Source organism: Tachypleus tridentatus, chromosome 7 (assembly GCF_004210375.1).
Source record: "Tachypleus tridentatus isolate NWPU-2018 chromosome 7, ASM421037v1, whole genome shotgun sequence".
In the NCBI taxonomy this organism is placed as follows: domain Eukaryota; kingdom Metazoa; phylum Arthropoda; class Merostomata; order Xiphosura; family Limulidae; genus Tachypleus; species Tachypleus tridentatus.
In genome coordinates this window covers 170,862,469-171,004,672 of record NC_134831.1, presented here as the reverse complement: position 1 = coordinate 171,004,672, position 142,204 = coordinate 170,862,469, and the positions used below count along the sequence as shown (strand labels likewise).

Below are 142,204 nucleotides of genomic sequence, written 5' to 3'. Positions count from 1 at the left end.
GTTTCAACTAAACGCACCAACGGATAGCGCAGGCAGGCGCCTTTAATAAACGCAAGCAACAGGTGACAGTGGCCATGTAGCAGGTAGAGAGTGTCTTAATCAACGTAACACTCAGGACAGTATGTAGCAGGCACCAGTGTTTTAATAACGCACCACCATACCGTATGCGCGCAGGTACAGGGTGCTCGGCAACGCACCACCCGCCGACATATCAGCATGCGGCGCGTCAAGGTGCCTTTATTTTTCGTGGCTAATTCAAGACACATGTAGCAGGCACAGGGCGTTTTAATAACGCACCACTCCAGGATGAAGGCCGTGGCAGGTAGAGAGAGTGCTCTTTAATAACGCACTACTCAGGACGTATGCAGCAGGTACAGGGTGTTTTAACAACGCACCACCCAAATATCAACATGCGCAGCAGGCAGAGAGCAAGTTTTAACAACCCAACAGTATTGGTAAGCAGCATGCAGCAGGCAGAGAGTGCTTAACAACGCACACCAGGTCAGTACACAGCAAGGCAGAGAGTGTTTTAATAAACGCACACCAGGTCAGGCAAAAAAGCAGCAGCAGAGAGTGCTCAATAACTGCAACGCCCAGCGAATGCAAAATGCCAGAGAGCTTTAATAACGTAATACTCAGGATAGGTGGCAGCAGGTAGAGAGTGTTTTAATAACGTACCACTCAAGACAATATAGCAGGTACAGGTGTTTTAATAACGTATACCAGGACAGCATGTAGCAGGTAGAGGGTGTTTTAATAACGTACCAGACAAATGCAGCAGGCACAGAGAGTTTAATAACGTACATATTCAGGATAGTATGTAGCAGGAAGAGAGTGTTTTAATAACGTAACCCCAGGTCAGTATGTAGCAGGCACAGAGTGTTTTAATAACGTAATACTCAGGACAGTATGTAGCAGGTAGAGAGTGTTTTAATAACGTAATACTTAGGACAGTATGTAGCAGGTACAGGGTGTTTTAATAACGTAATACCCAGGTCAGTATGTAGCAGGTGCAGAGAGTGTTTTAATAACGTAACACCAGGTCGGTATGCAGCAGGTAGAGAGTGTTTTAATAACGCACACCTCAGGACAGTATGTAGCAGGTACAGGGTGTTTTAATAACGTACCACCCAAGACAACATGTAGCAGGCAACAGGGTGTTTTAATAACGTACCACTCAGAGATAGTATGTAGCAGGTAGAGAGTGTTTTAATAACGTAACACTCAGGACAGTATGTAGCAGGTACAGGTGTTTTAATAACGTAACACCCAGGTCAGCATGTAGCAGGCAGAGAGTGTTTTAATAACGTACTACCAGGTCGGTATGCGCAGGTAGAGAGTGTTTTAATAACGTAACACCCAGGACAGTATGTAAGCAGGTAGAGCGTTTAATAACCCATCACCAGGGCAGCATGTAGCAGGTACAGGGTGTTTTAATAACCCAACACCCAGAGCAGCATGTAAAGCAGGTAGAGAGCGTTTTAATAACGTAACACCCAGGATAGTATGTAGCAGGCAGAGAGTGTTTTAATAACGCACAACCCAAGACAACATGTAGCAGGGCACAGGGTGTTTTAATAACGCACACCTGCAGGACAGTATGTAGCAGGCACAGAGGTGTTTTAATAACGTAATACTCAGGACAGTATGTAGCAGGCGGCTACAGGTTTTAATAACGTACCACCCAAGACAATATGAGGTAAAGAGCAGGTACAGAGCGTTTTAATAACGTACCACCAGGATAGTATGTAGCAGGCGGCAGAGAGTGTTTTAATAACGCACCACCCAACATCAATACTGCAGCAGGTACAGAGTGTTTTAATAACGCAATACTTGGAGCGACAGTATGTAGCAGGCAGAGTGTTTTAATAACGTAATACCTCAGGCAGCATTTCAGCAGGTACAGGGTGTTTTAATAACGCACCACCCAAGACAATATGCAGCAGGTAGAGAGTGTTTTAATAACGTAACACCTCAGGTCGGTATGTAGCAGGTAGAGAGTGTTTTAATAACGCAATACCTCAGGACAGTATGTAGCAGGTAGAGTGTTTTAATAACCCAACACTCAGGGCAGTATGTAGCAGGTAGAGAGCGTTTTAATAACGCAATACTCAGGATAGTATGTAGCAAGGTAGAGAGTGTTTTAATAACGTACCACCTCTGCCATCACATATGTAGCAGGTACAGGGTGTTTTAGTAACGTAATAATCAGGACAGTATGCAGCAGGCACAGGGTGTTTTAATAACGCACCACCCAAGACAATATGCAGCAGGTAGAAAGTTTTTAACAACCCAACACTCAGGGCAGTATGTAGCAGGTAGAGAGTGTTTTAATAACGTAATACTCAGGTCAGTATGCAGCAGGTACAGGGTGTTTTAATAACGCACCACCTTGGACAGTGTATGCAGCAACAGAGTGTTTTAACAACGCAATACCACCCAGGATAGTATGCAGCAGCGTAGAGAGTGCCTTTAATAACGCACACTCAGGTCAGCATGCAGCAGGTACAGAGTGTTTTAATAACGCAACACCCAGGACAGTATGCAGCAGGTACAGAGTGTTTTAATAACGTAACAATACCAGGGCAGCATTTGTAGCAGGTACAGGGTGTTTTAATAACGTGTTACCCAGGACAATGCAGCAGGTACAGAGAGTGTTTTAATAACGTAATACCCCAGGTCAGTATGTAGCAGGTAGAGAGGTTTTAATAACGCAACACCCAGGTCGGTATGTAGCAGGTAGAGAGTGTTTTAACAGCGCAACTCTCAGGACAGGCATGTAGCAGGCAGAGTGTTTTAATAACGCACCACCCAGGACAGTATGCAGCAGGTAGAGAGTGTTTTAATAACGCAACACTCAGGTCGCATGTATGCAGCAGGCACAAGTGTTTTAATAACGTAATACCCAGGACAGTATGTAGCAGGTAGAGAGTGTTTTAATAACGTAACACCCAGGCGCAGCATTTAGCAGGCACAGGGTGTTTTAATAACGCACCACCCAGTATGCATCAGGCACAATATGTAGCAGGTAACATGCAGTGTTTTTTATAACGCAACACCAGGTCGGTATGCAGCAGGTAGAGAGTGTTTTAATAACGTACACCAGGACAGTATGTAGCAGGTAGAGTGTTTTAATAACCCAATACTCAGGGCAGTATGTAGCAGGTAGAGAGCGTTTTAATAACGCAATACCCAGGATAGTATGTAGCAGGTAGAGAGTGTTTTAATAACGCACCACCAAGATAATATGTAGCAGGTACAGGGTGTTTTAATAACGTAATACCTCAGGACAGTATGTAGCAGGTACAGGGTGTTTTAATAACGTACCACCCAAGACAATATGTAGCAGGTAGAGAGTTTTAATAACCCACACTCAGGGCAGTATGTAGCAGGTAGAGAGTGTTTTAATAACGTAATACCCAGGTCAGTATGTAGCAGGTAGAGAATGTTTTGATAACGTAATACCCAGGTCGGTATGTAGCAGGCAGAGAGTGTTTTAATAACGTAATACCTCAGGTCGGTATGCAGCAGGTAGAGAGTGTTTTAATAACGTAATACCTCAGGTCAGCATCTAGCAGGTAGAGAGTGTTTTAATAACGCAATACCCAGGACAGTATGCAGCAGGTACATGGTGTTTTAATAACGTACCACCCAGGACAGTATGTAGCTGGTAGAGAGTGTTTTAATAACGCACCATTCAGAATAGTATGTAGCAGGTAGAGAGCGTTTTAATAACGCACCACTCAGGATAGTATGTAGCAGGGTAGAGAGTGTTTTAATAGCGCACCACCTCAAGACAACATGCATCAGGTACAGGGTGTTTTAATAACGCAACACCAGGACAGTATGTAGCAGGTACAGGGTGTTTTAATAACGCGTAATACCTCAGGTCAGTATGCAGCAGGTACAGGGTGTTTTAATCAACCCAATACCTCAGGTCAGTATGTAGCAGGTAGAAAGTGTTTTAATAACGTAATACTGAGGCCAGTATGTAACAGGTAGAGAGTGTTTTAATAACGTAATACTCAGGTCAGTATGTAGCAGGTAGAGAGTGTTTTAATGACGCAATACTCAGGTGACAGCAATGCAGCAGCCAGAGAGTGTTTTAATAACCACTACCAGGAGAGTATGTACCAGGTAGTAGGCGTGTTTTAAGAACTTGTAAGTTTAACACAGTATGTAGCAGGTACAGGATGTTTTAAGAACCTCGTTACTTAGAACAGTCTCTTTAGGCACAGGGTGTTTTAAGAACTTGTAAGTTAAGACAGTATGTACCAGGTACAGGATGTTTTAAGAGCTCGTTACTTAAAACAGTCTTTACAAGTACAGGGTGTTTTAAGAACTTGTAAGTTAAGACAGTATGTACCAGGTACAGGATGTTTTAAGAACTTGTTACTTAGAACAGTCTGTACCAAGCACAGGGTGTTTTAAGAACTTGTAAGTTAAGACAGTATGTACCAGGTACAGGATGTTTTAAGAGCTCGTTACTTAAAACAGTCTGTACCAAGTACAAGGTGTTTTAAGAACTTGTATGTTAAGACAGTATGTACCAGGTACAGGGTGTTTTAAGAACTAATTACTAAGAGATTGTTCTCACTTTATCAAAAATACGGGATTAGTTCTCTTTAAACAATACGATATTGGTTTTCTTTTCTCTAAATAATACTGGATTTGTTCCCACTAATTTCAACATTATTTAATTGTCTCTCTCTCTCTCTCTGTTTAAACAATATATGATAGATTCTATCTACATTTAATGAATACGGGATTAGATCTCCCTCTTTCAACAGTGCAAGACTGGTTCTCTCTCTTTCAACAGTGCAAGACTGGTGATTGGAATGAAATCTGTATTGTTGTTCAGGATCTTGAACTGATCAATGAACACTGCCCAGAACAGATGATAGTTGTAGTAGTTTTATGAAGAAATAAAGTTGATGCACTTATTGAGCATGACAGAAACATATTGGACATCTTCTGTGACAGTTTTTGAAACATTCTGTACTGAGTCCAAACTTTTTAAAAGAAATTTGCATGATTATCAATGGGCCACTGGCTAAATAATTTTTAAGACACAGTCCTTTTGAGAATAACGGTTTATTCGCAATCACTTAGTACACAAATATTTAGTTTTGTTCTTTGTTTATCTGGAAGGAATGGAACAGAATGTGTGTGTACATTTCACATATTGTTTTCTGTAACTAATATTACGTTCGCTTTCTTTTCATGGTCAGTTAATTTGGGATTATTATTTATATTATTTATGACATTTTTGATTACTTTAAACTAATTTCTTTACATTATTTATGGAGAGATATGATCAGATTACAGTTGTTCTAAAACATCATGAAGTTAGGGCTGCATGGGATATAAACTATCTAAAGTAGAAAAATATGATCAGATTACAGTGGTTGTAAAACATCATGAAGTTAGGGCCGTATGGGATATAAACTGTTTAAAGTAGAGAAATATGATCAGATTACAGTGGTTCTAAAACATCATGAAGTTAGGGCTACATGGGATATAAACTGTTTAAAGTTAGAAATATGATCAGATTACAGTGGTTCTAAAACATCATGAAGTTAGAGCTGCATGGGAAATAAACTGTCTAAAGTAGAGAAATATGATCAGATTACAGTGGTTCTAAAACATGAAGTTAGGGCTGAATGGGAAATAAACTGTCTAAAGTAGAGAAATATGGTCAGGTTACAATCTGCTAATTATAAAACCTCGTGAAGCGAAGGAGGGAATATGGTAGAAGTAAAGAAAACACTTTTTTCAAACAAGGAAATAAATATAGGTGTGGTTACTATAAAACGTTCAGAAACAACACAAAGAAGTTCAGGGATGACATTTGCATGATTCTTACATAACAGTACAATGTAGTAGAACGTTAACAGACAAAAATAGGATAAACTTGTGATTGAACAGCTATATATATATTGTTATATATTTATTCTTGGCTGTACTGTTATGTAGGAATGATACCAATACCATCTCTACTATCTTGTTAGTAAGGATTGATATCAACTATCCCTACATACATTTACTGCCTTTTTAGAAAAGTTTCTTTCTTTATGTGTTTTATTAATAGTTTAATGCAGTATTTAACTGACGTTGTAAAGTTATATTTATAACCAAGTACTAAATACAATAAGATTCAAACTGTAATATTTATTGTTTATCTGTAATTCCTGTTTCGCCCTCTACTTAAGCTTTTCAAAGAAATATCCAATTAGTGTAAAAAAGCTAACTATAAGGGGTAATGATAACATGGTTTACTCTAGAATTATATACATTTTTAAGCACTGCTAGTTATTAATAATATTTATAAAAGCGGATACTCCGTTAGAAACTGTTACCACAGTTAAATTGGTTGAAATCATTGTTTTGGTTTTTGTGTTATTACATAAAAATACAGAAAAAACAATAATTCAAACTTTTTACTGTGATACAGACATTCATAGAACTTGTGACTCAGTCATTACATAGATATTGTTATAAAAGGTAACACTGTTATAGTATTGTAAAGTTATGATGAACTATTGACGAGATATTTAAAATATTATTTTGTTGAACAATCAGAACCACCATCACATAACACATCTGTCCAAGTAGAGGGATATTGTCTGGTTACAGTACAGATGTATCTGCTGGTTATGAAATATCGTGAAACTGATGGCTGAATATGATATATCGTGTAAAGTATGTATGTATTGCAATATTTTATGAAACAGACGATGGTATTAAATATATAATACCAGAAATCCAAAATGTAAAACATAAATAGCACTCTGATCTAGTCAAAATAACTGTTAGTGCAACCAGCCAATCAAAACTACTTCAAGACGGTACCATTACCCAATCAAAACAACTACTAGATAATATCATCAACCAACCAAAACTACCTCAAGACAGTATCATCAGCCAATCAAAACTATTTCAAGATAGTACCATCAGCCAATCAAAACTGCAAGATAGTTTCTTCATTCCGTCAACATTACCAAAGGGAAACGAATTCCCAACGTTTCAATAGAAGTTGCGTGTACACATTTTTGCGTTTCGGCATGTTAAGTTGTTGACAGTGTTTGCTGTCTTTTTTCCTGAAACTAGTTTGCTGTCTTTTTTCCTGAAACTAGTTTGCTCAATTTTTTTTTGTAACGTCAGTTATAAAGTCAAATATTGTGCGATTAAAATAAGAGATGTGTATACAAAACCATTTTATTATATATTTATATCGCATGTTCTTCAAAGGATTAAAATTCAATATGATATCGTTTGTAGTAGAAATTCTTACCTGTAACAGAGGCAAGGATCAGAAACGCTATCCGCAAGTGGAGTGATAAATCCATCGGTCTGTGAAACTTCTTTTCAGTTGCGATTACTTTGCTATACGATATTTTTCACGTGATTGTCACAAAGTTTATAAACGACGAACTTTGCCGACCGCCGTACATAGAACGCATTAACTGTGGCGCGCGCTGTGATACTTTTAAGCATCGCTTGTAGGTTTCGGTTGTGACGCTAAATTTTACAGCAATTTGAACACGACTACTAGCGCCCCCAGTGGTACGATTGTGTAGTTACTGGAAACGTCGACAGATTAGATGGTCCGAAATGAAAAGTGGTATTGTATAAAATTATTCAAAACGACAACTTTTCAGAAGAAAGTAAAAACAAACACAAAACAACTATTAGTAATAATATAAAGTGTAACCAATTATAGACAAACAAAGTGGCTTCGATGAACTCACCTTCTATGATGCGTTTCCATCGGACACGTAGGTAAGTCATACAGATAAACACGATTTACAGGGTTGTATACAAATCATTAAAATCCTCTTGGTCCACTAGAAAGAATAGAGAAAACATCCTCAAAAATCAAATTGTAATAATACAAGAGTTGTGGACGCTCGCCTTCCTATGCTTTTGTGATACTTTTTATTTGATTCGCGTGTGTTCTTCCTGCTCTGGTTAATATAGTTAAACTTCCGAACAAAATGAACCGGATGTGACCTCATGGTTAGTGTGCCTGATTTATGATTTCGTGAATCAGTGATTCGCGACTTATTGACGCAAAATGAGGTTCGTATTTCGAAATCACGGAACAGACAGTAGCCAAGAGCTAACGGTTGGGTATGTTTACTGAGCACCTTCCCAAACTGTGAAACGATAAGCTAGAGGGAAGGTACGCAGTAAACATACCCAACCGTTAGATCTTGGGCTACTTTTGTCTGTTCCGTGGTTTGGAAATACGAACCTCATTTTGCGACAATAAGTCATTTCAAGAAAAACTTTTATTGGAAATTGAACAGACAATTAAAGAAATTTAAATAATTTCCCACGGTTTAGTATGTATTTAAATTATGAACATGTATGGATATTTTATGCTTAGGATACAAATTCGTACAGAGCGTTAACACAAAATTAAGTTATCCGTGTTTTTATTCCCTTTATCAGAAGATAAATAATACCAGTGAACTGAATGGTTTTATTTGTAAGTTGACCTGGCGTCTGGTCAAGAACAGCTGATCAGCTAACAAGCAATATCGATTGAAAGGATTCCAGAAAAGAAAAAAAAAATGGCTATCTATTGACGTGAAGATAACGAATTATATTTGTGGAGAGCCCCTTACTGAAACCAAACTTTACGTCATTATTTAACACATATAGTTTTAAATGATGTCGTTTATCATTAAAATCTGTTTAAGTCCTAAAACCATAAACACTTGGACACGGGTAACTGTTTCCTGAATAACTCCAAAATGGAACCAATACACCTCATTACTCCTCTTAAGAAATCTATTCTGTGTCTCGATAATTTGGTAATGTCCTTCCAGTAGTTTCCGAATATGTAACATTAGTCATCCCAGTGGCTCAGTGGTAAGTCTATGGATTTGAAGCGATATATTTAGGGTTAGATTACCCGCGACCCATAGAGGAGAGATAGACTATTACTTAGCTTAGTACTGAAAATAAAACAATAACAAAAAAAACACACACACACACTCGAGACTGCATAAAGCCGCCAGGTGTCGCAACTATAGTACAACGGATTATTAATTTGAATGTCTCAATACTTCTGTTTTATGAAATGAGATATTCTTTGAACAATAATAAAAAATATGAATAACTGTCTCAAAACTGCTTTTGATGTTTTATTAATACAATATTTAACTTAATCATTAACTAAATATTTCTATAAATAATTTTGCTCTATTGTCTCTTTACTTGGCGTCCAAATTCACCAAATTCTAAAGAAAACTAATTTTACACCTCAAGTCGTTTTTTTGATTAGAAAAAAAAACGAATTATAAAAATATCTATACGAACTTTTATACACAACTGTTTTAGTTTTTGCTAATATTTACTATATTTTGACTTTCTTAGAACAAGATGGAGGTACTTCGAAATTGTTGTTTCCTCAAAGTTTGATGTTTCCTGGTTTGCTATGCAGTATTTATTAGGAATACTTGCGTCGTTTAGTTTACAACTTGTCAAACAGCAAAGAAAGCTTTGTACACTGAAACGTCATCCAATAGTCGTCAAACTACGAGTAAATTACCCAGACATTAATATTTAGAGATCTACAATTCTCAGCAGATATTCCCAGAATGCACTTGATGACTCCTGCATGGATTTACACACAACAAAAAAAAGTCTTCGTTATTCCTTAGAATTGTTTTGTCGATTCTCTACTGATGAAAAGGAAAATAAAACTGCATATTTTACATTTTATATAGTTGATATCTAAGGTATTATAGCTAATCTTTACGTAATCACACAATATGTCCGTAAAAGATCGAAGGCGGAGCCCGTGAAAGCAATGTTTTCTGGTCAATATTGCGACAGTATTTCAAAGTCTTTAAAAGTACAATTTGTGATTGGAGATGACTCAATCTGTTACAAAATTCATCATGCGGTACTTCAAGTCCCGCCAAAGTTTATTACAAACCGGAATTTGTACGACTTCGAATTCCCTGTAGTTAAGCTGCCCCGTTTGGCTTGAATGTGAATCATAAACAGTTGGCGGGAAATGACTGAACTACAGATGAGCTACAGATAAATCTTGAAACGAGGGAAAGGCTTGTCACCCGTACTGCTATTACAAGGAGAAACTACGGGGTGATGTTGCTTGGCAACTACCGTGAGAGGGGAAGGGAAGGTTCGTTTGGTGTCCTGTTATCTTTTAATCTTTTAGTCTCTGAATTTATGTGTAGTTGATTGTTTGATCTGTTAATCTCTGTATTTATGTGTAGCTGGATGAAGTTCAGTTTGAAGCTATGACCCTGGATGTAGCTAAGAGAAGCTATGAATCAAGATATATCTGAATGAAGTTATGAATCAAGGTGTAGCTGAACGAAGTTATGAATGAAGATGTAGCTGAATAAAGTTATGAATCAAGATGTAGCTCAACGAAGTTATGAATGAAGATGTAGCTGAATAGTTGTGAATCAAGATATAGTTGAATGAAGCTATGAATCAAGGTGTAGCTAATGAAGTTATAAATCAAGATATAGTTGAACGAATTTATGAATCAAGATATAGTTTAATATAGTTATGAGTCAAGATGTAGCTGAATGAAGCTATAAATCAAGATGTAGCTGAGTGAAGTTATGAATCAAGATGTAGCTGAATAAAGTTATAAATCAAAACGTAGCTGAACGAAGTTATGAATCAAGATGTAGCTGAATGAAGTTATGAATCAAGATGTAGCTTAATGAAGCTATGAATGAAGATGTAACTGAATTAATTTGGTTTTGAAGCCCTATATTCAAAATAGTTTCTGTATATTAAAATTTGTCTGCGCTGTGTAAGAGGAAAACACATTTTCTATATCTCATTTATCAACTATTTGACGTTGAGATCTTACGGGAAACAAGTGTTTCTCCTCGTACACTACCTGTAATTAATAAACTACCTTATTTATCACTGTTAACCTCTCTGTTACTAAAACCATATTTTTTAAAAATATTTTATTTGAAGGAATACAGCGCGAATCCAGGGTATGCTGTTTTCTGAAGTACACGCAGCCAGCATGTAAAGTGCAGTTTTCCTCTGGATGAAACACAAGGCCTTAAGTAGTGATTTACAGTTCACTGTGTTGGATCAGATCTCCAGAGGGTTGAGACGTTTCACAATTCTTTACTCTATACTTTGTGACACACACATTGCTCGTTGTGAAACCATAGACGTAAAAAGGCCTTACTTTTCTATGACGTAGACGTGCTTGACAAACAAAAGGAACTCCTTATCCTGACCATCTAGGAGGGTTTGAGACTACCTTTTCCAATTTACACAGTTCTTTGGGTTGCATTTATTCAGATTCTTATTCTGATCGGTAGAAGTTAAAAGAGAGAATTCTGAAATACTTAGAGAATTAAATTATTATTTATGATATGTTTTCCTGGTTTATATATCAGTGATGTTTGTTTAGTTTCAGAGAAATAAGATAAACTACATGGTTACACAGTAGCAGATATTTGTGTTTGTTATGAGAGAAGTTATAAGTTTATACAACAATGGATAACAAGGAAAATACTTCTTTAAATTCTGGTACTAAAAATCTTTATTAAAAGCAGTAAACGAAGATTTGATAGGTTGATCCTATAGCGATCTCTTGTGGATGATAAGGAAAATAGTTTTTAGGGTTTTGATCTACGCTATTCATTGCTCCGTAAAGTTTTAATTACAATTTTTTTTATGCGGAGTCCATAATAATTAACGAGTCACAGAAAGAAATATAAACAATTATTCATTGAGTATTGCTGGATATCTCTTTTATTACTGGTAATGTTATTCACATAGAACATGAATGTTTTTGTCCAATGTTTTTGATTAGTTCTTTAGAGCGAGTGTAGCAATAAGAAAAGAAACATAGCATTATTTAGCACAATGCAACATGGAAACGACTAGCGGTAGTGAATGGCAAAAACATGAATTGGTAACATACTTAGTTAAAATGTAAACCCCTAGCGGTAGTGAATGACATGAATAAAAGTCGGTAATGGGTAAATTAACGTGAAAAGCATGTGTACGTTAATTTTAACTGAATAAATACAACCTTAAGTTTCCTATTGAGGTATACTTAAGAAATGATAATTAATTAATCAATTCTTCATTACACCTGTCTATAAAGACTTATTAATTAATCAATTCTTCATTACACCTGTCTATACAGACTTATTAATTAATCAATTCTTCATTACACCTGCCTATGAAGACCTTACACTTTATTCTACCAAGTACAACAATAACATCAGATGATGACGAATAATGATGCCGAAGATTCATTGGTTTAAGATGTTGAACAACACAAAACATACAAGAATAACAAAATTGTTCATATGAAATGTGATCAGCTGTTCATAGAAAAGTGGATAAAAAGAAGGCATTGGTTATAGTTATTCACAGCCTTCCATATACCACAAAATTGTGCTTTTCAACAAATCCACCAAGTTCTTATCTTGAGAACAGTTTCAAAGTAACAGCTGGTTTCAGTGAAATGTAATCAGAAAAAAAATAAAGTTTTTCTTCACCCGAAACTTCTAGGAAAGCCTCGAGTTATGTATTTTTTAGAAACTGTTGATGCGTAATATCTGTTATTACACCAGCACTGCTCTTCGCGAACACCAAGAAAGAGGCCTAGAAACAGTAAATATAATTACAAGAGGCACGCAAGAAAAAATACATAGTGTGGTTTTATTATCATCATTCTAGAAACAAATATGAATTCTTTAACACATCGTCAAGTTTTATAAAAGTGCACTGGCTGGTATCAAAACTTGTAAACCACATGTAACAGAAAACCCAAAGTAACAGAGAGATCTACCAAAGAAACGCTAGCACAAAAACGTGTAAGCCATACGTAACAAAAGTTCAAGATAGCAGAAGTGTGAAACAAAGGACAGTCACCACAAAAACTGGTAAACCATACATAAGAGTTTACCAAATGACAACTGGTATAAAAACTCGTAAGTCATACAAAAGAATTTACCAAAGAAGAGGTCGCACAAAAACTTGTAAATCATATATAACAGAAACCCAAGGTAACAGAGAAGCCTACCAAAGAACAGTTGGTATAAAAACGTGGCGGGGGGGGAACATCACAGACTCAAATACAGTGTACTTTAATCCTACTACTTAGAACGCTATTTGACGTTCTAGTTCCAAACGAAAAAAATCATATCGACTTGTGTTCATTACGGTAAGAAGTTCTGAAAATATGATAAAAGAGTGTGGAAACAACACGTGTGTAGGATTTACTACTACAATATGTGTGTAGGATATACTCCTACAATATGTGTGTAGGATATACTCCTACAATATGTGTGTAGAATATACTCCTGCCATATGTGTGTAGGATATACTCCTACAATATGCGTGAAGGATATACTCCTACAATATGCGTGAAGGATATACTACTACAATATGTGTGTAGGATATGCTACTACAATAGTAAGATATACTACTACATTATGTGTGTAGGATATACTACTACAATAGTAGGATATACTACTACATTATGTGTGTGGGATATACTACTACAATATGTGTGTAGGATATGCTACTACAATAGTAAGATATACTACTACATTATGTGTGTAGGATATACTACTACAATAGTAGGATATACTACTACATTATGTGTGTGGGATATACTACTACAATAGTAGGCTATATTACTACAAATTTATTCTCGCCATTCATGTTTCCATCTTTTATTTATTTATCTATTTTAGAGCCAATCTATCTATTTTTGATCTGTCTATCCATCTGTGTTACTTTACCCTATTCTATTCGATGTTTTTAATTAAATGTGTTTTTTTAAAGATTGTATTCAAAGCTTCTACTAAAAGTTATGTTTATGCTAGGTTGCACTTAGCTCATAAAATAGGTTTTATACCGTGTAATTACGCATTTTATTTTATGCATGCCAATGCAATTTTTAAATATGTTTTCTTGGTCATAATTATTCAAATGTTTCATTTCCCATTCCGACGAATCCCCTCACAACTGATGAAAACTGTAATAGATTAAACTACAAAAACGTTTCTTATTATATTATGTTCCACTAAAAAAAACGAATTATTCTAAAAGTCGGTCAATTTTAATTCATAGGCAGAAATGAAAAGAGAGACTGTTTACTACAATTATTAAAAAAATATGTAACGTTTTTGAGAACATTACGACAAACTCGTTTTCTATAGGCGAGTTTATCTTGCATTTATAACTGTTCAACACATTCCAATCATACCTCTCGAAAAACGTTCTAAATATCTTCTCGGCCCATAATTTTTGCATCAAAACGACACTTTTGCAAATCTTGGAAAAATATGGGAGAACTTTATATAGATATTTCTTTTCTTTTTGAGTAAGTTAAAATGATTTTAAAAAGCGATGGATTTTTCTGGGTAATTTAATTAGGATTTTGTTTATTAAATATTGCACTAAAATCTCCTATACTATTTCAGTAAGCTACAGATCTAGATTTTACTTTGTCTTCCCTTCGGATTATTGTAGACGTTAAAAGATTTTTCTAAATAAAACAATTCCGTGTGAATGGGAGGTTTTGGTTCGTGTTCAACTTCAAGTCTTTTCCCATTTGCCTTTTTTCGAATCTTTGAAAATATTCTAGTATGACCTTTAATATGTATGTTTGAAAGCCTAGTATAGCAGTAACTGACTGAAATTGTAAGAAATCATCATAATAAAGAACTGTTATTAAAATAAATCTATAAAGATTTCTTCAGTCACCAAGTTAAGTTTTCAATCTTAATTCCACACGAGCTCTCTTTACTTCACGTGTTTGTTTTGTAACAATTCTTAGCCAATCGGAGTAGGTTAATCTGTTTTATAGGGACTGCTCCAGGGTTAATGCTTGGTTCTGATATCACGAATTTTAAAGTTGTTCATCAGAAGTAACTTGTTGGTTTGTAGCTTCTTTTAAACGTTCAACTCTTGATAAAAGTGATAATATCCCATCTACAAATACTTAAATCTATGTGGTTATAGTTTTTGTAATATTTAAAAGTTCATAAATTCATTTAGTGTCGTATCTTTCTGATGTACCATAACCTACAAGTACTTATAACATATGTGGCTCACTGGTACAGAAATAAGCCTACGGATTTACAACGCTAAAATCAGGGGTTATATTCCCCACGGTGGACTCAACAGATAGTCCGATGTGGTTTTGTTATCAGGGAAACACAAACACACACATTTATAAGATCCTGTTATATATCGTTGTTTATTAGATCTTGTAAAATAGCTGTATTAATGAGATCCTGTAACATACCAATGTTTACGAGATCATGTAATATGCATGTATTTATAAGATCCTGTAAAATGCCTGTGTTTATAGGAACCTATAACATACCTGTGATTATGAGATCCTGTAATATACCTGTGATTATGAGATCCTGTAACATACCTGTGATTATGAGATCCTGTAACATACCTGTGATTATGAGATCCTGTAACATACCTATGTTTATAAGAATCTGTAACATATCTGTGATTATGAGATCCTGTAACATACCTGTGATTATGAGATTCTGTAACACACCTGTGATTATGAGATTCTGTAACACACCTGTGATTATGAGATCCTGTAACATACCTGTGATTATGAGATTCTGTAACACACCTGTGATTATGAGATCCTGTAACATACCTGTGATTATGAGATCCTTAACATACCTGTGTTTATAAGAACCTATAACATACCTGTGATTATGAGATCCTGTAATATACCTGTGATTATGAGATCCTGTAACACAGCTGTGTTTATAAGATTCTGTAACATATCTGTGATTATGAGATCCTGTAACATACCAATGTTTACGAGATCATGTAACATGCATGTATTTATAAGATCCTGTAAAATGCCTGTGTTTATAAGAACCTATAACATACCTGTGATTATGAGATCCTGTAATATACCTGTGATTATGAGATACTGTAACATACCAATGTTTACGAGATCCTGTAACATGCATGTATTTATAAGATCCTGTAAAATGCCTGTGTTTATAAGAACCTATAACATACCTGTGATTATGAGATCCTGTAACATACCTTTGATTATGAGATCCTTAACATACCTGTGTTTATAAGAACCTATAACATACCTGTGATTATGAGATCCTGTAATATACCTGTGATTATGAGATCCTGTAACACAGCTGTGATTATGAGATTCTGTAACATACCTGTGATCATGAGATCCTGTAACATACCTGTGTTTATAAGATTCTGTAACACACCTGTGATTATGAGATCCTGTAACATACCTGTGATTATGAGATCCTTAACATACCTGTGTTTATAAGAACCTGTAACATACCTGTGATTATGAGATCCTGTAATATACCTGTGATTATGAGATCCTGTAATATACCTGTGATTATGAGATCCTGTAATATACCTGTGATTATGAGATCCTGTAATATACCTGTGATTATGAGATCCTGTAACACAGCTGTGATTATGAGATTCTGTAACATACCTGTGATTATGAGATCCTGTAACATACCTGTGATTATGAGATTCTGTAACACACCTGTGATTATGAGATCCTGTAACATACCTGTGATTATGAGATTCTGTAACACACCTGTGATTATGAGATCCTGTAACATACCTGTGATTATGAGATCCTTAACATACCTGTGTTTATAAGAACCTATAACATACCTGTGATTATGAGATCCTGTAATATACCTGTGATTATGAGATCCTGTAACACAGCTGTGTTTATAAGATTCTGTAACACACCTGTGATTATGAGATCCTGTAACATACCTGTGATTATGAGATTCTGTAACACACCTGTGATTATGAGATCCTGTAACATACCTGTGATTATGAGATCCTGTAATATACCTGTGATTATGAGATCCTGTAACACAGCTGTGTTTATAAGATTCTGTAACACACCTGTGATTATGAGATCCTTAACATACCTGTGTTTATAAGATTCTGTAACATATCTGTGATTATGAGATCCTGTAACATACCAATGTTTACGAGATCATGTAACATGCATGTATTTATAAGATCCTGTAAAATGCCTGTGTTTATAAGAACCTATAACATACCTGTGATTATGAGATCCTGTAATATACCTGTGATTATGAGATACTGTAACATACCTGTGATTATGAGATCCTGTAACATACCTGTGTTTATAAGAGTCTGTAACATATCTGTGATTATGAGATCCTGTAACATACCTGTGATTATGAGATCCTTAACATACCTGTGTTTATAAAATTCTGTAACATACCTGTGATTATGAGATCCTGTAACATACCAATGTTTACGAGATCCTGTAACATGCATGTATTTATAAGATCCTGTAAAATGCCTGTGTTTATAAGAACCTATAACATACCTGTGATTATGAGATCCTGTAACATACCTTTGATTATGAGATCCTTAACATACCTGTGTTTATAAGAACCTATAACATACCTGTGATTATGAGATCCTGTAATATACCTGTGATTATGAGATCCTGTAACACAGCTGTGATTATGAGATTCTGTAACATACCTGTGATCATGAGATCCTGTAACATACCTGTGTTTATAAGATTCTGTAACACACCTGTGATTATGAGATTCTGTAACATACCTGTGATTATGAGATCCTGTAACATACCTGTGTTTATAAGATTCTGTAACACACCTGTGATTATGAGATCCTGTAACATACCTGTGTTTATAAGATTCTGTAACACACCTGTGATTATGAGATTCTGTAACATACCTGTGATTATGAGATCCTGTAACATACCTGTGTTTATAAGATTCTGTAACACACCTGTGATTATGAGATCCTGTAACATACCTGTGATTATGAGATTCTGTAACACACCTGTGATTATGAGATCCTGTAACATACCTGTGATTATGAGATCCTTAACATACCTGTGTTTATAAGAACCTATAACATACCTGTGATTATGAGATCCTGTAATATACCTGTGATTATGAGATCCTGTAATATACCTGTGATTATGAGATCCTGTAACACAGCTGTGATTATGAGATTCTGTAACATACCTGTGATTATGAGATCCTGTAACATACCTGTGTTTATAAGATTCTGTAACACACCTGTGATTATGAGATCCTGTAACATACCTGTGATTATGAGATTCTGTAACACACCTGTGATTATGAGATCCTGTAACATACCTGTGATTATGAGATCCTTAACATACCTGTGTTTATAAGAACCTATAACATACCTGTGATTATGAGATCCTGTAATATACCTGTGATTATGAGATCCTGTAACACAGCTGTGTTTATAAGATTCTGTAACACACCTGTGATTATGAGATCCTGTAACATACCTGTGATTATGAGATTCTGTAACACACCTGTGATTATGAGATCCTGTAACATACCTGTGATTATGAGATCCTGTAACACACCCGTGTTTATAAGATCTTGTAACATATCTGTGATTATGAGATCCTGTAACATATCTGTGATTATGAGATCCTATAACATACCTGTGTTTATAAGATTCTGTAACATACCTGTGATTATGAGATCTTGTAACATATCAATTGTAACATATTGTTTATTAAATTCTATAACACACATGTGTTTATAGCTTTAGGCCTCTCCAAGCTACTCCCGTTACGTAGTTATGGACTCACCTGTTGTCAGTACCGATAAATAAACCTCTGTTTAGCTATCACAATGATTTACTCTGTATGTGTCACAATGATCTAGTGTTGCGTATGTACTCACAATGATCTAGTGTTGCGTATGTACTCACAATGATCTAGTGTTGTGTATGTACTCGCAGTGATTTACTGTGTAGGTACTCACAATAATTTACTGTGTAGGTACTCACAATAATTTACTCTGTAGGTACTCACAATAATTTACTGTGTAGGTACTCATAATGATATAGTGTGTATACTCACATGATTTATCGTGTAGGTTCTCGTCAATCAGAATTTGTTTAATTTGACGCCCCATTGTTGTCAGGAGTTAGGAAATGTATAATCAGAGAAGATTTTCCGTACTCCAGAACGTAGAACAAGAAACCTGTTTTTTGAGATAATTCTGTTTCTGACTGAGCGCATAATTTTTGAGTTATTTTGTTCTTGTGTTTCCTCGTACGGGAACTTTTCCAATCGCAACTATATAAATAACTGACACTAGGTGACGCCCTGAATTTACGTAAACAATATAACATAACATATAACAATTGGGAAGTTTAATCAAAGTAGACAAAGTAAATAAGTCATTAATTTCAAGAAATTCAGTTAGGTTTAAGAGAAGGACTATCCATTTAGTTGTAGTTGGTTTGTACTTTTCCTTAAGAACTGTTTCTCTATTTTTTCTGACGGAAGAAATTGTCGAACTATGTGAATGAACGTCTTTGGTTTACCACGATTCAAGACCTTAACTGTACTACTTTCCCACCTCTGCTTTGTTTATGTTTCAAATGATACCGTATCCTAGTTTTTCCGGTGTTACAGTCTCTGCATTCCTGCTAGTATGTAACATTCCTTATTAAATATCGTTTTCTCGTATTTTAGGGTTAAGAAAACGTTTTTCGTATACTGCTTTTGGGCATGAAAACAGATAAAGTAAGAAGTCTGTTTAAAGCTTTACTTGTTTTCTATACAGTTCTGGTTGGAACAGTGGACTTTTTTACAGCCTTGTATAGTTGTGATATACAATGTCCACCATATCGCTAGAGTATCCTTGCACCCATTGTTCTATTATTCTGGTTATATGTTGACTTTGTTTCTTGTTTTCTCTTTCAACTAATGTAAATGTTGTATACGTTATATATGTATGTATTTATGCATAATTTTGCAAAACTTGGTTATTTCTTCATACTGAGTTAATTTTGTCTTTGTGTGCCCGAGCACATTTTTTGTATCCTAGTTAACCAATAATCATTCCTTCCCTCAAAGAGGGAAGACGGAGTGACTTATGATGTATAGTTTTATACAGATTTTTTCATGTATAGAGTTATGTGTTTTTTCTTCATCTTCCAAGATTCGCTGTGTTTAGAAAGACAAGTAGGGTCGTTCCAAGAGTGTTTAGAAATTCCTTCCCATAATTCCAAGTGTCAAATATATCATCTAATTAGCGATATCAGACTACAGTCTTTTGTTTCCAGTCAGATAGGACTCTTTTCTAATGTAGTTAAAACTGTTGTTGAAAACTTCCTAATTGACTACCAAATGAGATAAGGTTTTTTTAATCAACAGTTCGATTTCAAAATTTTGAAGTTAAGTACATGATAATTTATCAGTCTATATTTCCTTGTAACAGACCGTTAGACTTCTAGTACACCAAGTTTTCGGAGCTACAAAGCCGAATTCGATTTTCTTCAACATTACAAAATTATCCATTCGTTAAGCTTTGCGTGCGGTAAAATTGTGAAAGTCAGTTCATTAGCGTTGGAAGTGGGCGATAGGATACTGACGGCTAGTTGTCTTCCCTCTGTGATTAGCTCAATACTGGAGAAAAAATATACCATTAGGAGCTATGTTATAAATACAAAATAAAATTAGACAAACCCCCAATACCGTGCCAAGCAATATACAATAATATTTAAATTTACGCTAACAGAATAATGCCAAATTTACATCGAAACTTGTTCCTATCTAAATTCGCTGTTGTTCCGTTAATGTACAGGGTGAGCCAAAAGTAGGTGGACAGTAAAAAAACATTTATTTAGAGATCACGTATACGTACAACTATATGTAATAAGACAATTATATTAATGAAAATAAAATGTTATTTATTAACGCAAATGCTCAAATTGTTTTCCTTCTTGATTTACACAGCTTTGAAGTCTACCTCTTACGTTTCGACAAACATTTTTGCACAAGTCACTCTGGGCATTAATTTCTTGAAATGCATCTCTAATGTAATTTTTTAAACCACCGACACTTCTTGGTTTTTGACTATAAACTTTACCTTGAGTACTCCCAAAAGAAAAAAATCCATAGGGGTCAAGTCCGGTGAACGTGCCGGCCAATCGATTGGACCTCTTGACCAATCCATTTCAATGGAAATGTTTCATCAAGATACTCACGAACTCCTTTGGAATAATGTGGAGGGGCCCCATCTTGTTGAAAATAAAAGTCATGTAAATTAGGTTGTTGCTGTAACTGGGGAACAACTTGATTCCTTAGAATTTCGAGATACTTATCTCCTGTAATTGTTCCGTCCAAAAAAAATGGTCCATAAACACCAGAACTTGAAATACCACCCAAAATATTGACACCAGGCTGATTTAGCTGTTGTTCTAATGTTAAATGCATGTTCTCACTATACCAGTAAACACAATTATGTCTATTGACATGACCGGATAATTTAAAAGAAGCTTCATCACTCCACACAATGTTATCTAAAATTCCTGGGTTTTCTTCAATCTTGTTCAGCATAATTTCACTAAATTGCAGTCGCCTGTCTGGATCATCCTCCAATAAGCCATGAATTAGTTGTGGTCGATAGGGTTTCAACCCAATTTGCGTTATAATTCGCCTAATAGAGGTTTGTGGTATGTTCAATTCCATAGAAGCTCCTCTGGTGGATTTGTTTGGACTTTGAACAAATGCATCGGCAACACGTTGCTTATTATTCTCTGTACAGACTGTTTTGGGTCGACCAGTTTTAGCAGCATTAAGGATTGAGCCAGTGGCGTCGAATTTGTCACGGATACGGTAAATGGTTTGTCTTTTTGGAGCTGGAGTATCAAATGTTTCAACCCACTTTCTCTTTACGGTTTCAGTATTTTGAGATTTCCAATACTCTTTTAACACCCATATTCTTTTATCTGTATTTAAAGTATTTGACATTATGGGTTCTATTAACAATCTAAAAAAAAAAAGAAAACAGATTAAATTAAAACAAATGTAATTATACAATTGTAATTATATAACACAAATAATATAGTTGCAACATAGTTATAATATACAATTGCATTAATATAACCGATACATAAACCTATTCCAAATGCTTTCCACCTACTTTTGGCTCACCCTGTATATTTAAATATTATTACGAACATGTGGTTTTAAAGCAGAAACAACGTTATATGTTGAAGATAGTCGTTCGTAATGAGATAATAGAAAACAACATCAAAATTCAAAATCATCGCGTGTTCTCAATATGTTTCAAGTGAAAAGCTCCGAAGATTTGTCTTACGGTTTGTTTCTTATAATTAAAACTACACTGAGACGCCATTCTTCTAAGGAAATCAGATATCTTAGGGCTTGATATGTCGCTTTATCCTCGGTGTAAGTATGGCAGTTATATTTCACACTAAACCTGACGACGCAGCTTAGCAACGACCATTCTCCTATCACTTCTTAAACACACTTGATGGGCTTAATAAGTTGCCGTAGAAACTAGGAGAAACACGAAAAGTACACATGTTTTTGTGCAATCATTGAAACATGAAGAAAAATATAAATTATAAAAGAAAAAAAAAACTGTAGCTTTAAAATTCCATGTAGAGGAGGAACAAACTGAAATAAATGTTCTATAAGCTGGTTCCGTGTATGTTAGGTTGTCTTAAGTTAAAAACCTGACTTATTGGTTCCGTGTATGTTAGGTTGTCTTAAGTTAAGAGAACTGACTTATTGGTTTCTTGTAAGTTAGGTTGTCTTAAGTTAAGAGAACTGACTTATTGGTTCCATGTAAGTTAGGTTGTCTTAAGTTAAGAGAACTGACTACTTGGTTCCATGTAAGTTAGGTTGTCTTAAGTTAAGAGAACTGACTACTTGGTTCCATGTAAGTTAGGTTGTCTTAAGTTAAGGGAACTGACTTTTGGTTCCATGTAAGTTAGGTTGTCTTAAGTTAAGTGAACTGACTTTTGGTACCATGTAAGTTAGGTTGTCTTAAGTTAAGAGAACTGACTACTTGGTTCCATGTAAGTTAGGTTGTCTTAAGTTAAGAAAACTGACTTTTGGTTCCGTGTATGTCAGGATTTTGGACAATAAATTACAGGGTTTTTAAGGAGTTTAAATAATACATTATACAGGAGTATCAGGGATCTCGATAACACGTTACTGAGATGAAGTAATACGTGAAAGTGATGCGTTATTATTGAGAGCACTTCTTTTCTGTATATGATAAAAAACCAATTTGCACTTGTCTAAATTGTCTAAATCTTCAGATACTAACACTCTCAACGAGTTAACAATATTAAATACAGTAACACATATAAAACTTTTAGTTATTATAAAAGTTGCAAGGCGTCATATTATCCTCTTCTAACTTTTCTCTCTATCTCCTTGGACCAGAGATTATCAGAAAATATTTTCTCTTCACGTCTCGTTTATCTTCTTGACTGGTGCCACGGAAGCGTTATCTCCAAACAATGGTACATCCTAACAATCATCCCTCATAATGCTTAACACAAAAACTGTGCGAGATAAGGCTTAACACAAAGAAACATTTTTTAAAGAAAAAGTTTCCCTCTGCCACACGTAAAACTATGATAGTAAACAATACCTCATATCTCCCTCTGAACATATGCATATATGTGACATATGTCCTAATGAAATAAAATACACAGAAACCCATATTCCCGGGATATAAGGAGATATACGGGTATTAATTTTAACAAGGATACAATATACACCATTTACCTGGAATACACAAGCAACAAAAAATATTAATAGAGTCAGTTCTCTTAACGTCCTTTGTGTTTTACTCCAGCCAAACACTTTGATTCAGATACAATAATTACACAGTTTATAAACTCAGTCAGCGACTAACAAGTAATTATTGATAACAGTCATTTTTCTTTTTTTCAAATTTTATTATTGAAACAGATCAGAAGACGATTTTTCCCCGCGTTTATTGATTCCATCCCTATCGGCACGTGGGGAGTTTAACACAGCACGAGATCAGTTGACGTCACAGATAATGTGGTTAAGAAGTGCACGAGCACTACGCGATAGTAGAACAAATAATGAGAACTTGGAAGTGAGTAATGTCCCTGACGTTACAGGTCACTGGTCAAAGATACTTACCAACACGTGTCTAACTCTTCCAACCAAATTCTTATTATATAACTTGAAAACGGTGATTATAAAACTATTGCCTTTTAACAATAACCCAATGAACACCGCTACTAACATAACTACTGTCTATAGTATTGAATTCTATGTACTGTAAGTTACCAACCTTTATGTACTATCAGTTACTATACTTTGTGTACTACAAGTCACTGAATTTTATGTACTATCAGTTACTAAACTTTATGTTCTACCACTTATCGAACTTTATGTACTATCAGTTACTAAACTTTATGTTCTACCACTTACCGAACTTTATGTACTATCAATTACTAAACTTTGTTTTCTACCACTTACCGAACTTTATGTACTATCAATTACTAAACTTTATGTTCTACCACTTACCGAACTTTATGTACTATCAATTACTAAACTTTATGTTCTACCACATACCGAACTTTATGTACTATCAATTACTAAACTTTGTTTTCTACCACTTACCGAACTTTATGTACTATCAATTACTAAACTTTATGTTCTACCACTTACCGAACTTTATGTACTATCAATTACTAAACTTTATGTTCTACCACATACCGAACTTTATGTACTATCAATTACTAATCTTTGTTTTCTACCACTTACCGAACTTTATGTACTATCAATTACTAAACTTTATGTTCTACCACTTACCGAACTTTATGTACTATCAATTACTAAACTTTATGTTCTACCACATACCGAACTTTATGTACTATCAATTACTAATCTTTGTTTTCTACCACTTACCGAACTTTATGTACTATCAATTACTAAACTTTATGTTCTACCACTTACCGAACTTTATGTACTATCAATTACTAATCTTTGTTTTCTACCACTTACCGAACTTTATGTACTATCAATTACTAAACTTTGTTTTCTACCACTTACCGAACTTTATGTACTATCAATTACTAAACTTTGTTTTCTACCACTTACCGAACTTTATGTACTATCAATTACTAAACTTTGTTTTCTACCACTTACCGAACTTTATGTACTATCAGTTACTAAACTTTGTTTTCTACCACTTACCGAACTTTATGTACTATCAGTTACTAAACTTTGTTTTCTACCACTTACCGAACTTTATGTACTATCAGTTACTAAACTTTGTTTTCTACCACTTACCGAACTTTATGTACTATCAATTACTAAACTTTATGTTCTACCACTTACCGAACTTTATGTACTATCAGTTACTAAACTTTATGTTCTACCACTTATCGAACTTTATGTACTATCAATTACTAAACTTTGTTTTCTACCACTTATCGAACTTTATGTACTATCAGTTACTAAACTTTGTTTTCTACCACTTATCGAACTTTATGTACTATCAATTACTAAACTTTGTTTTCTACCACTTACTAAACTTATGTACTATCATTTACTAAATTTTATGTATTCTCAGTTACTAAGCTTATGTACTATCAATTACTAAACTTATGTACTATCACATATACTGCACTTTTGCTGTCTTTTCCTTCGCTATAAACCTTTTTTATTTATTTACATATAAAATTGATTTTTTTGGAATAGCTGTAAAAAGATTATGGAACATGAATTGGTTATTGATAAACCACAAGAATATCATCATTCCATGAGAAATGAGACATTAGAGTAAGCCTGACTGAACCGGAATGGCCTGAATTAACGTGTAAGAATGTGTGAGCTTACTCCAGAGTAAAACATGAAAGAGGGTTCAAGGGAGTTTTCGTGTTAACATTTTTACGATTTTGATGATTTACTGCCTAAAATTTATTTCAGACAATTGCTTTACTTAATAAAATATGTCTTGGACTAGCATTCTTCATCTAAACTATCTCGGTTTTGTTTGAAAAAGAAACTCATCAAACATGTACTGTTATTACTAGTAATATTTCACCGTTTGTCTTTCTTGTTTCTTATTTATATTACAGAGCTGTAGTTATGTCGATATTTATAACAAACGAAGGATAGTTTGCCTTCTAAATAAAATACCATAAACGTAAACAAATTTAAAGTTTCAATATCTCTGGGACTACATTACGGTTCAACACTACTAAGTTGTAGTATGTAAACTGTAAAGTTCTTATTCGAAACTCCACCAATATCCGGGTGACTGAACAGAACTTCTTATAGAAAGTTTATAAATGGTATTTATATATTTTTGCTGTATTATCTAAAATGTCCGAGGTGTCTGAGCCCTCCTCCTCTCCCATGAAGGCTTCGTGGTGATTACATGTTCAAAAACTGAAAAAATTTACAGACACGCATAATATAGGCATTTACACGACAAACGTACGAAGTTTATATCCAGTTGTCCTACATTCGAGTTTATGTTGAGGCATGTTTTTTAAAACCTTTCTGTTTTCCCTTCAATATACTTCCTTTGTCATAAATGTTACCAACACCCGTCTTCCAAATAAAAGAACAACATATAACAATCGAAATTTCTATTGGCTGAAAATATTATGCAATTCAACAAAGAATAATCAAAATATAGTATATAATTTGGATAAATATAACCCAAAACTACTGTATAATTTAAATAAATATGACCCAAAAAAATGTATAATTTGGATAAATATAACCCAAAACTACTGTATAATTTGGATAAATATAACCCAAAACTGCTGTATAATTTGGATAAATATAACCCAAAACTACTGTATAATTTAGATAAATATGACCCAAAATGGTGTATAATTTGGATAAATACAACCTAAGAATGCTGTAAAATTTCAATAAATATAACTCAAAACTGCTGTATAATTTGGATAAATATAACCCCAAACTACTGTATAATTTAGATAAACATGACCAAAAATGTATAATTTGAATAAATATAACTTAAGAATGCGTTATAATTTGAATAAATATAACTCAAAAATACTGTATAATTTGAATAAACAAAACCAAACCCACTGTATAATTTGGAGGAATATAATCTAAAATACTGTATAATTTTATAAAACATAATGTAAAAATAATAACACTACGTAACAAAATTTTTACTTGTTCTTGTTCCTGGGTAGAAAGTGTTATTTCCCAATTGCTTATGATTAATGTAAGTGGAAAAGACCTATTTTTCTCTTCAAACTTTGCTTTTGTGACCTGGGAGCGTATAACGAAAACATGATGGGAGACTATATTTGGGGGTTGATATGTGAAAGTGATTTACATTACAGTAGCAAATCTCGAAAAACTACTCATTTCTAAACATTTTTGTATAACTTTAGTATAAATACATGTAAATCTTGATTCACATGTTGTTTTATTCAGACCTGATGTAAATGAAAATGTGCAAATTAGCCCGTTTTTACATATAAACTAGGTTAATTTCTAAATTTCATTATCCAGGTTACAAAAGCAAAGTTTAAACGGAATAATGACCATTTTCTGTACTTTTACAACATAAGCAATTAAGAAATAACACGTACTATTCAGGAACAAAATCTGTGTTACATAGTGTAATAAAAAATGAGTCAGAAAGAGGAAAAATACGCCCTCTATTTGTCATAGAGAGAATTTTCCGTGACAGTCATATATCAAACTTTGGTTCGTGCTCTGATGGTTTTAAAGTAAAGGAAATATGGGGATTAAATTACATTATTTGATATACACTAAACTGTGAAAAAAATGATTCCACATAGTATAGTATCCTTACAAAAAGCTTGGATTAAAAGAGAAAGAAAACGTTATAACCGAAGACATTTTTTTTCCATCTTATATCATTTTTACCAGATTTTGTGGATTTTCCTAGATTTCACGCCACAGCCTCCAAACTGTTAAAATGATATATCTTTAAAATATATATATATATATGTGCCGTAACTTATCTCTTTTCCTTTTCACGAGCTTTCTATTAATAATTGCAATCTGCACGGGATTTCTTGCAGTATTTTGTCATTTGCTTCACTGTACTCCCTCTTCCCTCTTATCTCCGAGAAGCAGAATGACCATGCCTGTTTGATAAAACAGGTTCTAATTTCGTCAACATTGGGTAACGCGTTCTGATATAACTTGGATACAGTGTAAACGATGTTTTTAATGGAAATATCTTCTCCTAAAACGTTTAGGATGTAAAAAAAAAACCACAAGATGGGTGACTATTTCCAGAATCTCTTTGAAACTTCTAACCAATAGAAATCAATTGTTCTTTATTATGACTGTATATTCCGAGTTTATGTGTTTGCTGAAGTTTCTTAACCGGACTTGTATGAACGAGGTTTTGACTGAAGTTGCGAATTTTTATGATAGTTTGTACCGATTTGATGTCCATAACCTTAGTTGGTGTCTAGGTGTTTAATTTCGGAAATGTCGCCAATGCAAAAAAAAAAAAAAAAGGAAAAAGTTGGGATTCAAGCAGATCAAGACATCGGCGTCTGGATCTTGTCTGGTAAACGGAATATTCCCATTGGGTGCTATGGCAACAGACATTACTCATTATGACTTGATGACAACGAGGAATGGTGAGGACGAATGAACCTCAACTTCTATTTCATTATATTGTTTTTGTGTGTATTAAGTTCATTGTTGTTTTATAGTGTTAATTTTAATCGCCCATGAACAAATAATGTAATTAATATCACTGGATTTATTGACTTATATAAGCAATCCTCCATCCAAATAATTACTAATGACATGTTGCATATCTTATAACATTTCCAGTGGTTTCAATGTTCGTGTCTTTCCAAAACCTATTTGACTGTTTAAACATTTTTACTTTAAAACTGTCTTGAAACAAACTACTAGACTGATACAGTAGTGTATATATATATATATATATATATATATATATATATGTATATGTATATTATTCAAATGTAAGAAATTCGATAAAACCTTATTAGCCAAGGCGTGCGACTCGAAATCCGAGAGTCACGGGTTCGCATCCCCGTCGCGCCAAACATGCTCGCCCTTTTAGCCGTGGGGGCGTTATAATGTGACGGTCAATCCCACTATTCGTTGGTAAAAGAGTAGCCCAAGAGTTGGCGGTGGGTGGTGATGACTAGCTGCCTTCCCTCTAGTCTTAAACTGCTAAATTAGGGACGGCTAGCGCAGATAGCCTTCGAGTAGCTTTGCGCGAAATTCAAAACAAACAAACAAACAAACCAATTTGTCCTCAAACTTAGGACTTCAGGGAATTATCAGAAGACCAAACTATTGAATGTTATGTTAACAATTCATACTTTCTTCGGTTTCTGTGGAATTTTAGTGTTAAAGATTTACGTATAAAAGTAGTTCACCAGGTTTTAAGTGAAGTTCTTCAGAAATATCCATACACAAACATATTTTAATGATAGTAACCTGTCGCGACTGATTTAGTCGTTTTAGGCTATGATTAACTTTTTTTATCAAACGTGGTACCCGATTTATGTACCCGACGGTGAATTTGTGGGTCATGTTTGCGTCTGGTTGCTGCATATTTGCCATTCACACTTTGGTATCGTGAGTGTGTTATAAGAGTAATAAGCAAAGAGAATTCGATTATGGTATCCCAGAAGTTTGTTGTGTGTGCTGTTCACAAGCTGCTTTCAATAAGTTCAAAATTATGCACCCTTCATTGGCACGGTGGTATATCTGCAGACTTCCAACGCCTAAAACGAAATTTTGATATCGGTGGTGGGATAAAGCACAGTTAGCCCATTGTGTAGCTTTTTGCTTAATTACAAATAAAATTACTAACCGCTGATATAAATAACCTTAGTGTAGATTTAGTGAAAAACCGTAAGAGACTTGACTTTCGATAATTACTGCAAAATAATCACAAAATATACGAAGAAAACTCTCGACATCTGAGCCTCCAAGTAGCTTAGCCATAAATCTACTGACTTATAATGCTTGAAATCTGGTTTAGATATCCGTAATGGGCACAACATAGATAGCTCATTGTGTATCTTTGTGCTTTAACTACACACAAGCCCATTTGCGCGGCATGGCCAGGTGGGTTAAGGCGTTTGACTCGTAATCTGAGGGTCGCGGGTTCGAATTCTTGTCACACCAAACATGCTCGTCCTTTCAGCCATGGGGCGTTATAATGTTACGGTCAATCCCACTATTCGTTGGTAAAAGAGTAGCCCAAGAGTTAGTGGTGGGTAGTAATGACTAGCTGCCTTTCCTCTAGTCTTACACTGCTAAATTAGAGACAGCTAGCGCAGATAGCTCTAGTGTAAGTTTGTGCGAAATTCAGAAACAAACAAACATGCCTAACATACGAAATAATTAAATCAACGTGTACATCGCTGATAACGGACCCAATTTATATATTTAATTTATTCGTATTTGTTACTTCTCGAACGACTAATAAAGTCAATTTGAAGAGAACAATAAACGTTGTTTGTTGATAAAGTTACACAATGGACATCGATTTTAGCGAAACGCTTAGACTCACGGTATCTAGGCCTCAGATCTATGTTTTAGTTCATTGGTGTTAACATAAGCACACTCCGTGCAAACCAAGAGTTTACATCAGTAGCAATTACAACTGTTGTTGGTTTAGTTTAAATGTACACAATGGAATCAAATCCCGGATGATAAGTCCGTTAACTTATCGCTGTTCCACCAGGGGACGCTAGCAACTATAAAACAGGCAATTCCACTTTAAGGAATTATTTAACCTATTCAGCAAAACATATTATTATGGTTTTATAGTATATCAGGTTTATCGTGATTAATCCGTTTTAATCCTATAATACATCAGGTCCTGAAGACGAAAGGCGGAAGACTTTCGAAACGTCGTCCTCTACACTTGTGTCTCCACAACTGGCAGTTGTCGTCCATTCTACAAAGTTTCATCATGAATACTCTGCCTAAACAACCTATCAAAGGTTTATCGAGATTAATCCATTTTAATCCTATAGCGTATCAAGTTTATCATGATCAAACCGGTTTCGAAAGCGCACTGGTTATAGGGTTTTTATAACGTCTCTATCATTCTTGAACTATGTGTCTTTTTAACAGCATCAATAAAACTTTAAACGAATAGTTAGCTCTGCAGACAGTTGGGACTTTTATTTCAAATTTTAATCCAGTAAACAAAAAGGTTTCTAAATTGTAGTCCTTTGGTTTTGAATTTTATTTGTAGTTAAGCACAAAGCTATACAAAGCGTTATCTGTGTTTTTCCCACCATGGGTATCGAAACGTGATGTCTAGCGTCGTTAAGTCCACAAACTGTGCTACTAGAAGGCGCAGTCCTTTGATGACTCAACAGTAAGTTTGGTTTGAATTTCGCACACATCTAAAGGAGAGCTACCTGCTAAGTCGTCCCTAATTAGCAGTGAGCCTAGAGTAGAGGAAAATAATTAATACCACCCACTGCTAACACTTGGGACTATACTACCACCCACTGCTAACACTTGGGACAACTCTTTACAGACGAATAGTGAAATTGACCTTTGCATTATAACGTCTCCACGGCTGAAAGGGTACTGGCGATTCGAGTGCCTTAACCACCAATCCATCCCAACTGTCAGCTTCCGAACTTATAACGATATTATTCGGGGTTTGATCCCAGTGGCAAGCTAATTGCTCCTAATTGATTGTGTAGTTTTTGTGAATGAAATTTGTCTGAGCTCTTACTTTCACTGACGCGAAAACGAATTTCTATGTATTTTACGATTTTTATACTCTTAACGTTTCATTGCTGTTTTTTAACGTACTTTAAGCCTAGCAATCTTTATATCATTAATAAAACATAGGAAGCCCAAGGTTACACCTGAGGCTCTGTTTGACCCTTTTCTTTATGTCGCAAAATTAGGAAAGGAAGAAATGACGGAAGCGTAAGATCTTAAGGAAATATACAAGTTTTTGTTTTTATCCAAACACCTTCCAATCAGAGCTATTGTGACATTAGCTGAGGATAAGGATGCATCTGACACATTTAGGTTTTGTTTTATATTTATCTGATCGATCGCCGTCACCTGGCTGTGGTGTTTCCTACTTCATCCAATCACGCTTCGATTGACTTCTACATTTTCCCATTCTTCTCCGTGTTTTTTATAGTTGTTAAGTAGTTGCACGTATTTCTGGTAAAGTGGGGACAGTAACACGAAGGGCAGAAAGAAAAATGGGTGATGAATTTATTCAGTGACACTACTTTTTATCTGCATACATATAATAATTCTTTCTCGTTACTGGGGGGAAATTTCTAGTTGATTTTGTTAGACATTAAATTATTTTATTTTATTTATGAAAAACAATAAAGAGATACTCCGGAGGACACCGAGCCCTGATTCTGTGTTAATATACTCTTCAAAAAAAGAAACGCAAAAGGGATATTTTTGTTATTTTAAAGAGAAATATATGTAATAACGTTACAAGCTCAGAGTATGTGATGTTACACGTGTTAAGGCATTGATTGTCAGACCAAAATGACAATAAAAGTTGTGCACTTTGAAAGCGGAGGAAAACATCGGATTTTTCGCCAAAACGCATTTGTGTCCAAAAAAATTGTTTGAGAGATCTGCATGTTCTGCAAGTGCAACATGTGAAAAACCCCTATAAAAGTGACGGGTTCTCGGTTTCCATAGCTCAGTGGTAAACCACCGACACGCAATACAGTTACGCCAAGACTGACTGAAGCATAACGCAACAACGCCATTGGTCACTTGGAAGCAGACGAATCTCGATCAGATGTTGCCAGAGCTGTGAATGTCCACCCAAGCACTATCACAAGGCTATGGAATCGTCACTAACAACATGGATCAACTCGTGACCGTTCACGATCTGGCAGACCTCGTGTGACCACGCCCGCACAAGATCGCTACATCCGGTTACGTCACCTTCGAGATAGGACCACCACTGCGACGTCTACTGCCTCAACCATACCAGGGCTGCGTAGGATTTCCGATCAGACCGTACGCAACTGTCGACGAGATTCTTAGGCCCCATGTGCAACCCATCATGGTGAACGTCAACGACGTTTCTCAACATGACAACGCCCGTCCTCACACAGCCCGACTCACCACTGTCTTCTTGAGACACCACAACATCAACGTTTTTCCCTGGCCCTCCAGATCACCAGATTTAAACCCCATCGAACATCTTTGGGACGAGTTGGACCGACGTCTGTGACGGCGACAACCTCGACCGCAGACTCTACCTCAGCTTGCAGCAGCTTTGCAGGCTGAGTGAACAGCCATTCCACAGGATGGGATTCGTCATCTCATTGCTTCCATGGGCAGGAGATGCCAAGCAGTTATTGATGCTCACGGGGGGCATACTCGTTATTGACGTTGAGTGACGTTAGACGTTAACTAGTGAGCGTGGACTTCGCCTTTGCAGACTCTGGAGGTTCAGCAGTGAATGTGCAAAGTTTCACACATGTCATGCAGAACTACCCGGAATAAACTTGTTAACAATATGTCTCAAATTTTGCCTTTTGCGTTTCTTTTTTTGAAGAGTATAGTTTTAAAACAGATGCTCGAGGTTGGAAAACATTATTATGTCTCTCTATATAAAACCGAAGTGTCGTCCGTGTCCACTTTTCAATTCTGCATGTTTTTTCTCCATTATCAACCAAATTTAACACAGGGGAGTACTGTGTAGGGGGTGTATGTATCTGGCCCCCATATATTAGTTTTCAAGAAGCTCATACGTGTTCTATATACTAATACGTTGATCTGTATCATATTTCGAAGGCGCTTTTCGGGCCACCCGGGAGTGTTTTTTTTTTTTTACTTTCGCGCAGAGCTACACGAGGGCTATCTTCGCTAGCCATCCTTAACTTAGCAGTGTAAGACTAGAGGGAAGACAACTAGTCATCACCGCCAACTCTTGGGCTACTCTTTTACCATCGCATAGTGATATTGTCCGTCCCATTACAATGCTCCCACGGTGAAAGAGCGAGCATGTTTGGTGCGACGGGGATTCGAACCTGCGACCCTCTGATGAGGAGTCGAACGCCTTAACCCACCTGGCCATGCCGGGAGTGCAACTGAGTCATGAAACTATATGGAGAAACCCTGTTATGTATCTGTTTTCATGTCAACAAATCTTCAAGTACAGTATCAACTAATAACAATGAAATAATTAGTATTTCTACAACTAATTAGAATTCTGTACCAACATCAATCAAACAAAACTAAACGTTCGATTTCATATTGTTTTTGTCAAAAATTAATTGGTTCTGTAATATCAGAATACAAATAATTGTAAATATGATTGAGCACATGTGTCCAGATTAACTGCTTAGTCCAGGGATGGTGAACCATTTTTGGGAGTGTGTGTCCAGATTAACTGCTTACTCCAGGGATGGTGAGCCATTTTTGGGAGTGTGTGTCCAGATTGGGGAAAAGATTCTAAAATTTTCTCTGGCCAGACATGTCCAGGTGGGTTAAGGCGTTCTACTCGTAATCTGAGGGTCACGGGTTCGAATCCCCGTCGCACCAGACATGCTCGCCCTTTCAGCCGTGAAGACGTTATAATGGAACAGTGAATTCCACTGTTCGTTGGTAAAAGAGTTGGCGGTGGGTGGTGATGACTAACTGCCTTCCCTCTAATCTTACAGTACAAAATTAGGGGCGGCTAACGCAGATAGGCCTCGTATAGCTTTGCGCAAAATTCAAACAAACAAAAATGTCTCTCGCGTGCTCGTGGTAATTTCTAGCGGCAGATTATAATTTATTATTATTATGAATCATTTTAAATGAAACAGCTTCAGTAGCTACATGCTCTTTAAAACTATAGTAATTCATGAGAAATAAAATTAATGGATCAGTAACAATGATAATGGACCTTTAAGTCCTCTTGTTTATTTATGCTTATTCATTGTTTTACTGTCAACAGAAAGCATTTTGTGAAATAAGCTTTGGTTTATATTATAAAAAGTAAAAATAAAAAACTAAGGAAAGGAAAATTAAGCATATTTAATCTCAGTGAGACTTTTGCTGCTGCACCAACGATGACAGATATTTTATATCAGGTTTGTACTTGGTTGTTTTGAGAACTATGGATGCAGCACTAGTTTCATAAGCAAGCCTATTCCTATAATTACACTTCATACTGAAAATAATAACTCGCATAAATATGTTGATTAAAATACTCTTAATACTGACTTACGACATTTTTCAGACAGTCAATAGTTTAAGGAGTTTCAGAACCTCATTTTCTGTATTATTCCAGTCACTAACCGATCTCTTTCAATATTTTGTAGTTCAGTTCTGAAGTCGACAAATTGTTTGCCTCCAAATTGAACTGCTTTGTAAATCAACCAGTTGCATCTCAAATTATCCTAGTCAATCCACTGCAACACTTCTAAGTTCACTTTGTCTGATGTTATACTGTCTGTATACTTTATGAATTTTGCAGTTTTTTCAAATAACCTGAACAATTTTCTTTAAGATTTAATAAGTTCAAATGTTGAATTAATGATGCTTGAAAATTGTATCTGCAAGCTCTGAATGTATATTTTCTCATGAATTTCAAGATTTATCATTGTTTTTTTAGGTTTGGAAAATACTTAAAAGTGATTTTGTAAACATCACGTTAAAAAATTTTCAGTTTGATTTCAAACATAACATCAAGTGTTTTGCCAGATCCCTGCAATTTGGTATTCAAATCATTTAAATGTGAGGAGAAATCTGTAAAAACACCAATCTACAAACCCACACATCAGATAATTCTTGGCAAGAAAATTTTTCATTTTTCAAAAAGAGACGAATTCCATCGAAATATTCAACAAATTGTTTAAGGACAGAACCTCTACTTAGCCAACGAACATTGTATATAAGTAGTCCTGTGTACACCAAATTCGCCTCTTTCAGTAAATTCTGAAACTCATTTTTTTCAGAGAATGCGCAGAAATGAAATTAACTATCTTGGTTACAATTTCCATCACTTTCTCAAACTCATTAAGGCCAGTTTTTGCACACAAAGCCTCCTCGTGTATAATACAATAAAAGCCTACCAGTGGATGTCCAACATATTTTGCAAACAGATTTACAAAACTTGCTTCTTTACCAGTCATGCTCGGTGCACCATCAGTTGTCACGTGAACCAGTTTTGAAAGGTCAACCTGTTGATTGGATAATTCGTTTACTACTACTTTACATATTTCAGCCCCTGTGGTATGTTCAGGTAACGTTACTAAGTTAACCATTTCTTTGCATATTTCATCACCCCTACAAAATCGAGTAATAATGGCTAGCCTAGCTGATGATGTAACACCAGTGCTCTCATTGAGACAAATGGAAAGTAATTAAGATGAACCAACATTTCTTTGTTAACTGTTCTGCTATATAATCTTTAATAGTCTATCTTTTACTGTGTTTCTACTTGCTGCCAATTCCTTAATGCGCTGAAATATTTTCTTTTTCTGGAAAACCGTTAAAAAGGAAAGGAGCACATTTTAGCCATAATTCTCTAATATACTTCTTATCACTAAGTGGTTTTCCACGTTGAATAATAATCTTTGAAATCTCAAAACTAGCAGCAACTAAGTTGGAACTACCTGAAACAAACTTCATCAACAAATTTGACTGCATGTTGTTGTTGCTGACGTTTCGAGACGTGTTCTTTTTGTTCTTACTCACTCTTATCACAAATCTATTTATGAAAAGATTCGTAATGCCACTTTACAGAGGAAGCCCTTCACACCACTATTTTATAATATAAGATACATAATGCTTATCAACCTTTCTGATCATGACAAATCTTTCAGTCCACGATGCTTAAACCTCTGCTGCTGCTCCTTCCATTTGAACATTTTTGTTTCTTTGCTGGTTGAGCTGACATTTTGACAAGCTGAAAAGGGTAAATACAATTTTAAAATATCTCACCAATTAACTTAAATACAATAATTTAACTTACTGTAACATAACAGCAGGTGAAAATTTATGTCATTGATATAAAAATAAATATATAATTAACTAACTGATAAAAAATATACGCATACCACATCGAATAACATAATTATAGCAATATAATTCATATATTTACTGCGAAAAAATAAATGCATATTTACCGTTGTTATCACTAAATATCCAGTACTCACTCACAAACAACAGAAGAAAAATATAAGCAGAGAGAAGCCAATACCAACAGTTTACTTCTATTTTTACTAAAATACTGATATGTACACTAAGTCTACGAGGAATTCAAAACGTGTCATCCGATGTCACTTATTCCCACAACCGCAAAGCTGACGTCATGAGGGCGTGAGACGCCTCCTATGAATATTTCTCACTGCTCCCAGGTTGGAAAAATCACTCGCCGTTGCATTGGGTAATAATGATAATTATTATATATATATATATATATTTATTTTGGGTTATTGTTAGGCTTTAAAGAATCAAGAGGCGGCACTGCATGCCGCATGTCACCAAAATGTTTTCGCGTGTCACCTTGGTTACGTGTGCCATAGGTTCGCCATCACTGGCTTAGTGTGTAATGTGTATCGTTGGTTTTGTTCAGAGGAAATCTAAAGAATTGAATATCAACATTGTATCCATTATAGGGGATCAGACCCAGAATTTTAACGTTGCAAGTCTGTAAACTTAACGGTAACTTACTGGGGGACTGACAAGTTTATATTTTTGTCATGTGGTTCCATCTGTTGGTTATGAATAAAACAAGCCTATATTTGCGAAAAATGTATAGAAGAGGGTAAGATTATCCATTGACGTCAATAATGATTTTAATTAACAGAACTTAAAATGCACGTCAGGTGGAACATAAACTAATTTAAATAATATTTATTTCTTTACTAATTTAGTTGTAAGTAATTAGACTATATGGCTTTTTAAAGACATTAACAAATTCCATTAGCTCTAATAACAATCAAGCTAACAAGAAAACATTAATAATATATTTACACCTCAACATAACTCACACAAATATAAAATAGACAGCTTGGCGTGTTTTATACATATATGGGCTGAACTCAAACAATTAGTTATCAAAAATATATTATTTCTGGGCGAAAATATTAAAAATAAATTTATTCCATTTCTAAAAAGAAAACATCAAATAGAAGTAATAATATTATCATGAGAAATAATAGTGAAAATAATAAATAAATTAAAGTGATCGAACTTCTGTGGTATATTTTGAAAGCTAAACGCTTGGTAATATTATATATCGGCTGAACATCATATATTCATCCATTTCAATCCAACTAACGAGTCTAGAAATAGCAAATATTATTTTAAGATAGAACTTTCGGTTGAATGTTGGTGGTACCTCTATACCTACCTCCATAGCACTCGTATAGCTTTGCGCAATATTAAAAAACAATCCTCTCTAAATCTGACTTGAAAATAATATCCAAAACGCAAACCACTTTACAGTCTGCTCATTTCTCAACTGGTAATACCGTAAAAAGTGAAGAAAAATATCAGAAAAAAACAACAACAATATGAATCAGTTAGATAAGATGAAGAGACTATTCAGTGAAAGGGCAAGTTTATCAAAATTCATGGTGTTTTAAAAATGCTGCGACTTATGCGTTTATTTATTTTTTTAAAGTTCTTGAGCTAGAAAGGAGCATATAATAATGAAGTAGAGAAATATTGATGATATGATTTTGAGAAAAACACAGTCGCCTTTTAAATAAAAGGCTTAACTACGCACTTGAAATAGGAAGTTAAAACGAACAACTTATAAAAAGACTTTCACAGCGGCTAACAACAACTACTGCCATCTGACGGGTTTATTATTAACCATACTTTTTTAAATAAATGGTACAAATTACTTTTAACATGAAAGGCAGTTTATTAATATTTAGGTTGTAGTTACATTCTTTATATATTAATTGTTATTAATTAGCTCCATGTGATACTCAATAGTATAAAACATAAAATACACTTAATTATATAACAAATAAATCAGTGTTATAAAAAGTACAAGTAAAATATTGTTTCATAGATTTAACTCTTAACCACTACAATATTAATTTGTGCTTACCATCACAATCTAGTGACAAATGCATATAATTTATTATTATACGCTTTAATAAGTAATAAATAAAACTAAAGTCTCTTTTCTTTATTAATACAAACGGAAGGATTTGAAGGTCAAACTCATGAACTAAATACGAACTATCTTTTTAACATTCGAAGTGCTTGCTGAAGTAAATTATTTGATAAACAATAAACTTAATATAAAAAAATATACTTTAATTTACCACTACAATGACTTAGATGCTCACCAAGTGCAACGTAATACATAGACCAAATGCAACTTATATCAAATTAGGCTTAGTTATAGGTAACATTAATAATTATAAGAAAAATATCCTACCAGTTCGTCAGTTTTTCTGAATGATGGTAAAATTAATTTAAATAAAATAGAATTAAATAAACGGTAATAACAACAACAAATAATAATATCTTATTAATCCTTACCCTAATTCTGATTTGAACCATTTAAATAAGATTGATAATAATTTAACTTCCCCAAGTTGATCTGATTCATAGAACAACAACTGTTGATCAAGTAATATAAATATTGGCTCAACTACTGCTGTTCGTGCGTCTGTACTCATTCTACACTAAATATGGTAGACATAGTGTTTGTTTGTTTTGGAATTTCGCACAAAGCTACTCGAGGGCTATCTGTGCTAGCCGTCCCTAATTTAGCAGTGTAAGACTAGAGGGAAGGCAGCTAGTCATCACCACCCACCGCCAACTCTTGGGCTACTCTTTTACCAACGAATAGTAGGATTGACCGTCACATTATAACGCCCCCACGGCTGAAAGGGCGAGCATGTTTGGTGCGACCGGGACAGACACAGTGTAGTTGACGTATGTGACATATTCTTGGCTCTACAACGAACAAACTACCCTGAAGCTGTTTTAAATCCGATTCCGAATTTTAGCTTTTGATACGCATTAAACAGAAACAAGTTCATGAATTATGCAGAAATTAATATATACTAAATAATAAAGAAAATTTTATAATTAGAATTTTTGCTTATTTCATTTAACGTTTTTCTTTTAAAGTTTCTTTTTCAGACCAGATAATTATTCTTTCTGATCACAAGTTCTCTAATTTTGTGTTTGAAGCCAGATAACCACATTGTTTACGTACATGAATAATATACATTAAAATTGATTACGTTCTTATGAAATCCAAGTCTGCAACTGCTTTGGATATTTTTCTCTTGTGTTTATTAGAATAATACATATTAACGTTTACCTTCGCCCTCTACGGCTACTTTGCTTATGTGTTTGAAAGTATTATAATTGGTTCTAAGTGAGTTTAGTTAGGTACTTGTTAAATGTCTTTTCAAGGTTGTAAATATTTTTTCTTTGTTGCACGACGAAATAAATTAGTTCAATAGTGCTTTGATGATAGAAGCATAAATGAGATGCTAAATAAACTGATCACCCCTACAGTTTTGGAGTTTGACGTTCCAAAAAACATGTAGTAATAAGGCTGACACTTGACAAGTTATTGTAAGAATAAAAAATACTTTGATAATAAAGAAAAACTGATAAACATTGTCATCCGTAAATGAATATGCCCCTCGTTGAGAGGGAATAATTGATAAGCTTTACCACCAGGTGGCTGTATATTTGTACAAACGACTATATTCTTGGGAAACTTAAAAATTCATCAAGCACTGCACGACATTATTTTGCAATATGCTTGTCACTACCAAATTTGTGATAGCTATCCAAACTGGAGATACATAGCAATTGATAACACGAGAGAGTTTGATAACACTGGGGAACACTCATTTTGTTGCATTTAAAAAAAGACCTTTCTATAGTCAATTTGAGTGTGTTGATTTCAAATCTGAAGTCTGTTTTTGTCTGCAAGCTACAGATTTTATGCAATTTGACATTGTTATTTATTTTTTAATTTTTCGTTATTATAGGAAATTATAGGAATAGCTTATCAATTTGTTTGTGTATTTTATTCAGGTAGGAATTTGCGTTTGTAACTTTTGCGTTTGTACACTTCATCTGGACAATCTCGTTTAATGCTCCAGCAGTAGTCAGCCATCATACTTTTGTCCCAGCGCCCTTGGTAGCGTTCTTCCATGACTTTTAGGTCTTGGTGGAATCGTTCTTCTTGTTCGTCACTCGCAGCCCCCAGGTTGTCAGGGAACTTATCAAGGTGGCTGTTCAAAAAATGAAGCTTGATGCTCATGTTGCACCCGAGATCACGAAAAGCGAGGAGCATTCTGTTCACAAGTTCAGTGTAGTTTTCCGCCTTATTGTTTCCAAGGAAGTTCTGAACGACTGCCACAAAGGATAACCATGCTGCCTTTTCTAAAGCGGTCATCTTAGCAACAAACTGATCATCACGAATTAGGGTTCGAATCTGTGGGCCATCAAACACGCCTGCTTTGATCTTCTCAAATGATAACCCTGGTAAAGCTATGATGATGTGTTGGAAACATTCACCTTCGGTTTCCAGTGTCTTGACAAATTGCTTCATCAAACCTAATTTGATGTGAAGAGGAGGAAAGATGATCTTATCTCTGCTTACAATTGGGTCTTGTATGATATTTGGCATGCCTGCTTCAAGGGTGTCACGAATAGGCCAGTCCTTCTGGACCCAATGTCTGTCTCGTGCTCGGCTGTCCCACATACAGAGGAAACATGGAAACTTGGTGAAACCTTTCTGTTGTCCAAGAAGAAAGTCGACCATCTTTAAGTCTACACAAATGATCCAATTGTGCTCATGATATTTTAATAAGTCCATGACCATTCTCATATCATCATAGTCTTCCCGCAAATGCACTGAGTGATCGACAGGTACTGCTCCATAAACATTCCCATTATATAAAAGAACACACTTTGGACTGCGTTTTGAACTGTCTAAAAAGAGTCTCCATTCAGCAGGACTATAGTAAGGTACACCCAGTTCTTTGAGAAGCCCTTGGATGTCATAGCAGTAAACAAACTGTCTGTCTTCTGAAAAGAAGGTCACTAAAAGCTGGTCACGCTTTCTGAAATATGATACTTTAACAGAATGATCAACAAGATTTCTGCCTTGTAATCTTGATGCCAAAAGCTCTGCTGCTTTCTTTGAAAAAACCTAAATCCCGCACTAAATCATTCAGTTCAGCCTGGGGAAGAGGCTTGGGGACGGGGAAAGGTTCAGTGTCTGAAGAACAGTTCTCCGATTGTGTACACTTTTCTGACAATTCATTGTCACAACTGTCTTGTTCGCTTGTATCATGTCCAATGTCTTTATCGTCCAATGAAGGCAAGCCTTTGAAAACTGGAACAGGAACTTCTTCAGAGTGCGGAGCAGGCCGAATAGCTGAGGGAATGTTCGGATACGTAATCATATGTCGGTTTTTCTTCCCAACACCCGTTGTGTTTACCATGCAGAAATAACAGTCAGTTACATGGTTGGTGGGTTCGCGCCAAATCATTGGAACACCAAAAGGCAGACCATTGCGTTTTCCTTTGGTCCAGTCTCGAAGCATTTCCTCACAATTGTGGCACACAACATGAGGAGCCCATTGCTTGTCTTGATCACCAAGATAAACTTCAAAATATGCCTTGTAGGCACGCTTGACGAACGAGGATATGTTACGTCTCTGACGATTGAGTGTGTAGCATCCACATATGTAGCAGAAGGCATCAGGCTTTTACTGCAATGATATCTATTTTTGGAAGCCATGTTTGATCTGAAACAAAAGAAGAATGATCAAAATATTAGAAGCTATCTATATATATGGACGTGAAAATGCTTATACATGGTTTACGCAAGTTCACATTTGTACAATTTCATTAACCTCAAATTGCATACAAACTAGAGCTTGTAGAGAAAAACTAATTTCAGATTTGAAATCAGCGCCTAAAACTCCTTCAGAATCAGTTAAAATATCCTATGCAACTCAAAGTTACTGAAAAAGTGTTCCCCAGTGTAATCATAAATATGAAGCCTATATTTACAAACCAACAAATCTGGGTTTACCACTGCTCCTCGAATTGAAAACTTTCAAATATAATGCTTGATCATATGTGCTTTTATTTAACGTGAAGAAGCTATATTTAAAATAAACGGAGCTCTAGAGATTAAATAGGAATGTAATAACAGTTTTCAATTCTTATTCTTATAAAAATAACCACAAGATGATCTTAAAGTAAGAAAGATAGTTATTAAAAGTATGGTAGGCAGGCACACTACGTGTTTCCTACTTTCTTACTTAATATATAAAAAAATCATATTTAAAACATTTTAACGTAGAAAACTAATAAGCGAAATATCTAAACTACTTTTCTTCTAATTACTTATTAAACTGGATCATTCACTATGGTATCACGTATTTTTTCTCGTGGAAATTACTTCTGTATAGTGGAACTTATGTAGAAGCAGACAACGACCTTTTTCACTGGTGGGTAAAGACATGTTTCGAAGACAAATTTGCCTGTTCTTTCAGTAGTAGTAACAAATAATTACAGGTAGCGAACATGGTATTCGAAATAAAAGCCTCATTGTTCTGTGTATGTAATGCTATATCTTCTCAGTTGGGAACATATATTTATAAAAACTCCAAGAGCCTCCAGTAAATGCACCATATATACATTCATTTTTGCGTTTTGAGTATGTTTGAAAGGAAAATAAAGATTGTTTCATTTTGTATCCAGTCCTTTTCTTTCTTAAACTCATTAAAAGTCAGAAAATTCATATTAACTCTCACAACATATTTTCTCTCAAACCTCCGATTATTTTGCAAATACCACAAATGGACAGAAGCATCCGCCTTAACGAGCACGATACATTGAAACACATTTTCCTAAAGTTATGATTTAGAATTGCAGTAATCAACACGACTGTATAATGAAATTAAACTTATTTTCCGTATTACATTTTACAATAAATGAACTAAGTTATTTTCACTTGGTCTCAACGAAGTCAATTTTTTATTATTTTTCAATTAACCGTCCATTTACTTTCTAACCTATAAGACACGCATAGTATAAAAAAAACAACTAAACCTAAATTAAACCTATAACATCTTATAATGTCTTTCTTCAACGGAAATGTAAGTTGTTGTTTTTTAATACCATATTGAACACTTTGAACGATTAGTTCAAGTATTATTGTTTATCTCCGGCGTAAGATTGCTTTCTCTCTATCATATTATTATTATTAATTTAAGATATTGCCAAAAGATGTCACTAAGTTCATATTTTGACTAAATATCACTTATAAAGTTAACTGACTTCTTTACTTCATCGCATTATTTCCTTCATTATTATTTTATCAGATGATGCTTCAGTTGTTTAATTAAACATGTCTGTAATTACCTTTATCATGTTAATTTTTACAGATGGCGCATAAGGTGTACATTAGAGTTTCCGTGAAAACTTTGGATAAATGGCGATAGTGGAAATCTGAATAAAATAAGGTTATATCTTAAACTCAGAACTTTTAAACTAGGTTATTTGTAACAAGAGATGTTCTCACCACTAGGGTGCTAAAATATCCAGCTGTAACAAGAGATGTTCTCACCACTAGGGTGTTAAAATATCCAGCTGTAACAAGAGATGTTCTCACTATTAGGGTGTTAAAATATCTGGCTGTAACAAGAGATGTTCTCACTATTAGGGTGTTAAAATATCTGAATGTAATAAGAGATGTTCTCACCACTAGGGTGTTAAAATATCGAGCTGTAACAAGAGATGTTCTCACCACTAGGGTGTTAAAATATCGAGCTGTAACAAGCTTTGTTCTCACAATTAAGGTGTTAAAATATCCAGCTGTAACAAGAGATGTTCTCACAATTAAGATGTTAAAATATCTGGATGTAACAAGAGATGTTCTCACCACTAGGGTGTTAAAATATCGAGCTGTAACAAGATTTGTTCTCACAATTAAGATGTTAAAATATCTGGCTGTAACAAGAGATGTTCTCACAATTAAGGTGTTAAAATATCCAGCTGTAACAAGAGATGTTCTCACAATTAAGGTGTTAAAATATCTGGATGTAACAACAGATGTTCTCATCACTAGGATGTTAAAATATTTTGCTGTAACAAGAGATAATTTCACCATTAGGGTGTTAAAATATCTGTCTTTAACAAGACAGGTTCTCACTACTGGGATGTTAAAATAGTTGGCTGTAACAAGTAAAGCTCTCACACTAGGGTGTTAAAGTAGAGTATTTAGATGATAGCATTCTTATGACACTAACATAGCAAACAATCACTCTTACAACACAAATGACACAAAAAGACACTTAAGACGAGAGCTTTCTCATGACACCAACTCATAACGTTACAGCTAACGTTCTTACGACACAAATTATATAAGAAGAGATTTACGACAAAAGTATTCTCATGATACTAACTCATAACGTTACAACAAATGCTTTTACGACACAAATGATCACAATTCTACAAGAAGACGCTTAGGTGACACGAATCTGTGGGTCAAACAATCTTATTGTAACTAACTCATATCATATTTAACTACATTTTTTGTATATAATTTATATATAATTCTACGAAGTCATGTGAATTGCAACTGTTTATTATATAACGTTCGATCCCTGTCGCTGAACGTACTCGTCCTTTTAATCATGAGGGCCTTATAGCGTGACGGTCAATTTCACTATTCGTCTATAAAAGCTTATCTCAAGAGATGGCGGTGGGTGATGTTTAATAACTTCCTTCCCTCTTGTATATCACTACTAAATCAGGGAGGGCTAGCGCAGATAGCCCATGATAGTTTTATGTGAAATTAAAATAAATTATATATATTGTTTCTTAATTGTGCTACTGAAGAACGCTAGTAATCATTAACTTTAGCGATTATTTTAGATCAAATTTTTTTTAACGTGGGTGTGTTTGTGTTTTATGTATTTTTCTTACAGCAAAGCCACATCGGGCTATCTGTTGAGTCCACTTTTAATTTGGCTAAAAGATACAAAATAAGTTATTTGCATTCTGTCCACCACGTAGAATCAAACCCTGGATTATAGTGTTGTAATTTCGTAAATTTACCATTGGCCGATCAGAGGTTTTAGGTCAACACAGGTTTCAGAGGTGGTTTATTAGTATGTACGTAACAGATGGAAGAAAAAATAAAAAAGAGCTTTCAGTTAACTGATTCCTTTTAAAAATTAAACTTCATTTTATATTTCCTGAAATTGTATAAAAGACAGCTTAGTGATAGCTGATAATTATAGCAAAATACGTAATTATAGCGAAATTAAAATTAAACCTGGTAATCCGGATATTTAAGTAATTGTACTTTTCTTATGTTCGTATTTATGAAATCTATAAACCATTCTTTCATCATTTAGTAACTCTCAGTGATGTCGAGAAAACCAATTTGTAGAGAAATATGTATGTAAAAACTGCTCGTTTGGGTTGAGAAAATTTTTTACGAAGAGGAGTGAACAACGTTTCGACCTTCTTCGGCCATCGTCAGGTTCACAAAGAAAGAAAGAGGTAACTGACCGGAAGCTGACCACATGTTTGAAAGGGGTTGTGTAACTGAGTGTCGGAATGTAGAGGGCGGGCTTAGACGTTAGAATGTATAATTTTATATTATTTATTTTATTATATTTATTTATTATATTATTTTTAATATAGGTATAAAGGTGTTCCTTTACTCTCGCCCATAACGATATTTTTGGCCCGTAATCTCAATGTTAGCTCACAAACTTCGGTCAACTTAGAGCGATTTAGGTTAATCCTAATTATATATATTAGACTACCGAAGCAAACCAATCTTTATAATAAAAATATAATGATAAACATTAAATCAAAACAAAAAAGTAATGATATTCGATATACTGAGTATTATAAACAATAGTGTTAACAAAAATAACAATAAATAAATAATAGGGAACACAGAAACACAAGATGTCAGTTTAAACTACTATGGTAGAAACAATTTTCTTTGTAAAACATAAGTATTTAACTCTTTTTAATTTTTTTTTTCTCAATTTCCAACTAGCACCAAAAACGCTCATTAAGGTGTATTCACAAACAAATTGCTTCTAAGTTTATGCAAATCATTTCATCATTTAGATTTACCAAATTTTGGCTGAAATCTGTTTTTAGTGTACGTTGTTATTTATTGCTACAAAGTCAATACAGTCCAAACAGCAACATGTGTTGCATCAAATGTCACTGGTGTCGCCTATTTTTGATAATACACGGTGGCGATGTTTAAGAACGCTAAACGCCATAACTAGATTTAAGACCAATATTAATTCAGAAACAGTTTGTTAATACGTCTGACGCACGCTAAACTGTATTGGGCTTAAGGTGAATGTGATCTCGGAAACGTGTCTGTAAGTACATTTCAGTAACGCTAATTTTTATAATTAGGCATAATATCGACATCAATAAAATACATGTGTATAGATTCGCTTCACGAACATTAAACTGCATAGTTAGGTTAAAGAACAACTTTAACTCAGAAAATATTTGTGCATAAATAAGTCTCAAGATCGCCGGCTAACATTCGTGGTTAGGGTTAAGCTCAACGTGAACACAGAAACAACTTCTCTGTAAGTACGCTTCAAGAACAATAATCTGTATAATTACGCTTAAGATCAACATTATTTCATAAAATATTTGTAAGTAAATACGCTTTAGAAGTGTTTAGTTCCATGATTAGGTTTAAGATGAACGTGAACTCAGAAACAACTTCTCTGTAAATATGCGTAAGGAACGCTAAGCTCCTTGATTAGGCTTAAGACGAAAGTAAACTCAGAAACTACTTGTCTGTAAATACGCCTCAGGGACGCTAAACTCCATAATTAGGCTTAAGACCTTCGTCAACGCAGAATATACCTGTTTCTAAATATGCCTCAGGGATGCTAAGCTTTATAATTAGGCTTAAGAAAGTAGATCTACTTGCTGATTAAACATTCCTTAATTTTGCTTTGAGAAACTGTCATCTCCTTTGCCATCATGTGACTCGATAAAACTTTTCTCAAATTACATGCATGAACACAGCGATACATATTGTTATACACCGTAAAAATCGATGAACTGCAGCTATTTTAATTAAATCTATGTGCTAGTGGAAAGTAAAAGAAAAACAAGAAAGTATCAAAATATGTAAGATTTTGCCAAAGGTAGTAAAATATCTTTGCAAAAACAGCTGGTTCCTATGTATATATATATATATATTTACTAGACGCTGAAATTTCTCTGTAAAACTAAGCTTATCTTTTCTGCCCTCGAACGAGTAGAAAGCAAAGCCTTCACATATAACAGGTTCGTCGCTAAAGAATATTGATTGGATATTTTTTGTTATACCTTCTTGTCTGAGTAGCACACAGAGAGAGAGAGCGCACGCAGACACTCATTCCTCGACAGAATCACTACGGCGTAGAATCAGCGCTTCGCGGGAGTAGTGTGGTGAAGACAGTTCGCGGATTTGTCCTCTTTAAGCATCCGTTACGACTCGTGTGGTTTCTTTTTATCTTTTACAGTCTGTTAATAAATCATTTGGACGAAAAATTTCACTCCAGTATATCAAACAAAGAGAGTGCTTTGGCTGCTGTAGAAGAGAAGGCAGCAGTGTCAGTCAGGGCAAGAACCCATGAGCCAACTCTGATGTCACAAAGCTAAACTGTACTATAAAACGACGAGGCAAGCATCCACACGAGACTACTGCAATACCGGACAGCAGTAAGTTTATAATTTTACTAACTGTGATTGAGTGATTCATTTAAAAATTTACGATCTCAGTAAATGTTGAAATATTTTAAACTTAATTTTACATAAGTATTATTTATCCGTATAAATAACAGTGCTACATTTTTTTCAATATTATATACTGAAGCTTAAGAGTAACAAATTAAACATGGTCATTTAAGTGTATAGTGTCTTATCATCTACTAACGAATCCTACTCCCCAAAAGAATATTTTGAACGTTTACTGAGTAATTCTGTACTATCAGATGGTTCATAAAGACAACAGTATTCCGAGACTATTTGAACAAGTATCTAACTAGTACATTAGTCACAGTGACAAGAGTATTTTGAGACTTATTTGTTTAGAAAGTGACAAGTAAAATAGCCACAGTGACAACAGTATTCTGTGGCTGTTTAGTTTCGTATGTGACTAGCACATTAGTTACAAAGACAACAGTATTCTGAGACTGTTTAGTTTAGTGTGTGACTAGTACATTAGTTACAAGGATAACAGTATTCTAGGGCTCTGGCTTAGAGTGTGACTAGTACAATAGTTACAAAGACAATAGTATTCTGGGATTGTTTGGTTTAGAGTATGACTAGTACTTTAGTCACATGCCAGTAGTATTCTGGGACTGTTTGGTTCAGAGTATGACTAGTACATTAGTCACAATGATAACAGTATTCTGAGACTGTTTGGTTTTGTATGTGAATAGTACATTAATCACAAATACAACAGTACTATGAGACTGTTTGGTTTAGCATGTGACTGGTACATTAGTTACAACGACAACTGTATTCTGGAACTGTCTAGTTTAATTGTGTTCTGCTGTTATCGTAACCTGTATTTTACTCAATATTAATAATATAAGTAATTTTGTTGGTAAACTTACGTTTTGTTATAAATGTTATAGTGATATAAGGAGTGACTAAACTATGTATGATTAAGATAACGAGAATTTATGTTATTTAATATTTGAAAGTGTTTTGAGTAAACCATTTTTATTTAAAAGCTATTCTTTAAACTTGTGTGAAATACCTTGTTACCTTGTTTTGTTATCCCATGTCATATTATCTATGTTTTCTAAACCCTATATGACATTTTTCACTTTTTTCTGTATTTGCTAAAACTGAATTTGAAGTAATTCTTACGAGATAGATAGAAGCATATACTGCGGTCTGTTCTTTCACACTTTCCTCATTCCAATCACTTTTAAAATTGCACACAAAGAGCGCATTATCCTGAAACTTATTTTACTTTAACTAAAACTTGTGTTCTTTGGAGGAAAATAAATGTAACATTCAGTCTGTTCTTGGATTTCTGATGAAACCCAAAATAGTATGACCATTGTATTTCTTTATCTCGAAAATTCACAATTTTATTGATAAAAATACACGCTTTTATACCATACATTCAATGAATATTTCAGAATAAATTCTGCTTATTTTAGCAGAAAGCTACACAATAGGCTATATGTGATCTTTTCACCGCGACGAATTGAACCGCGGGTCGCCTTTGATCCAACTAGGGAAGAAACATTATATCACTGTTGGATTAGTTTACTTTGGTGGTAGATAACGGACGTTATAAATATAGATTGGTTTATACGTAGAATTATTAAACTGAGTATTTTTCGGTGAGCATAAAGAAAATTACAAATATCGTTCAATATTACTTGAATTTCAGTACTTAGTTCCCTGCTGCACTTACATTAGAAAAGAACTCGTCAATAACTTAGATTTAATTCATGTTTTTGTTGTTGTTCCGGATGTGTTGCTTCGTGTTTTAAAACAACGTATTAATTAATATTGTTTTCCAGAGAAGAAATCGAATAAGAAAAATATATGATAATCATAAGTTATCTTCGTTGACGTGTATGAGTAATAACAAGTTGTACGATAATTTGAAGTATGTCAACGGATCGCTTTCACGTAAACAAACACCTTAATATTGATATAACAGACATAGAAACAAGGAATCAGAAACCTGTTCTCTTAACATGTGCCTTAGCATGCAAGTTGCATTTTAAAAACAGGTGTTTTATGTATTAAGTCTCACAGTTTTGTTTCAACAGTTAATAATTATATGTTCTACGTTTGACAGTTTTATATCTTAAATTAGACATCTTTATTTCAGTAATTTATACCATAATTTATATTTTTACTTTTAGTAGGCTCAGAATCCAAAACATATAACAACAATTACAGTCAGTCTGTCGACTTATAGATTTACCAATTACACGAGGACATATTTTTTTAAAGATTTCTTTACAGATAAACTCACCATAACTCCGCTAACAAGCAATTCCTCCAAACTTCATCACAGAAATTGATTACTTCCCCTGGCGGTCCAGTTGGCAGTCACTACTGTAGATAGTAGATGAAGCCAAATCGATTCGGAAGCTTTTCTGGATTTTCTATTTTATTTTATTTCGTTTCATCTCAGGTACACAATTATAAGTTAGCGGTCAATAAATAGAAAGGAAACATACACATGAATAGACAGACAAGCTGACGTATATTAAAATAATCAGACAAGTTGCATAGAGTACTTAACATGTTATGATGATGTACAATAGATTTTCAAAGTGTAACCTTAACATACAGTCGATTTTTACATTTATAACCATAACATACAATAAGTTTTTACGAGAGTAACCATGACTTACTGGAGATATTTACATCTATCAAATTATCCCTGAAGTAATGGCTGATTTTAGGTTCAGAAAAAGAGAAAGGGTTTAAAATGCTTTTAATGTTACTTAATGTTACATTATTGATAATAATGTATGTTCCATTATTATTTACTTCCTGCCAACGATTCACAAGTTTCTGAATGTCACTTCTATAAAATTCTTAAGGTTTGAAGGAAAAGAATGTAGAGAGGGTAGTTTAGACATCTTCATGTGCTCCAAGCTCTTTTACACCAAGATAGTTTTGCAAACTTCAGAACAGATGATAATCAGATGGGACAAGGTCTGGAGAATAAGGAGGATGTAGAAGTTTTTCTCAGTCTAGCTCTTCAATCTTTGCAGATATGATCCTTGTTGCATTATCCTGGTGTAACAGAACCTTTGTGATTGATCAAAGCAGACCTCTTTTCATTCAGTGCAACTTTCAAGCGCTCTAATTGTTTGTTGACAATAGAAGTCTGATGTAATCGTTACATTGAGTGGCAGCAACTGAAAGTGGATCACACCAACAATATCCTGCCAAACACTTAACAAGACATTCCTAGAGTGAATGTCTATTTTGCACTGTGCTTTAACCAGTTTACCTGCACTGAGACATTGTCTGCAGAGTTTGGTTAGTTTCTTTTATTTGTATGAACATTTTTATACATGTCCTACTACATAATTTAGTCATTAAAACCTTCTACAAAGACAGAAATGATGGTGCACTTTCTGTCTTAAATTTTCGGACCTTACTTATGGGATGACCTGATATAACCATAACGTACAGGAAATATTTACAATTATAACCACAACTTACGCTAGCCGTCCCTAATGTATCAGTGAAAGATCAGATGGAAGACAGCTAGTCATTACCACCCACCGCAATCGCTTGGGCTAATATTTTACCAACAAATTAAAATGCTCCTACTACTGACAGGATGAACATGTTTGTTGGGAGGGGGACTCGAACCCGTGACCCACAGATTGCGGGTCGAGCACCCTCACCAACTGGCTGTGCCAGCCCCAGTATTTACATATATAAACTTGAAGTTAAATAAAATAGTTAAAAAATGTTACTGATTTGAAATTGGTTGTTAATTTGGAACTAGCCAATGATTGAGAACTGTCTACCTCCAAAGAGGGTTACTTAATAGTTATTGGCTAATTAAACTTATACGAAGAAGCATTAAGTACAGAAACTGTGTGAAGGCTATATAAAAAACAGAAGATGAACATTTGTGCTGTTGATGGAGCAAAGTGTCCATCTTTAAAATTGTTCTAAAATCAAGGTTCCAGAAACAAAACAATCAGAAGTTTGTCATGAATTTCAACTCTTGTTTCTCATGATTAAAAAAAAAAATCCTTGGCAGATATCCTTAAGATGACCGAAACTCTGTTTAATCCATCGAACCGTTATGTGTGGCTTTGTGCTTAACTTCAAGCAAACATTTGTCCTTTTTGTTGTGTTAATATAAGTTTTTATGTTCTAACACTTATCGTTTAAACAGGGTCTTAGTTTAAACAAACATAGATTGTCTAAACTTCATACTATATAGAGATATTATTGCAACACTGATCGTTTGAACAGGGTCTTAGTTTATCACAACTGCATTTAAGATTTTTTATAGTTAGAACCTTAAATAATAACCACAATAGGAAGAAACTTTTTTATATTTTATGTGGACTGTTTGAAAGGCAACAAATAGAATATATCATATAGTTCCTGTCTAGACGCTTTTATGAATATATTTTCAAATAGCACGGCTTAAACTGAGTCATTACAATTTTCTCTAAGACGTTTTATTATAAGACAACCATATATTTTCTACCAAGTTTTGTTTTCTACTGATTTGATTGTTTGCTCTTTAGTAAATTCTTTGTTGTTTAAAATGAAGATATGATAGAGCTACTCGGATAACACAGACCTGCGAATTTAACTTTCACAACAAAAGTTGTTTTGGTTTTAATAACGGATCTACTGTAATTCATCTACACAGATTTTGAAAGTAATATCCATTTCTTTATATCATGTAAGTATTTCTTTACTAAAATAAAAACTGCTACTTATACCAAATTGATATTTTGTTTACAATTTTCTTAATATTATGTTTTTTTACAAAAATACAAACGAACTGAAGAAAATGAAAGAACATTAATGTCAAACTGATATGTATTCTCATTCAACCTGATTTTATTTGTGTAATCCACGCCTTTTAGTCTCAAAACTACGTGTTGTGGTCTTTCGTTTATGTATCTTGTTGTGATGTTTTGTGAAAATCTGTACATGATGGAGAAAAATGGGTATGATTTTGGGTTTCAGGGTACATGTAAAATATTCAAGACAATAAAACAATCGCAGGCCTGTGTAATCAATATTTGTAGTGTTAATACTATTAATAAAGCCAGTTGAATTTGGTAAAACGTCTGTAATTTTAAGGTTTTGTTTATCACAACAATACCATCATTAGCATAGCGACATCAATAGTGGCGTTAATATGGTTTGTTTTGAATTTCGTGAAAAGCTATACGAGGGCTATCTGTGCTAGTGGCATTAGTTACAAACCATGTAACATTTTAGATTGTGAATGTGTAATGTATAAGTGACTTTAAGGTTAAAACAGGGATTTCTAATAAGCGGCACGCGGCATGGTTTTGTGTGGCTCGTGAAGGTCTATTGAAAAATAACCTACTTCTATAATATTTTTTTTTTGTAGTGAAGAAATGAAAAATTCTGACTCGCTCAGCTATATACTCCCTCCCCTCTGCTAGACAGAGTGAACTCGCCTGGCTGGTGGCTGTTGCCGGTCTGTCCGTTTGCTGTTGTGGAGGTTGACGTGCCGTAAATTATCACTGTGCAGTTCCGTGGTAAATATAAACATGAGCAAAGTTTTAAAGAAATGTAACATTGACAGTGAAAACAGAGTGTACCAGGAACGTTGGAAACTTGATTATTTAATTACAAACAATAACAGCAAGTTGCAGTGTTTGGTTTGTATGCAAATTATATCAGTGCCCAAATAATTTAATGTGAAAAGTCATTATTCAACGACACATGAAGTAAAGTATAAAAATATGAAGGAGAAACTGGAAAAGTTCAGATTGTGGATTTCAGCAAGAAATAAAACAACAATCGAGTATGTTTAGCAAGTTGTCAGAAAACCAGACATCTGCTTTGAATGATTCGTACATCGTTTCTCTTGAATTTGCAAGATCAAAGAAACCTTTCATTAATGGCAGCTCAGTAAAGAAATGTGCTGTTGAAATGGCCACCTTGTAACCAAACTATACAAAGAAGGGTCACTGATATGAGAGAACAATTAGAAAACTCACTTGTTGGATCGGTTGAAAAAAGTACTTATTTCTCGCTTTGTATTGACGAAAGTACTGACCAAGCAGATGCAAGTCAGCTGTTAATATTTGTACGCATTATTCATGAAGATTTTTCAACAAAAGAGGAATTATTGAATGTATGTGCTCTTCGTGGGACCACAGAAGGAAAGAATATCTTCGAGGCAGTGAAAAATTCAGTTGACAAAATTGGAGGTTTCAATAAGTGTTCAGCAATGGTGACAGATGGCGGACCTGTGATGATTGGAAAAAATTAGACTTGTTGATTTTCTTACGGAAAATGTAGTAACTTGTCCAACATTTTATTGTGTTAATCATCAAGGCGCTTTGTGTAGGAAATCAGTGAAACAAAACGAAGTTTTTAAACTTGTTATTAAAATTATTAACATAACAAGAGGAGGACGCAAAGCTTTTTTACAGCAGTAGCTGAAGCAGATTTTGGAGAATATGGAGACAGAATATCGAGATTTAGCTCTTTACAACCAAGTAAGGTGGCTCAGTGCCAGAAAGTGTCTTGGATTCTTTGGAATAAGGAAGAAATCCCTGCATTCCTCGATCAGTTTGTTTCATCAGATACAACGCAGTTGGAAGAAAAGTTCAAAATTAAGGATTTTCTGAAACAACTGGCTTGTCTCACAGACATTACCTTAACGATCCTAACCTGAAGCGGAATCAGATGGTATCAGATTTAATGGGAAACATAAACGGGTTTTGAAATAAGTTAAGAATTTTTAAAGTTTGTTTAGAAAACAATGACTTGGCCCACTTTCCAAGTTATCAGCAATTAACAGAACAGTTCAAAGATGACGAGCCACTTGATGTTTTAGAATTTTGCATAAATATTGAAGATTTCACAGATGAGTTTAATGCAAGATTCAAAAAATTTGAAATGCTAAAAAGCAGGATAGAGCTGTTCAATAATCCTCTTTGTGTTGACATAGAAATCAACAAGTTGATGTTCAACTTGAATTGTGTGACTTGCAAGCTGTTCCATTTCTGCAAACCAGATAAAAGAAGGACCAGATTTCTCTAAACTACTTTCAAAAAATCGATTTCCAAATCTGTGTGCTTTTGGACAGAAAATGACATCAATGTTTGGTAGCACATACATATGTGAAAGTGTGTTCTTCACGATAAAATTCATTAAGAACGCCTTACGGATTCTTCTCTGCTTCACCTCCTGAGACTAGCAACGACAGAACTCCATGTCGACATATCCGCTTTGGTCAGTGCTGCTGAGCGGCCTCAATGTTCACATTGAAAAGTTTATCCGCTTACTATGTTAAATATCATAGATGTGTTTTATATTCTATTTTTTTAATATGCAGCATTTTTTCAGTAAATTTATTTATTACGTAATTGAACATGTTTAAATTACATTTTCCTTTATTTTCACAATGAAATACACCTTTTTTTTTCACAAATATGCCAGGGCCTGGCATGGCCAATCGCGTAAGGCGTGCGACTCGTAATCCGAGGGTCGCGGGTTCGCGCTCGCGTCGCGCCAAACATGCTCGCCCTCCCAGCCGTGGGGGGCGTTATAATGTGGCGGTCAATCCCACTATTCGTTGGTAAAAGAGTAGCCCAAGAGTTGGCAGTGGGTGGTGATGACTAGCTGCCTTCCCTCTAGTCTTACACTACTAAATTAGGGACGGCTAGCACAGATAGCCCTCGAGTAGCTTTGTGCGAAATTCCAAAACAAACAAACACAAATATACCCCTCCAAATATCATGTAACGTAAAGTAAGTCACATTCATATTAACTCCTTACCCAATCGTAACTCATTTTACCATGTTGAAAGAACATAAATTAACCCTACCATGGATCTATTTACTCTTTCTTTTGCATTACGTAATACACCAACCAGCCTTAATTTGACAAAAATATAATGCCGCACGCCACTAGACTCGTGAATATAGTTGTGGCTCTCGAACACTCTTAAGTTGGAAACCCCTGGTGTAAACTCTCAGAGTAAGTGGAGTTGTGTCTTCTTTGTCATTAAGTCGCGAAAGTTACGTTTTAATCGTGAGTTTCTCATGTTTAAAAAATATTTAAACTATAACTTTTGTCACCAATGTGTTGTGTACCAGAATCTTTAGATCACGATTGTCTAAATTTAATCATCGTTTATAACAAATATCAAATTCATAAATAAGTCGATTTAGATTACGTGTAATCTATGAAAGTCAATGAGTATACTCTACCCTTGGTACCTCAGCGAAAAGTCTTAAGACTTACTTTAAACGCCATCTGGGGAGAAAGTTTTTTTAGGTTTTTTATCTGGCAGTTTTTGATTAAGAAACATAGTGTATTTGTATTTTTATTTTGTTTTTTTTCTTTATTAATCTAACCGGAATAATTTAACCGCTTCCTCTAGTAGAATAGCATGAAAATACAAGTTTGAAGAATTCGTATACTAATGTATTCTAGTATATTCTATGTAATTAATTGTCTGACGCTAGTAATAGTTCAAAGTCCTAAAAAACCTCCTAAATGGTTAGATTTGTTTAAAGTGTGTATTCACGCTGAGATGTAACTTAATATTCGAAACTATGAAGTATTTTTAATTCCAGGTGCAGTAGATAGCTATTAGTTTATGGTTTATGTCTGAGGAAACAGCATGGAACTGTTTTTCTGATGCGGATTATTTTAATATTCGGATGACTTGTGATTTCAACTTTTCCATAAAGGTTGTTTTCACTTCTGTAGATCCTTCTGCTGTATTATTCAGCGCATTGTTTGCGAGAGTATGGTTTTAACCAAGATATATACTGAAAATCTTATTTTATTGCGGTATAATTCGATAAACAATGCCAATCCTTTGAAGGAACATTAAATGGGAGGTGATAACGGTAGCGCTTTTCTCTATAGCTAATACCGAGAGCACGATGTTCTTATTAGACAGTTGTTTACCTGTTTTAAGTAATTCATAAAGGAAACGTTTTAATAGAATTAATTAGTAATGGATGATATTGTTCAACATTCAAAATCAAACTTTCAAAGTTCGTCTTGCAAAACAAGTTGCCCCCCGCTAGTACAGCGGAATGTCTCCGGATTTACAACGCTAAAATCAGGGGTTCGATTCCTCTCGGTGGGCTGAGCAGATAGTCCGATGTGGGTTTGCTATAAGAAAAACACACACAAAACAAGTTGCTTGTGGTTGTGAATGTCAACCAGGAACCTGACGATCATCATGAGACAAGTAACTACAGACGTCGGTACAATAATCTTGTATTGTTTTAACTACTGAACAAGCATGTGTAACATGTTTTGGCTGAATGATATCCTTATCGACAGCTCCGTCCTAATCCTAGGTTCCTGAGGCCTAGCGTTTAACCCATGTATCGTACAAGTCGCTGTACAGATTTATCATTCTTACAGGCTTTATTAATTTGTTAGTTGAAAATTCAGGGAGTAGACGAATCAGGTGTTAAATTGTGCTTGTCTGTCATTGTTGTAGTAGAAATATCAATTGAAACTGCGTACATTTAATTTGCGGAAGGTTTGGTGAAGGTTAAAAAACGTTTGCCAAATGCACAGCCGTCAGGTAGAACATGACCAGACATGGCAACATGAACGGTAAGGACCGGATAAGACTCTAAAACCGTTTTAATAAGACACTTTAGCTGTGGATAACATCAGGTCAGTAGAATAAAAATCAAGCTGAGAGGTTGACTTTGTTATGTGTTTGGAAAGGTCGTGATAAACATACCAGAGATCTTCGAATTGGCTGTGAGGAAGGTCGTCTAACTGAAAAAAGTGCACACAATATCTTCCTGAAATCAAACAGTAATAATAATCGGCAAAGAAAATCGATAACTTCGTCCAATCATAAGCGAGAGAAGTTCCTCTCGTCAGATGGCTGTCCATCAATAGGCAGCTGTACCTGCAAGGGGTGGTGTTGTTGGAAGAAAGGGTAGACAGAAAAATAGGCATTAGTACTCAATCATGTTTGTTACTTTTGGAACTGTGGGATAAAAGATTGTATCTCAAAGACATGTTTTGTACATGTCGATAGAACAGTAATTAAACGACAGAAAAACGAAATAATGGAAGTAGGAACATCGAGTGATATAATAAGGGTGGTCTGGAGTTTACCAAAAACAGTAGAAAACATTGATATAAAGAGCCTTGAGTCAAAGAACGAGACACAGCTGCTAAAGAGGTTAACTAAATTATATTAAAACAATGAAATAACCAAAAACATTTTTTAAATATTTTAATACTTGCATATTATTTCAAATAGTTATTGTTGCAATATATGTATGTATATAAATGACATATGTACTATAAGTATTTAGTATATTGTTCTCTGACTACTTTCTCTTCACTTACATGTCTCATAACGTAAACGGAAGATCTTAATTAATCATAATATAAATATTTATATTGTACTATATTTATATTAAAATAATTATAACTTGTACTGTGTTCGCTTATAACAATATAAATAATTATAACTTGTGTTCACTTACAATATTGTAAATACTTATAATGTATTCTGTGTTCACTTACAACAATGTAAACTCTTATAAATTATACTATGTTCACTTACAACAATGTAGATATTTTATCTTTCAAATTAATCTGTGTTCTACTTATTAAAACAGTACCATTACTAATACCTCATACTTTGTCTACAATAAAAACATGTAAGTACCCGTGCCATATAATGACATTTTATATAAAACTGTGTATGTATTCGAACAATGTTAATTTATTCTGAAATTCACATAGATTTTAATTCCTAAAAATAATTGAAACGACAAAAGTTGTGTTAATGATTTGGTAGTTTTACCTTTTCTACTCTGATTTCATGCTTCATCTGAAACAGACGTTCTACAGAAGGTTGATTACATAAAGTTAAAACTATTTTGAATCTGTAAATCAGTAGGCCATGTTGAAACTACAGACAATATAAAGCTGCGATGGAACTGAATGTATCAAAACTATATTTTTATATTGTTTAGCGTTTCATTGGTAGTATAATACTACCACAGATTTTTCGGTACTTGAAAGGCATGTAACACCCCTTTCTGACACATAATATTCACGCATTTAAATAAAAAAAGATGTGTTCAGATCAGGTATTTAGAATTCCCAAAAAGGATATATGCGATGTACGAAATGGCATTAGAAAACAAACGAGTATGAATTAACTTAGGATATCAGGACCATTTAGAAAGAGACCCTCGACCAAGTGTACATCAGTCGTGGTAAACATCGAATAAATGCTGCACTTGCAACGTGTGGGAATCCATGAAAAATAAATGTCAGTGGCAAAGGTTATTCACGTTCATTAATATAACGCTTCCAGTCATACCTTGCATTCAATCCTTGAATACCTTAAGCAGTCAGAGAATGAAACATATATCCATGCTATTACATGCAAAGATATGTCTATCAAGTCGCCAGAAGCAGCGTGTATGGATTTTGAACTGTTGAAGAAGACGCTTGGAAACAGTCATCCTCTTACACAAAATGTTGTTAGGTTATGAAAAGTCTGCAGAAGACATTTGATGTGCTTTGGACAAATTTACGATGGAGCCTTTTTCAATTAAAGTTCGCCTCAGAGTTATTTTCAAGATCCACCGTTGTTAGGCAGAGCACGAAGGGAATGAACAACATGGATTGTAACGACGTACATTAAGATTTGCAAAGATTCCATTTTAAATCTAGAAGGGAAATTTCTTAAAACTATATGAGCAATATAAAAACACATGTTGTCAGAAACTGGAGATAATTTTTGACTTATTAGTAATTGAGTCAGTTGGTTCATCACTGATGTGTTTTGAGTGCTGTTTTCATCGAAGTAATAGAGATATGTACAAGAGAAATTAGGGGTTAGTATTTTAGCGTTATTTGTAAAAGTATGCATTTTGTTAGTTACATTATACTTTTAGAATTTGTTGTCGGAGAAATAAAGCGTGGCTCAGTGATAATCTAGAGGGCTAAGAATGCTAAAACCGTGTTTCGATACCCACATTGGGGACAGCACAGATTGCCCGTTAATTTTTAGCTTTGTATTAAAACAGAAGAATATTATTTGATCAAAATAATCTAACAACAAACAAACAAACAACAGAAGCTGTTACAGTCAGTAGCTATAAAAATCAAATAAACGTTATCGCTTTCTGTCTTGTAGTTGAGGATTTATGGAATGAACTCGACAAGAATTCGTTTAGAAAATTTTAGTTCAACAGAAAGCATGCACGTTGTTAGTTGGAGTGTTAACCACGTGTTTTCAAATTTAATAATGCTAGAAGAAAGTTCCTACTGTCAGAAATCTCATTACTCGCTGAACTTTCGTCTATCATGTTAAAAAACAAAATGATACAAGGAGGCACAAATAACTTTACCATTTTGTTTTCGTTTTCAGAAATGCTCTTTAATATGTAAACAGTTATTCCACAATGCATAAGGATTTTTACTGGTTATTAACACGGACTGTTGCTAGTTATTTATAAGATATTTACTGATAATTTATAAAGACCTTACTGGATATTCATAAGAACTTTTAATGGTTATGTATAAAACCGTTTATTGGTTATTTATAATGACTTTTACAGTTACTTATACGGACTTTTACTATTTATTTATAAAGACTTTTACAGTTATATATAAAGACATCGCTGGTTATACATAAAGACATTACTAGTTATATATATCAATATTATTGGTTATGTATAAAGACATTACTAGTTTTATATACATATATATTCTTGGTTATGTATAAAAATATCACTAGTTATATATATATTGTTGGTTATGTATGAAGACATTTTTAGGTATATATAAAGATATTACTAGTTATATAGAGAGAGATATTATTGCTTATGTATAAATACGCTTCTGGTTATATATATAAAGATATTACTGGTTATATATATGTAAATAGATATTGTTGCTAATGTATAAACATTGTAGTTATATATATAGATATTACTGGTTATATATATGTATGTAGGTATTGTTGCTTATGTACAGACATTGTAGTTATATATAAAAATATTATTAGTTACGTATAGATATTGTCGGTTATGTATGAAGGCTACTGGTTATTTACAAATATATTTACTAGTTATTTATAAAGACTTCTACTAGTTGTTTACAAATATTTTTACTAGTTATTTGTAAAGACTTCTACTGGTTACTTACAAATATTTTTACTAGTTATTTACAAAAATTTTACTAGTTATTTACAAATATTTTTACTAGTTATTTACAAAATTTCTATTAGTTATTTACAAAATTTCTACTAGTTATTTACAAATATTTACAAACTATTTATAAAGACTTCTGATGGTTATTTACAAATGTTTTAACTAATTATTTATAACGATTTCTACTGGTTATTTACAAATGTATTTATTAGTTATTTATAAAGACTTTTGCTGGTTATTTACAAATGTTTTAACTAATTATTTATAACGATTTCTACTAGTTATTTACAAATGTATTTATTAGTTATTTATAAAGACTTTTGCTGGTTATTTACAAATGTTTTAACTAATTATTTATAACGATTTCTACTGGTTATTTACAAATATATTTATCAGTTATTTATAAAGACTTTTGCTGGTTATTTGCAAATATTCTTATTAGCTATTTGTAAATACTTTTACTGGTTACTTACAAATATTTTCAATAGTTATTTATAAAGATTTCTACTAGTTATTTATAAAGACTTCTGCTGGTTATTTACAAATAGTTTATTAGCTATTTGTAAATACTTTTACTGGTTAATTACAAATATTTTTACTAATTATTAATATAGACTTTTATTAGGTACATACGACAAATTTTAATGATTGTTTATAAAGTATTTTATTGATTACATGAAGATTTTATTTAAGATTTTAGTTTGACGTGTGTAAACTTGACTTAAAGAAAACACCTTAAATAACTTTTATTGTTTTTATGTTATTCCTTGATTAAACTTATTATTGATTGACAAGAGATAAGGCAGATGGTTACACCACTTACCGTCAACTCTTGGGCTAATTTAGTCAGTTCAAATAATTGGATTTGACCGTTGCTCTTGTAGTGCACCGTAAGTGAGGAGCATGTTATACATAGAATATTTTATCAACTACTATACATAGAATATTCTATCAACCACTATACGTAGAAACTTCTATCGACCATTTTACAAAGAATCTTTTTCAACCACTTTATGTAATATCTTTATCAACTACTTTTTGTAGAATCTTTCATCAACCACTATACGTAGAATATTTTATGGACCTCTACATGTAAAATCTTTCATCAACCGCTTAACGTAGAATTTTCTAACAACCACTATACGTAAAATCTTCTATCGACCACTGAACATAGAAACTTCTATCGACCACTAAACATAGAAACTTCTATCGACCATTTTACAAAGAATCTTTTTCAACCACTTTATGTAATATCTTTATCAACCACTATACGTATAATATTTTATGGACCTTTATATGTAAAATCTTTCATCAACTACTATACGTAAAATATTTTATCAACCGTTATACACAGAATATTCTATGAACCATTAAATACAAAATCGTCTATCAAACACTAAGTATAAAATCTTTTTACAACCATTAAATATAAAATATTCTATTAACCATTAAACATATAATATTATGTCAACCATTAACTATAAAATATTTTACCAACCCCTCTATATAAATTATCAACCATTAAATATAAAATCTTTTGTTAATCATAAAATATAAAACCTTCTACGAATCATTAGATATAAAATATGTTATCCACCGTTAAATATAAAATATTTTGTCAGTCATAAAATATAAAATCTTCTATGAACTACTATAAATTAATGCATACTATATACGAGAATCCGGCATGGCAAGGTGGCTAAGGTCCTCTACTCGTAATCTGAGGGTCGCGGGTTCGAATTTTCGTCACACCAAACATGCTCGCCCTTTCAGCCATGGGTAGCGTTATAATGTGACGGTTAATCCCATAATTCGTTAGTAAAAGAGTAGCCCAAGAGTTGACGGTGGATGGTGATGACTAGCTTACACTGCTAAATTAGGGACGGATAGTGCAGATAGCTCTCGTGTCGCTTTGTGTGAAATTCAAAACAAACAGTTCATGAATATGTTCTTAACGTAAAATATTTTTACTGACTAGAAACAGAAATGATCGAAACAAGCTCAAAAACACATTACTTTAATATGAAGTTTGTTTATTCTAGGGTAGTTAGCTGTTTGACAGTTTGATTTATTTTGATAAAGAAATTTGTACAGAAGATCGATATTTTGTAAATTCAAGCGTATTTCTTATACTACGCTTTATAACCATGTTCTCCACTGTGGAAAGATTAAGGCTTAATGACGTTAAAGTCTGGGATTTGATCCCTGTGATGGACAGTGCTTCTCGTGTTTTGTATGTATGTTTGTTTGTTGTTGAGCACAAAATTGCGCTCTGTCCATCGCGAGTATCGAAACCCGAATTTTAGAGTTCTAAGCTTTCACAGTTAACGCTGAGCTATCGAAAGAAATGGAGACCAAGTGAAAAAATTTAAAGATAATTCTTTAAATCATAGTAATATAGTGTTTTCATCAGTGAACCTAATAACGACATAAATAATTTAGTAATCAAACATGTCCTTCAGTCTCTTCTTAAGCTTTTTAATGGCTGCTGTATAAAACATTCGAAATGTCGGTATAACGTGAATTGCTTAACTACATCAAAAATCTAACCTCTTCTTAAGCCTAGTGACTGCTGTGGTATATGACAACCGAAATGCTGGTCTGTTGTGATGTATCCAAACTTTAAAACTTCAACCTTTTCTTAAGCCAATCATGGTCGTGGTATAAGAAAACCGAAATTTTGGTCTGTTGTTGTGTATATAACTGTTAAAAATCCAACCTCTTCTTAGGCCTAGTGATTTCCCTGGTATAAGACATCCGAAATGCTGGTCTGTTGTGATGTATCAAACTGGTGAAATTCCAACTTCTTCTGAGGCTTAGTGATTGCTGTGATATATCTAACTATTTAAAATCCGTTCTCTTATTAAGAATTGAATCATGGAATATGGCTAAGATGAGACCAGTATAAATTAATTATATAAAACTGTTCATATTTCAGTTGTTGTGATTAATCTCATTTTCCAGTCGTAAAAAAAATGCGAGTTTTAGACCTTGTGGAGTTTAAACATTAAATAAAATGAAAATTCAAGAATCTTATTCTCTAAAATTAAACAATACATTGGAGGAATAGTTTTGTATATTTCTTGTCTGCCTTTTTGTCAGATGATTCCGCCATTAGCAAGCTTCATAAATATAATCTATTGTTAATACAGATTTCGCCACAAAAAGTTCCAGATCAGATAGATGTGAGATAATTAAATCACGAACAGTTTTGTATGAGAAAGTTTCCTGAGTTCTCTGAGTTTGTACACTCAGTATTGCTCGATAACCCTTAATTATATCTACTAATTATACTTCTTTATCGTTTTTCTTTGTTAGCCAATATTCGAATAAAATTAGTTTAAGATTCTAATTTCTCTAGTGAAAATTCAACTCGCCGTAAACGAAATACAGCTTAATTACACTTGAAAAATCCTATCATCCAGTAAACTGAATTTGCACGTCTAGCAAATAAATTCTAATTTGTAGTGTTTTATTTAGAACCAAATATTAGATAACTTTAAATAATTAACGTTTCTTGGTTATTTATTTTATGTCACAACGTTTATTCTGTTAGGTGCGATTTTATACAATTACAGCAGTACGTAGTGTATAAAGATTGTATTTATGTATATTAATACTATATATATATTAACAGAGTGGACCAGGGTAGAAGGAATCGATAATGTCAGCTATAATTAGTTCAGGTCATTCTCCGCAGATAGTTATCATCATACACGCTTCTGCCACGTCAAGTTAATAAATGTTGAGATATATCTGACAGTAAACTTAATAATATCGCGAATATCTCTTAGGTTTAACACAATTAGATGCACAATCAGTCCATATATATATACACGTATACATATATAAATACAAAACATTACAAATAAACTCAAAATAATCTTTTCCGTTACCCGTCTTTGTTGTCATCATCAAAACTCATAACGGATGATGTCTGTAACCATAGCACCCAAACTGGTTCTGCTATCTTTGCTATGAATTCAGATTGTTCATAAAGATTAAATCATCTCTGTAACAAACCTAATATATCCAAACGAACTTATAACAGAAAGAAGCAACAATAGTGGTATTCGTGAACATAACTTAGACATTAATTTTCTAAAAAAAAAAAAACAAGTACAGCTGACTATTTTTGAAAAAAAAAGAGGTATGTGTTTTTTATTATAGCAAAATCACACTGGGCTATCTGCTGTATCCACTGAGAGGAATCGAACCCCTGATTTTAGCATTGTAAATCTGAAGACTTACTGCTGTCCGAGCGAGGAACAAAAAGAAAGAGAATTTGATTTTCCCTTCCTTGATTTACCCATCCCTAATAGTTTTGTTCTATCATATTGTTAAAAACAATCGTTATCTCTCAACCGAAACGATGTTTTAACTATTTGTAACAGTAATAATTTATTTATAGATAATGTTCAATTATTCACGAATCAATTGGAAAGTAATGGTTATAAGGACTGACCTATAACTAAAAATTATTCTCTTGCATGATGAGTATGAAATTACCTTAAAAGTAAACTTTTTAATATTCAAATTATCTATTGGAGAAAATAGAGGTTGCTAGTATATCCAAGTATATTCTTAGTTTATGATTAGCTAACCATAAAATATTTAGGTACTTGTTCCGTATACCAGGACAGAAAGATCAACTTCAGGTGGCTGGACTTATTTCATCTCATCTAATTTATACTGGAACAAATTTTTAAGAGAATAGGAGCAGAATGTGGACTTAAGTATTTTTATGATTTTGTGTATTCATTCCTACCCTGCTTCTGTACTTTTTGCCATCTGTACATGATACTTACTTTTTGAAATATTTTTGTTTGCTTGTTTCCCCTTTTTAAAAAGTTCCATTGAAGTAGGGTAATAAGTGAACATCTGCTCTATTTTTATTATTTAGTTGTAATACATATATTGCTATCACATCAGTGTCGTCAGTTTCTCTAACTTTGGATTATGCTTGGAGCTAGTGAAGCTGAAATGGTTCGTCCAGGATAATAAAAGTATGATGGACTGCTGGAATGACATTAAGGAGATAGTTAGTCTTCTAACTTGCTAATTAACTCGTAATGCTAATTAATAGAGAGAACATGTTGTGTGGATATAGGCCATGAAATATATCACGCATACACACGCAGTTGCTTGGCTCGGCCCTACTGAAAATTTGAAGAAAAGTAGACGACTGTATAACGTATTGTTTCGATAATTAAGAAACTGGTGTTTTTAAACTCAGACATCAATAACATGTACAGAGATCTGTCAGTCACATAAATACTTGATCTTTTTGATATATTGAATATTAATTTAGATTATACTTTCTTTTTTTTTACTAAAATTGTTTTGGAAAATAACATGTTTGTGAAATAAAAAAATCACAAATGGTCGCTATATAAGAACAATCTATGCTGCCATCTAGCGAACAATAATGAAAATGTTACTTATGAAACATAGAAATACTATATGCATATATACTGAACTCTCTGCTAAACAGTAGCTTTTCTTTTTATTATTTCCCCACAAAAATACGTGTGGTAGAATAACAGAAAAAAATTACTGTTATACCAGTTGCGAAACTTATAATGGCAGTCAGGTGCTCAAATAAGGCTATAACTCGATTTTAACAGGTATTTTTAAGCATCATAGAGTAATAGATTGAATTTGGAGGCCATTTTTTGGTGGCCTATCCCTACATCCTATGTACTACCGTGCTTAATGAATAAGGTAAGGATTCTAGTTCTGTTTAACATTATTTTCTCGTTATTAAACAAAAAGGTGGAGAATGGTAGACTTGTAGAAGTATAGGGTGGTCTATTTCTACTATGAGAATAATTTTTGCCCTGTACGTTTATTTTTACTTTAAGGTTGTATCTGGATATTAAGTGTAACTGTGTCCAACAACTGGCTGCAGACAATGAAAACAGTAGGAGTTACGATGTGAGTTCAAGACCCAACTCCCAATCCTTAAATGATTTTCCTTCATTGCTGGTTACATTGATATCAGTGTCTGGATCTTGTATGATAGATGGAATATCCCAACGTATTTGGGTTCTATGGCTGCAAACATTATCCATTATGAGTTTTAATGATAGGAATAAGGACTGGTAGTGGAAAAATTACTTTTATTTTTTAAATATCTTTTTAATGTTTTTCAGTCATATTAATTTCATCACTACTGTTTTATAGTGGTGATTAAACAATCGCCTATTTACAATTAATGTATTTTATAGTTTCAGAACTATTGATTCATACACATGTATGAATACATGTCAATCTATACATCTGTCAATTGATCTATATTTCTATTCATCTGTTTATGAATCCTTTCTTTACCTCTAATGTGGTTTTTAGGAAGAAACAGTTACTCACATCTTTGTTGCTTTGTTTTTCTCACAAACGTCTTTATTAGTTTCCACCTCCTGCTTGCCTTAATGACACGGGAATTTGCCTTTTTTTTCCAGTTTTCATTTCTCTGGATCTTGTACAGCACTTCTTCTGAGGTACATAATTGCTGTTCTGTATAGCACGTGCCTCTATAGAGATGCGTGAATTAGCCACTCATTACAGTCAGGACTTCACACAAAAATTTCGTAGAGTTTTAATAGTGGTATATCAATGTGTTGTATAGTTCAAACTTAAAATTTTATTGTTTTAGAACTCACTAGCTGGGACACTTGTACCCTGGATGGAAGTTACGTAAATTCAGGATTAATGGAAGGTTATTTTAGAACATGAATAGTTGTTTCCTTCATATATAGTTTTAAAAAAACCCAAACGCCCATAAAAACAGCAAAACAGAAAATATGAAACTGTAAGTTTGTATGTATTTCCTCATTTACCCAACAAACCTTTATGCCTAATTTGGCAAAGATTTATCAACTGGGGCGAAGTAGTGGTAAAAACATCAAAAAATAAAAAGTTGCAATATGCAAAATTGGAAATTACTGTGTATTTCCCCATGGATCTAACGAGCTTCTACACTAATTTTGGTGAAGATCCATGCACACCCTGCGAAGTATTTACATGAACATACAACAGACAATACTATTATATTTATATTGATGGCGACAGTGCATTAGATCCGCGTGTGACGTATTCATGACGTCATATCTGCACCTTGAGTAGGGAGAAGAATAAAGTTCTCCGTAATGTAAAACGGAGGTGAAACGGGAAAATCATGACCCCAACTGCAAATCTACATGCCCACAGGATAAAAATTTCCCGAAGTAGGGGGTTGCACGTTGCGTAGTAAAATGTTTTTCCAGCATCATATAAGCAAGATTTCCATTATACTAAGATTATTGTTTTGCTATAACTACGATTTCGTGAATGTGTTGTTATAGTTCGAACCCATAAATTTATTGTTTTAGAGCAGCTTCATGGATGTGTTGCTATATTTTCAACTTTGTGAATATATTGCTTTAGCTTCGACTTCGTGAATGTGTTGTTATAATTACGACTTCACTACTACATTAAAGCTAGGACCATGCTGTGTATTTAATAAATACAGGTAAGGTAATACATAACATCAAAACTATTTATCAGTTTGTTTAATTATATTATATCATGTGGTATAGTAGTTTGCACTTAACCTGAGAAAAGGCCTCGTTTGTAGAAGTTTTTTTTTGTTTGTAGCTGTTTCACTAGTTTGTAACACCTGTTGCAAACTCTTGTCTAATCTAATCGAATAGCAGGATTTAACCGTAATTCTTATAACGAACTCAGTAATATCTGAATCGCACACACACAAATAACCACAAACTTTTTTTAATGTGTCTTACACAGAATTGAGTAATTTTACTGACCAGTATTTTGGCCAGTTCTTTACTGGTCAATTGTAACAGGCAAAAGCAATATTACTTAATATAATGCAGTATGTAAACTCTATCCGTAATAAACAGTATAAAAACAACTCGATATGTATGGAAGATTTACCCAAAAATTACAGTTTTTATGTTTAGTTGCTGCAATTCAAATATCATTTAATATCACATGATAGTAGTTTCAAGATCAAATTATTTTCTGCAATCACCATCTATGTAAGTCTAAGAAAACTTATGTTTTTTTAGAGTTATCAACCAATCACGAACTGCAAAAGTGCTAGTGAAGTGAAGCCATTGGTAGTTCATAAGGTTTGGTTTGTTTGGGTGGATCCCCCTGTTAGTACAGCGGTATGTCTCCGAATTTACAACGCTAAAATCAGGGGTTCGATTCTTCTCGGTGGGCTCAGCAGATAGCCCAGTGTGACTTTGCTATATTAAAACATACGTTTGGGTAGATGTTTATGAGAAAATAAAGTACAAAGTTAACGAAAACAAATGGCAAAGAAAAGAAATAGGACCGTTTCAAGACAAGAAGAAAACAGGGAAAAGGGTTGTGCAAAGATGGGAAGAAACGATTTAAAAAAGGACTGTTTGAAATGAAAAAAATAGATAAAGGAGCCGTGTCCTTTAAAGGCTTGAAAAAGAAAAAATAGAGATTTTTCAAGACGAGAAGAAAACTAGAAAAATTATTAAAAACAGGGAAAAAAGGTTATTTCAATAATTATTAAAGGATTGTGTGAAGAGGAAACGAACATGGATAATAAGTTTTGTTTGTTTGTTCATACGCACAAAGTTACACAATGGACAATCTGTGCTGTGCCCACCGCAGGTATCGAAATTTGGATTTTAGCATTTTAAGTTCACTGGTGTATCGCTGAGCTACTGATAACAAGGAAAGGATGTATCGCGATGGAAGAAATGGAAAATAAAATAAGGACATCAAAATATAAAGGAAGAGAGAGCTGTTTTAGAACAAGAAGGAAATGGAAAATAAAATAAGGACATCAAATATAAAGGAAGAGAGGGCTGTTTTAGAGCAAGAAGGAAATGGAAAATAAGTTTATGTCAGTACAAAGAAAAAATGGGAAAACAATTGTTGTGTCGAGACGAGAAAAGAACGGAAAACGTAAAAAACTAAGATTAAATAAATCGATTTTTAAAAATAACTTCTATGAAAATATTGGTAAATAACATGAGATAAAACTGATACGAGACAGATAAACCAAACGAAACTTTGAAAAAAATGTTACAGATAAAATTTCAATATATAAGGTGATGCAATGTTAAAAAACAGCTGCAAGGTTTGAGTTATTAGATTTCTGTACAATACAACCGAAGAATTAAAAAAACAAACTGGCAAGAGTGTTCTTCAAAGGCAGTAAAATAAAACAGAAAAAGAGTTTTAAATGATTCAAACATCTTTCATATTAGAATATTGAATTCGTTGAAAAACTTTCGAACGTGTATAAAGTTTAGTTCATGGACAAAGGTTGTTGAATCGTGTTACAATGCATTTCGTATAAAATATTTGTATCGAAAAAAGACATATATAGGGGATGGTGAATACTTTCTATACTAAATATTGGAGTATCACAAGCTCCTGCAGAAGTGTTGCTATGTGACGAATAAATTGTAAATATAAAATTCTAAGTTTAAAAAAATAAAGTTTTATAATGAATGGACGTAGAGGGTTAAGATAGGAAACGTGTTGGATAGGTATCTAAGATCAAGATATTTAAATACAAGTGTTATAACAGAGCCTAATGGCAGTGTGCACGTGAGGAAATATGTCAGGTAAAGTTTTCATGTTCAAATATCATTATCACTCAGTCGGTCTCATCCGGAGAGTAAATGTTTAAAATTCTGTCTTCCAAATGCACATTTTTTGAGAAGTTAAGCTAAAAATCAGATTATTTGATTGACAAAACGTGAAACCTTTTAGTAATCAATGATTTTGAAAATTTACAAACTTCAAATCTTTCTTTGCTGTATTTTAACACAGGAAAGTAAACATTCCATGATACTACAGTCTCTTCAGTTTCCTTGTGTAAGGGTAAACATTCCATGACACTACAGTACCTCCAGTTTCCTTGTATAAAAGTAAACGTTTCATGATACTAGAGTACTTTCAGTTTCCTTGCATAAAACATTCCATGATACTACAGTACATCCAGTTTTCTTGTATAAAAGTAAACATTCCATGATAATAGAGTACTTTCAGTTTCCTTGTAAAAAATAAACATTCCATGATACTGCAGTCCCTTCAGTTTCCTTCTATAAAAGTAAACATTTCATGATACTGCAGTACCTTCAGATTCCTTCTATAAAAGTAAACATTCCATGATACTGCAGTCTCTTCAGTTTCCTTGTATAGAAATAAACATTCCATGATACTGCAGTACCTTCAATTTCCTTACATAAAAGTAAACATTCCATGATACTACAGTACCTCCAGTTTCCTTGTATAAAAGTAAACATTCCATGATTACTACAGTACCTTCAGTTTCCTTGTATAGAAATAAACATTCAATGATACCACAGTACTTTGAGTTTCTTTGTATAAAAGTAAACATTCCATGATACTGCAGTACCTCCAATTTCCTTGTATAAAAGTAAACATTGCATGATACTACAGTACTTTCAGTTTCCTTGAATAAAACATTCCATGATACTACAGTACCTCCAGTTTCCTTGTATAAAAGTAAACATTGCATGATACTACAGTACTTTCAGTTTCCTTGTATAAAAGTAAACAGTACCAGATACTACAGTACCTTCAGTTTCCTTGTATAAAAGTAAACAGTACCAGATACTACAATGCCTTCACTTTCTTTGTAGAAATATAACAGTGCCTCAGTTGCACAAAATGGACTTGATGAAAACTTTTTATTTTCCCAGGACTAACGCTAGGTACCTTTCAGTATTATTAAATTACTTAATAAGATTCACAGTGACATCGTTGGTAAACAAGGAATTTACACTAACTGTCATTTGATAGACTGTAATATCAGGATACAAAAATCAGCTAATCTAAACAGATTTACAAAGTATTAAACTGTTTTTTTTGTTTTAGATCTTACGTATTTTATGTAGTTTTACTTCGTCTATTTGCAATCGTCCAATGATTGTATAAGGACCCACACAATCCTTTTTGTCATGATCACAAGATACGCCGTATCATTCATAAGATATTTAGTGAAGCAGTTACATACATAGTTAGTTTTTCCGGATCAGCGTGCGTGCTCTTAATAAGATTTTACGTGACAAAACAAAGAGGTCTATGAGAGTGTGACATAGTAAATACCCTAGCTAATTATCTACTGTGAAGTCGGAACAAGACACTAAGCCTAATCTCTTAGTTTTGTTGCGTTAGTTAATTAAGTTTTCTTTTCTTAAACTAGAAGTTTGTTTCTGCCTGAATGCTAAGAGGCAAATATATATGTATATATGTATGTATGCGAACTATATACAAAGACACCTTACTTGATATAGATAGAAAGATGGATAAATGAACTGTTTGATCAGTAGATAGATATAGGGAACAAGGAACAATTTCAAGTTAGTTTTTATGTTTGTTTTTTCCTACGGAGAATTCTTCCCTTTCAAATGCTGATAGCACATTAATTAGACCCTAACCTAACCTATACATAGTCTATGTCTGTTACTAACCTGTGCATATTCTATGTCTGTCTCTAACTTGTACATATTCTATCTATCTCTAACCTGTACATATTCTGTCTGTCTCTAACCTGTATGTCTGTCTCTAACCTGTACATATTCTGTCTCTTTCTAACCTGCACATGCTATATGTCTGTATCTACCCTATACATATTCTATCTCTCTCTAACTTGTGCATACTCTATGTCTGTCTGTAACCTGTATATATTCTATGTCTGTCTCTAACCTGTACATATTCTATCTCTCTCTAACCTGTACATACTCTCTGTCTGTCTCTAACCTGTACATATTATATGTCTGTCTGTAACCTGTACATATTATATGTCTGTCTGTAACCTGTACATATTATATGTCTGTCTGTAACCTGTACATACTCTATGTCTGTCTCTAACCTGTACATACTCTCTGTCTGTCTCTAACCTGTACATATTATATGTTTGTCTGTAACCTGTACATACTCTATGTTTGTCTCTAATCTGTACATACTCTGTCTGTCTCTAACCTGGACATATTGTATGTATGTCTCTGACCTGTACATACTCTATATCTGTCTCTTGCCTGTACCTATTCTGTCTCTCTCTAACCTGTACCTATTCTGTCTCTCTCTAACCTGTACATACTCTATGTCTGTCTCTAACTTGTACATATTCTATGTCTGTCTTTAACCTGTACATATTTCATATGTCTCTATCCTGTACATATTCTAACTGTCTCTAACCTGTACATATTCTATATCTGTCTCTAACCTAACGAATGTTAAAGATTAATTATTAAAATATTCTTGGTTGCTGTTCATATTTCTTACCTTTGTCAATGATTCTGTGTTAGTTGTTCCACAAGAAGAACAGTTGGAACTCTACAATGAATCCGGGAGAAATCTTTAACTCAATCAAACATAATTAGTGATTACGTAAAATGTAAGATAAATGTACACCTTCACAGATGATATCACAAACTCAAAATTCTTTAAAGCTCATATAATAAAAAACTAACGAAATATGGATGATTCGAGAGACAAAGGAAGGACTGTTTCACAGCGGAATTATTAAATTATGAATTTATAGTTCAACTTATGGCTTTCACTTCTGATTGCTAAGCTCTTTGTTTGAGAGTAAAGGTAAAGAAGGAATAATACCAATGAACGGATTTGAACTAGTTTCAGATAATAGATAATTATAGCTTCCTACTTAGAATGAAACTAACAACTGACCTAGCCATTAGTACAGCTCATTAAATATAGTGTTCTTAAACTCTGCTTATAAAGGTTAGAATGCATTGTTTCATCATTTACGTACACTCGCTATAAACGATATTTTTGGCCGTAAACCTAATATCTCACGAGGTTCAGCCAGCTTAGGAAGTTTAGGTTAGGGTTAGATATAAATTTCATGCTAACAGTGCAAGACAGTCTTGACAAGATAAAGCAGTTTTATCATAAGATTATCTCTACTGGTTTTTATCAGTATCATCATCAGATTATATCTACTAATTTTTATCAGAATTATCATCAGATAATAGTGATAAAACCTGTAAAGATATAAAGTAAAGATGCCAACCATTACGATTTTGGTGTATACATTACGACTATACGCTCATACATACAAATATTACGACTTGTTGCAACTTCCAAATTATTATATATTATATAGGCCTATACAATAAAGTAATAACTTGTTCCCCCAGGGCTTGAAAGGGATGAAAAGAAAATTTCTAGTGAGATACAAATAAATTTTGATAATAAATAAAAGACATAGTCCAAATGGCTACTTGCGATAATCACGTTTGTGCTTGAAATAATAAAAAATATTTGTATCTCCGACGTTTACCAATAGTTTGAGTGCGGTGCTTCTCCATGCTGGGTACGTGGGGGAATCCATGTTACGACATCAGTGCTTGTCAGCCAGTCAGCGCTTGCTTAGATGGGTATTTCTCGTTTTTTAAACGGCATAGAAACACCAATGCGATCGTTCACAAGATGGAAAAAAAGAGGCCTCGTTCACCTGATTGTCTTGTTTCTGGCAAATCTAAAATCTAAAAACTGTGAATCAAAAATTTAGGAAAGATTATAGTGCAAAATATCCGGTCATTGCATCAAAAGTCAGTGACAGTCATGCGTTTTGTACAGTTTGTCACATCAATTTTTTTGTGGCGCATGGCGGGATAAACGATTGTTCCAGACATACAAAATCGGCATCTCATCAACAAAAGGCTGAGGCGAAGACAAAAACGATGCAGATAACGACTTTTATGAGTAAGAATTCAGAATATGAAAAAGAATTGGAAAAGAATTGTTTTTAAATTTATTTATTATATACACAAAACATAGTCATAAATGAGCAATCTATAGCAGTAATAAATAATCATAGTTATAATAATAATATAATAATAAACAGCTTAGAGACATTGGTCAGGCCAAGTAGCCGAAAATGATAAAGGGCTCTGTCTACAATCATTACGCTCAGTCATTTGAACTAGTTGGCATCGCTGTTGATGTAAAAACAAGGAAAATAATTGGAACTGGTAACACATTGTGGTAAAAACCATGAGGATCACCGGAATTGATAACACATTGATGTAAAAATCAGGAGGATCACTGGAACTAATAACACATTGATGTAAAAACCATAAGGATAACTGACACTGATAACATATTGTGGTAAAAACCAGGAAGATCACTGGAACTAATAACAAATTGTGGTAAAAACCAGGAAGATCACTGGAACTAATAACAAATTGTGGTAAAATCTAGGAGGATCAGCGGAACTGATACATAATGTGGTAAAAACCAGGAGGATCGGAACTGATAACGCATTGTGGTATAAACAAGGAGAATGACTAAACTAGATCTTAAAATTTTATAAAATCTGGGCATTGCATTTAAAACGGGTCTCGAGCCAGGACCATCATTTCCACAGCTTGGTATGCTAACTGCTAGATCATGCTCGGTTCTCCATGAAATATTACATTATGATATGTCTAACCAAACTAATTTTTGTTATCGGTAGAGGGTACTTGTGTTTTTAGAATCTACAAATTTGTCAAGTGAAATAAGTTGTGGTGACCATCGAAAGGGGAACCTTTACATAGTGTTTAATAGGTTTTGAATCCTAGGTGAATTTTTGTTTTTGTTTGAAAACAGTCCTGTGTGTTATATTTAATGAACTGTGTAATATATCTTGAGACAGAAAGTCTTTTCGTCGTAATCGTTCTTTATGAATTAAATGAATCAACCACGAGCATAAGTTGTGTGCATATAGTTCTAAGAAAATTAAAAGCCTTACAAATTAATAACTGAAGTCTTACGTCTCAAAACCACAACGTTTTTGGGCCTAAAAACCTGACTTGGCAAACAATCGGAAAGATTATTACGCTTATTAATCGATGTTCTTCATTTCCGGTTAAGTATCACGCTTAGAATGTTGGAGCTGAATTACTATTACGAAATAGAAGAAGGGCCTGGTAATTGTCGCTATTGATAATATTGACATAAAGTTACTAAAATATTCGAGTAATTAACTGCTCCAGATTTGAAATTGAAATAGCCGTTTTATTTATATTTCTCCCATTTTTAGAAGTCTAACAATATAAAATTTTCCCGGTAGGTTACGTTCACGGACAACAACCATCAACTGTCCACACAACTGTAGTAGGCCTATCACGAAGATATTGGACAAGGTAAAAGATACCATGTTGTTTTTAGTTTGGTTTCATTTTTGGTATGAGAGTGGGTTATTGATGGCAAAATTGTGTAGTAGGTAAGGCATAAAGGCTAAAGCAGAGACAGGGTGTTTTATATTGACTTTTATCTGTAACTTAATTCGCAATGTCTTTAGTACTAGAACCATTAGTGTTATCGTTATGCCTAACTACCTTTTGTTCACGTTCAGTACTGAAAGATTATTTGATTTTAATGGATAAAAATGTTAGTTAAAGTAATAAATCATATTAAAATCTGAATATCTGTGTTTCAGTTTTGTTTCAAAGAATACCTAATTACGTTTAAAGCAGTGGTGGAACCCCCCATGTAAACATCATTCGACTTCCAAAACAAACATTATACTAAGATGATTTAAACTAAATTAAATGGACAATCAAAAATTGTTCAGTAACTATCATTGTCGAGGAAATATTTCCCAAACACTAGCAGTATTCTGGAAAAAGATACAAAGTTCCCTTAAAATTGGTGATAGTTCAATTTCATCCCAGATATTATCATTTCTTCTCTACTCTGTAATAATTTCCTTTGTGTGATTAGGTTTTTGGTTTAATATAGCTTGTATACTGATATTTTCTCTCTCGGTCACGTATTTCTTTGGTTAAGGTTGTATCCTTTGCTTTAAGTTGCATGCTGTTCTTTTTCTAGGTTTTGTGTTGGTTCTTATTCCATGTATGCCTATATTTTTCTAGGTTGTGTGGTGTTTTTAGGTTACGTATTGATTTTTGGAGTGTTCAGGTTGTATGGTTATTTTAACGTTATGTATTGATCTAGATTTTTTGGAGTGTTTGCGTTGTATGGTGATTTTTTTCAGGTTATGTATTGATCTTCCAGATTTTCTTGAGTATTTAAGTTGTGTGGTATTTTTCAGTTATATATTGATCTTGTAGATTTTTTTGGAGTGTTCAGGTTGTGTAGTGTTTATAGTGTAATGTATTGATCTTCTAGAATTTTTTAACTGTTTAGGTTGTGTAGTGTGTTTTTACGTAATGTATTGATCATCTAAATTTTTTTGTGTTTAGATTGTGTGGTGTTTTTTACGTTATGTATTTATCTTTTAGATTATCTTTAGTGTTTCGTTTGCATGGTGTTTTACGTTATGTATTGATTTCCCAGATGTTTTGGAGCGTCTAGGTTGTATGGTGATTTTTCAGGTTATGTACTGATCTTCTAGATTTTCTTGAGTATTTAGGTTGTGTGATGTTTTTAGGTTATGTATTGATCTTCTGTGTTTTTAAATTTTAGGTTGTTTCGTGTTTATACGTCACGTATGGATCTTCTAGATTTTTTTAGTGTTTAGGCCGTTAGGTGCTTTTTACCTTATGTATTCATCTTCTAGGTTTTTTGGAATATTTAGGTTTTATGGTTTATTTTTCGTTACGTATTGATTTTGTACATTTTTTATTGTTTCAATTGTACTGTGTTTTTTAGTTTATCTATTGATCTAGACTTTTTTAGTGTCTCGGTTGTATAGTGATTTTCTAAGCAATGTATTGATTTTCACTATTTTTATATTTAGGTTGTGTGATGTTTTTACGTTATCTATTGATCTAGTTTTTTTTTATTTGTAGGTTGCATCATCTTTTCGGGTTATTTATTGATCTATATTTTTTGGAGTGTTTAGGTTGTATGGTGATTTTTCGTTATGTATTGATTTCTCGATTTTTTTAGTGTTTAGATTGTATGATGTTTCTTAGCTTACGTTTTGATTTTGTAGATTTTTTGAGTGTTTAGGTTGTATGGTGATTTTTACGTTATGTATTGATATTGCAGATTGTTTTTAGTGTTTAGGTTGTTTGGTGATTTTTATATTGTATCGATCTAGATTTTTTAGTATTTAGCTTGTGTTGTGTTTTTTAGGTTATGTATTGATCATCTAGATTTTTGGAGTGTTTAGATTGTATGGTATTTTATTAGGTTATGTATTTTTTAGGTTCTTTTTAGTGTTTAGGTTGTATGGTGATTTTTACGTTATATATTGATCTTGTACATTGTTTTTAGTGTTTAAGTTGTTTATGTATTGATTTTCTAGCTTTTTATGACTGTTTAAGTTGTATGGTGTTTTTTAAGTTACGTATTAATCTAAATTTTTTAGTGTTTAGATAGTAATTTATCTTTTTTACCTTACGTATTGATATTCTACATTTTTTAATGCATAGGTTGTGTGTTGTTTATTTAGATTTTGTGTTGATCTTCTAGATTTTTAGTGTTCATGTTTTATGGTGTTTTACGTTATGTATAGATTTAATTTATTGATTAGTTATTGATCTAGATTTTTTGTGTTTAGGTTGTATGGTGTTTTTTATTTTATGTGTTGATCTAGACTTTTTAGTGTTTCGGTTGTATTGTGATTTTCTAAGTTATGTATTGATTTTCACTCTTATATTTAGGTTGTGTGGTGTTTTACGTTATTTATTGATCTTCTAAATTTTTTAAATTTTTTAGGTTATTTCGTGATTTCAGGTTATCTATTGATCTACATTTTTTGGAGTGTTTAGGTTGTATGGTGTTTATTAGGTTATGTATTGATTTTCTAGATTTTTTAGTGTTTATGTTATATGGTGTTTTTTGGGTATGCGCTGATCTTCTAGATTTTTTAGTGTTTAGGTTTTATGGTGGTTTTGGTTATGTATTGATGTTTTAGATTTCTTTTTACTATTTAGGTTGTATAGTGTTTTTTATGTGATGTATTAATCTACATTTTTTAGTGTTGGTTGTATGATGATTTGTTATGTATTGATCCTCTGGATTGTTTTCAGTGTTTAGATTGCGTGGTGTTTTTACGTTATGTATTTACCTTTCATACTATTTTTAGTGTTTCAGTTACGTGGTGATTTTTACCTTATGTATTGATTTCCTGTATTTTTTGGAGTGTTTAGGTTGTATGGTGTTTTTTACGTTATGTATTGCTTTACTTGATTTTTTTAGTGCTTTTGTTGTATCGTGTATTTATTTTATGTATTGACCTAGACTTTTTTAGTGTCTCGGTTGTTCAGTGATTTTCTACATTATGTATTGATTTTCACCATTTTTTATATTTAGATTGTGTGGTGTTTTACATTAATTATTGATCTAGATTTTTAAAATTTGTAGGTCGTATCATGTTTTCAGGTTATGCACTGATTTTCCAATTTTGTGCTGTTTAGGTGTGGTGTTTCTTATATATATTTTGTATTTATCTTTTCTATGTTGTGAATGTTTAAGGTTTTTGGTGGTTTTTAGATTATCTGTTGATCTTCTAGATTTTTTATTGTTTAGTTTGTATGGTATTTTTTAAGATGTGTATTGATCCTGTAGATTTTTTTAGTGTTTAGGTAGTATGGTGTTTCACATGTATTGCTTTTCTAGATTTGTTAGTGTTTAGGTTGTACAGTGGTTTTTAACTTATATAATGATTTTCTAGTTTTTTTAGTGTGAAGGTTGTATGGTATGTTATGTACTGATCTAGATTTTTTGTTGTTTAGGTTATGTGGTGATTTTTAAGTTATGTATTGATTTTCTAGATATTTTTAGTGTTTAAGTTGTATAATGTTATTTAGGTTAGGTATGCATTTTCTTGATTTTTCTTAGTGTTTAAGTTATATGGTGATATTTTACGTTATGTTTTGATCTTCCAGATTGTTTTCAGTGTTTAGGGTGTGTGGTGTTTTTTATGTTATGTACTGATTTTCTAGATTGTTTTTACTTTTCAGTTAGTATGGTGTGTTTTACGTTATGCATTGATGTTTTAGATATTTTTGGTGTTTAGGTTGTATGGTGTTTTTTAGTTTATGTATTTATTTTCGAAATTTTTTTTAGTGTTTACGTGTTATGGTGTTTATTTAAAATTATGCTGTATTGTATTTAGTAACATCATTTGAAACTCTCGTTAAGTTCCGATTTGATCTTATTAATTAATGTAAAAAAGAAATCATAGAAAATTTATTAGTTTTACATAAATGTTCGAAATAAGTGAGTCTGACAGTCTTTAATAGTTTTAATATTTGTGTTAAAGAGATACGTATTTTATTTGGTCTTTCATCTCCTTAATACACACCCGATAGTTTACCTTTCAGAGTCAAGTTTTCATATATTTTATTTTTAGAGAGTATTTTTAAAATGTTTACGTCCTAGAATATAATTTTGTAAATGCAAGAGTAGAAATATTTTCTAACATTTCTCCAGGTTCTATATAAATTATAGCATAATATTATAAATATTGTATAAATAAATCCAAATTTACTTATAACATAAAACTTAGTAGTAACATAGTACTAACCTAGGAATGACGTAAAAGTTTAATTTTAAACATTGTACGAATTACAGCAATTTTGAGGCTCATTTGTATGTCTTTTAGGGCTTTCAATCCGTCAATTAATTAATTTCAATGCCTTTATGATCCAACGAACATTGAAAGAAGAAACGAAAACGAGTATAAAATGATATAAGGTTTTAACAGAAATCCTATTTCCCAGTTTATATACGTCATACCCGTAGCGTTCCCATGGAAACTGAACTCAGGAGGAACGTTCGAATCACAATCAGCGATTAAAAAAAGAGAGAGAAAAAAAATAGGTAGTCTTGAAATTATGGTAATGTATAAGAGTTATTTAGACCTTGGTATTTCAGTGGCACAGTTTCGACAGCAGTGGGACACTGACACAACGACAACAGTGGGACGAGAGAAAGGAGCTGGTGATGCAGAGGAAACGCCAGATGGAAGGTGTGTTGGTTGATAGACGCAGCTTTGAAGATCGTAAACGAGATTTAGAAACATGGCTGGATCGTACCGAGGCAAAAGTGGAAAGAATGCCCCCTGTTGGTCAAACTTTAGACGTTCTCGAAATTCAAGTGAAAGAGCAAAAGGTAGGTTTCTTTTTTAAATTCTTGTTAATACACACATACATACACACATTTTGTGGAACTTCTTAGGATAACATTAATATTTTATTTATGTCGTATAATATTTGTATTTATGTTGTATAATATATCCAGCTTGTAGTTAAGATAACTATTTCAACTGTCTTAACTTCCACGTTGTATAGGGTGGCCCGTAAGTCCCTACCCATCCATATGTTGTGTTTAAACAACGTTATAATACCAATGATGAGTTAAAGGCAGCTGTTACCGCGGCATTTGGAACAATAACCCCTGCTATGTTGAGGAAAATGTCTCACAGAATGTGGCGTCGCATAATATTATGCAGCGAGAATGAGGGACAGCACACAGATACACTGGATACATAAGATATATGGATTGGTAGGGACTTACGGGCCACCCTGTAATTAATATAGCTATTTCAACTGTCTTAACCTCCAGCCTGTAATTAAGATAACTATTTGATCTGTCTTAACTTCCAGCCTGTTATTAAGATAATTATTTCAACTGTTTTAACCTCTAACCTGTAGTTAAGATAATTATTTCAACTGTTTTAACTTCCAGCCTGTTATTAAGATAATTATTTCAACTGCCTTCACCTGCGACTTTGAGTTGAAGTAAAAATTCCAGTTGGCTTGATCCGTCGATTTTAAATCACTTGGACTTCTGTAATCTTCAGATTCTCACGTGTTACTGCCTTGACCCCCTTTAAGTAATGGGACAGATCTCAGACAATAACTGTATTATTATTAGCACTTCGCCTAAGGAAATGAGAACCAATCGAAATTAAATTAATATATCATGTACATATCTTCGTAATTTAAAGACTTGTAAATATGTAACAAAAGAAGTTGTCGGAACAAGAAGAGGGCGATGTGAGAGTTTTTTAATCTGCAAAATTAAAATAAGCTGAAAACAGATGTATTGTTTGTTTTGGAATTTCGCACAAAGCTACTCGAGGGCTATCTGTGCTAGCCGTCCCTAATTTAGCAGTGTAATACTAGAGGGAAGGCAGCTAGTCATCACCACCCACCGCCAACTCTTGGGCTACTCTTTTACCAACGAATAGTGGGATTGACCGTCATATTATACACCCCCACGGCTGGGAGGGCGAGCATGTTTAGCGCGACGCGGGCGCGAACCCGCGCCCCTCGGACTACGAGTCGCACGCCTTACGCGCTCGGCCATGCCAGGCCTCAGATGTATTAATAGAGAGTGTTTACAATAACATTACTATGTTCTATTTGTAGGGGGAGAAAGTATTAAAAATCGTAAAAATTGAATACAAAACGTAGGATTTCGAATACGTATTGATATGTACGTTTTAATTAATTTTTTTTATTTATTTATGAACCGATAGAGTTTACTAACACGTGAAACAACATAGGCACTGATGCTTACCAGAAACCTTATATTATTGATTTTTCTATCCTAAACTAAAATGTATTGACAGTTTATTTCACAGACTAATATTTTGAATAGTCGTGACTAAAGTAAAAGTTTTTGTTTCAAAACCATGTTTCACAAATGCTCCTTTTAATCTGAAAAAAAAATCAGACGAATTCAGTTTGAAATAAAATAAAAATAATTCAATTGTTTATTAAATCAGCATTATTTTATTGTTATCATTATTTTTAATAAAAACAACAGATAATTGTGATTCCTCTTCCAGAATCGTTATGCAAACTTACATATATTTAAAGTCGGAGAAAAATCAGAATGTTAAACTTTGAACTTTGACATGACAGAAATGACGTAATAAAGCAGTGTAGAATTCTACAAAATGTGAATCAGCTGGAACTTCCAGAAGCGTTACCTAAAACTAAAAACACTTTTTTATCAAGTGAAGATATTATAATAAATCTATTTCGAATTTTAAGATAGATCAAAACACACGGTGATGTGTCGTTTGGCCAAAACTCACTGCAGGACTCACTGTGTGTTATTAGCAGGAGTGAATGTTTAGAGTCTGTTGCTTAAACTATGGTAATCTAAACTGTCCCATACTTTCAGTGGATATACCCTACTTGTTCCTTACATTATATACCAAATTTCAAGTCAATTCAATAAGAAATACACGAAATATAAATTTTGATTGAGGTTTTTTTATTAATCTTAACTTTCATGGCGTTTTTTTCTTCAAATTTAGTACTCTGTTATATCTTTACAATCTATAATTAATTATCAAATTTCGTCTAAATATAAACCACATGTAAAGTTATTCAAGAAATACCGCTCAGTTTACGCAAAAATTCACGTAAGCTATTGGTTTCAATTTTTTTACTACAACTTCAACTCACAGTCAAAGTGGACAGTTTACAGTATTTTGTTATTCGGATTAAATATCCGAATAATCCTTGCTAATCTAACTCAGCAAAATCTATTGAGTTATTGCACGTGCAGGTACATAAATATTGGTTAGGCCTAGCAAACTACAAGTTGGCCCGTAAGTCCCTACCAATCCATATATCTTATGTATTCAGTGTATCTGTGTGTTGTCCCTCATTCTCGCTGCGTAATATTATGCGACGCCATGTTCTGTGAGACATTTTCCTCAACATAGCAGGGGTTATTGTTCCAAATGTCGCGGTAACAGCTGCCTTCAACTCATCATTAGTATTATAACGTTGTTCAGACACAATGTTCTTTGTGTCCCCAAAGAGAGTTATCACATGTTGTCAAGTCCGGACTTCTTGTGGGCCATTTCATGGGTGCCAGGGTTGTTACAGAACCACGACCTATCCATTTGTCTGGAAAGGTGTCATTAAGACAATCTCGCACAGTGAGGGCATAATGAGCCGGAGCTCCATCTTGTATCCAGGTTGTCACCAGTATTTTTGCGCTCAAGTACCCACGTACTTGTCACAATACGCTCTTCAAGTGTAATTGGGCTTACATCGGCCATTTCTCTGAAAAAAAAGAAACAAATTTATAATACATGTGTAATTGAATATAACATAATAACATATGGATGTGTAGAGACTTACGGGCCACCCTGTAGAATAGCATTTTCTAGCTCACGAGGTGATGACAATAAACTGTTAATATAGTTACCATGACGTTATTATAAAAGAAGTTATTATCACTGTTTTAGAGAAGAAAAACTACCATCATATATTTCAAAGAATCTGGTTCGTTCCGTAAAGCTTAGCTATGTTCTGAGTAAAAGGGTTGTGATCATAAAGTTAGTGTGGGTTACTATCGAGTATCAGTTTCTCAAGTTCTGTAGTTTGTTGGTATGTATTTACAAAAAGTCGAGATATGTAATCAAACACACCTTAGGTGTGAAGAAAGGTGCGACCAGAAAAGGATTAAGCGTATGAATTAAAGGAATGAAATCAAAATTGGCGGACACACTGTCAGCTACACTTATAACACTCATAAGAATTTAACTCATCATTATCATGCCTTACGTTGAACAAAAAGAAGGCTTAACTAACTAACGAATATTCTCTGTTAAATTATGATCATTACTATAAGTGTAACTACCAGTCTGGCCACTGGTTTTGATTTCTCGTCTTTTAAGTTGCACACTGAATTCGTTTTTTGCCGGACATTTTTTCAAATCTAAGACGTTTTTGATTAGGCATTATTAACCAAAAGTGTTACAGTTTAGCCATTTAGAATACTTTATAAACACTTACCAATAAAGGTTAGTGTTCTAACAAAACTATATGACATTTTAGAAAATGTTGACATTATCTCAAATGTTTTTAATACTCAGAAATTCTTACTTTAAGGAAGGTAATGGTTACTTAAATGACAGGTTCTTCAGAATGAACTCCATCAGTGGAAGCCAGCGTTAGAAAGTCTAAGCCGATTGGTTGACAAGTTAACCAATGACATTTCTCAAGACGAGATGTCACGTCTTCGGGATATGACCAGCCTAATTTACCAGAGATACGCCGAGATATCTTCACGGTTAGTATAATGATGTATACACTGCTGGCCAAAATATTAAGGCTAATGAACATAAAGAAAAAATATGCATTTTGCGTTGTTAGACTCAATCACTTATTTGAGTAGAGCTTCGAAAGATGAAAATAAGAAAAGGGAAAATAAAAAAAAAAACCTTTTTAGCATTTAATAGGGAAAATGTGAACACTATGAAGTTAGCCTAAATAATAGCTGGTCAAAAGTTTAAGACCATACTGAAACGAAGTATTAATCAGTAAACACGTAACGAAATTTAGTCATTTGTGTTCAAGCATTAGCGTTGTCAACATCTCCCACTGACATCTCCTGTGTTACATTGTGTAAAAACATGGCAAAGGCTAAAAAGTTGACAGAGTTAGAACATGGCAGAATTGTCGAGCTGCAAAAGCAAGGTCTCTGTCAATGTGCCATCGTTGGTGAGATTGGGCGTAATAAAACTGCTGTTGCAAATTTCTTAAAAGATTCCGAGGGATATGGAACGAGAATTTCAAGTGGTTGGCCCAAAAAAAATTTCTCCCGCGTTGAGCATGAGGATTCGACGGGTTGTCCGGCAAGACATAAGCCGATCGACAAACCAGATGAAGGCCCTAACGGATGTAGAATGTAGCCCAAGAAGAACAAGACGGCATCTACGAGAGAAAGGCTTTAAAAACCGTAAACGTCTTCAAAGGCCACGCCTCCTTCCACACCACGAAACAGCTCGGCTAAACTTTGCTGAGAAGCACCAAACGTGGAACGTAGAAAAGTGGAAGAAGGTTTTGTTCTCTGATGAGAAAAAATTTAACCTGGATGGTCCAAATGGCTTCCAACGTTACTGGCACGATAAAGATATCCAACCGGAGACATTTTCTACACGACACAGTGGAGGAGCTTCCATCATGATCTGGGGTGCTTCCTCCTTCCATGGAACAATGGAGCTTTAGGTTATACAGAAACGTCAAGCAGCAGATAACTACATTGGCATGTTGGAGAGAGCATCCTTGTTGACTGAAAGCTCTCGTTTGTGTGGAAATGACTGGATCTTTCAGCAGGACAACGCTGCAATCCACAATGCCCGCTGGACAAAGACTTTTTTCATGGCGAATAAAGTGATTCTTTTGGACCATCCAGCGTTTTCGCCCGTACTGAACCCCACTGAAAATGTTTGGGGGTGGATGGCAAGGGAAGTCTATAGAAATGGACGTCAATTCCAAACAGTGCATGATCTTCGTGAAGCCATCTTCACCACTTGGAATAACATTCCAGCCAGCCTTCTGCAAACACTTATATCGACCATGCCAAAGCGAATGTTTGCAGTTATTCGCAATGACGACCGTGCAACTCACTACTGAGACCTCTTGTTGGGCATTTCCTACCTTTTTTAGGACTTCTTTTTTGGCATGGTCTTAAACTAGTATTTAGGCTAATGTCATAGTGTTTACTATGTGTAACACTGGCATAAAACTGTGCCAGTTTTATTATGATCAGAGGCTCGTCAACGGAGACATAAAGTAAATTATAAATAGTATAAGTAGTTAAATCTAGTGCTTTAAAATGATTTTTAAAGCAAACAAAACACATTAATAATGGCACGCTACTACTGTTTATTTAGTCGAGACTAATTGAACTTACATTGGAAAAACAGAGAGATCGCTGTGAACCGATTTTAAAAATATGTAACAGCGCCCTCTAGTGGGAACAAATTAATCGAGAAGAAAACATGGTATTTTACGAGGGATGTTCAAAAAATACGCAGACTGACGTCATAAAACCAAATGTACTTTATTTAGAAGTTACAGGTTTGGGACCCCTTCAAAGTACTCTCCTCCCCAACGCACACACTTATCCCAACGGTGTTTCCACTTGTTGAGACAGTCCTGGTACACTTCTTTTGTAATGTCCTCCAGCTCCTTCGTCGCATTTGCCTTAATCTCGGGAATCGTCTCAAATCTTCTTCCTTTCAAGGGTCTTTTGAGTTTGGGGAACAAGAAAAATCGCAAGGAGCAAGGTCAGGTGAGTAGGAGGGGTGGGGAAGAACAGTGATCGAGTGTTTGGCCAAAAACGCACGAGTTCTGAGGCACAAATTTCGCAGCAACGCGGTGCATCTTCAATTTTTTGGTCAAAATCTCGTAACAACACCCAACTGATATCCCACACTCTTCAGCAAGCTCCCTGACAGTCAGACGTCGATTTGCCCACACCAGGTGTTGATTTTGTCGACGTGTGGGTCGTCAGTTGAGGTGGAAGGACGTCCAGGACGCTCATCAGCTTCAATGGACTGTCGACCATCCTTAAAACGTTCATGCCACTTGAAATATGCCGTACGCTTCATAGCAACATCACCGTAAGCCGTGTTAAGCATAGCAAAAGTTTCAGTCGCAGATTTTCCAAGTTTAACACAAAATTTCACAGCAAGTCGTTGCTCCTTCAGGTCATTCATTCTGAAATCCGCCAAACGAAAAAGTCGCACTTCACTTAAAACCGCGTAGCTAATACACAAATGAAGATATCTGCAATCGGGAAATGGCGTCGTAATCAGCTGATCTGTGCGAACCTAGCGACACCAAGCGGATTCCCTGGAACCAACTGGAGCCACGCAATTCAAACAGTCCGCGTATTTTTTGAACAGACCTCGTATATTTTACAGGATTCGTCGAACGTTTCGGAATAGACTTTTTCCATAAAGCAGATAGGAATATGATGTATTAGTTAATATATATTTAAACCTGATGATACAGGAGAAAACAACGTGAAAAGATAGTCTGTAAAATAAACATAGTGAAACAAGAAAGGTAAAATAAAGAATATTATTAAAACATTAATAACACATATAAAATAAAATACTAATACGTCGTTCAAGACCTGCCCCTACAGTGGCTCAGCGGTATGTCTGAAGACTTACAACGCTAAAAATCGGGTTTCGATACCCGTGGTGGGCAAAGCACAGATAGCCCATTGTGTAGCTTTGTGCATACTTCAAAACAACAACATTGAAGACCAGATTGATAGTTGTTTCTTATAGAATTGATTGAAACAGGCACTTTGAAAGATGTCTGTTGGTTGTTTAAAATCAGGGTGATTTGACCTGTGTTTTCACTGTTGGTGGAATAAGCGACAAATTATTTAATTTGTTTTCCAATATTTATAGCCGTGTTTTCTTCATGAAAATCTTTTACGCCTTCAATTTATTTTTAAAAATTCAGAAATACATATGTTAATTCATTAAGTTATGAATAGTCTATTATGTTGATTTGTGTGCTGTTAAGCACAGAGTTACATAATGGATTATCTGTGTCGTGCTAATCAGAAGTATCGAAACCAAATTTTTAGCGTTATAAGATTTCAGGCTCATCGCTGAGGCGCTGCGTCTAGTGTGATATAGGCCTTAAGCTAGTTTATCGTTTGGATGTGTTTAACAAATTCAAGAACACATCATAGAAGGAGAAAATAATTAGAACCATTGTTGAGTAATGTTGAAATTGGTCGACGAACATGCTTGTCGAGCACAAAATCAAAATATTAACCTCTCGACAGATTGTACTTTGAGAACGGTGGTTTATTAGTTACTGACTAAATAAACAACGAAATCCAGTTTATAAAAGCAATAAATCACGGGTCCACTTAATTTTCGTACAAATCATGTAATCTCTTGTAAAAAGTGTTAAAGTTTATGATGTTGAGAAAAGATGTAGGAGTGAGGAAGGCCAACTATTATTACAATAAATGAATTGTTTAGAACACAGTATTTACTCTTCCTGTGGAAGTTCCGAGCTCATAAGAATCTGTAGTTAATTTATTCAGAATTTTGTGATTAAAAACGAAACCAAATTTTCTAAAAATTGCAACAAAAAGATATATTTTTATTGATAATACGGTGAAATATTCTTTATTTTTCTTAATTTCGCGCAAGGATATACGAGGGCTATCTGTGTTAGACGTCTCTAATTTAACAGTATAAGTCATCACCACCCACCGCTAACTCTTGGGATTCTCTTTTACCAAAGAACAGTGTGATTAACTGTCACATTATAACGTATCCACGGCTGAAAGGGCGAGTATGTTTGGATGTGATGGGGATTCGAATCCATGACACTCAGATTGCTTGTTGAGCGCCCTCACCACCTGGCCACTGTAGAATGAACTCAGTTAGTTGCTCAAATATAATTCTAATTAACCCTAATTCGCAATAAATTCTTATTTTTTGTTCTAAACGAATTTTAAAAGATAGTAGTATTTTAGCAATTACTGTACTAAGTTAGGATTTGATTAAATGAACCTTTGAGGGTATTTAGCAGTAACATTTGAGTATATTAAACAATGAAGTTCAAGTGTATTCAGTAACGTTTGAGTGTATTATACTATAAAGTACAAGTGTATTCAGCAGTAATATTTGAGTGTATTATACTATAAAGTTCAAGTGTATTCAGCAGTAACATTTGAGTGTATTAAAGAATAAAGTTTAAGTGTATTTAGCAGTAACTTTTGAGTGTATTATACTATAAAGTTTAGGTGTATTCAGCAGTAACATTTGAGTGTATTAAAGAATAAAGTTTAAATGTATTTAGCAGTGACGTTTGAGTGTATTAAAGAATAAAGTTTAAGTGTATTCAGCAGTAACATTTGAAATTTTTAAAGAATGAAGTTCAAGTGTATTTAGCAGTGACGTTTGAGTGTATTAAAGAATAAAGTTTAAATGTATTTAGCAGTAACATTTGAGTGTATTAAAGAATAAAGTCTAAGTTTATTTAGCAGTAACGTGTGGGTGTATTAAACAATAAAGTTTAAGTAGATTTAGTAGTAACGTTTGAGTGTAATTATCAGTATCCAGGCGAGAAGTAAAGCTCTGCAGAGAGCCCTTAACTCTCTACAACAACTGGACAAAGCTCTGGACAGATTTCTTGCATGGCTTTCAGAAGCTGAATCCACGTTCGAGATTCTGGAATCGGAATCCGAGAAGTATGGTCCGCGAGAAGAAATGCAACGTGTCAAAGGATGGCCAGAACACATTAGGGTGAGGGGTAATAAAAATAATTGATCTGTGTATGCAGAACTACAGAAATTAGTAACAGGTTTATACAGTTTCCAAACTGGATGAAGAATACCTTAATTAATGGTCATAATATTGACAACAGAAAAACAAAATTGTCAAAACTAGCTTCAGTACTTTACGTTCACTTTTATTAACAAAACGCTGCAATTAGTTTTGACTGATTTGTTTTCACAAGTTTTTATTGTTTTAGTCAACTTCAGGTTCATAATAATTTCTGTGGCAAATCAAACTAAGTTATAATTTTTTATTATAATGGTTTACCAGGAATCTCAGAGACACATAACGACTGCAAACTTACTGTTATACATATATATATTTTTTTAAAAAGGTTAGTTCAGATGATTATATCGAATGGCTTCAGGTTTATTTATACCCCCAGTCTCTTTTACGTTTCTCCGAACATGTGTTATCTATCCATTGCAGCTGTTAAAACAGTGTTCAGTGTTCTTATCCACAATAGCTTCAGTTAAGCATTGATGCGTAGGTTAGTCCTGTGGTGGAGCCTTGGGTTACGAAAGTAGTAATCCGGCTTCGAATGGGTGGGATACCACAAAATATTCTCCGCATTTCTAGAGTGATAGGTTACAGCTGATCTCTCTTGCCAGTAGTTCAAAGTTAGGAACAGTTTATATTTGCTACGAATATAATGTCTAGAATTGCTTTGAAAATCCTGGCTTTAGTAAATACAGAAGGGAAATAAGTGGCCTCGTGTATGGAAAGTTTGAACTGTTTCTGTTTCCTGTACTTAAAGTAAGTACTTAAACTGATGTCGAACTTTTAGAAAGAAAGAACACTTGTTCTCAAGATAACTTAGTGAAATAGGGAAATGTGAAGAGATTAAACTGGAATGACAGATGGCCAGTTTCATTCTCTAATGTCAGCTGCGGCTTGTTGTCGTCACGGCACGAAACTTGACCTCTTCTTGTCTTGAGCACCCATCCACAATTCGGAAGGCATGAAATAAATGAGGGTTAGCAGAAAAGCTGTTATCTTGGTCTTTCTCTTCAGAAGACTGTGAGTTTGTGTGGTACTTTAAACAGATGAAAATTATTTTAGTGATATCTTATTGAATAATCTGTTCTACATTTTAAAGCAGAGTATAAGGTTTAGTGGCTTAAATTGGCAGTTTGCTTCGCTAGTTTCGGAAGAGTTTTAAAAAATAACCAAAATTGTTTTTAACTACGTGCTGGAAGCGAGATGAATGATTTGTCTGTAAAATTGGAATTTTGACAGAAGCGAACTCTAACAAACGGGACGTTTTATAATTGGTTTTAATATTAGTTTCTGTAGAGGTAATAACGTTAGCCATAGGCTAACAAATTTTTTATTTACTCCCACCCATCTCTCTCCCGAAAAAAAAGGTAAAATTTTGTTTGCTGTAATTAAATGTCTACATCAAAATAAGATAAGAAGCGAACGGAATTATGGGTAAGAAATTAGTATTAACAGGTGATCAAGTAACTTCTTACGAATAGTGTCACACTTGTTCATCCTTCGATTAGTCCATGTGATTGAATATTACACTTGCCTATCATTCGATTAGTCCATCTAATTGGATGATATGATCCACTTTAGTTTCTGTAATCGTTTCCTGCTGATGGAAATGGAAAAGGTAATTCAAGTTATTAAAATTTGAAACATAATATACAACATTCTTGGTTATAATTCATCATTATATTAAATTGTTATGAATCCTCTAAAGTGATCTTACAACGTGTTTAAATTCTCTTAATATATCTTCCGTTTATCTGTAAACAGTTAATTTGATTTTAATGGGTATATACAATATAATAAGAGGATTATTAGTTTATTTATCTATAGAATAAAGTAGGTGATTATTAGCAGATATTTGTATCCACAGAATGAGAATGCTGTGAACCAAGAGTTTTACAGTTTCTGCGTAGCCTTTCTTTAATTGCGATGAATAATTAGGTTTAATTACACTTTAAGAAAAGGAACCTTATGGTGTGTTTATAATCATGGCAATATTTATCTAAGAGACGCTAACCTCACTGCAGAAGGCATGTGGCTTGGTGTTTGTTTTTATAATAGGCATTGATTGCTCTGTAAAAAACAGAAAGGAGCTGTACAGTGACGTAGATGTGGGCTAAAAACAACACCAGAGATCTGCACAAGACGTGGAGTCTGGAATTAAAGTGACAAGGAGGATGTATATTCATTCGGTTTCGGTTGGCGGATCGTTTTTAGAAAAATAATGCTTCCGATTACAGCTGGCATTCGTCATAAATAAAAGAAACTTGGAATTGAACAAGTCGTTTTTTACTTTACTAGTACACAGAAAGTTGAACCTGTGATGTTGATTTCACCTTACGATTGTGAGTTACTGAATGGAAGATAAACCAAAAAAATGTGGTAACCCTACCTTTTGTCAGCAGTGAATGTGCTCGCCTGGATGGGAATCATATAATTTCAGCAAACATCACTTGTAGGGATATAGCCAGATTATACATGAAACTTAAATATAGCATTATAAATTATTGGCCTGTAATTTGTTTGTTTTTGAATTTCGCGCAAAGCTACTCGAAGGCTGTCTGTGCTAACCGTCCCTAATTTTGCAGTGTAAGACTAGAGGGAAGGCAGCTAGTCATTACCACTCACCGCCAACTCATATGCAAGATAGAAATTTTTTATATGATAAGTATAGCGTTGGGTTTTACGGTTTAAAACCATGTTTTAGTTTGTGTGTGTGTGTGTGTGTGTGTGTGTGGATGTTTTAAATCGTTTTAGAATAACACTATATAAGTCATCTAAGGCGTTAACAGTTTTTGATCTTATGTTATACTTACGTGTCAATACTTTGTTGACGTCGTTTAACTCCATAGGATTTATTGATTTTGTTTTGTGCAACAACAAACTAGAGTAAGCTAGAATATTGTTGATATCGTTTGATATATCATCCACTCTATGTGTAGTAACGTTGTATTGTTTACTTTCATACTTTCTGATGTGTAGTCACGTTGTATTGTTTACTTTCATACTTTCTGATGTATAGTCACGTTGTATTGCTTACTTTAATCCCTTCTGGTGTGTAGTAACATTGTTTGATTTACTTTCATCCCTTCTGATGTGTAGTAACATTGTTGGGTTTAGTTTCATCCCTTCTGGTGTGTAGTAACATTGTTTGGTTCACTTTAATCGCTTCTGGTGTGTAGTAACATTGTTTAGTTTACTTTCATCCCTTCTGGTGTGTAGTAACTTTGTTTGGTTTATTTTAATCGCTTCTGCTATGTAGAGACATTGCTTGGTTTACTTTCGTTTAAGTTTTAGGACGAATATCAATCCGGCTGTGGTGTGTACCTGGTGTAATTTGTAACCTGGTTTTTTCGATACCAAGTACAGATAGCATGTTATGTAGCTTTGTGCTTAACTTCAAACAAACGAACATTAACCCTTAAATAATGTCCAGTTACAACTCAAGCATTTTTACATCATGAAAACAAAACCACGTTTATATTTAATTTATTTTTTATTATAATAAAAACTTAAACCTTATAGAATTAACTCAGTCTTCTCCAGATAATCTTCGTCTTACGAGCAACGCTTGGATATGACTGTTATTCTTCAATACGCTCTCTCGTCCCTTTACAATGATGTAGGTAATTGGTTGCATTATATCACACACACATACACACACCTACGTAGATATAAAAAAGGTACGTGATCTTTAAACCTAATACTGACGTCAAGAACGATAAGGTAAAACGTTATTCACTTCTCTGTATCCCGAGATAAAGCAGTTGGTCGGCAAGAACATTTCAAGTCTACTTTCATCATTGAAGTAGCTTTTTGCCCAGTTTTTGGTCTGTCGTCCCTTTTGTGATGTGTATCAAATATGTAAACCAGAGGGAGCTGTAGTCTTCACTATACGGGAGAAGTACTTGATATATTCATTAAAAGGTGCAAATGTCCCAACAGAGTCTGAAGATGACAGTTCCATCTTTGAATCCTAAGGTTCAATGTTCGTGTCCGTTTGCCAAAAAAAAACGAGCTCCCCATTCTGGAGCTGTTTATACGTCATCAAAAAGACAGTTAAATCCCACTGTTTGGTCGAACAAGAACAACTAAAGAGTGGATAGTGCTGTTGAATATCAGTTCAGAATTAGGGACATATGTCCTCATGTAACTTTTCATAAGTATTTGTTAATATTTTTCCATTGACCAGTTATATTTTTATGTAATTGTTGCATTATCATCCTGTGACACAAATTAATAAAACTCAATGTTTTGTAGTCGAATAATTTTTGTGAGTACAAAGTTGCATGAGGTTCGTGCGGATTCCAAATAATATACAGATTTGGAGCTCTGTGTCTTCATCAGGCATTGTATGTATGAACTCACTCGCACAACGTACTTCAGAGACGTCTCCAGAATCCCCGTGAAATGCAGAAAGGCGTCAAACCTAGAATTGCTTGACACAAGACAGCTTGATATTCAAGGTGTTCCAGCAACAAAAAACGATGTTATCTTTGCCCAAGAATCGCGAACAGGAAAGTTCGTCAAACCTGTACAGCATGTGGAAACCATGTGTGCGCTGATCACTGTACACCCAGTGTACGGTGTGTTTGTAAAATGACTAGTGAAAGATATGAGAAACACTTTATTTTTACTCAGAATAAGTTTTGCTTACATGTTGTCCAAAATTTGGCATTAGTTTAGTTCTGAAGCAAAATTTCATGTAGTTCGACCCCCTTGGGTCCATTCAGATTCCAAGCACATTTTCGTACAATTTTACGTTTTTTGTTACATATTCGAGAAATATGTTTCTTCGTTCAGTATTTTATTGTTAGATGCCAGTTAGAGAAGAAGTGGCCCTATATTATCGAAATATGTCAATTATGACAATTTTTCGTCTAAATATGAGAAAATGGATATAAGTAAGTTTCATATTTTGTGATAATAAGTCACATATTATATACTTATGTTACACAGCCTTTCTTACAGTTTATCTGCACAACGGTATGAGAACCCAGTATGTTAACTTTTCAACATCTAAATCACAGCTTCAACATCATGATTATTAAATTTATGCAGGAGTTGTATGGACCCATGGTGTACTGAAAGGTGGACATTTTAACGTGTACTGATGAAGGTTCATCAAAAATTTCCCCAAAACAAATAAATAAATTAAATCCATAGTTTAACTCATGGTCTTAGGCCACCATCTTGAAGCATCAAAACATGTAAATTCTTTTTTTACGGCTGGCCACTCTTCTTAATAAGTTATTTTTTGTGTAATTGTTTTAACATTAGACTCCTTTTAATTGTATATCTAAATATATTTGGAAATTTAGTTGTTGAATGATTAATCATGTTAGATGTTTCAATTGTTAAATTTACGTAAACAACCAATAACGATAAATTAGGATGAGTTCAAGATAATCTTTTTAACAATATAAATTAACATTTAGAATTTGTAATTGCTAATCAACAAATTACTGTTAAATTTATTTGTTAAAAACATCTTTGAATGTGCGAATCAACAAGTCACGTGAAAACCAGACATCATAGCGTTGCGGAAGAATAGAATGTATCAGAATTACATTTTGTCATTTATGACATTATGCAGAAGGTCGAAATGGTGTGTAGCAGCCCTTTCCGAAGCAATTTATTCATAAAGATGTTTTCAGCTTGGGGATTAATAATATATAAAACCGTTATATCCTTTATACCTAGTAGTATTTGAAAACCAATGGATATGGATCATCTTAGGGAACCATTTTCATCTCAAAAGAGACTTGCAACAAATCGAACCCCTTCCCTACAGTGGCCAGAAAATGCTATCTTGTAACAGATAAGAATCCATAAGTACAAAGGGTAGTGGAAAAAGCCGTTTACGTGTTTCAACCATCAGTACACAACATACCTAATAAGGATCTCTTGTCTGGAAAAGCAACACACGTTGCTTCTACGGCATATCCATTTAACTATTGCGTACTTCGAGTAGTTGTAGAATTAAACGGGTACATACGTGCTTTTTCATATCAAGACAAACCAGTCATGACGCTGAATGCTGCTCTTATGGATATCTGTGTAATCAGACCGTTCAGTAATCCATCTTCACGCACTTGATGCATTATTGAAAGCTAGCAGGGAGAAGTGGTGTGATTTTGACATAACAACCTTATGACAGAACGTTGCAATGGGAACTGTGTTGCAGGACTATAATCAAGATGCACTGACTTCATACAGAGCATGACCAGGCGTGACAACATGTACTCTTACAACACGGTGAGGCATCAAATTCATTTTAGTATAACGTACCAAACCTTCTATATACGTATTATACATGGATGAAAACTGGTATATGACTTGTTTGAGATTGTTTGAATGTTAATGCTAAACTGCAGTTCATATTTTAATATTAATTTATCAGTTTTCATTACATTTGTGTAGAGTACTTCAGTAGTCTCTTTTAGTTACCTCATTTTACTGCACTTGTCTGGTGGAATTAACTTTGATGTACGTCACTGTTCTGTTTGTATTTATAGTGTATTTCAACTGTCTGTTAGAGTTAAGTGTATAATTTATTTCACTGGTCTGTGTTACCATTACTTATTCAGTACATTTCACTTGTCTATTTGCGTTATAATGTATTTCAATTGTAATGTATATGTATATATATATAAGTTCCTATCCACAGTATGTGATAAACCACGAAAATTGAAGAGGTGATATTAATTTTGCCGAAACAAATGACTGATATATGTTTCTGTGTTGCTTGGATCCATATATAGACTGTTTAGTGAACATTTATATGCAAAAACGGCTCGTTTGGGTTGAGAAAATATTTTTTTTACATAGAAGTTGTTCGCTCTTCTATGTAAAATATTTTCTCAACCCAAACGAGCCGTTTTTGCATATAAATTTCTCAACAAGTGGGTTTCTCGACATCACTGTTTAGTGAACACTTGTCGTTATGGGTACTAAATGTTTCTATGCTGCTTAGATACATGTATTGACTTGTATTAACTAAAGAGACTGTTTGGTTAACACTGGTTGTAGTATGTTGTTATGGTTACTGATAAAGATTTACCTATTGGTTGATAGATATATTGACCTTTTTTTATGTTTTGACCGGCCTTAACTGTTAGCCGGCTGACTTTGGTATGTTTCATATCGATTATCCCGAAACAGTAAATAAAAAATAGTTTCTCACGGTTACTTTCACAAGCATCTGAACAAAACCTTTTCTGTGTACAAAAAGATCCAATGTAAATGTCAGGTCTGTAAAGGTAAGATATCAAAATGAAGCAATGTCTATAAAAAGAACTCATTTCCTTCATTTGTTCTTGTTTGATTTACATGACATCTTTACAGGATTTGACCTTTTATGTGACTGACCTCTCTGTCCTGTCTGTGTGTTCTCTTGTAGCAGAGTCACATTGGGCTATCTGCTGTGTTCACTGAGGAGAATAGAACCACTAATTTTAGCGTTGTAAATCCGAAGATTTACAGCTGTCCCACCAGGGAAGAAGGGGGGTGGCTTTATCCTCTCTTGATTCCTTTTACATCTGACCTGTTTTGATAAGAAGTCGCCAGTTTTAATTTTTGTAAATAATAAAACTTAGTACGATTACTTTACAGGTACAGAGAAGTTTGAACTTCATGAAACTGTACTTTACCCATCTATGTATTTTGTGCGTGGAGTCTAATACTTTTGATTCATTTATTAGTCAAGTTAGAAAAATTACAATAATTTTTTTCCCTTTTGAAAAATTATGGGTGTTTTTCTCACCAATTGGTAAGATTTTTAGTGTATTTGTTGCTTATTTCATTTTAATAAATCTGTTTTATAAAATAAATTAACTTTATTTTGATTTTGATTAAAACCAGCGGTAATCGATTTAAACATTTTGACCTTGATACGGGAAAAATTCAAGTCAACAAAGGACCAAAATAACATTTCTGTTACTATCTGCAAACCATTCTATCTTAATCTATAATAGATGTAAAACATTTTTATTAAAAATAAGAATCCAATTTTGAACTTTTGACTGTGGTATGCAGTTCTCATGACATTTACCAGAAAAAATATGATTGTCAAACCCAACTCTAAGTTAAATTTTAGAGACCTGCTCCTTGACCACTGTTGCTGTCTGACTAGGAGCTTCAAAGGGAAATCGATAGCCAGCGTGACCTTCACTTGACCCTGAACGAGCGAAGTGGTCAACTTCTTCAGAGCTTGGAAAGTCAAGATGATGCGCTTCTGTTGAGACGAAAACTGGAGGAAATGAACCAGCGTTGGAACGTCTTACGTCTGAAAACTGCCTCTCTCAGGTAACCAAGAGCAATGTAGGTCGTTGTTGCTATGTGTAATATTTCTCAAACTGCCTTTCTCAAATAACCAAGAACTACTTAGGACATTCGCAGTTAGCGCTAAAGACCTCACAGCTTGATTAAGGCTATACATTATTTTTTACTTATTGTTACTTTCATTAAATTAATTTCAATTATTGATATCGTAAAACAAGAAAAAAAAACCGACCCAATAAACGTCTTTTCTTAATCAGATGCAAAGTAAGTTTTTGTTTTGTTTTTAGTGGCTAAGGAATCGGTCATTAGAAACATTTGAACGTTCGGGTCACTTCCTTGAAGTACTGTAATTAGGTGTTATTGTTCTACGTGTAATGTAATTAAGAATATGCGTCTTTTATAATGTTCTAACACTGACCCATACATCTTGGTGGTGCGATCCAGGAATCGTCTCGAAAGCAGTGCAGAACAGTGGAATCAATTACTTCTTTCTCTACGAGAACTTACCGAATGGGTTATAAAGAAAGAAACTGAGCTAGCCGCCCAACCGGCTCTTGGTGGTGACGTCACCAGCATTCTCAAACAGCAAGATGAACATCGTGCGTTCCGTCGACAGCTAGACGACAAGCGTCCTGTAATTGAGAATAGCCTCCTAACGGGAAGACAGTATGTTGCTAAGGAGCCACCGTTATCAGACACCAGCGATTCAGAAGGTACCTTCTTCTAAAGAGACTTTCTAGTGGCACACAGCTAAAAACCGAGTTTCGATATCCGTGGTAATCAGAGCACAGGTAGTTCATTGTGTAGCTTTGTGCTTAATTTCTAACAAACAAAAAAACTGTCCAAAGAGTTGTCTGTAATTGTGTGTCTGATTATCTTCTGACCAACACGGAAGACTATCAGAGTATAATAGTATTAGGACTGCATATCTGTTTAATTCTTCTATTTATGTTTGTCGTGTTTCTAGATTCTTTTAAAATATCAAAATTGAAATAAAAAAAGACTAATCAATCCTATATGAATTTGTTGCCCAGAAGCAGAAAGGTGCACAATGGGCTATCTCTACTCTGCTCATTGCGGGTATCAAAACTATACTTGTAACATTATAAACTCCCAGTACTGAGCCACCATAGGGCTACTACAAGTGCAAAAAATAGTACCGTAATAAAATCGAGTTAATCACATTAATTAATATATTGTATTAATGAAGTTATTAAAGACGACAGGTTGATGTGTTACAGACCACTAACACAGTAAAAATACTATTATTTTTTAAGACTTTTAAATGTAGAAATGGAACCTGTTAACTATTTTCTAACTTCAGAAAATTTTCGTTGACTAGTAACTATAACTCAAACAATAAACAATTTCAAGTTATTATAACAATTCTGTGTTTTATTTATTTCTTGAACTTTTTCTTCCCAAGTTATCTCAACGGGGAGAAAAAAAAACCGGAGGGAATAATTATACTGGCTGGAGAAATTGCTTGAAAAAAAATTAAGTTGCATTTTATTCAGTTTTCTGGCTATTTATCATTTATTCAGCGATCGTGTTAGAGCGAAATTTCTACAAATGTTGATGTAGTTGGATATTGTATTTATTTATATTGCAGCTAAAGACTATGAGACCGAGAGTAGGGGTTACCGTAGTGCAGAAGAACAAGCAAGAGAAATTACCCGAAGCATCCGGAGAGAGTTGAAAAAGCTTTCGGATAAGTGGAACGCTCTTTTAGCTCACTCTGAACAGCGCCATAAGTGGATGGATGATGTATTAACAGTTAAGTTTCAAACGTACAGTTCTCAAAAGAAATTACTTCAAATTGTTTTAAGTTTCAAAGTGGACTGTCTAATACTTCTAAGGAGAATCTTACGTTAATTTATTGTTTTGTAAACCTAACACAAAATGGCGAATAAAGCTTGCTGGAAATGAGGTGAAAAAAAGAAAAAAAAAACGAAACTACGAATAAAATGTAATATATTTTTTGCTCAATCTTCGAGTTCTTTCTTATTTATTATGCATCAAATCGTGTTATGAAACCAAATAAATAGTGGGAGGAGTTAAATATCCGACTGCAAAAGAGACCTGTTAATTGGTTGTTTTAGATTTTACACATTTCCTGAGTTCAGTCAACATTAATTATGGACATGCACGAGCTTCAACCATTTGAAGTAGGAAACAGTGTCTCATAATCAAAACATATCTTGCATGACATTAAGTAGCTTGTATTCGACGAATTATTATTTTAATTGTTACCAAATTCCGATGATTCTTTTGAGAATTACAAATTTTCTTATAAGTCCGTTTAAGGTAACATTTTTGTTAGGTTTGGTTTGGTTTGTTTTGAATTTTGCGCAAAGCTACACGAGAGTTCGCCATTCCTAATTTAGCAGTGTAAGACTAGAGGGAAGGCAGCTAGTCATCACCACCCACCGCCAACTCTTGAGCTACTCTTTTACCAACGAATAGTGGGATTGACCGTCACATTATAACGCCCCCACGTCGTGTGGCAGGGATTCGAACCCGCGACCATCGGATTACGAGTCGAGTGCCTTAACCACCTGGCCATACCGGGCTTCTAGGTTACTTATTGCAAAAGTCAAAAGAGTGCACTGAAAATATTCGTATGAGTGCCTTTCTACGTGTTTATTTGTTTAATAAGGAAAAATATTCAATTCAACATGTAGAAGAGAAAATGAAACGAAAATGTAGCGATGTGACGATAAGTCATTACAATTTGGACTGAATAGTCAACGTACTGGTCTGTGGACTTAAGCTGTGGCTCGTTTTCCGTTGCACAAAATAAAATAAAAAAAAACGATTAACTTCCACTATTTTGTCTGACAAAAATCGCCCAAGAGTGGACATTTCACTAGGTGTTTTCTTTCTAGACTGTCACTCCAAAATTAGGAATGGCTAACGTAGATAGTCTTCTGGTACCTTTGTGAGAAATGCAACAAACACTGTTTTCACAATCCGACGCTAGACGATTAGCATGTTATCTGTAACCATCTCTGTTCGATTTCTGACTGACAAACAAATGGTTCTGTAACATACACAGAAGTATATTACATTTCTTTTCCCTCTGTTATCATTCAGAAAATGCAGATACTCCAACGTACCATGGAAGAAATGAACTCTCGCCTCCAAGCGGCCGAAGCAACCAGAGCCAGATGGCCACCAATTTCTGAATTTGTCTTGGACCAAATACAAGGACATTTAGACGAAATACGGGTGAGAGTGTTAGGAAAACTTGTAAATACAACCCACTTATACAAAATAAAAGTTGTCGGTTATAATTAGTCTTGGTAGGTATTTGTATCACTGTTGATTCCAGAAATTGGCACTCTGTAGTTCATACGACTTGACTTTTGAATTTAAAAAATCAAAAACAGTGTTAGTCCTTTACCCCTGTAAAACAGTTAAAACTTTAACTGTTATTGCTTGGACTATGTGCGTCTGTCCAATGCAGAGAATCGAACCTGGAATTTTAGCGTTGAACCACTATGGAATTAAAAAAAAGTAGTTGTCCCTTAGTGCTTCCATATTTTAAATATAATTAAAAACCCAGTTCTTTCCCACCTTTACATTTTTCAAATAATTTCACCCCAGCCCCCCTTAGTGATTCAGCAGTAAGAAAGCTAATGACGCTAAAAATCGGATTTCAGTATTAGTGGTGAGCACGAGGCTGATAATTTATCGTGGTGCTAAGTGGTTAACTTCAATCAACTCAAATCACTAAAAAGTTAGTATCTAGACTAGACCATTCGGTAAACAGTATCCACCTTATCGAATAACGGTGTTTATATTTGCGGTTTTCAAATGTAGGATTTCAAAGAAAGAGTCACTCCGTTACAGCGATATTTAGAAGATGTAAACGAAGCAGCTGGTCGTATAACAGGATGTAACGTTCTACTCTCTCACGCTAATCTTAATCGGCTTGAAGAACTAAACACCAGGTGGCGCCTCTTGCTCTTGGCTATTGAAGACAGGCGTAAACAATTGGAATCAGCTCTGACAGATCAGAGTACAACACAGCAGTTCCTGAATGGTAACTCGTAACATTTTAGTCACAGTAATTATATTTATTATTTATGAAGAAAAGATAACCAGAGAAACATGGTATACTTTGAAAACTATAAGTCAAGAGTCTAAGTCTAGATATTTAACCTGTCAGTAGCAAAGACTTAGGGCAGAAGTTCTAATGGAATTAACTATAGGATTTGACTCCATTCACCCTACAAGAGCTAGATGACAGTTATTTTTGTCATTTTTTATTTGCTTACATATTTAGCTGCTATAATAGTCACTTGTAAGTGTGGCTCCCTAGTTAATTAAAAAATACTTAAGAATGTTCAATATCATACTTTGTTTTAATCCAGTTTACTTATGTCTAGGATTAAGGCATGTTTTTATGCTTATTTTCAGTGTTAAATGTGAAGATGAATATTCTAAGACTAACAATTACACACAAAAAATAGCATCAAAATTGTAATCATAGGATGACCTATGAAGGTCAAAACGTTGTTCTCTCCTTATCAGTAAAAATGTTAATATCCATACCAGCCACTCTGAGATATAAAATTGTAATAAATTTCACTAATTACTTGCCATATCATTTTACCAAGTTTCGTGGTCAGTTAGAATGGCCAAAAGTACAAAAGTTTATGGCTAGTTATTCTAAAGAAAACCCTGAAGCTAGAACTAGTAGTAAACTTTCACAGTTCAGTATGGTAACTTTGGGAAATACTCCTTTCATATCAAACCCTTCACTTATTTGTAGATTTCTTGTTACTATTCCCATTTAAATGAAATAGAAGTACAATTACACCAAAGAAAACATAACCAGAACAATATGCAATATTAGTTATGAATAGGAGAGATGAACTTGATATTCTTCAGATAAATGTTGTAGAAAAGTCATAATACAATTCTCTATTTGCTGTGGAAATATATTTTCAATTACTAATTATTTATAGAACCCTTTATTTATTTTGTTGTTAAATACTAATTGTAAAGTTCATACATAGAAATTATAAGATACATTTAGATATCACTGGTAATAAGTACAGAAACAAATATTGTTTTGTAAATTCCTTTTTTCTTAGGTTTTCATATCCAAAACATGTTTATTTCATATGCTTTGACTTAAAATATAAAAGTTAAGTGCTCATCATTTGTTCAGATCTTTCTGTTGTTGTTGAAAGAAAAACATTTTCATAATTTATTTGTGATGTGTCACATATTCAGAAGAAAAAGAAATTCATATGTAACATTGGTACTAATGCTCTGTTAAATCATATGTAACATTGGTACTAATGCTCTGTTAAATCATATGTAACATTGGTACTAATGCTCTGTTAAATCATGTGTAACATTGGTACTAATGCTCTGTTAAATCATATGTAACATTGGTACTAATGCTCTGTTAAATCATGTGTAACATTGGTACTAATGCTCTGTTAAATCATATGTAACATTGGTACTAATGCTCTGTTAAATCATATGTAACATTGGTACTAATGCTCTGTTAAATCATATGTAACATTGGTACTAATGCTCTGTTAAATCATATGTAACATTGGTACTAATGCTCTGTTAAATTATTACTTCAGCTCCGGTGGAGGAGCCATGGGAACGAGCTGTGTCAGGAAATAAAGTGCCTTATTACATCAAGTAAGTAGCTTATTCTTACTAACAAAATATTCAATATTTCAAAAATCTTGATCCTGGTGTATGTTGTATCACCTAGATCAGTTAAAACTATACAAATTTGAATAATTTAAGAAGAATGGGTATTACTGTAGTCCAGTGAGATTGTTGTAAAATTAACGTGAACATTTAGGTATAACAATATTTAAAAAAGGAGTAAAAGAACAGCATTATGTTAGCAGCTTTTCTCTTTCATCTAGCCACCTAAGTGAGACAACACACTGGGACCATCCCAAAATGGTAGAGTTAATGGAGTCATTGGGTATGTTTTTTACATTCTGTTTGAGTGTGAAAATTTGGAGAAACAGTTCCACTTTCAACAAGTCATTCTTTATTGGAGTACTTTTATATAGATATGCTGTTTGATTTTTTTTGTAAGCTTATTTTCGATGATGTTTTCAAATTCAAGTTGTAGGAATTGTTTAATGAGGTTATTGTCATATAAATTTGAGGTTATTCTTGGACAAAGAAAGGTTCAACAAGAAGTGTTTGAATAATTTTGTGTGTAAAATAAATTCCTGCTTTCCAACTATTGTGTACCAGTTGGAAAACTTAACGTTTTGAAATCATTGTCTAAATAGTTTAATTGTTTGGATGATTTAAATGTGCTAACACAAATGATGTGTTTTATAATAAATAAAATATTTTAAAATATTTTTCTACATGCCAGTCACTTATCCAAAATACCCAGAGTTCTAATATTAATTTATTGTTTTAAGACTTAAAAAATATTACTTTTACAATAATATTTTCTACATGATTTCTTGAGTATTGTTTTCCTAGGCATGTTCACAAGTCTAATTATTTTTCATGTAGCTGAATACAACAATGTTAGGTACTCTGCCTATAGGACTGCTATGAAGCTACGTACTGTACAGAAACAGTTGTGTTGTAAGTACACATATTGAAATCAAAACTTCAGTGGAAGTTTATAATGGTTTTATTTAACTTTAACAAGTCAAGTCTTCAAGGATAATCTATTACAATTCTACCATAGTGAAAATATTAAAAGTTAAAATACGTTTTTACCATTCTGAGATTGTCTTAATTTAAACTGACAATTTTGGTTTTACTGAGGTTTCTAATCATTTCAATTATCAATTGCTGTTGTCATAATGAGATTGTTTTTAATGAAACTCACAACCAATTTCTATTATATGTAGCTTGTCTTTTGCAGTTAATTAAGTTTTGTTACAATATTCAAAATGAATTCTAGGGCTAATGAATTTACCCAAGTGTGTTTGTTGATATACAACTTTTTTGTGCTGTACTTACTTTTCAGTGGATCTTCTGAATTTGAACAACCTCATCAATGCATTTGATCAGCACGGCCTTCGAGCTCAGAATGACAAACTTATAAGTATCACTGAAATGATAACATGCCTTACAACAATGTACGAGGGCATGTCCAGTGAACCAGCCTCTTTAGTAAATAAACCTCTAAGTATAGATCTGTGCTTAAACTGGCTATTGAATTTGTTTGACACGTAAGCTGATTTTATTAGATACTTTCTTCACTATCTGTGTATATACACTCTTTTGTATTATTTAAATATAATCCACAACAGTTTGTGGTTCATCTAGGGTAGTTGTTTTAAAACTTTAATTGATTAATATTCTTAATTACATGGCACTATATCTTTCTACAGAGTATCCCATTTTACCAAGTTTAATTTCCAGAGAGCTCTGAAGTAACATTAGACTTTTTATTGCTACAGGGCAAACCATGCACATAGTCTGAATTTAAAAAATCAAACTAAATTCTGACAATCTAAAACAACATTCAACTCTGAAACTCTGACACTTTATGAATAAATATAAATTGCTATCTTATAATTTCATCACAAAACGAAAAAAAAACTGTTTTACCAACTTTTATACAGGGTGTTCAGAAAGTCACTGTGCAGTTTTGTAATCATATTTTATTCAGTCTATTTCAATCCAGCAACTGATCCAGGCCTGTACTGATGCCAACGGGGGTCACTTTCAACATTGTTTATAATTGTCATTCATATTTACCTCCTGTATTCTATATTGAAACATATCTATTAATAAATATATAAGTGCATAGTGGCTTTCCGAACACCCTGTATAATATAGAGGAGGAATCCAAGAAATAAGATTTTAAAAGAAGCCATGAAAAAGGGAATTTTTGGAAGAAAATATTTTGTGGTCTTCTTTTTACTCCAGTAACTTCCTTAATCATTTGATGTGATGAAGATTCAACTCTAAATTTTACTAACTAGGCTTAAGTTGCTCTTTTAACTTGGTTACTCTCATATACTTGTAGCTCAGCCACTAAGATACCAGGATGTGTTTTACATCATGCTCATCATCAAGCTTGACAAATTTCCTCTGGTGAATTTTATTGTTTTATCATGTAATCTTTGATGGATTTACTCTTCTTGCTTCAACAGATCATTGATGTTGTTGGTAGTTTTAAATCTGGGATGATAATTGACTCTACCAAGACCAGTTTTTACAACAGGTTGTAATTGTTCTTCAGACTGCAACCCATGATTACTTTATCTACCTATCTTGTCTATGGATCTCTGTTTTGCAAGTTTCAAGTGACACCCCTGAAGTATGTCAAATCTCTTTTCTATATGTTTAAGAGGTATAGAGCCTTCAATCAACTAGGAAGAAATCCATCAGTCGATAAACATGAACTTAACATCAAACTCCATGCAGTACGCTGGTCTGCTCAAAAATCACCGGAAAAGGAAAAGATTAATCAAAATAGTTACCTCGTCATAAGAATCTGCTAAATATATACTCAATGCTATTCCTCTCACCTCTTCTACTACAAAGATGAGAAGCAATACAGAAAACTTCTCCATCATATCACCACAGTGAAATACCTATCTCCTCCCATACATGCGTATCACTAACCAGACAATCCAAACCTGGAGACAAACCTCAATCATGGCTCAAGATGTTCAAACAAGTATCTTGGATTCCAAAGACACATCAATCATCACAAATTCTATCACCTCAAACATCCATACTATACAGTAAAGCTACTCAAACATAGCTTCCTTCAAATGTTCACTATTAACATTGTTCCTACAATAAATACTTTTTAACAACTCTGTTCTCTCAAGCTTTTCAGTGACCACCTTTCATCCAATTCACCAATCTTTATGCAGATTAACACTACTGGTGACTCTCCACTGTTCTATTACAAAGTTGTAGACAATCCCCATGCTGATTTATGTTTCTTCTTTCACCCTTCCACCAACGAAGATGAAGATTCACACCCTGATAGGTTTACCCTCAGCCAATCAACTTACTTCAGATGTATCTTCAACACAGAAATTCCTATTACCCTGATTAACCAGTATGCCAGACTCTTCCTTCTTCATTATTTTGCCTCAACACCATCCAGACCAGCCAGGCACTAGAGCAGGTTGTTTATTCAATGCCTGATCAATGAGAGTGGGTTTTCCTGGGATAATCCCATTTTCTCTCCAAAATTAAATTCCTAGGTATTGAATTTATGCATCCTCACTTCCCTGAAGGACCACAAGTCCAGTACTGGCCATTGGTTAGAACAGAAACCAATACATTTTCCCTAAACGGCCCCTCACTCCATTCAAGAGTGGGGTGAAGAGGAACATCATTTCTAGCACACTTTGTTGTCTCCCAAGGTTTTACCCTGGAAAATATCAAACTGAAATAACTGTCATGATTTTGTTGGTGTTCTAACCTGTTTATTTTTTACTGGCTTGTTCATATACATTTTACATAAGTTTCCTTTGGTGATGTGTTAAAAGTAAATCTTGATCTCTCTATGAAATTTGTTAAACAACTTTCTTAAGTTGTGTATAAATATATTACAAATTACATTTTTTTTTTTTTTGTGGTGTTTTCTCCTGTCAGCTCCACTAGAACTGGCTTCATCCGTATTCTGTCCTTCAAAGTAGGCATTGTCCTGCTGTGTCAAGGAGCTCTGGAAGACACATTTAGGTGTAAGTACAAACCTTGTGGTATTTATAAATATGCGTGTTCAATCCCAAGACATAAGTGATGTTTTGCAGACTGGTTTAAACCAAGACCTTCTTCACTGGTTAACATTATCATTCTCTACATTTGATTAGTTAAGATCTTTGCTGTGAATGAGAGTCAAACATCTAATACAACATCAAATCCAGAACACAGGACATCATTTGGCACAGGTGTTTTTTCAGTTACAGTATTTCCACAGGATCATGGGATAATCTGTAATATCCAGTAGGATCATGAGTTCATCTATAACATGCAGTTGGGTCTTTGTGTGGGTTTTTCTAATACTTTATTAAAGCATGATTGAACAAAGGTTTTGTTTAGAGGTTATTTACATCTCAATGAATAAAAAATACTGACTAACATGTGGTACAAGATCACTTTAACATAATGTTTGTGATTGAAAGAACTTTAAAAACGTCATTTTTTCCAGTGTTCAAAATCCTGACAGTAAGTACAGGTTTTTGTGTCTAACTTTGTGCTTTCTATAATGTTGAGTTCAGTTTTTGTAGAAAACATGGGATCCACAGATAATTTGTTGCTACTGTTTTTTAACCCACTTTCTTTTTCTGTTTTCAAACAGACTTGTTTCGACTAATAGCTGATGTAAATGGTTTGGCTGATGAACGGAAACTTGGTCTTCTGTTACACGACTGTGTGCAGGTAATGTTTTATAACAATTATATTGTAACACCTTAAACTTTGTAACAAATTTACTAATTTTTAGTTTGCTTTTTTCAGATATGCATACAATGCTACACAAAAGCTATTTGCACTAACTGTTTCTAATTTTGAAGTGCTAGATTAAAGGCAAGCCACCTTGTCAAGAGTACCTACCACCAATTCCTGGGCTTTTCTTCTCTGACAGAATAGTGGAATTTGAAAATTACCCTTGTAAATTCATCCACATCCTCAAAATGCATAGATCCATAGTCTGTTAAGCAAACAATTTGGTCATGTTTGGTCCAGTTCTAGTGGTTCAAAAATCAAAACAAAACCTCAAAACTGTAGAAAACAATCGTTTAAATGTTAACTGTTTTAAGAAATTATTTCAGGGTTTATTGTCTTAGATTTGTTTTATCACCAACATAAAATATTTAAATGACAAAACATTCTGTTTGTTAAGTAAGTAGCTCTTGTTGTGTTTCATGGTTTTAGTGCATAATATAAATTTTATCAGTTTAATGTAATATGTTATCACATTTTAAAAAATCTCATGGCAAAATAGAATAAGTTTTGGTTTTTTATTCAAAAACTGGAATTTTTTTTCTATTCTCAAACAATAAAAGATTATTTATATTTCCAAAGAGAAAGTAATTCAGTTTTTTAAAACTAACTACTTTATTTATATCTGGTTTGTGTTGTTCCTACATTGTACATGAAAACTTCTACTGAGTTAGTTGTAAAGAACACAAATATTGTTTATATTAAGTTAGGAATTTTTAACTTTTTTATTTAAAAATGTAATTTAAAAATATCTAAAAATATAAATGCAAATTTTTTGTATATTCACCATGATTCTTTACATGTTTAATAATGATATAATTATTTGAACAAAATTGTTGAAATGGAAGATAAGAAAAAAGTAAAACTTGCAAAGTTATAAATATTATTAATTTGTTTATTTGAAATTGGTAATTTTTAAGGAATTCAGTCAGTAACATTTAACTTAATAATTTCTGTTTTATAATCACGAGATAAAAAACACAAATTTGCAGACATGCTGAAAATTTTTGTAGTTCAAAAATTTAAGACTAAAGAAACGTGATTATAAAAAAAGCAAATTACAATAAAAAATTGATGTTTTGTATTAAATCTATGTATATTTTTTTTTTTAAATTCAAAGTATGTATTCAAAAATACATAGTAAATTTTACAGATTCCCAGGTTATTGGGAGAAGTCGCAGCCTTTGGTGGTAGCAACATTGAGCCCAGTGTACGAAGCTGTTTTGAAAAGGTTAGTTTACATAGCCCTGCCATGGCACTAATGTCTTCTAATATTAAATATCTGATTTAGATGTTCATCATCTAGCTTTGTGTTTAACAAACAGTATCTGTGTGCATTTCTACTGTAATAACTATTGTATACAAAGTGGCAGTCTTTAAGTTATTATTCTAACTGAAAGGAAAGAAAAAATCTTTATAGAAAACAGTAAATTCAACTCATATTATCCCTCTGTGTGGATTCCTATATGTGGTGAGGGGATCTCCACGGGAAGATTCTGTTCTTTCAGTTTACCTACCCTGGGATCTAAAGATCCACCCACGTGTTTGCTGTGCATGGTGACTCATGAAGGGGAGGAGAGGATTCTGGTGGTTGAGGGTCCAACTCTAACACACCACTTTGGCCTTGAATTCCTGTATACAGGCAGCCTTGGGGTGGTTCCCCTTGGGTCAACTGGCTGGTCCACTTGGGCTAGGGTCAACCAAGTACCAATGTTGGATCTTCCCAACAGCTGTTGTGGACACTGTATTTGATGCTGGTGTTTGGATATAGTGATCATAAAACCCTGGTGTTGTTGCAGTGTTTTTTTTTTGGCATTGTAGTGTGTCCCCTCCTAGGGATTTTTGGTGGGTGGGGTCAGTGGGCACCAAAAATTCTTTTTTATTATGGATCCTCTAAATAAAAACAAATAAAAGAGTGAAAAAACAGTCCACAGGTAAATGACCACATCTTGAAGATTCTGAGCAGCAACCTTCAACATCTGTAACACCTATTATAACTCATTTTCTTATCATACATTCTCTTTTAGACAAACCTTTAGGGCAAATATCTCCCTTTTTCTTTCAGAAGGGATTAGAAGGACTTGCTGGCTCTGTTAAGTCAGTAAAGAAGCTTTAGTCTGGTGACATATTGGTGGAAGCATCCAAATATCAACACAGTGAACTCCTCTTACATTTAAAGGCAATTAGGGATATACCCAATGAGGTTACACCTCATGCTACTTTGAATTCATCATGAAGAGTTATTGTTGGGAGGGATTTGAAGAACATCCCCGAGTCAGAGATTATCCACTCAAGGAGTTTCTGCAGTGAGGCGTATTTCTACTCACAAAGATGGAATTACGATGCCAATATTCTCGTTCTGTCATTTACATCACCATGTCCACCTGCCACTATCAAGGCAGGTTATTTTAATTGGATGGTATGGCCATACCTTCCAAGCCCTCTCAGATGTTTCCAGTGTCAGAACTTTGTTCACTCAAAGACATCATGTTGTGGTTCCTTGATCTGTGCTCGTTGTTGTTGCAAGGACCACGATGCCTATGAGTGTGAAACAGACTCTCCTTGCATCAATTCCAATGGCTCTCACCCTTTCATTCTTGTGCTAAATGGTTGGAAGGAAAAGAGGAGTAGCATTTGAAGACGATTCAAAACATTACTTACCCTGAGGCTTGAAAGTTGCTGTTCACCGCTTCATTTTGGATGTATGCTGCTGCACTTTGTTTCACTACTACAGTGGGAGTGCAGGGAAATCTCTGTGTGCCTCTAAAAGAATCGTTCTCAAATCAAATGAAAAGTATTTTGACCTCCATGGTTAAGAAAGTTGATGAATCAATGTCAACACCTGTCTCTGTTTCTAACATACATTCCAACAAACCCCAAGATCCACTTCCAGAGGTTCAGGGTACCTCTTCTTCTCCCACCCCAAGATGCACAACGATCATTTGTTCATGTCCTCAGTAGCTGGAATCCTTTTCCAACAACAAAGACTGCCCAATAAACTCAGAGCAGGATCCATGGAGGTCAACATACTTCCCTCGAATAAAAACAGTAAAGAAAAAAGAGACGTGGTGAAAAACAGAAGGGCTCTTAACCCAATTTGTCTACCCATAAATAAAAATGGCCACATTGATACAATGGAATTGTCGATGTTTACTTTCTAATCTGGATGACATCAAAGCACTGATTGCTTTCTACCATCCTGTATGTCTTTCCTAACAGGAAATATTTCTGAAACCTGTCAATACAGTCATCTTTTCTTTAGACAGAAATAACAGGTTGTGTGATGGACAAGTGCATGGAGGGGTGGTACCGTTGGTTGATCAGCATGTGCCAACCCTTTCTTTGCCACTCGACACACCCTTTGAGGCTGTAGCCATCCATGTTTCCTTGGGTCGTACCATCACTGTTTGTTCTCTTTACCTGTTGACTGGAGAAACCCATGATTAATCAGCCCTTGATACTCTCATTTAACAGTTGCTGTCTCCCTTTTTAATCCTGCATGACTATAATGAACATCATCACCTCTGGGGAAGTACTGATATTGGTAGAAGGGGTCACTCCATAGAGGGTATGTTCTCTGATCACAACCTTTCTCTTTTCAGTACTGGTTCTTATACTTATTTTCATGCACCTAGACAGTCCTTTACTACTATTGATCTCTTAATTTGCTCCCCTTCACTATTCTCTCACTTTTCATGGAAGTTTGACCCATGAGGCAGTGATCATTTTCTATAATTTTGAGAGAGACTGACACTGGTTTATGCTACCTGACCAGCGTGCTCCGATGGAAGCTGGATCAAGCAAACTGGCCCTCTTTCACTACTCTTGCAGAAAGTGATCTTGCTATTGTCTGTAAGCCATCAATAGATGGCTGTGTGGCAGCAGTAACTGACTGTATTATACATGCTCAATGTATTCCTAAAAGCTTGACAAGTTTTCCATGATATTTTCATCTGTAGTGGAATCCTGACTGCCACGTGGCACAGAAGGCTCATAAACGGGCCTGAGATACTTTTCATAGATATCCCATACTCTCTAACCGCATCACTTTCTAGCAGGCCCATGCACATGCTTGGTGGGTAAGATGTCATAGACTCTTGGATTAAATTCACAACCAGTATATATCTTTTGTCACCAGTTCCAAAATTATATGGGACAACATTCAAAAGTTCAGTGGGCAGTATAATTCTGTCCCTCTATCGATCTTACTCTCTGATGGCCAGGAAGTAGCTGATACTCAGAGCATCACCGATACTCTAGTTGAAAGCTTTTGCCAGGTAACTAGCATTTCTGCTTCATCTTCCACCTTCTTAGTCATCAAGACTCAGGCAGAGAAATAACCTCTTTCCTTTTAAGCTGATTGTCTCTATGACTATAATCATCCCTTTACACTTGTGGAACTCAAACTGGCTCTTCATCAGTCTGGCAGTACATCGGTCAGACCTGATGATGTACACTAAGAAATGCTGTGCCATATGTCTTCTGCTTCTCTTGCTATTCTTCTGATTGTTTTTAACAAGATCTGGCAGGAAAATGTTTTTCCTGATGCCTGGCACCAAGCTATTGTCCTACCTTTCTCTAACCCTGGAAATGATCCCAAGATTCCTTCAAATTACCATCCAGTGGCTTTGAAAAGCTGTTTCTGTAAGATCTTAGAGAGGATAGTTAATGCTTGTCTTGGTTCCTCAAATCAAGCAACCTCCTCTCACCCATCCAGTGTGGGTTTCTATGTCATCGAACATGTGGTATATTGAGCAGCAGCAACAGACTGCCCTCAGTTGTTTACTGAAGTTGACCACAGCAAATGATTTTTAACTTCTCTCTCTCTAAAACCAATTTGTATGCACTTTTGTCACCAACGGGGTACTCACCCTGATCCTGAACTCTGTATTGGTGAAGTTGTGCTGTCTGTGGTCCCTTAGACAAAGTTCTTGGGGCTTATCTTTGACCATAAACTGACCTTTATACCACACATTAAGCAGCTATGGGTCAAATGTACAAGAGCACTGAACATCTTCCTTGTCCTCTCTTTCACCACTTGGAGAGCAGCTCAATATTCTTTGCTGAAAATAATTGTGCTCTTACTTGGTGGAAACCAGACTATAGATCACTGGTCTGTGGCTTTGTCAGGACCTCAGCCTTGAAGATGTTGGAACCAGTTCATCATCAGGGACTTCAGCTCTTCCACACTTCCCGAGTTCAGAGCTTATACACAGAGTCTCATGAACCTCCTCTGTACCTCTTCCATTTGCAACTCTCTTTACTATATGCTTCGAAACTTTGTTCCTTACCAAAGCATCCTACTGGGGTTGTGTTTTCCTTCCTCAGTGAGGTAGGCTTTTTCAGAACAGAAAATCTGCCATTGCTCCTTTTGTCTTTCATATCCAAGCACAAGTGGATGAATTGGGTCTGTCCTTGAATGACATTGCTGTATCCACTGGTCAGCCCATCCCACCATGGCTTATTACAATCCCCAAATGTGACCTATCTTTAAGTCATCTGAGAGAAACAGATACTCCCAATTGGAAATACTGTCTGTTATTTACTGAACATCTATTGAACCATTCTTCCAATCCTATTTATACAGATGGTTTGAAATCAGGTGACTGTATGGGCTTTGCCATAGTTTGGTGGGGTTTGATGACTGCATGCAGAATCCCCTCTACAGCTTCTTTGTTCACTGGCCAATTTCTCTTTAACATCTACTTCTATCCAGTTTTTCTGGATATCTGGCCACGTTGGTATTCACGGGAATGGGCTCATCTATACCGCAGCTAAATGTGTCTGCTCTGGCACTATCACTGCTGTGCCTGTTCCATACATGGACTATTGTCCTGCATTCAAGGCTTGGCTCCATGCCAATTGGCAGTCGACTTGGAATGAGCAACATAAAAACAAGCTTTTCCAAATAGAACCCTCTTTGGCCGTCTTGCTTCCATAAGGGCTGAAAAAAAGAAGTTCTAACTAGACTACACATTGGTCACAGTTTTTTAACTCATCGTTTTCTCTTATCAGAGACTGATGCACCAGTGTGTTGTGTGTGTGACACTCAAGTCACAATAAGCCACATTTTACTGTCTTGCCATCATTATGACACTCAACAACGGCACCATTTTAAACATATTCTGTCCTAAGGTTTTTTTGTAATGTTAGACAGTGTTATTAACAATGGTGACACTGTCCATCTCAGAAATGTTTTTAGTTTTTTAAAGGCCATTAATCTTTTTAATGCTGTTTAAGTTTTTTAATTTATACATTAGACATTTTTAATGTGATTTTCTTTTAAGAATCAAAGTCTATCTTGTTGAATTTGAAATTAGAAAATGGCCATAACATCAAATAACTCGAAAACCAGGACTGGAAAGGCCAATTTCAGGTGACTAACACTGCTGTTTTAACTACCTATTAGTCATCCTGGCAAGTTATAATAATTAAAATTTTGCTTCAAGTCTTTTAAAACTTGTATTATTTTACTTTCTGAAAATGGTTATAACATCAAATAACTCAAACCAAGACTGGAAAGGTCAACTTCAGGTGACTAACACTGATATTTGAACTGACCCATAAGTCATCTTGGTAAGTTAGGATAATTACAATTATGCTACAGAAAGACCTTTACAACTTGTATTACTGTAGTTTTTATCTTACTACTGTAGACTAGATATAAAAAGTAAATTTAATGTTATTTATGTTTTTAATTCAAAAATTAAACTTTTGTTTTACCTTAATTTCCTTTTATGAATTTTAATAATTTTACTTGAATTTGAACTTTTTACCGATGTTTGGCACAGATAGTCTAGTTGCTTTGCACCTTAAAACACCAAACCAACCAACCAAACAATTGAAGTTAATGTTAATTTACTTTGATAGGCTCTTGGTTGGTTCTGTGAGGGGACACTAACAGATAATATTGTCATTGTAAGTGATAGAAACAAAATTCAATAAATCTTATTTAACAGAGACTGGTACTGAAATTATGAGATGAAAATTATCCATAAATATTTCATTTTGTTTAAAGTTAATTTTAAAAATAAGAATTGAGACTGATGTTATAACAATTGATATTTACTTATAAATGTATTTTAATTTTTATTTTGTGTATTTAAAGCATTTTTATCACAACAAACATATGTTAAAGAACTTTGATACAGAGATCTCTGCTGGATCCAGTAATGAGTTATTGTTTTCATCGTAGGGAGGCAATAACAAAGAAATCCAAGTGACCCACTTCATCAGCTGGCTTCAACATGAACCTCAGTCTTTGGTTTGGCTACCAGTCCTACACAGACTTATTGCTGCAGAAAATGCTAAACATCAGGCTAAGTGTAACATCTGTAAACAGTATCCAATTATTGGATTCAGGTTAGTTACTCTGTCTTTCAGTACATGGAGTATTAACTTTAAACAGTATCCAGTTGTTAAGTTAATGTATATCTACCCTTTTAACACATGTATTTTATACCATTATTAAACAGTATCCAGTTGTTAAGTTAATGTATATCTACTCTTTTAACACATGTATTTTATACCATTATTAAACAGTATCCAATTGTTAAATTATGGTTGCTGCTCTTTTTTCCAGTGCATCAAGTATCATCTGTAAAATTCTGGTTCTTATTCCTAAGTTTAATTGCATAAAAACTCATTTAAGTTGATTGCTAAATATTCAGTCAGCATGGATACCAGAGTTGTCTAAAAGTTGAATAAAAAACCTGACAATTTTTCTGAAATAAATTTATATTATCAAATAAAGATATAATAAATGTTGTACTTCATAAATTTAAGTAAAGAAATTCTAACAGAAGAGATCTAATTATGGTATGATTATATTTCAAGCAGCCTATAAAACATTTTGATTTATAGCTTTGACTGAAAAACAAACCACTGAAATAAAGCAAAAATAAACGTCTGTCAGGTCTCATTTGTTAATACAGAATTAACAAATAAGTTATTTAATGGATGTGACATTTCATATTTTTTCATATAGTGTTTGCTGTGAAGACAATTTGTTAAAAATGTGTGTGTGTTAATAGGTTCAATTGACATAATTTTTTGTATAATAACTGGAAGCTGTTCGTTGATGTACACGAGCTACTTAGCTTTAGGATTTTTGCCCGAGAATTAGGGTAAACAAAAGCCTATGAAAGAGCATATTTTCTCTTTTTATGCACTTATGGTTTGCCTCACCCACAGTTGGCTGGCTTGATTACTGTAATTTTTTCCATGTCAAACAGAAATTCCCAAAAATGTATATGGACTATTTTATTTCAACACATTTACTTGAGAATGGGTATTAAAAAAAAACCTTGAAATAGGGCATATTTTTACTTTTTTATAAACTTTTTACTTTGAATCAAAAGACATAAGTACTTAATATGAGTCAGTTACTACCTGTAACAAAGTAGGACCAGATGAGGTAATTAGGGATTTAATAACAAAATAAAGGAAGAGTAGGGTAAAGACATTTAACATTATCCTTTATAATGTTTTTCTTCCTTAATGGGTACTCTCAGCTGGTTGATGTTTCCTGCCCTCTGGGTTTACTCCATATTTGATCTTTCAGGTACCGGTGTTTGAAATGCTTCAACTTTGACCTTTGTCAGAACTGTTTTTTCTCAGGAAGAAAAGCCAAGAACCACAAATTATCTCATCCAATGCAGGAATATTGTGTGACAGTAAGTTGAATAAGATGTATTTATATTTCACTGTGTGAGAAAGATAAGGCAAATTCGGTAGTACAAATTTCCTTCAAGAAGTGCAAGTTCTGCTTTTTGATGGGATCTAGCCATGTTCTCTGCAAACTAACAACTCTTCTTTCTGCACTATTCAAATTGAACACTTAGTAAATACAAAAAGTGGTAGAACTCAAAAAATAAAAAGCAGCAGCAGTACTTTGTCTGAAATTAAAAATGAAGTCATACTGAGTTCTGGCTAGTGCTACATACTGAGTTATGACTAATACTACATACTGAGTTCTGGCTAGTGCTACATACCGAGTTATGACTAATACTACATACTGAGTTCTGGCTAATACTACAAACTGAGTTATGACTGGTGCTACATACTGAGTTATGACTAGTGCTACATACTGAGTTATGGCTAGTGCTACATACTGAGTTATGGCTAGTGCTACATACTGAGTTCTGGCTAATGCTACATACTGAGTTCTGGCTAGTGCTACATACTGAGTTATGACTAGTGCTACATACAGAGTTCTGGCTAGTGCTACATACCGAGTTATGACTAATACTACATACTGAGTTCTGGCTAGTGCTACATACTGAGTTATGGCTAGTGCTACATACTGAGTTATGGCTAGTGCTACATACTGAGTTCTGGCTAATGCTACATACTGAGTTCTGGCTAGTGCTACATACTGAGTTATGACTAGTGCTACATACAGAGTTCTGGCTAGTGCTACATACTGAATTATGACTAATACTACATACTGAGTTATGGCTGCTAGTGCTACATACTGAGTTATTGGTAGTGCTACAGAAATTTGGAAATGAAGTAGAAATTATTTAATATATTAAAATAACTTCAGACAAGATGTTTTGAAGTAAATTAGTTGGTGGGTATAAAATGCTTTTATGTATGTGTGAAGTACTGTTTTCTTCATAAAATGTCCTTATATGTGTGTGAGAAGTGCTATTTTCATAGAATTGCCATATATGTCTGTGTGAACTACTGTTTTCACAAAATATCGTAATGTGTGTGTATGAAGTGCTGTTTTCTTCATAAAATGTCCTTATGTGTGTCTGAAGAGCTGTTTTCTTTATAAAACGACCTTATGTGTGTCTGAAGAGCTATTTTCTTAATAAAACATCCTTATGTGTGTCTGAAGAGCTGTTTTCTTTATAAAACATCCTTATGTGTGTCTGAAGAGCTATTTTCTTAATAAAACGTCCTTATGTGTGTCTGAAGAGCTGTTTTCTTTATAAAACATCCTTATGTGTGTCTGAAGAGCTGTTTTCTTAATAAAACATCCTTATGTGTGTCTGAAGAGCTATTTTCTTCATAAAACATCCTAAAATGTGTGTGAAATACTGTTTTTTAAATAAAATGTCCTCATGTGTGTGTGAAGTGTTGTTTCCTTCATAAAATGTCCTTACGATTGTGTGAACTACTGTTTTCATAAAATATCCTTATGTCTGTGTGAACTACTGTTTTCTTCATAAAATGACTGTGTGAAAACTACTGTTTTCATAAAATATCTTTATGTCTGTGTGAACTACTGTTTTCTTCATAAAATGACTGTGTGTAAACTACTGTTTTCCTTATAAAATGTTCATATATGTGTGTCTGCAATACCATTTTCTTCATAAAATGCCCTTATATGTCTATGAACAACTGTTTTCACAAAATGTCCTTGTGTGTGTGAAGTACGATTTTCTTAATAAAATGTCCTCATGTGTATGTGAAGTGGTTTTCTTCATAAAATGTGTTTATGTGTGTGTGAACTACTCTTTTCTTCATAAGATATTCTTGTGTGTGTGTGAACTACTCTTTTCTTCATAAGATATTCTTATGTGTGTGTGAACTACTCTTTTCTTCATAAGATGTTCTTATGTGTGTGAACTGTTGTTTTCTTCATAAAATGTTCTTGTGTGTGTGAACAACATTTTTCATAAAATGTCCTTGTGTGTGTATGTGTGTGAACAACATTTTTCATAAAATGTCCTTGTGTGTGTGTGTGTGTGAATAACTGTCTTCATAAAATGTCCTTGTATATGTGTATGTGAAGTACTGTTTTCTTCATAAAGTGTTCTTGTATGTGTCTGAAGTACCATTTGCTTCATAAATTGCCTTTATATGTCTGTATGAACAACTGTCTTCATAAAATGTGCTTATGTGTGTGTGAACTACTCTTTTCTTCATAAGATGTCCTTATGTGTGTGTGAACTACTCTTTTCTTCATAAGATGTCCTTATGTGTGTGTGAAGTGCTGTTATTTTTATAAAATGTCCTTATGTGTGTGTGTGTGTGAAGTGCTGTTATTTTTATAAAATGTCCTTATGTGTGTGTGTGTGTGTGAAGTGCTGTTATTTTCATAATGTCCTTATGTGTGTGTGTGTGTGAAGTGCTGTTTTCTTCATAAAATGCCCTTATATGTCTGTATGAACAACTGTTTTCATAAAATGTCCTTATGTATATGTGAACAACTGTCTTCATAAAATGTCCTTATGTGCGTCTGAAGTACTGTTTTCTAAATAAAATGTCCTTATGTCTGTGTGAACTGCTGTTTTTTTATAAAATGACTGTGTGTGTGAACTGCTGTTTTCTTCATGAAGTGTCCTTATGTGTGTTAATGTGAACTACCATTTTCTTCATAAAATGTCCTTATGTCTTTGTGAACTACTGTTTTCTTCATAAAATGTCGTGTGTGTTCACAACTGTCTTCATAAAATGTCCTTATGTGTGTGAGCAGCTGCTTTCTTTGTAAAATGTCCTTGTATGTATGTATGTGTGTGAAGTACGTTTTCTTCATAAAATGTCCTTATATGTTTGTGTGAACTACTGTTTTCTGCCCACATAATTGTATAATTGGAATGTGTAAAAAATGTATAAAAGTTTAAAATTTGACTATATAGCTCTTTAATATTAGGTGAAATTTGTAATCTGACTTTTAGGAAATCGGGCAGTACAGGTGGTCTGTTTTAAAATTTTTTTTTTACAACATACAGGCAGCAAGAACATTTTTGGGGTGTTCTCGAAACCCACCTCAAAAGATTAAACTCACCCTTTATATTTCAGGAAATTGTTAATGTCCTTTTAAACCTCCACTGGTATTGATGGCAAATTATTCCATTAGCTAATCAACCTATAAGAAAAAATATATGTGAATGGGTCTGGACATACATCTTTGAACTTATCAAGTTATTATCTGAATTAGTATTAATATATTTATTCTAAAATGTAAGCCTACAAAAATGTGCCTTTCAATCATATTTATAAGTTTTGAGAAGAGTATTAAAAACGTTGATTCAGTAAATGAAGATGAGAGATTGTAACACCATATGTGTGATTATACATGTGAAGGAGATTTGGTAACCTGACATTTTTAGACAACTTCTGGTGAAGACGTGCGTGACTTCACAAGGATAGTCCGTAATAAATTCAAATCTAAACAGCATTTTAAGAAGCATCACAGGATGGGTTATCTTCCTGTTCAAACAGTACTTGAAGGAGATGATTTGGAGAGCCCTGCACCATCTCCACAACAGTCAGTTTCTTCTAAAGAAATGCATTCTCGTCTCGAGCTGTATGCCAACAGGTAAGAATCTTACTAGCAAACTTCTCAAGTTTCATATACATATAAATGAAATACCTGAATGTACAGTGGTCAAACAAGATAATAACACTTGAAGATTAAAAGTATTTCTGTGCTACTACTCCATAGTAATTTATAAATTTATCTTACATACTTAGAAGTAGAAAAACATTATCTCTAATCTATTGTAAACTGTTCATTATTTTGATACTTTATCTGTCCCTTGTGTTTTAGGCTAGCAGAAGTTGAACTGCGTACACAGAGTAACTCCACACCTGACTCGTAAGTACTGGAAATATGATTTTTACTACATTTCATAGAGGCAGTGCTTTTAAATCTTTGCATTATATTTGTTTTATGGTAACATAAAGTAAAATTTTTGGTAATTATTTGTCAAAGAGAAGTACATGTGCAAAGCATTTTAGTTTTGAGAACCATGTTACACTTATGACTTAACAATACAATAAAGTCTTTATTGATGTTTATTAATCATGATTCACCACAAAGCTGATGACAAATGATTTTTTTAATGACACAGTATTTAACCATAGACCTACCAGATCATATAAATTCCAACTGTAATTCAAAACAAACTTTGTACACTATTTATACATTAAATTTCTTGTGGTTCTCATAACTTTGTTGGTTACAGACTCCCTTGTAACATAGAAAAAATTAACCAAAAATGCCATCAGTGCTGCAATTAATCTCACTCCTTACAACTTTTGTTTTGTATGTATCTTACTTGGAAGTTGAGCAATTTCATCAGTTATTTGGCCAGTTCCTTGTAAGCAAAACAAATAATACAATATGATGTAAAACATGAACCGGTGATAAGTGGTATGGAAACAAGAGCAATTAGAGAAATTAAATACCCTTACCCTACTGCTTCTTTTCCAAATTGCATATTTTATATTGGATAACATCAAGTTTCACCTTCAAATATTCAGGAAATCATCCTAAGGTTCAGAATGGTCAACAATCTGGATAATTTGTAGTGTGATGAGGAGTCTCAACCTTAATATGCCCATGAAATTTGGTACAAAGCTGATCACACATCACAGAGTTATTAACCCCAAACTGCAATATATGCTATTATAAAAATAAAGTGCTTAAAAGTGATCCAGATTTGGATCTATACCAAATTTGAGGAGGACTGTCCCATGCTGATTTTCCATCTTCTGTAATATTTTCATTTACATTAGTCTTTTAATTTTCGAGATACGTGCATGAAAACAGACAGACAAACAAAAGCCTGATTTCAATACACCCTCTTACCACCACCACAGAGAAGGTAACAAGTAGATACATAATTATTTCCCTAAAGATAAAACTGCATTCAAGTTGTATGTTAAGTCGGAGTTAAACTTTCACATTTTAGATAACATGTTTTCATAGCTGTAAAATTTTTAAAACAAATTGATAGTTGTTGTTAACAATATAACACCGTGTAAATTATTTGTTGGTCTTTTATTTGTACTGATTATTGCTATTATTTATTTGAATATTCCTAATATATATAAAACGTTCCATTCTGTATAATTATGTTAATTATTTTTATTAGAAGTGAGGATGAACATCAACTGATAGCTCAGTACTGTCAAACACTCTCTGGAGAAAGTGTCCTGTGTGTTGTAAGTTTATATGTGTTATATCTTTGTATGGTTAGCTGTCTTGTCTGTTGTAAGTTTATATGGTTAAGTGTCTGGTCTGTTGTAAGTTTGTATGTTTTATATTTTTTTATATGGGCAAATGTCCTGTCTGCTACAAGTTAATATGGTTAAATCTTTTGTCTGTTGTAAGTTTATACGTTTCATAATATTTATATGGTTAAGTGTTCTGTCTGCTATAAGTTTATATGTTTCATATTTTTTATATGGTTAAGTGTCTTGTCTGTTGTATGTTTATGTTTGATATCTTTATATGGTTTTGTCTGTCATCAACTCATTTCTATTATAAAGAAATATAATAAAAGAAATATAATAGAAATGAGTTGATGACAGACAAAACATTTAACTATATAAAAAATGGATACTGTGCATTGTAATATTATTCACTTCATATTTTTATATGTGTTCTGTGCATTATGAGTTTATATGTTTCATATTTTTACATGCCATAGTGGCCTATGTGTTTCAAGCTCATTTGTTTATTATTTATCTAATTAAGTTATGTGTGTTGTTGACTGATATTTCACTTCTCCTTATGTAAGTGTAGTGCATGTTTTCTTGACACTGACATAAGTGTGTTTATGTTGTAAATTGTTGTTTTCCAGATAATTATATTGTTAAGTAATCACTCACTTGTTCATTCATATACCTACTGATTATTAAATCTTGTTATTTTAAATCCCATGTAATTTTTCTTACTTTTGTCTTGTGTATAATAATACCTTTTGTTTATTACTAAAAATAATATTTTAAAATTTACATAATAAAAGATCACCATTATTTAAGTTTAAAAGTTTGGTTATACATATAGGTTAGCTCAGAAATGACTGCATTTGAAGTAACATTAGGTTCTCTTCTTCCTTGTGAAAAACCATAATGAGATGGATAAAGATTGTGGTGTTGAAAACGTAATAGACCTAATAATAATGTCTTATGGCAAGTATAATTCTTTGTAATCTCATTTAGTGAGTGTTAGGTAGAATTATTTACATAGATGTCGCATGTTTTGCTCTGTATGTTGCAGCCTCGCAGCCCAGCTCAAATTATGGCAGCCATAGATGCTGACCATCAAGAGGAGTTGAAGACAATGATTCATGAGCTAGAAGAAGAAAACAGGTGATTTTGACTAGAGAATAATATTATCATACTATTATCTGCACACACATAACCTGGCAATAAATGCAAGTTAATATGAAGCAACATTGATTCAGAGGGTCACAGTAAAGTGAGAAAGAAGAGACATGTTGTAAACTTGGATTACAACTCAGGCAATACATGGATGTGAAATTTGTAACAGTCTGCATTGCTTTCAGACTGGACTTGACAACCCAAAACTCTAGACCTTTTATGTGTACACCATGATCCCAAAGTCATCACTTACCAAAGGACTGAGTTTGAGTACATTGTATAATGTGAATATTACCCAGATACAACACCTGAGGCAGGCCATTATAGTACATTAACAGGGGCATCTCAGTATTTTATATTTATTTTGTAATATCTTTAAGGAAAGGAATAGCTGTTATCATAAAAAAACTTGCTTTCTGTTGGAAGTTGTATGTTTTTTTCAGAAGAAAAAGAGATACTGTTTTTCTTCCATTGATAAATAATTGCTTCCTTTTATGGTACAAATATTTGTGGTTATTTTTCAAAAACCTTCTAAACAATGAAACAATATTTTGTTTTCTTTTTCGTAGACACTCTCAGTCCTCTACAGAATATAGCCCTATTCATATAATATCCATCATTTCTTATTTATCACATTGTCTTCTCAGGAGCCTCAATCTCTTCCATTCTCTTCTTTTATGGTGCTTGATTGCTATCCTGCTGGTCTGCGTTGTGTCATTTTTTGATTGTTATATTACCCACCCACCTCTATTTTAGTTTTTGTAATGTTTCTTATACTTTATTTCTCTTCTTATAATTATTTGTTTGATCTTATCTTTTTGCAAGAGACCTATTATTAAGTTTGTCATTTATACTGGTAGCTTGGGGTATGCATCCTCAGTGCCAGGTAGAAACTCATGGTGTGAACTCCATCTTGTCTCTTTCAGGTTTTTTTCAGTATGTATCTTGTGCTGATACACTGGTGAGGTATGCTTTTGTAAGCTTCTATAATTTGTTTTTACTATATATATAAAAAAAAAGAACAAGTTTTCCTAAGGCACAAAACAACACTTTACAAGGTAGAAACACTGCACTTTTTATTACTAAAGAAATTGTATCTTTTTGAGAAGAAAAAAAATCACTTGTTATGTGAAGAAAGTTGTATGTATATATATATATATATTGGAATAGTTTATATTATACTTAACCTGCATGAAACACTTGAATATTAAAAGTACCTTTTCTTATTTTAATCTATTCAGTCCCTATAGTAAAGTTTATGAAACCTCCTCCGTAGAAATCTCCATGCTGAGTACGAGATTCTCCAAGTTAAACAGGCTCAACAAGAATTGTCACCTTCAGTAACAGAAGATGATTACATTGAGACCCTGCCAACTTCTAGTCGCAATGAAGAAATGGTAGCTGAAGCTAAACTCTTGAGGCAGCATAAGGGTCGACTTGAAGCCAGGATGCAGATATTAGAAGATCACAATCGTCAGTTAGAAGCACAATTGCAACGGCTTCGGCAACTTTTGAATGAAGTGAGTAATGAAGCCTCATTTTCTTAAGGATTTTCAACTTCTTTTTTTTTTCATCTTGAAAATAGAGGCAAAACTGAACATTGTCTGGCTTAAGGCATTGCTACAGTAAATCTGTATCGATGTATAAAATTACACAGACCAAAAACGAAATTTAAAATGTACAAGAGTATTTGTATTTTCACTCATTTAATTTCTTGTCTCTAGATTTGTCTCTTCAACCTTAGATTAGTTTCTCAGCATGACAGTACCAAGTCACTGAACATATTGAAGTTCTGCTTTAGGTATTACAGTCTCTCTTATAACATTTTATTGGATACTTCAAGTTGTTGTTTTTATCTGAAAGAGTCTTCTATAGTCAATTATTGCTTATATCTGTGCTATCTGAGAGATTACTGCATAGTTATGTTTTTTGTTTTGTTTATCTAACCCAGTTAATTTCAACTTTGACAAGCTGTGTTTCCAAATCTGACAGTAGCTAGTCCAGTCAGTTAAACTAACAAAAACAAATTACATTGTTAACTTATGGCATTGTTTATCTAGTTGTCAAGTTAAATATCATCATTTTAGTTGTTCACCTGTTACATATTAACATTTTAGTTAACAGACCAATTATATAGATGTCACCATTTTAGTTAGCTCATAAACTAAATATCAACAACCTATTCCTAGGTTCAGTTAACTGTTAGCATCAGTTCAATTACCTGACCCATCAGTTATCAACATTTTTTCGCTAACTGCCCAATAAGGTATCACTACTGTAAACCATCTGTGTACCAACAAGGTTTAGCTAAGTGAATATTCAAATAGCAGCACTTTTTGGTAACTTCACCAGTTAGATATCTAAAACTTAGTTCTTTTAAATACACTTGATATGGCACACAAACAAAAACTGAACCTTAAACTAGATAAGAACTAACCAATGGGAAAAGGATAACAATTGAAGTGTTTTGTAAACAACTTGCACTATCTTTGATATCAACCAGACAACGACAAAGAATGAAAGTTGCAAATCAGTAAAAAGTTCTATAAGGTAATGCAACCAATATCATAAGTTGTAAATCAGTTAAAAATTCTATAAGGTAATGACACCCAATATCATAAGTTGTAAATCAGTTAAAAGTTCTGTAAGGTAATAACAGCCAATATCTTAACTTGTAAATTAGTTAAAAGTTCTGTAAGGTAATGACAGCCAATGCCTTAAGTTGTAAATTGGTAAAAAGTTCTGTAAGGTAATAACAGCCAATATCACAAGTTGTATATCAGTTAGAAGTTCTGTAAGGTAATTACACCCAAAATCATAAGTTGTAAATCACTTAAAAGTTCTGTAAGGAAATGAAAGCCAATATCATAAGTTGTAAATCAGTAAAAAGTTCTGTAAGGTAATGACAAGCAATATCATAAGTTGTAAATCAGGTAAAAGTTCTGTAAGTTAATGACAGCCAGTATCGTAAGTTGTAAATTATGTAAGGAATTCTGTAACGTATTGACAGCCAATATCATAAGTTGTAAATCTGTAAAGAATTATGTAACGTAATGAAAGCCATTATCATAAGTTGTAAATCAGTAAAATGTTCTGTAAGGTATTGACAGCCAATGTCATAAGTTATAAATCTGTAAAAACGTTTCTACCTCAATGACAGCTAATATCATAAGTTGTAAATCAGTTAAAATTTCTGTGAGATAATGACAACCAATATTATAAGTTGTAAATCAGTAAATAGATTTGTAAGGTATTGACAGCCATTATCATAAGTTGTAAATAAATAAAAAGTTCTGTAATGTAATGACATCCAATATCACAGGTTGTAAATCTGTAAAAAGTTCCGTAAGGTAATGACAGCCATTATCATAAGTTGTAAATCAATAATATGTTCTGTATGGTAATGACAGCCAATATCATAGTTTGTAAATTATGTAAATAGTTCTCTAACGTATTGACAGCCAATTTCATAAGTTGTAAATCAGTTAAAAGTTCTGTAAGTTAATGGCAACCAATATCATAAGTTGTAAATCTCTTAAGCATTATGTAACGTAATAGCAGACAATGTCATAAGTTGTAAATTAGTTTAAAGATCTGTAAGGTAATGACATTGAATATTATAAGTTGTAAATCAGTAAATAGTTTTGTAAGATAATGACAGCCATTATCATAAGTTGTAAATCAATAAAAAGTTCTGTATGGTATTGACACCCAATATCATAAGTTTCAAATTTGGAGAGAGTTATGTAAGGTAATGACAGCCAATATCATAAGTTACAAATCTTTAAAAAGTTTTATAACTTAATGACAGCCAATATTATAAGTTGTAAATCAGTAAAAAGTTCTCTAAGGTAAAGACAGCCATTATCATAAGTTGTAAAGCAGTTAAAAGTTCTTTAAGGTAATTACAGCCAATATCATAAGTTGTAAATCAGTAGAAAGTTCTGTAATGTAATGACAGCCAATATCATAAGTTGTAAACCTGTGAAAAGTTCTCTCAGGTAATGACAACCAACATCATAAGTTGTAAATGATGCAAAGAGTTCTGTAAGGTATTGACAGCCAATATCATAAGTTGTAAATCAGTAAAAAGTTCTGTATGGTTATGACAGCCAGTATCATAAATTGTAAATTATGTAAAGAGTTCTTAAAGGGAATTACAGCCAATATCATTAGTTGAAAATCAGTAAAAAGATCTGTAAAGTTATGATAGCCAATAAAAGTTGTAAATCCGTAAAGAATTATGTAAGATAATGACAACCAATATCATAAGTTGTAAACCTCTGAAAAGTTCTGCACAGTAATGACAACCAATATCATAAGTTGTAAATTATGTAAAGAGTTCTGTAAGGTATTGACAGCCAATATCATAAGTTGTAAATTAGGTAAAAGTTCTGAAAGGTTTTGTCAGCTAATATCATAAGTTGTAAATCTGTTAAGAATTATGTAACGTAATGACAGAAAATGTCATAAGTTGTAAATTAGTTAAAAGTTCTGTAAGATAATGACATCGAATATTATAAGTTGTAAATCTGTAAATAGATTTATAGGGTAATGACAGCCATTATCATAAGTTGTAAATCAGTAAAAAGATCTGTAAGGTTATGACATCGAATATTATAAGTTGTAAATCAGTAAATAGTTCTGTAAGGTAATGACAGCCATTATTATAAGTTGTAAACCTCTGAAAAGTTCTGCACAGTAATGACAACCAATATCATAAATTGTAAATTATGTAGAGTTCTGTAAGGTATTGACAGCCAACATCATAAATTGTAAATTATGTAAAGAGTTTTGAAAGGTATTCACAGCCAATATCTTAAGTTGTAAATCTGTAAAAAGTTCTGTTAGGTAATGACAGCCAATAGAATAAGTTTTAAGTCAGATAAAAATATCTATAAGTTAATGACAACCAATAACTTAAGTTCTAAATTATGTAAAGAGTTCTGTAAGATAATGACAGACAATATCATAGGTTGTAAATCAGTTAAAACTTCTCTAAAGTAATGACAGCCAATATCATAAATTGTAAATTATGTAAAGAGTTTTGAAAGGTATTCACAGCCAATATCTTAAGTTGTAAATCTGTAAATAGTTCTGTTAAGTAATGACAACCAATATCTTAAGTTGTAAATAAGTTAAAAGTTCTGTAAGGGAATTACAGCCAATATCATCAGTTGAAAATCAGTAAAAAGTTCTGTAATGTAATGACAGCCAATATAATTAGTTGTAAATCAGTTAAAAGTTCCATAAGGTAATGACATCGAATATTATAAGTTGTAAATCAGTGAATAGTTCTGTAAGTTAATGACAGCCATTATCATAAGTTGAAAATCAATAAAAATTTCTTTGGGTATCGAATGGTAATATTCTCATTAGGAAATCAGAAACTACTCAGCCCATTGTTTTATGCTGCTTGATTGATTTTAATAATTTATAATTACTGCAATGGCTGATGATTTTGATGATATTGTTGGTGTTACACCAACTTTGTCTTCTCTTTCTGATTTACCAAATGTTTTTTCTGTTGGTCATTTAAATTTAATACATGTTAACATTCGAAGTCTTACTCAAAATGTTGACCAATTTCTTGTTTTTTACAATCAAGCGTTGTTAAATTTCATATAATAGCTTTTTCTGAAACTTGGTTTGTTGAGGATGGATTTGTTTCCTTTTAGATTCCAGGTTACTCCTTTTATTCTTCATCTTCTGGTCTAAATAAGGCTAGTGGAGTGGCAGTTTTTGTTAAATTTGAGATACTGACTATGATAAAAGAAGTACAGTACATTAAGTCTGATGCTTTAATTTTATTTTGTATGATTCAAAATAAGAAATTTAATCTCTTTGTTGTTTATCGATCTCCTAGATTGCCTGTATTGAAATTTATTGATGAGCTTTCATTAGAATTGAATATATACAAATATGATATTAATATACTGGTTGGTGATTTTAATATAGATGTTTTGGCATTTGATGATGTTTGTTATAAGAATGCATATTTTAAGTTTTTGTCTGAGAACAATCTTCGTATAATTATTTCTTCTCCTACACGGATAACCAATGTTACTAATTCTTGTATTGATCATTTTTTAATTAGTGGAAATACTGTTAAAATTGTTATTCTTATATTGTTGAGAGTTTTTGACCGATCATTTTCCAATTGTTTTATGTATAGACATTTTATCGGATCTAGAACATGTTTCAAATGTTCAAAAGATTAAGTTTAATGATTTGAGTTCTTGTTTGAATTTTTCAGATTGGTCCTGTATTATGAATTGTTCTGATGTTAATGTTGCTTATGATAATTTTGCTGAAGTGTTAACTGATTGTATTCAAAGTTGTACTACTACTGTTTCTGTGTCACAAAAGTTTAGAAAAATTAAGCCATGGATTACCAGTGAATTGGTTTTGTTAATGATTAAAAGAGATAAGTTAAAAAAGAAAGTACATCAATTTCCTGATGATATTTATCTAAAGATTAGATTTAAGTGTTTAAGGAATTATGTTGTTAGCTTGACCCGTAAGACTAAATGGACTTATTATCATAACCTGTTTAAGAATGCTAAAACTATTAAACAGAATTGGAATATTGTTAACTCTATTATTGATGTTAAAAAAAAAATAAGAAATTTTGTAATTTTGGTACTACTGATTTATCTGATTTGAATTATTTTTTGTTAATGTTGCTAAATCTACTTGCTCCGATCTTAAATTTTGTTCTCAGGGCATGCCTCCTGCTCCTTCTTCTTCTTGTTACCTATATCCTGTTACTGTATCTGAAACTATGAATAATATTTTCTCCTTATCAAATTCAGCTTCTAATGGTGTAGATGGTGTTTCGGTTAAGATTTTGAAAGCTAATGCTAATCTTTTGCACCAATTTTGACTTTTTAATTAATTTATCTTTCACTCAAGGGAAGTTTCCTAATGCTTTCAAGTTATCATTGGTCATTCCTATTTATAAATCTGGTAATATTTTTGATTTTACGAATTATAGACCTATTTCCTTATTAATACATTTCTCTAAACTATTTGAAAATCTATGATGATTAGAATTTTATCATTTCTTGATAGACATTCAGTTTTGTCTCCTTCTCAATTTGGCTTTCGGCCTGGGCTTGGAACGGAGGTTGCTGTTGCTAAACTTGTGGGAAGTATTACAGAAGCTTTGGATTCTGATCTTCATCCAATTGCTGTTTTTCTTGATTTAGCCAAAGCTTTTGATTCTGTTAATCATAAAATTTTGTTAAATAAATTATCTTATTATGGTTTTAGAGGCATTGTTTTGATTGGTTTTTTCTTACTTTCACAATAGAAAGCAATCGGTTTGTATCCATAATAATTATAGTGATTGGCTTACAATTAATGTTGGAGTACCACAAGGTTCTGTTCTGGGCCCTTTATTATTTCTCATTTATATAAATGATATTCTTTACCAACAGTTTTTGGAGATATCCAAGCCTATGCTGATGATATTGCTGTTGTTTATAGTAAGCCAAATCTAATTAATGAAGCCATTATTTCTAGTGATCTTAATAAAATTAAAAATTGGCTTTTCTGTAATGGCTTATCCTTAAATATATCTAAATCTTTTCTTCTTCAGTTTAACCTTTATGGTGTCATTCCAGCTTTTCCTTCTATTTTTTATCATTCCAGTGATTGTTATACTTACCCTAATTGTAAGTGTCCTAAATTGACTCAAGTTTCCTCTGTTAAATATTTAGGAATTATTTTAGATCGAAAATTAAATTGGCAATTTCATATTAATTCTTTAGTTAATAAATTAAAATATAGCTCTATGCTAATTTTTGAACTTAGTCATTGTGCTCCTTATCATATTTTGTTAAGTGTATATTATGCTCTCTTTCAATCTTTCTTACAATATTGTATTTCAATTTGGGGTGGCACATATAAGACTTTTTTAATTCCTATTCACAAGTTGCAAAAAAGTGTTTTCTATCTTATTTTTACCCATAGGCTTGATACCGATTTCAGTAAATTTAACTCCCCTCTTTCATATGGTAAACTTTATTTATATTTTTTAGCTTTATCTACAATGCATGTTTCTTTTAATAGGCCTTTTAAAGTCACTTCATATTTTACACGACTTCAATCTTTTTTTCCAATTAATGTACCCACACCACGTAAAACAGTTACACTTCATCAATATCTTTAGTTGGCACCTCGTATTCATAATTTTATTCCTTATAGTATAAGATCTTCTATTAATCGTGTTAATCAAAAGAAATACTTAAAACAATGGATCTTAAATACTGATGATAATATTCAGGGAATTTTATTTTGATTTTACTTTATTATGTGTTTAACCATCACAGGACGAGTTAACTCTTTTTTGATGGTTTTATATTGTTATTTGATTTTTTGTGTCTAATTTATTGCTTAATAAATATTATTATTATTATTATTATTATTATTATTATTATTATTATTATTATTATTATTATTATTATTATTAATGACAGCCAATATCACAAGTTGTAAATTATGTAGTGTTCTGTAAGGTATCAACAACCAATATCATAAGTTGTAAATCTGTAAAGAGTTCTCTAAGGAAATGGCAGCCAATATCTTAAGTTGTAAATCTGTGAATAGCTCTGTAAGGGAATGACAGCCAATATCATCAGTTGAAAATCAGTAAAAAGATCTGTAAGGTAAAGATAGCCAATATAAGTTGTAAATTATGTAAAGAGTTCTGAAAGGTTTTGACAGCTACTATTAAAAGTTGTAAGTCTCTAAAGAATTATATAATGTAATGACAGACAATGTCATAAGTTATAAATTAGTTAAATGTTCTGTAAGGTAATGACATTGAATATTATAAGTTATAAATCACTAAATAGTTTTGTAAGGTAATGACAGCGGATATCTTAAGTTGTAAATTATGTAAAGTGTTATGTAAGGTAATGACTGCCAACATCATAAGTTACAAATCTGTAAAACCTTTTGTAACTTAATGACAGCCAATATAATAATTTGTAAATCGGGTAAAACTTTTGTTACGTAATGACAGCCAATATAATAAGTTGTAAATTATGTAAATAGTTCTGTTAGGTATTTACAGCCAATATCTTAAGTTTTAAATCAGTTAAAAGTTCTGTAAGGTAAAGACAGCCATTATCATAAGTTGTAAATCAGTAAAAAGTTCTGTAACGTAATGACAGCCAATATCATAAGTTGTAAACCTGTGAAAAGTTCTCTAAGGTAATGACAACCAACATCATAAGTTGTAAATGATGCAAAGAGTTCTGTAAAGTATTGACAGCCAATATCATAAGTTGTAAATCAGTAAAAAGTTCTGTACGGTTATGACAGCCAGTATCATAAATTGTAAATTATGTAAAGAGTTCTTAAAGGGAATTACAGCCAATATCATTAGTTGAAAATCAGTAAAAAGATCTGTAAAATTATGATAGCCAATAAAAGTTGTAAATCCGTAAAGAATTATGTAAGATAATGACAACCAATATCATAAGTAGTAAACCCGTGAAAAGTTCTGCACGGTAATGACAACAAATATCATAAGTTGTAAATTATGTAAAGAATTCTGTAAGGTATTGACATCCAATATCATAAGTTGTAAATCTCTTAAGAATTATGTAACGTAATGACAGAAAATGTCATAAGTTGTAAATTAGTTAAAAGTTCTGTAAAATAATGACATTGAATATTATAAGTTGTAAATCTGTAAATAGATTTATAGGGTAATGACAGCCATTATCATAAGTTGTAAATCAATAAAAAGTTCTGTATGGTAATGACAGCGGATATCATAAGTTTTTAAATCAGGTAAAAGTTCTATAAGTTAATGACTGCCAATATCATAAGTTATAAATATGTAGAAAGTTTTCTAAGGAAATGGCAGCCAATATCTTAAGTTGTAAATCTGTAAATAGTTTTGTTAGGTAATGACAGCCAATATCATCAGTTGAAAATCAGTAAAAAGTTCTGTTTGGGAATGACAGCCAATATCATAAGTTTCAAATTTGTAGAGAGTTATGTAAGGTAATGGCAGCCAATATCATAAGTTATAAATCAGTTAAAAGTTCTGTCAGTTTATGACAGCCAGTATAATAAGTTGTAAATCAGTTAAAAGTTTTGTAAGGTAATAACAGCCAATATCTTAATTTGTAAATAATGTAAAGAGTTCTGTAAGATATTGGCAGCAATTATCATTAGTTGTCAATGAGTTAAAAGTTCTATAAGGTTATGACAGCCATTATCATAAGTTGTAAATCAGTAAAAAGATCTGTAAGGTTATGACATCGAATATTATAAGTTGTAAATCAGTAAATAGTTCTGTACGGTAATGACAGCCATTATCATAAGTTGAAAATCAATAAAAATGTTTGTATGTTAATGGTAGTCAATGTCATAAATTGTAAATTATGTAGAGTTCTGTAAGGTATTGACAGCCAACATCATATGTTGTAAATCTGTAAAGAGTTCTCTAAGGAAATAGCAGCCAATATCTTAAGTTGTAAATCTGTAAAAACTTTTGTAACTTAATGACAGCCAATATAATAATTTGTAAATCGGGTAAAACTTTTGTTACGTAATGACAGCCAATATAATAAGTTGTAAATTATGTAAATAGTTCTGTTAGGTATTTACAGCCAATATCTTAAGTTTCAAATCAGTTAAAAGTTTTGTTTGGGAATGACAGCCATTATCATAAGTTGTAAATCAGTAAAAAGTTCTGTAACGTAATGACAGCCAATATCATAAGTTGTAAACCTGTGAAAAGTTCTCTAAGGTAATGACAACCAATATCTTAAGTTGTAAATCTGTAAATAGTTCTGTTAGGTAATGACAGCCAATATCATCAGTTGAAAATCAGTAAAAAGTTCTGTTTGGGAATGACAGCCAATATCATAAGTTTCAAATTTGTAGAGAGTTATGTAAGGTAATGGCAGCCAATATCATAAGTTATAAATCAGTTAAAAGTTCTGTCAGTTTATGACAGCCAGTATAATAAGTTGTAAATCAGTTAAAAGTTTTGTAAGGTAATAACAGCCAATATCTTAATTTGTAAATAATGTAAAGAGTTCTGTAAGATATTGGCAGCAATTATCATTAGTTGTCAATGAGTTAAAAGTTCTATAAGGTTATGACAGCCATTATCATAAGTTGTAAATCGGTAAAAAGATCTGTAAGGTTATGACATCGAATATTATAAGTTGTAAATCAGTAAATAGTTCTGTATGGTAATGACAGCCAATATCTTAAGTTTTAAATCAGTTAAAAGTTCTGTTAGGGAATGACAGCCAATATCATCAGTTGAAAATCAGTAAAAAGTTCTGTTTGGGAATGACAGCCAATATCATAAGTTGTAAATCAGATAAAAGTTCTGTAGGGTAATGACAGCCAATATCTTAATTTGTAAATTATGTTAAGAGTTCTGTACTGTATTGAAATCCAATATCATAAGTTGTAAATCTGTAAAACGTTCTGTTGTGTAATGACAACTGATAACTGAGCTTTTCTAATTAGTTTTTTATTTACAGGCCATTTACTATTTCTCACTAATACTAACTTTCTGTTACTTGGAGCACAAAATGAAGTTTGTTCAATTTTCTTGTAATATTAAAGTTTATACTGAAGTAGATTTTTGTTTACTTGCCTTGATTGTATAGTGTTGAGTAGATATGTTAGATAGTGAAGTTGTAGTTATTGTTAGGTTTTATTATGTTTAACATTTTGGAAGATGTGAAGTAGAATATCACTTTTTGGTCAGGTCACTGTTAAGTGAAATACTTATTTTTACTGTCATAAAAAGGAACTTTAATTAAATTATAAATTGAGCCTTTGTGGCTTAATGATTGTAGTGACAATTATTTTTATTATACCTAATTTCTTAGAAATATTCTAATTAATTTCAAGTTACTTTGATTAATTTGTGTACTGTATGGAATTTTATGGACTTGCATTTGTTTGCCTTGTTGATATGAATTCGTATTGTTCTGTGTATTAAAATAGCAGTAGATTGCTGCTGACCATTTGCCTTCACATGGTCAGTGGTACAGCATTAGGGATTGCACCAAAATACTTGGACCACACACTGACTAACATAATTGGAAGTAGGGGAACCAGTGTTGTTTCCAGTTGTAAAAACTGTTCTAACATCTAACTACAACCTAGTTAGAAATTGCAGTCAAATTCTGCATACATTAAGTACATCACTGGATAGATCTGACTTGAGTTACGATGAGTACCTTTTCAAATATTTTAAATCCATTAATGATTACGTAGCTGTACTTCTCCATTTGGATTACACTATTATCATTTTTTTTTACAACTGCATTTCTCATCTGATGACATTATAGTGTATGTTATTAGTATGAATATTGTCCATTAAAACACGTTGTTATGCCATTAGACTACATGATTTCTTGCCTGATCTGCTGGTGTGAATAATGTTAATTATTAGAACTAGAGATAATGACTGTTAGTTATAGATGTTAAGATCAATATATTTTAAGTATGATAAAAACTGCTTATTTAATGAAAACTTTTAAAACATTTATTTGTATTACATGTATTCATCTGAAATTACTTTATTTTTTCTGTTCAGCCATCTTCAGGTTTATTACGTAGTAACTCGGTGTCATTACAAACTTCTCCTTATACGACACCCCAACCTTCTCTGACCAGAGGACGAAGCTTTTCTTCTGACCACACAGCTTGGAAGAATGGTACAACTCCAGAATCAGGTAAAATGGTTTGTCAGAAATGTGAATCAAATCTGGCTTGTTGGAGCTGCTGTTTGGAAAAATTGGTTCATACGAACTGTCGGTACATAAATGAAATATATTTGAAAAGGCAGTTGTATGGGAAAACTGGTTCACAAATATTGTTGCTAGATACATAAAACTGATGTGTCAGAGCTGCTGTTGGGTAAAACTGGTTCATCTTTGGTTGATTTTAGATTGATGTTATCTAAAGTAGTACAGTTTTGTTTAATCAGTGTTACAAGAAAGATTAATAAGTCTCTGTTTGTATCCTAACAAACATTTCTGTAATTATTTATCCAGCATTATCAAACATTTCAAATTAAATAATTTCATTAGGTGTGTCCTAGAGAACATCCTTGTTATTAATTTCTCTGTTACATTAAAAATTATGATGATTTGAGTTATCTAATAATTAATTAGTTGATTAATGCTAGACATATCATCACTTTTTAAATAGAAGAATACAATCTTAAAATGGTTTAACAGTCTTTCATCTCCATCTAACAAACAGTTACTTTTCATCCCTGTTCTGATTTATACATTCAACTGCTATACAGATGTAGTAACTCTGGTTGTTTTATGAAGCTAAATTTCCTTTGTTGCATGTTTGTACATCTTTACGTGCTTACATATTTGTACACTAGACTGAAAGTGAAGAAGATTAAAAAAATTAGCACACTGACCTGAGAGAAGGGGAGTTTTGTAACACGAGTATAACTATAAATTATAAATCAAGCAAAAATATTTAACATATAACCAATAAGAAAAGTGGAAAGTGAACACAGCACTTAACACGGTATTGCAATAAAGGAATTGAACATCAAAGTGCAATTTCAAATTATTTAAACTTTTTCATTACCATAACAATTTGGTGGTAATCACTTGTTGGTTCTTAATAAATATTTGGCACAGTTGTCTTGTTCTCCAAGTCTCATAGATTATAATTAGAGCTAGGGTGTGATATTAGAAACATTTATGTATGTTCCATAGATCCAACTTAAGGGTTACAAATTTTATCTTTATTATTACAGGTGCAGGATCATCTGGGGTAAACAGTCTGTTCCACATGGCAGGTAGCCTTGGCAAAGTTGTGGGCACTTTAGTCAATGTCATGACCGATGATGAGGAAGGAAGTGGTTCGGAAGACATCAAACATTGACAAAAGCTTAACCTAGTTCTCTTGGTGATAGTATTTGACAGATGATGAGGAAAGAAGTGGTTTGGGATAATAGAAGATTGATGAAAGCTTAGCCTAATTCTGTTGGTGATGGTACTTGACTGATGATGGGAAAGGAAGTAGTCCAGAAGACATCAGATATTGATGAAAGCTTAGCCTAGTTCTCTTGGTGATGGTACTTGACTGATGGTAAAGAAGGAAGTGGTTCAGAAGACATCAGACATTGATGAAAGCTTAGCCTAGTTCTCTTGGTGATAGTATTTGATAGATGATGAGGAAGGAAGTGGTTCAGAAGACATCAAACATTGACAAAAGCTAATCTAGTTCTCCTGTTGTTAGTATTTGACAGATGATGAGGAAGGAAGTGGTTTGGAAAACATCAAACATTGATTAAAGCTTAGCCTACTTCTCTTGGTGATGGTAATTGACTGATGATAGGGAAAGAAATGGTATTGGAGACATCAAACATTGACAAAAGCTAAGGATAGTTCTCTTCATCATGTTATTTGACTGATGATGAGGAAGGAGGTGGTTTTGGAGACAAAAAAACGTTGATGATAGTTTAGCATAGTTCTCTTGATAATGGTATTTGACTGATGATGTGGAAGGAAATGGTTGGTTCAGGAGTAATCAAACATTGATGAAAGCACAATTTTCTAAGTGATGTTATTTGGTTCAGCAAGTTGGAAGAAAATGCATACTTTGTACCATTGTAAGATTAAAGTAAGTAAGAAGTACGACTTACACATAAGCCAGATTTAAATGTTGGCATTGCACTTTGTTGAATCTCTCAAGTGTGCACCATAACCTCTGTTCAAGAGCAGTATATTGGTGATTTTCTCCTTCCTGTCCTTACCAGTGAAGTTGTTATACTGCCAGTTTCCTACAACGTGAATAAATGTGTTTGTGATTATCATGTTGCTTATTATAAATTTTGTAAGGGGTAGTAATACCATTAAAATATCCTTCACAAACATTTGGGATTTCTCTAAAGGTTTTCATATTTCAAACTGTTTTTTCCAAACAATAGTTGGTGTTCAGTATATGATTTCTCCTGTAACTTTAACTGATAACTTGTGTATAAATTTAAAAGATTTCTACCAATCAAAACCATTGAATTAACTTTGATCATTTTTACGTTTTATTATGAAAGCTTTTTTCTTTTAATAATATTCTGCATAAATTGTTCCAAATTTAACTGTAATTTGATACATAAGTTATTTGTAACTTTTCTTCCATTGTAGACAATTTTCCCCAAAATTTTACAAAAATTATTTTTTTTTTTATGAATATATTTCTTGGCATTATTAGGTTTCAACTGAAAGAAAGATGGGGTTTAATGGAGAAACAAATAATTAGTGTAACTAAAAGTAAGTGGGTAGAAATTACTTTTAATTACAATAGTGGACCACTTTGGACCAACTTTCTGCATCAGTGTAAAGTTTTCTCATTGATCTCACATTATGTGATCAAAGCTATTGACTGATTATATGATTGTTATTAATAAATTGATCATGTGAACTTGAAACTGTTCTGCTTGGTACTGCTCTAATCATTTTAACTAATGTTACTAAAAAACAACTTTTATTCATTGGTACTTCAATTATACAATAGGCCATGTTTAAGTACAGTGATCAACTTCAAAGTTAGGCCTAAAATCTGATGCTTTTGATAAGTGGAAGCCTTTTATTTATCGTTCTCAGTGAACACATAATAAGCAACACAGGTTTGTTAGCAGTCATTTTGTTTTAGTAATTTTAATGATTTTCATTGTGGGGAAATTCAAATAAAATTAATTTGTACTGAAACATATACATACAACCAATCCACAAGGGTTAGAGCCAATCAGAGCTCAAGAAAACCTTCTTAGGGTGAAATATATATCAAGTAAGAAAACAAAAAGCAGCTACTAAATGACAGTCTCTCACTATGCAAAGAACGAGTAAAAACCATTTTTAGGCAAAAATAAGAAATTGAGTTTTTGAATGATGCCTTGTAGGACTTGGAAAAGGTCTACTTTGTTAAATTGTCAGCCATCTTAGGGCAAATTGTTCATTTGTTTGTTTTATTCTGAAGAACAATGACATAATTTTGTTTTGCCCAGTTTTGACATTACATGTCTTCAGGCTAACCACTGAGCCACTAGACAAGTGTTAGGACAGGAGTAATATCGTGTGCTGAAGTAAATTCATTCACACAACCCTAACTCTAACTCATCTGCTGACATAAAATAGTGTTATGAAATTTATCAACCAGTAATGAAAACAATAATGTTGGGTTTAGATTACTTGAAAAATTTTCCACAGACGATGTATTAGTAACCACATATTTACTTACAGCCATAGTGTGATGAATGCCAGCCAAGATGACTGCTAACATCAGTTTCTTTTACACTCACCATTCCTATAACCATTGCACTTTACAGGTAGATAGCAGATCACTCACGATTACAAAAGAACACGCTCCCTCTGGTACAGTGGTAAGTCCATAAGCTTATAGCACTAAAACTGGGTTTTGATACCCACGGTGGGTACATCGCACATAGTCCATTGTGAAGCTTTGTGGTTAACTACAAACAACAGTAGGAATTGATGTTTCCTGGTTTATACATGGGGAATAATTTATTTCGTGCATAGCTTGTATAACTGCATTACGTGGTGCCAAAACATCAGAACTATTCTTAGTAAACCATGGAACAATGTGTTTCTACAAAGGTGCTGTTGTTTCATCCACTACATAGATTGTGCATTCAGCTTTTCCTTTGTCCGATCTGGTTAAGATCGAATGACTCTTCAAAGGAATATCAGTTCTCTCTTTGCATAGGTAAAAGTGATAGATAACATCTGCACCACATCTATTTCAAAGATGTCACCACTAGATCTCACTTGACAGATGACCAGTTTCGTTTTGTGAATGACATTTCCCAGAAATATACCTTTCCTCTGATGTTTGTTTCAGTTGGCATCCACGAGCCAGAGTGTGGTTTCACTGGGAGGATTTGGTATATTGTGAGGTTTGCCAGGGTTCTACTGCACGTATGCCAACAAGAAACTCATCCTCTCCCCTTTGACACTTTAAAGGTACATACCAAGTTCTACTCAGTCCTGAGAGAGCTCGAATAAGTATTAAATTTTTTTGGTGTAAGTAGTCCACTCTGCTTACTTCACTGTTTGTTGGCTGACATTTCTTGAGTCATCAACAGGTACCAATAATTCATTCACCAGTTTCCCACCGAACCACGAATGAAATGGATGCTTCACCCTTTCTGTCCTGGATGATGTCCAAGCAAAAGCACTTGCTATGGTGTTTATCTTTTGGGTGGACTTGCATAACCCTGCCCATCTACTGGAAGCTAGTGGAGTTGAATCACAGAGTCTGTGATGAGTGGATGGCTGGTTAATCGTCGGAACATATGGAAGTTCCTGAGTAGGTAGGTTCATTTGAAGTGTAAGTTTTTTTAACAATCAGATCAAAACGACTACTTCATAGTCTATAAACTTGATTTAGCTCTACACCAATACTGGTTGATAGTTAAGTTTCAGTTATCTAGAAACAGATCAGTTTAACTCTGCATGGAAACCAGTTAACAGTTAAGCTTCGGTTATTCAGAAACAGATAAGTTTAACTGTGCACGGA

At 33.5% G+C, this 142,204-nt stretch overlaps 2 protein-coding genes across 5 annotated transcripts in view; one reads left to right on the top strand and one right to left on the bottom strand.

Moving 5' to 3' along the window:
- LOC143257214 (uncharacterized) overlaps positions 1-7,806 on the bottom strand; it is a 63,281-nt gene extending 55,475 nt beyond the window's left edge. The window contains exon 1 of one of the 2 annotated variants that reach the window (XM_076515606.1): positions 7,752-7,806. In XM_076515606.1, coding sequence (XP_076371721.1) covers positions 7,752-7,791 — 40 coding nt within the window. In that variant the 5' untranslated portion in view covers positions 7,792-7,806. Of the gene's footprint in view, positions 1-7,294; positions 7,473-7,751 lie in introns of those variants that run through there. The other variant, XM_076515605.1, reaches the window with a different exon arrangement.
- A 39,325-nt stretch (positions 7,807-47,131) lies between these two features.
- On the top strand, positions 47,132-140,096 carry LOC143257213 (dystrophin-like). 3 transcript variants are annotated; one of them, XM_076515603.1, is made up of 27 exons: positions 47,132-47,271; positions 48,424-48,622; positions 76,919-76,991; positions 81,640-81,876; positions 85,655-85,809; positions 90,625-90,814; positions 98,979-99,151; positions 99,572-99,840; positions 100,740-100,903; positions 102,224-102,358; positions 102,953-103,175; positions 104,740-104,800; positions 105,037-105,098; positions 105,653-105,727; positions 106,119-106,323; positions 108,719-108,807; positions 109,425-109,504; positions 110,721-110,798; positions 116,763-116,929; positions 118,131-118,242; positions 121,636-121,844; positions 122,076-122,123; positions 123,406-123,475; positions 124,536-124,627; positions 125,916-126,159; positions 137,232-137,370; positions 138,423-140,096. In XM_076515603.1, exons 4-27 carry the CDS (start codon positions 81,709-81,711, stop codon positions 138,548-138,550), a joined length of 3,336 nt encoding a protein of 1,111 aa, XP_076371718.1. In that variant the 5' UTR covers positions 47,132-47,271; positions 48,424-48,622; positions 76,919-76,991; positions 81,640-81,708; the 3' UTR covers positions 138,551-140,096. The 3 variants fall into 3 exon arrangements, with proteins under 3 accessions (XP_076371718.1, XP_076371716.1, XP_076371719.1); XM_076515601.1 differs by having other exon boundaries at positions 105,019-105,098; XM_076515604.1 differs by lacking the exons at positions 137,232-137,370; positions 138,423-140,096 and having other exon boundaries at positions 105,019-105,098; positions 125,881-126,129.
- The last annotated feature ends 2,108 nt before the right edge of the window (positions 140,097-142,204 follow it).

What these genes read in the sequence shown, in the direction of transcription:
- LOC143257213 (XM_076515601.1), top strand. Translation starts at nt 81,709, where the DNA reads ATGCAGAGGAAACGCCAGATGGAAGGTGTGTTGGTTGATAGACGCAGC. An exon ending in AACACAGCAGTTCCTGAATG is followed by an intron (nt 103,176 to 104,739) that starts GTAACTCGTAAC and finishes TTATTACTTCAG; the next exon opens with CTCCGGTGGAGGAGCCATGG. An exon ending in GAGCTAGAAGAAGAAAACAG is followed by an intron (nt 124,628 to 125,915) that starts GTGATTTTGACT and finishes CCTCCTCCGTAG; the next exon opens with AAATCTCCATGCTGAGTACG.